General features: G+C 35.3%; 4 protein-coding genes and 2 pseudogenes across 6 annotated transcripts; 3 read left to right on the top strand and 3 right to left on the bottom strand.

Moving 5' to 3' along the window:
• Nucleotides 1-39,297: 39,297 nt before the first annotated feature.
• LOC107610502 (uncharacterized) lies at nt 39,298-41,790 on the top strand (annotated as a pseudogene).
• Nucleotides 41,791-42,582: 792 nt separating this feature from the next.
• Nucleotides 42,583-45,418, top strand: LOC107610501 (uncharacterized). The gene is made up of 5 exons (XM_088495348.1): nt 42,583-42,866; nt 43,023-43,841; nt 43,983-44,055; nt 44,343-44,373; nt 45,240-45,418. The coding sequence occupies exons 1-5, from the start codon at nt 42,583-42,585 to the stop codon at nt 45,416-45,418; spliced, it is 1,386 nt and encodes a 461-aa protein (XP_088351474.1).
• A 6,914-nt stretch (nt 45,419-52,332) lies between these two features.
• On the bottom strand, nt 52,333-55,061 carry LOC107610500 (reticulon-like protein B17). Of its 2 annotated transcripts, XM_088497134.1 has the most exons (8): nt 54,598-55,061; nt 54,198-54,378; nt 54,012-54,086; nt 53,782-53,923; nt 53,598-53,667; nt 53,434-53,499; nt 53,226-53,348; nt 52,333-52,884 (listed from the first exon to the last, which is right to left on the bottom strand). In XM_088497134.1, exons 1-8 carry the CDS (start codon nt 54,977-54,979, stop codon nt 52,613-52,615), a joined length of 1,311 nt encoding a protein of 436 aa, XP_088353260.1. In that variant the 5' UTR covers nt 54,980-55,061; the 3' UTR covers nt 52,333-52,612. The 2 variants fall into 2 exon arrangements, with proteins under 2 accessions (XP_088353260.1, XP_088353261.1); XM_088497135.1 differs by lacking the exon at nt 53,434-53,499 and having other exon boundaries at nt 52,480-52,884; nt 54,598-55,045.
• A 14,562-nt stretch (nt 55,062-69,623) lies between these two features.
• Nucleotides 69,624-70,516, bottom strand: LOC148547239 (uncharacterized; annotated as a pseudogene).
• Nucleotides 70,517-73,427: 2,911 nt separating this feature from the next.
• LOC107613564 (putative aminotransferase TAT2) lies at nt 73,428-76,330 on the bottom strand. Of its 2 annotated transcripts, XM_016315631.3 has the most exons (7): nt 75,976-76,330; nt 75,100-75,439; nt 74,803-75,021; nt 74,603-74,662; nt 74,358-74,513; nt 73,842-73,935; nt 73,428-73,749 (listed from the first exon to the last, which is right to left on the bottom strand). In XM_016315631.3, exons 1-7 carry the CDS (start codon nt 76,221-76,223, stop codon nt 73,616-73,618), a joined length of 1,251 nt encoding a protein of 416 aa, XP_016171117.1. In that variant the 5' UTR covers nt 76,224-76,330; the 3' UTR covers nt 73,428-73,615. The 2 variants fall into 2 exon arrangements, with proteins under 2 accessions (XP_016171117.1, XP_016171118.1); XM_016315632.3 differs by lacking the exon at nt 74,358-74,513 and having other exon boundaries at nt 75,976-76,328.
• Nucleotides 76,331-135,255: 58,925 nt separating this feature from the next.
• Nucleotides 135,256-136,510, top strand: ERF9 (erf domain protein 9). Its single transcript, XM_016313907.3, has one exon. It carries the CDS (start codon nt 135,653-135,655, stop codon nt 136,304-136,306), a length of 654 nt encoding a protein of 217 aa, XP_016169393.1. The 5' UTR covers nt 135,256-135,652; the 3' UTR covers nt 136,307-136,510.
• Nucleotides 136,511-144,179: the final 7,669 nt, after the last annotated feature.

The raw sequence follows: 144,179 nt of genomic DNA, 5'->3' as shown, positions 1-144,179 counted from the left end.
AGTCATCATCATCATGAAGCATCAAGGGCCAGAATTCCATCTTGGAGAGCAAGCCAAGGATGGAGAGCTCGGATTGATGAAGGGTGATGATCAAGAAAGGACTAGAGGTAATTGCATGTTGGTTAATGCATGGTTATCTCTTCTCTCTCTTTGTGGCCGAACCGGTTTTGTTGAAGGAGGAAGAAGTTGGTTCGGTTTTGGCTTCAATAAGTGGAGGCTCCCCTCTTCTATAATAAGGGTGGACAGCCACTGTTTGAAGCAAGGAGAAAATTTGAGAGTGCAAGGCACAGTGTTCTCAGAGCTACCTGAGCTAACAGTTTTCTCTTCTCCTTCAATGTATTCTGTTTTGTATTTTTCTGTTTAATTTTGTCATGTCTTGAGTCTCATGGTAAAAGGCAAACAGTGAGGTTTGTAATGAAAAAGCCATAGAGCGGAAAAAGGCAGAGAGTACAAAATTAAAAGAAAAAGCCATAGATGTCTTAGAGTTCCTTTGTTCATCTATGTTGTGTTTCATGATTCTGTGGGAATCCCCTTGTAAGTTGGGTTAGCACTTTACAAGTTGTAATCAGATTGATTATAGTGAAATTCCATCATGGTTGTGATGGAGACTGGATGTAGGCTGCACTGCACTTAGCAGCTGAACCAAGATATATCTGGGTGTAATCTTCAACTCTTCTCTCCTACATTTCTATTTCTACTGGACAGGAGCAAAAACTAATATTATCTCGTGCCAAGTGACGAGACAAAAAGAAAAGTCTCGTGGCTAGGGACGAGACAAAACAAAGTTGCTCGTGTCCAGTGACGAGCAAAAACAGAAAAGTCTCCTCTGAGTTCAGCAAGTGTTAGCAACTTAAAAAGGGGGCTAAGATTCAACCCCCCCTTCTCTTAGCCACTGAAACCATCAATTGGTATCAGAGCTTGGTCTCAAAGAGATCAAGCTTTGCAGCTTGGAGTAAAGATCCTCATGGCAGAAAACAGTGGCGCAAATGTGGTGTCTTATAATCTAACTGAAGGACAATCAAGCAACAGACCCCCTCTTTTCAATGGGAAAAATTATACCTATTGGAAGGAGAGGTTGAAGATATTCGTACAAGCAGTGGATTACAGACTTTGGAAGATTATTCTCGAAGGGCCTCAATTTCCAACTACCACAAGTGCAGAAGGAGTTATTTCTCTCAAACCAGAAGCAAGATGGACCGAGGAAGATAGGAAGAAGGTGGAGTTAAATGCCAAGGCAATAAATCTGCTCAATTGTGCTATCAGCTTCGAAGAGTACCGACAGGTATCAAGATGCACAACGGCAAAGGAAATCTGGGACAAATTGCAAATCACCCATGAAGGAACCACCATTGTCAAGAAGACTCGGACAGATATGCTAAATAGAGAATATGAAATGTTTGCAATGAAGGAAGGAGAGTCCATTGATGAACTGTTCGAACGGTTCAATGCTATCATTGTTGGCTTAGATGCTCTGGGAATTACACATTCTGATTCTGTGCTAGTGAAAAGAGTGTTGAGATGCCTCACAAAAGAGTGGGAAACTAAAGCCTTAATTATTTCTGAGAGCAGTAGCCTAGACTCCATGACACTTGATGATTTGAGAGGAAATCTTCTTGCTTTTGAAAATACCTATTTGAAAAAGGATACAAAAAAGAAAGGAATTGCATTTTCTTCTGTGACTAACCCTCTGGATGATGAATCCAGTGATAACTCTTCTGAAAATGAGTTTGTTTTATTTGCAAAAAAATTCAGGAAAATGGCTAAACTCAAAGGCAAAGGCAGCAGCACAAGGAGAATAAAGAAAGACCTTAGCAAGGTAACTTGCTATAATTGCAAGGAAATGGGGCATTTCAAATCTGATTGTCCCAAGCTGAAAAAGGAGGAAAAACCGAAAAGAGGAAAGAAGAAAGGACTAATGGCCACATGGGAAGACTTGGAGAATGACTCTGATGATGATGATGAAGAAACCGAGACCAAGTCACAAACATGTCTCATGGCAGACCACATAGATCAGGTAGTCTTTCATAACCCTAACACTGAAGATCTCCATCTTATGATAGACCACCTCTCTGAAAAAATAAGATGTTTTCTGTTGGAAAATCAAGAACTTGAACAGCAAATTACCATTCTTAAGGCCGAAAACAGTTTTCTAAAAGAAAAAGTGAGAGAGGCCGAAACTGCTTGTGATCTTGTTGAAGAAAATAAGCAGTTAAGAGCCCAAGTTAAGAGCTGTGAAAGTAACCATTGTGTTCTTGCATATGTGGACTGTTTTAAACAAAATGAAGAGTTGCTTAAAAAGGTTAAAATACTTGAGGAAGACTTGGCCAAATTTACACAAAGTTCTGAAAGTTTAAATCACATCTTGGCTAGTCAAAAACCTCTTTATGATAAGGCTGGGTTGGGGTTTCATAAATCTGAAAATTCACATTTTGAAAATATTGCTTCATCTTCTAATGATACAAGATTTCAAGATCCCACCTACTTTAACAAAAAGGCAACTCCAAGGTTTTGTAGACTATGCAATCGGAATGGACACTTTCCCATCCAATGTTTTTTCGGTGAAAGAATGGTTGGTGACAAAGTTTATAAAATTGTTTTTGATTACAATGGCTTAGGACATAGAAGATGGTTTAACGTAAAAGGATCCAAAAAGATTTGGATACCTAAGGTTACTTAAGCATTGTTTTGTAGGTGTGCCTAGCATCCAAAAGGAAAGAAAATGTGTGGTATATGGACAGCGGATGCTCTAGGCATATGACCGGAAAGGCAACCTTCTTCATAAAGCTTGATGACTATGATGGAGGACTTGTCACTTTCGGTGATGATGCAAAAGGAAAAATTGTGGCTGTTGGGAAAGTTGGTAAAAACTTTTCTTCTTGTATAAATGATGTTCTCCTTGTACATGGCTTGAAACATAATTTGCTTAGTGTTAGTCAACTTTGTGATTTGGGTTTTGAAGTTATCTTTAAGAAATCTGTTTGTTTAGTTGTGTGTGAAAAAACTGGGAATGTTCTTCTTGAAGCTAAAAGATGCAACAATGTGTATGGATTAACTCTTGAGGATTTAAAGGAACAAAATGTAACATGCTTCACATCTTTTGAATCTGAAAAATGGCTTTGGCATAGAAAGTTGGGACATGCTAGCATGTATCAAATCTCTAAGCTAGTCAAAAGAAATTTGGTTAGAGGAATCCCAAACATCAAGTTTGATAAGGATCTTACTTGTGACGCTTGTCAATTAGGCAAACAAGTAAAATCATCTTTTAAATCAAAAGATGGAATCTCAACCAAAAGGCCATTGGAAATGTTACATATTGATCTTTTTGGTCCTACTAGAACTCAAAGTTTAGGAGGTAAACATTATGGTCTTGTGGTGGTAGATGATTACTCTAGATTTGGTTGGGTACTTTTCCTTGCTCATAAGAATGATGCTTTTCATGCTTTTTCCACCCTTTGTAAGAAAATTCAAAATGAAAAGGATTTGAAAATTGCCCATTTAAGAAGTGATCATGGAAGAGAATTTGAAAATCAAGATTTTGAAAAATTCTGTGATGACTTAGGGATTTCTCATAATTTTTCATGTCCTAGAACCCCCCAACAAAATGGGGTGGTTGAAAGAAGGAATAGAAGCCTTCAAGAAATGACTAGGGCTATGTTATGTGAGAGTGAAATTCCTAAATTCTTATGGGTTGAGGCTGTGAACACAGCATGTTATATTTTGAATAGAACAATCATTAGAAAAGGGTTAAAGAAAACACCTTATGAGCTATGGAAAGGAACCCCTCCAAATCTTAAGTACTTTCATATTTTTGGATGCAAATGCTTTGTGCTTAATAATAAAGAAAACCTTGGAAAATTTGATCCAAAATCATATGAAGGAATGTTTGTTGGATATTCCACCACAAGCAAGGCCTATAGAGTTTATCTCAAGGAGCATAGGACAATAGAGGAATCCATACATGTTACTTTTTGTGATTCTAACTTAATTCCCAGTATTGTGAAGGATATTGATTCAGATTGTGAAGAGGCTGCAACAAGTAAAGAAAATCCCAAATCTGTGCAAAATGAAGAATCTGTCAGCCCGGTTTTATCTCGTCAAATTGTAGGAGAAACTTCCATTTTATCTCCTGAGCAGACACGAGAAACTGAAACAGTGAGACCACCAGAAGTTCATCAAAGTTCAACACCTGGCCGAAAACCTAGAGAATGGAAGTCTATGAGGGGTTATCCTCATGACTTCATCATTGGTGATCCCTCTCATGGAGTAACAACAAGATCCTCCACCAAAAAGCAAACCGAACCTAGCAACTTAGCTCTCTTGTCACAAATGGAGCCCAACAATGTCAAACAAGCTCTTGAAGATCCATCATGGGTCAAGGCCATGCAAGAGGAGCTAGCTCAATTTGACAAGAATGAGGTTTGGACATTAGTACCTTATTCGGATGGTATGAAGGTAACAGGTACTAAGTGGGTCTTTAAAAATAAACTTGGTGAGGATGGACAAGTTGTTCGTAACAAGGCTAGATTAGTGGCCCAAGGTTACGATCAAGAAGAGGGTATAGATTTTGATGAGTCTTTTGCTCCGGTAGCTAGAATGGAAGCAATTCGGTTGCTTCTTGCCTATGCCGCCCATAAAGGTTTCAAAATGTTTCAAATGGATGTTAAGTGTGCTTTCCTTAATGGCTTTATTGATAGAGAAGTGTATGTGGCACAACCCCCCGGTTTTGAACATAAAGAGTTTCCAAATCATGTTTTTAAATTATCTAAGGCTCTTTATGGACTTAGACAAGCTCCAAGAGCTTGGTATGAAAGGCTTAGTGCCTTCTTGTTGGAAAATAAATTTCAAAGGGGTACCACCGACACTACTTTATTTATTAAAGCATCTAATGATGATATACTTCTTGTTCAAGTTTATGTTGATGACATTGTATTTGGTTCGGCCAACATTTCCTTGTGTGAAGAGTTTGGAAAACTCATGACTAGTGAGTTTGAAATGAGTTTAATGGGAGAGCTTACTTTCTTTCTTGGCCTCCAAATTAAACAAACTCCTAGTGGCACTTTTATTTACCAAGGAAAATATGCAAAAGAACTTATTAAAAAGTTTGGCCTAGAAAATTCCAAAGCAATGGGCACTCCAATGCATCCTAATACAAAACTTGAAAAAGATGACGATGGCCAAGATGTGGATGAAACAAGGTATAGAGGAATGATAGGTTCACTCATGTACCTTACCTCCTCTAGACCGGATATTGTTCAAAGTGTGGGTGTATGTTCAAGATTTCAATCTCACCCAAAAGAATCCCATCTTACGGCTGTTAAACGCATCATTAGATACATTAAAGGAACTTGTGATTATGGCTTGTGGTATCCTAAATCTGATGAATTTTGTGCAGTAGGGTTTTGTGATGCAGATTATGCGGGAGATAGAGTGGATAGAAGAAGCACGTCCGGCATGTGTTGCTTCCTTGGAAGCTCACTCAACATGTGGTCAAGCAAGAAACAAGCCACAGTGGCTCTATCCACAGCTGAAGCTGAATACATTTCCGCATCTGCATGTTGCACTCAATTAATTTGGTTAAAAACACAATTAGAAGATTACAAATTAAAAATCAATAGTATTCCTTTATTTTGTGACAATATGAGTGCCATAAACATTTCAAAGAATCCTGTTCTGCACTCAAGAACAAAGCACATTGAGATAAAATATCATTTTATTAGGGAACATGTGCAAAAGGGTACTATTGATATTCAATTTGTAAAATCTGAAGACCAAATTGCTGATATTTTTACAAAACCTCTCTGTGAAGACAGATTCTGCACCTTAAGAAAAAGTTTGGGAATGTTTGATTTAAGTTTCATTGAAAATTTGTGAATATGTGACTCTGTTCAGTTTTGCTCGTAGGTTTGGACGAGATAAAATAATGGCATAATGGAAGAGCTGTGGTCAAGGGGGAGGCAACGCAGAATTTAATTCCTATTGGGCCCACTGAATCTCTTTGATCTCACTCTGACCGTTTTGTTAGTTCATCATTTTTTCTGAAAATCAAAATCTTTCTGTGGTCTTATCACATCATATCTTAATAGGGGAGGATAGTAGAAAAAGAGAGTGACTGATCTAATGATACTCTGAATTTTCTGATGCTTATTGCCTGCCAATTTTATTTGATCTGATATGTTGGCTGAACTTTATGTTGCTGGATATTTTTGCTTGATTGAATTGTTTGGCAGGAAATATTTTTGAACATGTTGAGTTTTGGTTACCTGTTGCTGCTGCTGAATGCTCTGTTATTTTGCTCTATGTATATTTGACTCACGGGAACTATTTTCATGTGTCTTGGATGGCTGTACCAAACTTAACTCGATGCTGTTTTGTTTTATACTTGAATTATTATGGATTGCATTGCTTTGCAGGGTCCCTCCTTGATGACAAAAAAAAAAAAAAAAAAAGGGCTGAATTGAAACTGTTATGTTTCATTAACTTATTTTGCTTTGTATAATGTGTTGTCCTGTTTTGCTTTGTTCTGATCTGTCTCTGTTTTGAACACTCTGTGTTAGTGGATTAATTTCGAGTTAAGCTTTGATTGTCATGTGCTCAAATACATGTGTGCTGACTGGACCATTGTGTTTTGGTGAAAAATAAATATTTTGCCTTTTGTATGTTGTTTTCATTTATTTTGCAGTGCCCCTTGATGCCAAAAGGGGGAGAAAGTGTTGAAAATTGAAATTAACAAAACAGGGATGAAATTCCTGTTTTAGATTTATGACCTCCCTCGTTTTAAGCTTCAATATTTTATTATGTGTTTGATGTTAATAATGCATCTGATTGATGCTTGCTGTTTTGAGTTGATGCTTGAAGCTTTGAAGTTTGTAATTTAATATTTATCTTGATAAAATGTTTGTTGTATGACATTTGACTTAGTGTTTGATGTTAATAATGCATCTGATTGATGCTTGCTGTTTTGAGTTGATGCTTGAAGCTTTGAAGTTTGTAATTTAATATTTATCTTGATAAAATGTTTGTTGTATGACATTTGACTTACCTTGATAACATTATTGTTGTTTAGGTTGCTGTTTTGAATTATTTTTGGAAGTTCCTTTAAATTGTGTAATGTATTAAAACTGCCTTGTTTTGTTACTCAAATGTTTTTCATCATGTTGTTTTGCTCTGATATCCTAAACAGAAAAATGTTTGAAAAATATTTGGATATTTTTTATGATTGAAAAAGTTTGAGCAGTAAATCAGTTTATGATATCAAATGAGTTTTTGATTATCAATTAAAACTGCTCATAAATCAAGCATTTAGCATCATAAAACATGCTAAATAACATTGCAACTTGAAGCTTGATTTAAAGTGTTACAGGTTAGTGCTTCCCATGGTAAGATAAGCATACATCAAGGGGGAGCAATGTGACATTTTGAAAGGGGGAGAAATTCAAATTCAAAGGGAGTAATCTTTACTCAATTTCTAAATTTCTTCCATTTCAATTTTAATAATGTTTGTCATCAAGGGGGAGATTGATGAGTTTGGAAAACTCTAAATTAATATTTGTGATGACTAAACATTATTAAAATAATTAATTACAAAATTATTAATTTGATTTTCATTTAACATATGTTAATTAATAATTTTGTGTTGCAGATTTTATATTTGGGCCGAAATGAAAAGAAGAGATCCCAAGCCCAATAAAATCAATATTCAGCCTTGATGTTAAAATTATTATGAGGATGGTGGCTGAAACAAGTGTTTTATTAAATGGGCTAGCAATTGTGATAAGAAGCCCAATTAAAGGTCTTGGTATGAGACCAAAAATGCTTGGTCTGAAATTAAAAGGAATTGGGGCACAATATTATTTTATTCACTTAACAAAAGAAATCCATTCCTTTGATTATGCACTGCATGCTCCAACGGAACTCCTTTACTCATCATGATGGATTTCAAAATTTATTAGAGTAAAGTTAATAAGTGCATGGGAAATATGAGAGAGAGTGTCATTGACATGATTGATGGCATTAACATTACACGCCACCCAGGGAAGTAAAAGCAAGCTATTTTCAATTAATGTGTTTAATCACTTTGAATTGCTTTTCTTCAGATTCTCTCTTCTCTCTCATCTCTTTCTTGCTTCCTCTTCGGTCACTTCAACAGAAATTATGGAAGCCATGGAAACTACTTTGAGCTATCAAAATGAAGAAAGAGCAAGCTACAAGACCATCACAATGATGGCAAGAAAACACAAAAAATATAGTGGCTGAGATTCTTATCACATATGGTAAGATATGGTGATGATATCTTAGCCTCTCCATACCAAAAATGGAGGAAGAAGATTCGGCCAGCATGGAGGAGATTCTTGAAGCATGGCTTGTCTTTGATTCTGCTCAACCACCACAGGGAGTAGCTAGAGTGGCGAAGTGATGGTTGAAGGCAGAGATTAAAGCAGATGAAGTCATCATCATCATGAAGCATCAAGGGCCAGAATTCCATCTTGGAGAGCAAGCCAAGGATGGAGAGCTCGGATTGATGAAGGGTGATGATCAAGAAAGGACTAGAGGTAATTGCATGTTGGTTAATGCATGGTTATCTCTTCTCTCTCTTTGTGGCCGAACCGGTTTTGTTGAAGGAGGAAGAAGTTGGTTCGGTTTTGGCTTCAATAAGTGGAGGCTCCCCTCTTCTATAATAAGGGTGGACAGCCACTGTTTGAAGCAAGGAGAAAATTTGAGAGTGCAAGGCACAGTGTTCTCAGAGCTACCTGAGCTAACAGTTTTCTCTTCTCCTTCAATGTATTCTGTTTTGTATTTTTCTGTTTAATTTTGTCATGTCTTGAGTCTCATGGTAAAAGGCAAACAGTGAGGTTTGTAATGAAAAAGCCATAGAGCGGAAAAAGGCAGAGAGTACAAAATTAAAAGAAAAAGCCATAGATGTCTTAGAGTTCCTTTGTTCATCTATGTTGTGTTTCATGATTCTGTGGGAATCCCCTTGTAAGTTGGGTTAGCACTTTACAAGTTGTAATCAGATTGATTATAGTGAAATTCCATCATGGTTGTGATGGAGACTGGATGTAGGCTGCACTGCACTTAGCAGCTGAACCAGGATATATCTGGGTGTAATCTTCAACTCTTCTCTCCTACATTTCTATTTCTACTGGACAGGAGCAAAAACTAATATTATCTCGTGCCAAGTGACGAGACAAAAAGAAAAGTCTCGTGGCTAGGGACGAGACAAAACAAAGTTGCTCGTGTCCAGTGACGAGCAAAAACAGAAAAGTCTCCTCTGAGTTCAGCAAGTGTTAGCAACTTAAAAAGGGGGCTAAGATTCAACCCCCCCTTCTCTTAGCCACTGAAACCATCAAATATTAATATATAGTTTATAACCATTCTCCTTAAATATAAAGTATCTAATACTACCTGCGACTTATAGTAACTAACAATCATAATTAATTAGGTTCGGAGATCAGGGATATAGGCAATAGATTAACTTAATTATTATGATCTTTAGACAGCAGTAGAAATTATATCTTTATGTTTATGAGTTAATAGTTAAAATCGTTCTTGAAAAATATTCTGATCTCTATTTTGGTCTTTAAAAGACAAAATTAATCGAAATCATCCCCGAAAGATACACGACTTGGTCACGTTAGTCCTTCTGTTAGTTGGATGATGACGTGTCACGTTAAGTGCCATGTGGCATGATGACATGGTGGGTTAATGACACATGTCACAAGATGATTAGTTGACGTGTCAGTTGACATGTAAAAAAGTTATTTATAATCAAAATAGCCCTTAAAAGTTCAGACGTAAGTCATTTTCATCCCTAAAATTTAAAAAATTAATCAAATTAGTTCTTATATATATTTTTTTATTTTTTTTGATAATATTAAATTTGAAAAATTTTTTGATACTACTAATTTTAATAGAAATGTAATTGACAAATAAAAAATTAGTAATTGTATCTTTTCTTCTTAAAATTTTTTTCAACAAAATTATCTCTCTCTTTTAATTCTTCTCAAAATCTCTCTTATTCTTTTCTATTCTAAAATATTTTTCTTACATTATTTATTACATTTTGCTGGAATATATATATATATATATACTCAAAATTAAAATATATGTATTTGTTAGCCTAAACAAAGTTATATGCTCAAAATAAAAATTTATGTATGTTAACCTAAACAAAGTTATACCACTATTTTTTTTTCTACTATATCTTTTTTTTTCCATTACAGTATTACTTACATCCTAGATGTAATGGTAGTTATATTTAAAAGTCAAAATTTAAGAAAAGATTCACAAATTTTACTTCAATTTCAAACTTTATAAAATATTAAAAATTTGTTGCTTAATTATTATTATTATTATTATTATTATTATTATTATTATTATTATTATTATTATTATTATGCTAAACGAATTGCTTCTTAAGCGTACTACATGCAAAGATCATAATAAATTTTTGTGTTTCATATGTTTGAGATAGATTATATAATTTTTCTTTTAATATCACTACCATTACATCCTATATGTAAGTAATACCGTAATGAAAAAAAAAGATGTAGTAGAAAAAAATAATGGTATAACTTTATTTTGGTTAACATACATAAATTTTAATTTTGAGCATATACCTTTGTTTAGGTTAACAAATACATACATTTCAATTTTGAGTATATATATATATATATATATATATATATTCTAGCAAAATGTAATAATGTAAGAAAAAAGTTTTAGAATAGAAAAGAATAAAAGAGATTTTGAGAAGAATTAAAGGAGAGAGATAATTTTATTGAAAAATTTTTTAAGAAGAAAAGATACAATTACTAATTTTTTGTTTGTCAATTACATTTCTATTAAAATTAGTAGTATCAAAAAATATTTTAAATTTAATATTATCAAGAAAAAATAAAAAAAAATATATAAGGACTAATTTGATTAATTTTTAAAATTTTAGGGATGAAAATGACTTACGTCTGAACTTTCAAGGACTATTTTGATTATAAATAACTTTTTTTCATGTCAACTGACACGTGGCGTGGCAGGTGTCACTGATCTGACACGTCAACCAATCATCTTGTGACACGTGGCATTAACCCACCACGTCATCATCCAACTGACGGAAGGACTAACGTGACCAAGTCGTGTATCTTTTGGGGACGATTTCGATTAATTTTATCTTTTGAAGACCAAAATGGAGATTAAGGTATCTTTTAGGGACGATTTTGACTATTAACTCGTATGTTTGTATATTGAATAAAATCAATCAATTAATTCAATCAAATATGGGTTTTCTTTGTTTTAAGTGCTCTTAATACCTCCTTTGCAGCTAAATTCTCATACTTCTCTTTATTTGGCAATTTGTTCACAGTCTAAACTTTACTGTCAATAGAATATTTATCTTGAGGATCAGAACTGATCTCTCAACTCCTAAAAGTGAAATAACAAAAGCAGTTAATTTTGATCATGACAAAAATATTGCATTTAAATAATTTTAATTATTTGAAATGAGTACTTGCTCGTATAATCTTAATTTACCAAGGGGCTTTAAATACTGTTGTAAAAGTAAAGTAGCTTAAATTTTAAAGACAATATCACAATGTGCTACTCTATTCATATTCAAAGTTTCACTGACAGTCAGAATAGCAAATATGACATACCACTTCATTATTGCTACGTCTCTAAGGTGCAACTAGCTTTTGATTTCTTAGCCCCTTTCTTAGCTAGTTTTATTTTTTAACTTTCATCATTCTCAAAGGTCATCAAGCAGTGATATTTTGCACAAAAGAAAGGTATAAGTAGAAATAAACTAAACCAAAATATTAGATATTTTAAAAAGGGAATTGCCACACGAAAACAGGCATGCTTAACTAACAAGATCAGGTTAAAATATTGTAAATTTACTCTGGCAAGTTATGCTCAGATCATCGGAGAGTAGCATGAAGGTCAAGTTATGACTAGGTAAACCAATCTACCAATAATTATTTCATGATATCTATCGTAAATGCATGCCATTCAGCATGTAATTTAATCCATAATAATCAGTTTATCCCAAGAAAGTAATCCAGCTTTCTAAAGAATAACACTAATAATAACTACCAAACCTGCTGGTACTTGGTTTTCAATGAGAGAATAATACTAATAACAACTAACAAACCCTAACAAAGCAAGATGCAAATAAAGCAAAATGAAAAATAAAAAAGCAAACTCTAACATAGTAAGAAGCAGAAATTACAAAAGATTGTAGAACCCCAAAAATTAGAACAACAAATCCTCAAAAAAATCGCAAAATCAGAAAATTCATACACACCATTGATCTCTGTTCAGTGCTAATGTCTCAGTTCATCGTCACTACCATCTCAGTTCTCCATCACAGTTCGTCATCACCAAGGCCAACTTGTCGTTCATCACTGTTCTTCGTCACTGAGAACAAAAAATGAGCGGTTTTGACCGAGACCGACTGAGTGGTTACGAGAGAGATAAAGAGATTCTGAGACATTAGAATGTGGAGATGGAGTGGTGAGTGGAGATGAATCAATTACAAATAAAAGGTGTGTCGCAGAGTTATCTCATTCGCAGCGTCGCATATTCGCATCTGCATCCCATATCAGTCGCCGTTGCACCTCTTTCTCCTGGCCGTAGCTTAGTTCCCATCGCAGCTCGCCTCGCCTCCTCAGTTTTGTTGCTCTCTATCGGTCGTGGTTCCGTTACTCAACGCCTCCCTGCAATTAGCCGTCATCTGTCTAGCGCTGGCACCGTAAATGAGTGTTTGAGAGATGAGTGTGTGTGGTTTTAGAGATAAAGGGGCAAGGGTTTCAAGAAAATTAAAAGGGAAAAATGATTTTTACTTTTTAGAGACATCAGAGTGGTTTTAGAGAATTGGAAGGGGAACGGAAAGGGTTTTGCAAGATTAAGGGTAAAGAAGGGGTTTCACGGGTTTGTGAAGAAGGGCGAAAACGGCGAAAAAGATGATGAATTCTGATCTCTGAAAGAAGGAGAGGGTGCGGGTTTATGAAAAGGAGAAGTTCATTTAAGGGTTATAGCACACTTATATTAGGAAACGCTTCCTGAGCGTACCCAAAACATAATAATTAAATTACTCTTAAAAGTTGTTTATTTTAATAAAAAAAAATACCCATAAATATTAAGGTAAAATTACGTTTTATAAGTAATTTTTATAATATTTAAAACAATATTTTTTAAGTGATACTATAACTGTGTTTTTTATTCTTTTATAAAAAAGTATTCTATTCAAAATTTTTTAAATATAATTTAAAAAAGTGTGATTGAATAAGTAATTTTTTTGTAGTGTATTTAAAATTTTTTTATTTAAAAATTAAAAAGATAATTTAGAGAATGAATTAGAATTTTTAATGTAATTATTTTTTAATTTTTTATTATTCTTCTAGCTAGTATATATCTAAGACTCCGTATTGAGTAATCTAAAATCGGTAAATCTCCTATAAAAAAATAATTATATTATAAAGTCTCAAATTCAAAACTTTATTTAAATTTTAAACGATACTGAACCGTTTACCACTAAAACCAATTTCAATTCCACATTATTGATTCCCACCATATTTATATCCCCTTGTGCATGTTGATGAGGAAGGTAGCTAGAAGCAGAGCTGAAACAGAAGGTGTGCATGAATAGAACGTGCGTGAATTATTTCTCTTACTCTATTGGATTGAATTATTACCAAGTGCAGCAGTAATACACAAGCCCACTAGCTAATAGAATAACAACCTGTCACTAATTCATCCTAACTACTATTAACTATATATACATTTAGATATATTCTCTTAACACATGTATTCTTCTATATATGTGGAAGGTAAATTTTTGCCACCTAAAAAATGGTTTTTATCGTATCGACAATAATGTCAAATAAAAGATATTTAAAATTAAACAATAAATTTTATAAATGCTAAAATAAATTAAATAACAAGGACGAAGTCACAGCTTGAGCACATATTAAAAATGGAATGAAGAGTGAAAAAGGAATCACCATCAAGAACATGCATGCTATAATTATTAATTACGCATTACCACAAATTACATTACTATTTTCATGCATGGCTAATAACAGAACGAAAAGAACATCTTATTTAAACAAGTGCATTCTTCTTTGGAAAAACATAATTGATTGAATATCAACTAATATCAAAATAAATTAGTTAATTACTAATTTCTTTTATTTTATTTATCTTCCACTTTAGTTTTTTTTAATCAAAGTGACAGATAAAAAAATAAAGTAACATAATTAGAAGAAAATGGCATTGCCAACAAAGAAATTCTTAGTTACAGTGATTTGTTGTGTTGTTTTGTTGTTCTCAATTTTCTCAGGGAATGCTGAGGCGGGTGATCGTACTATTAACTATGGTGTACTTCAACGTGACACAGAACTTGGATGCAGCAAAAAACATCCCGCAGCGTGCAAAGACAGAGAGGCTAATCCATATAATAGAGGTTGCAATCCACAACTTGGGTGCAGAACAACTCCATCTGCATCATGATCCACAACTCTCTCTCTCTCTCTCTCTATCTAAACAAAATTGAAACACCAAAATTCTTTTATATTATTCCACGTATTGTAAATCATCATGTACATAAATGCATGTGTGATATATAGTACACAAAAAGCGCTAGCTCATTCCTTTATCAGTTATGTTTGAGTTGATTACCCAAAATATTAAAAAATAACATGCATGACTGCATGTTATGTATGTTTAGTTATCCATGTTGTATATGTGCATTAGTGCATATGCCTTTTGTATTCATTTTGCAGCAATGAAATAAAAATGCCATTTTTTATTTTTGTACAATTTTTTTATACATTTTTTTAGTATAAGAAACAAATATTTTATTATCTTCTTTCACTTCTTATTTATCACTTCTAATAGTAAAAATAAAAAATTACAAAAAAAAAAGGAAACACTTCCCTCTCACTTGTACGAATGCGCGTTCTCTCTCTCTCTCTCTCTCTCTTCTCGTCTTCTCTCTCCCTCGCCGTCGAACTGTGACTGTTGCCACGTTTGTAGCTCGTCGTCGTCGTCAATTCTACTTCTATTGTCCCGCTGTAACCTCTGTCGTCATTGCCTTTCACGTCATCGTCATTGCCGCCTGTCATCCTGCAGCCACTATTATCAGATTTATTATTGGTATGGTTATTTTATTTTTACATGTTAATTTTTGAGTTGAGCATTTTGTTAGGGTTTAGGTTAAATCAGTGGTTAAATTTGTTTAATGAAGTGTGTGATTAAGATTTGTTGTGTTAATTTAATGGATGTAAAAATTAAATAATGTTAGAGTACATTAACTAAGGTGAGATTAAGAATGCTTGAGTTGTTGGAAGATTTTAGTTGAGTTTAGTGAATGGGTTTTGATGGTAATCAGTGGCTAAGAAAAGGGGGGTTGAATCTTGGCCACCTTTTAACTTGGCTTGTAACTTTGTTTTCTGTCGAGAGAACACCGGAGAAACTTTGGTTTTGTCTCCTGACATGGTAGGAGATTCTTTAATTTTATCTCCTATATTACAGAACCAGAAAAAGAGAAGAGAGTAGAGAGTGACACACAGATGTATGCTGCTTCGGCTACCCAGTGCAATATAGCCTACATCCAGTCTCCATCACAACAATGATGGAATTTCACTATCTTTTCAACAGATTACAATCACCAATTCTCCCTAGGATTTACCCAATTCTATCTGAGACAAGTCCAGATTCTAACCCAACTTGAACATGACAAGGACTCACCCTAGCTATCAACTACAAAGTGTTAACCCAACTTGCAAGGGACTAGGACTCACCTTAGCTTTCAACTGCAAATTGCTAACCCAACTTGCAAGGGACTAGGACTCACCCTAGCTTTCAACTGCAAAGTGCTAACCCAACTTGTAAAGGAATTCTCTCAGTATCATGACACAAAATAGAAATACCTACAAAGGATTTCTGAAATAACTTGGGCTTTTTCTCCAAGTCTAGCTCACTGTCTTTTTTTCACTCATTGACTTTTTCTCACAAACCTCACCATGTTTGCCTTTTTTCCAATGAAACTCAGACAGACTAAACTGAGAAAAATTACAAAATAAAAATCATAAAGGAGAAGAACAAAAATAGCTCAGAGAGCTATGGCATGGGAATCCAAACGTGTGCTCTCACTCCTTACTTCAATCCTTGGCTGTTCACTCTTATTATAGAGGAGTGAAGCTTTTAGGGCTTGAAACCTTGCTTCAGCACAGGTTGCTTTTCTTCTCCCAATACACAAATGCAGTAGCGGCGTTCATAGAGGAGAGAGAGGGTAGAAGTAGTGACATGCAATCTTACCTTCATCCTTCTCTTTCATCCTTTTTCTTCAAGAATCTTGAATCTGAGCCGTGTGTCCTTGCTTTGGCCCCAAGTTTGATTTTTTATCGTTGATAAGCAGCAGAGTTTCATCATCTTCTACATCTAGAATTTTCTAGTTCAGTACTAGCACAGAGAAGATTTCTTCAATAACCTTAAACGAAGCACAAAAGTAGAAACCTCCTTTATTTGTGATTTGCTTTTCTGATGTAATCTTTCCTTTTGTCCTAACCTATTTGACCTTCTCTTCTTTTGCTTGGAGTTAAAATTTTTCTTTTTGTTTTTCAATTGTGCCCTAGTACAGAGCTTCCTTTTTCTTTCTTTTGCTTCAGAGTTCACGTGAATGATGTGAAAGAAAAGAGAAGAGGGAGAAGAGAGGATTTGGCTTTCGGTGGGTGAAATGAATGGTTCAAATGAAATGGAATTAAGTCAGTTAGAAACTAATTTAGAGGAATAGATTTGAATATGGACCACCGGTTTAGGCTTTATGTTTGTTTTTGGGCCAATTTGTTTTCTTTCTTTCTCATGGTTCAGCCATTCAATCTTTGGATCAAGATTCTTGGACTGAATAGTTTGTTCAAGCTGAACTTGATATTGGACCATATTTCTTTTCTTATCTTCCTTGTTCACATTGCTTGCTTTCATAGCCATTTATCATATGATATGAGTGCTTTGAATCATATTGAGCCAGATGTAATATGGGCTTATTTTTCATGCTTCTTGGACCAATGTCAATTAATTAATTTCCTGCACACAAGCACAACAAAATCATACAAACAAATAATTCAATAATGTTTAGTCTTCATCTTAATCATAGTTTAGTTCTCTAAACTCAACAATCTCTTCCTTGATGACAAACATTATTAAATGAATTAAAATGAAATGAAAGGAGTTTTTAGAAAAAGACGAAGAGAGATGGGAGGGGGAGAGAGAGGAGGGAGAGGAGAGAGAGAGGGGAAAGGAAAAAAGAGGAGAGAGAGACAAAGAGGAAGAGAGGAAAAGGAGAGAGAGAGAGAGAGAGGGAAAAGAGAGAGAAGGGAGAGAGGGGGAGAAAGAGGAGAGAGACATAGGGGAGAGAGAAAGTGAAGGGAGAGAGAGAGAAATAGTATGTAAAAGCTAATTTTAGAGTTTAAATAAAACCAATTTTAATTTGGTTTAAAACTAAACTGAAGCATAAAAACTGGTTTTTAATAAACTGATTTTCATAAAAACTATGGTTTTCATAAAAAACTGGTTTGTTTAAAACAGTTTCAGTTCAATTTCAATTCAGTTCAATGAAACCAGTTTTTTTGCACGCCCCTACTTATATATCTTGTTTTATCAACATCTTTCCCTTTTTCATCCTTTTCAAGTTTGGAATTTGGATGTACAGGTGTACTCATTGGTTTGGAATTTTATAAATCGAGTTTCTTTACTAACTCCATGGCATATTTACCTTGGTGTACAAAAATTTCACTAGGAGTTTGTTTGATTTGGAGTCCTATGAAGAATGTGAGTTCTCCTATCATACTTCATATCAAACTCACTAGTAATTAATTTTCCAAATTCATCCCACAAGACTTCATGTGCCGATTGAAGAACTGAAGATTGATGGTTTAGAGGTTATAGTAAACTCTCGTCGCAAGTATAGTTACTAAACCAATCATTCAACCTTTCTTACAAATGTTTTGGTTGTCACAAGTAACAAACCCCTTTGAAATTGATAACCGAGTATTCAAACCTCGGATCGTCTTCTCAAGGAATTGCAGGGAGGTATGTTCTTATTATTGGTTATGAGTTTGTAAACTGGGGTTTTGGAAGTAAGGAGGAAATATGTTATATGACAAGTAAAATAAAATAATAATAATAAAATCTCTTGGCAAGGTATAAGAATTGGAATTTCTATCCTAGTTATCCTTATCAGGTGTGAAGATAATTGGGTTTTAATCCCACTTGGTCAGCCTTTATTAAACAAAGGAAGGTTAAGTGGACTGATTAGCTTGATTCTCAAGTCCTAGTCAACTCCTGTGGAGAGACTAATGTTAGAGCAATCCTAGCTCAAGCAGAATCTGCCAATTTCAATCACTTGCTGAGTTTGATAACTCAAGTACTACCAATCACTTGACCAAAGCCAAAAGGGAGAAAAATATCTAAATTAAATTAAAAGCATTAATATAAATAAAGCAAAGCAATCTTAAATCTGAAAATACCTCGAATTGCATTAACAAAAGAAATTAAATCTGGCATAGATGTTCATAAATTAAATTGAGAAAATAAATAAAAAGAACATTGAACCTGGGATTGAGAGTCACTCCTAAAACTAAGAGAGGTCCTAAATCCTAAATCCTAAGAGAGAGGAGAGAACCTCTCTCTCTAAAAACTACATCTACTCCTAAAATTGTGAATGTGAAAGCTTGTTTATGAATGAATAGATTCTTCCACTTTATAGCCTCTAATATGTGTTTTCTGGGCCGCAAACTGGGTCGAAAACAGCCCAAAAATCGCTGGAGAAGAATTCAAACACGCTGATTTCCGCCACTGCGATGCGGCCGCATGGAGCACGCAGTCGCATTGCCTAGCATCAGGGAAACTATGGCATATTATATATCAAATCGAAGCCCCGGACGTTAGCTTTCCAACGCAACTAGAACCGCGTCATTTGGACCTCTGTAGCTAAAGTTATAGCCGTTTGAGTGCGAAGAGGTCAGGCTAGACAGCTTAGCAATTTCTCTAACTTCTTGTATTCCTTCCACTTTTGCATGCTTCCTTTCTATCCTCTGAGCCATTCCTGCCCTGTAATCTCTGAAATCACTTAACACACATATCAAGGCATCTAATGGTATTAAGAGAGGATTAAACATAGGGAACTTAAGGCCAAAGAAGCATGTTTTCAATCAAAGCACATAATTAGGAAGACAAATGTAAAACCATGCAAATAATATGAATAAGTGGGTAAAGAGTTGATAAAATCCACTCAATTGAGCACAAGATAAACCATAAAATAGTGGTTTATCACCGATCCAAACACAGTGTCATCCACTTAAACTTGAACAAGTATGAAATGATCATTAGATTCTTTAATGAAAAGAGTAGTATCTGTATTTTTTTAACAAAAAAGAGCTAAGTCTTTCATGCCAAACTCTTGGAACTTGTCTCAAACCATAAAAAGTTTTAGAAAGTTTAAAAATATGGTTTGAGAAATCTTTATTATCAAAACCGGGGGATTGAGCTACGTATACTTCTCTATCAATAAAGCCATTCAGAAAAGACACACATAACATCCATTTGGAAGAGTTTAAATCTTTTATGGGCAGTATAGGCAAGCAATAATTTTATTGCTTCCATTCTAGCTACCGGAATAAATGACTCATTAAAGTCAATTCTCTTCTCTTGATCATACCCTTGAGCTACTAATCGAGCTTTATTTCTAACAACACTACCATCCTAACCCAATTAATTTTTAAAGATCAATTTGGTACATGTTACCTTCTTACCATTCGAATAAGGCACTAGAGTCCAGACCTCATTTTTCTCAAATTGGACCAGCTCTTCCTCCATTGACTTTATCCAAAAGGGATTTTCAAGTATTTCCTTCACATTTTGGGATTTCACTTGTGATATAAGAGCGAAGTTATTGTGATCGGCTCTCTTTCTACTTGAGAATATTGTGGTAACTTCATGAGAGGAATCTCCAATGTTGAATTCATGTGGATAGTTCTTCAAGAACTTCCATTCTCTCGGCTTTGGTGAGGTGATCTCAGGTTAAGTATGAACAGGATCAGTTCCATTGAGATTTTCAGAAATCTCTATATCAAGAGGAGACAAAACAAAATCGCCTCCTAGATTCTGGTCTGCAGAATCGTGAGTAGCATCTTCCATTGTAAGTTCAGGTTTGTCTTTTTCTTGAATTCTATCTAAATTTTGTGCAATCTCAGTTCTTGCATCAATTTTCTCAACAACACTTGAAATAGAGTTAGAATCACAAAAAGTGACATATATGGACTCCTCAATTATTCTATGTTCCTTGATGTAAACTCTATAAACTTTACTAGAGGTTGAATATCCAACAAACACACCTTCAAAAGATTTTGGATCAAATTTTTTAAGATTATCTTTAGTGTTTAACACAAAATATTTGCATCCAAAAATATGAAAGTACTTAAGATTGGGTGGTACTCGTTTCCAAAGCTCATATAATGTTTTCTTTAAAACTTTTCTAATGATGGTTTAGTTCAAAATATAACAAGCTGTGTTCATAGTTTCATCCCAAAGGAATTTTTTCGGAATTTCATTTTCACAAAGCATAGCCCTAGCCATTTCTTGAAGGCTTATATTTCTCCTTTCAACAACCCCATTTTGTTGAGGTGTTGTAGGACATGAAAAATTATGTGAAATGCCAAATTCATCACAAAATAATTCAAAGTCTTGATTTTCAAACTCTTTTCCATGGTCACTTCTTATGGAAACAATTTTCAAATCTTTTTTTATTTTGGATCTTTTTGCATAGAGTTGAAAAAGCAATAAAGCATCATTTTATGAGCCAAGAAAATAACCCATCCAAATCTAGTATGGTCATCAACTACTACTAAACCATAATGTTTACCATCTAGGCTTTGAGTCCTAGTAGGACCAAAAAGATCAATATGTAGCATTTTCAATGGCCTTTTGGTTGAGATGTCATCCTTGGGTTTAAAAGAATTTTTAGTTTGTTTACCCAATTGACAAGTATCACAAGTGATGTCTTTGTCAAATTTTATCTTTGAAAGATCTCTAACCGAATTATTCTTCCTTACAATTTTAGAAATTTGAAACATACTTACATGTCCCAATTTCTTATGCCATAATCATTTTTCAGATTCCATAGAAAGTGAAACAAGCTACATTTTGTTCTTTTCGTTCCACTAAAGTGAGTATATACACATTATTATATTTTTTTAGCTTCAAACAAGATTTCACCGGATTTTTCATACACAACCAAGCATTCCGAATTCTTGAAAATAACCAAATAGCCTAAGTCACACAATTGGCTAATACTTAGAAGATTGTGTTTCAATCCATCAACTAAAAATACATCATTAATGAAAGTTGAGAAACTCTAACCATCCTTACCTACGACCACAATATTTTTTTACCATTGTCACCGAAAGTCACAACACCTCCATCGTATTTATCAAGCTTGATGAAGAATGTGGATTTTTCGGTCATGTGCCTAGAGCATCCACTATCCCAGTATCACATGTCATTCTTCTTCTTGGATGTTAGGCAAAACTGCACAAAATTTTTAAGTGACCTTAGGTATCCAAATCTTTTTGGATCCTTTAATATTAATTCATCTTGGTTGCCCAAGTGCATTAAAATTACAAACAACATCGTATGTTTTATTTTCTACTTCTTTTTTGTTAATAAAGCATTAGAAAAAAAGTGATCAGGTTTATTGCAATAAAATCAGTGATTTGTGTGTACATGTTGTTGAAAACGATTTAAGGTATGATGATGATGGTGATTAAAATATTTGAATTTTTTTGGTATTTGAAAATGGTGCATTTCTTTTGAAAGATCCATATCTAACATTAGTACCTCCTCTTGCAAAAGACCTTAAACCAGAATTTCTTGACACATATGAGTTTTTAGAATGTGAGGCTCTTTTGTGAAAGAAAGGTTTTCTAAAAACGGCCTCATTGTTAGAGGTGTAACCCAGACTAGAGTTATTTGAAGCAGGTTTAGATTTTGAATAAGATGCATTTTTATCAAAATATGACTTTTCAAAGTCAGCATCAATATTAGATGAATATCTAAGACCAGATTTATTAAATGATGATTTTATTTTTGAAGATGATGCTGTGAATTTTACAAGTAATTTTTAAAAAATTGCATAATTTTTTGTTACATACCTTAAACCTATTTTTTTTTTAAACAAAGTTCTTTGATTAGCAAGTAATTTGTCCAAGTTACTTGAACTATGTGTGAATTTTGCTAACTCATTAATCAAACTTTTGATCATTTCATTTAATCTTTTATTTTCAGCAACAAGTTCTTGAGAGGGATCAATAATGTGCTTTCCTTTGAAATTTTTAATTTTAGATTTTAAAAATCTGTTTTCTTCAATGAGATCAAAAGCACATTCAATCTCCTTCACCTTTTCTTTCAAAAACTCATTTTCTGCATTCAAAACTTCATTTTCAGATTTGTATTTGTTGTATTATTCAGCAATTTTTTTGAGTGGTGAGTGAGATCATCAATAGTAACATGCAATCATCAAGAGATAAGTCATAGTAATTTACCTCTTCTTGTTGATCTTCATCAGCTATGAAATAGATTCGTGCTTCATCTTCGGAGTCTTCTTCCTCATCTGAGTCAATCTTGAGATCCTCCCAAGAAGCCATAAGTCCCTTCTTCTTGTCCTTCCGAAACTTGTCTTCTTTTTCTAGTTTCAGACAGTCATATTTGTAGTGTTCAACTTCTCTACAGTTCTGACAAATGACCTTGCTTAAGTCCTTCTTTGGTTCCTTTGAGCTGCCACCTCTGCTTTTTTCTTTAAGTCTCATCATCCTTCTAAGATTTCTAGCAAAAGAATACAAACTTGTCATCTGATAAATAGTCACTATATTCATCATCCAATGATTCAGTGTAAGATTTATGAGCCACTCCTTTCTTTTTTGTATTATTTTTTATGTGAGTGATTTCATATGCTAGTAACTTTCCTCTCAACTCATCATAGGTCATTTGACTTAGGTCTTTCAGAGATGACAGTAGCCTTAGTTTTCCACTCTCTTGTCAAGCTTCTCAAGGCTTTTCTCACTAGCACCTGTTCAGAATGAGTAATTCCCATAGTATCCAAACTATTAATGATGATAAAGAATCTCTCAAACATGTCATCAATTGATTTTTCTTTCTTCATAGAGAACATCTCATATTCTTTGCTCACCATGTCAATCCTGGTTTCTTTACTTGTGTGGTGCCCTCATGTGTGACTTGGAGCTTATCCCAGATTTTCTTTGCTGTTTTGCATCTTGAAACCTTTCAGTATTCCTCTAAGTTGATTGCACAATTCAGCATGTTGACAGTCTTGGCATTTTGTTCCACCTTTTTCTTGTCGTCTTCATTCTATTCTGTTTTAGCTTTAGGAGTGACAACACCATCAGCGCCAGTTTTTGTAAGGATTTGAGGACCATTTATGATTATCTTCCACAGATTGTCATTCACTGACTGAACAAAGATCTTCATTCTTTCTTTTCAATAGTTGTAGTTTTTCCTATTGAAGAATGGAGATCTGTTGTTGGACAGTCCTTCTGTCAGAGTATAAGCCACTGTGTTGAAACCCATGTTGTTCGCCATCAGGATCTTTCCTCCAAGCTATGAAGCTTGATCTCTTTGAGACCAAGTTCTGATACCAATTGATGGTAATTAGTGGCTAAGAAAATGGGGGGTTGAATCTTGACCACCTTTTAACTTTTCTTGTAACTTTGTTTTCTGTTGAGAGAACACAGAAGAAATTTTGATTTTGTCTCCTGACACGGTAGGAGATACTTTAATTTTATCTTCTATATTGCAGAACCAGAAACAGAGAAGAGCGTAGAGAGTGACATACAAATCTATCCTGGTTCGGCTATCCAGTGCAATCTAGCCTACATCCAGTCTCCATCACAATAATGATAGAATTTCACTATCTTTTCAACAGATTACAATCACCAATTCTCCCTAGGATTTACCCAATCCTTTCTGGGACAAGTCCAGATTTCAACCCAACCTGAACTTGACTAAGACTCATCCTAGCATTCAACTGTAAAGTGCTAACCTAACTTGCAAGGGACTAGGACTCACTCCAGCTTTCAACTACAAAGTACTAACCTAACTTGTAAGAAAATTCTCTCAATATCATGACACAAAACAGAAACACCTACAAAGGATTTCTGAAATAACTTAGGCTTTTTCTCCAAGTCTAGCTCACTGCCTTTTTCCATTCATTGGCTTTTTCTTACAAACCTCACCATGTTTGCCTTTTTTCTAATGAAACTCAGACAGACTAAACTAAGAAAAATTACAAAATGAAAACTATGAAGGATAAGAACAAGAATAGCTCAGAGAGCTATGAGAACCTAAATGTGTTCTATTACTCCTTGCTTCAATCGTTGGCCGTTCATCCCTATTATAGAGGAGTGAAGCTTCCAAGGCTTGAAACCTTGCTTCAGAACATGTTGGTTTTCTTCTCCCAATACACAGATGCAGCAGCGACATTCACAGAGGAGAGAGATGGTAGAAGCAGTGACATGCAATCTTACCTTCAAACTTCTCTTTCAACCTTTTTCTTCAAGAATCTTGAATCTGAGCTGTGCGTCCTTGTTTTGGCCCCAAGTTTGATTTTTTATCGTTGATAAGTAGTAGAGTTTCATCATCTTCAACATCTAGAATTTTTTAGTTCGATAATAGCACAGAAAAGATTTCTTCAATAACCTTCAACGAAGCACAAAAGTAGAAACCTCCTTTTTTGTGATTTACTTTTTTATATAATCTTCCCTTTTGCCCTAGCCTCTTTGACCTTCTCTTCTTTTGCTTGGATTTAGAAATTTTCGTTTTGTTCTTCAATTGTGCCCTAGCATAGAGTTTCTTTTTTCTTTCTTTTGCTTCAGAGTTCATGTGGGTGATGTGAAAGAAAAGAGAAGAGAGAGAAGAGAGGATTTGGCTTTCAGTGGGTGAAGTGAATGGTTCAAATGAAATGGAATTAAGTCACTTAGTTAGAAACTAAGTTAGAGGAATGGATTTGAATATGGACCACCGGTTTAGGCTTTATGTTTGTTTTTGGGCCAATTTGTTTTCTTTCTTTCTCATGATTCAACCATTCAATCTTTGGATCAAGATTCTTGGAATGAATAGTTTGTTCAAGCTGAACTTGATATTGGGCCATATTTTTTTTTAAATTTCTTGTTCAGATTGCTTGCTTTCATAGCCATTTATCATATGATATGAGTGCTTTGAATCATATTGGGCCAGATGTAATATGGGCTTATTTTTCATATTTCTTGGACCAATGTCAATTAATTAATTTTCTGCACACAAATACAACAAAATTATACAAGCAAATAATCCAATAATATTTAGTCATCATCTTAATCATAGTTTAGTTCTCTAAACTCAACAGATTTCTTTCAAGTGCATTAAACTTATACTGCTTATTTTTGTGATGCTTGTTGTTAGTTTGATGAAATTAGAATTAGGTTTCAATTAATTGGAATAATGAGGTTTGCTTATTCTTTCACATTAATTTTTGAATTAGTTCCAACTTGTGAATTTAATACGTTGTCCTTTTTATTAGGACAATACTATTTTCTATGTTATCCTTTTTATTAGGACAACACTATTTTCTCTGAGATCAGTTTTAGTTTACTTTTTGAAAAAATTTTACTCTCCTCTTCTGAGAGATGCTAAAATGACACTCTTATCCTCTCTATTTATAAAATGTACATTTTGCTCCCTTATAACTTTTTAAAAACCTCCTATTTAATCCATTTTAATTTTTTTGCGTTAACTAATGTTAACTTTATCCATTTTTCAAGAAAAAATAAATTATTTTTCATAAAAATATTATTTATCAAAAACTTTTTTTTGTCATTAAATTTTGGTAAGATTATTTTTTTGTCATTAAATAAAAAAATCTTGGTAAGATTATTTTTCGATATCAATATATATTAATTGTTATACATATTAACTCTGGTAAAATTTTTTTATTTAATATTAAAATAATATATATTGATATCAAAAAATTAATAATAAAACATAAATATAATTGTTAACAAAAATTTTGATAAAATTATAATTTAATAATTAAAAAATTATTGAAGAGTATCTTAAAAAAATAATTTAATTATTAATTTTTTTAAAAATATTTTGATAAAAATACAATTCAATTAATAAAAAATAATTTATTAAAAGGTATTTTGGTAAGCAAAATTTAATGACAAAAAAATAAATTTTTTGTTAATGGGTACTTTTGTAAAAAATAATTTATTTTTTTCTTGAAAAATGGATAAAGTTAACATTAGTTAACACGAAAAATTTTAAATAAATTAATGAGGAGATTTTTTAAAAGTTATAAGGGAGGAGAATGTATATTTTACAAATAGAGGGGAGGGAAGTGTCATTTTAGCATTTCTTAGGAGAGGGGAGTGGAATTTTCTATTACTTTTTTTGTTATTTGTGCAGTAATATTCTAGGTTAGTTTTTATCTCTGAATATAATATTGTTTAAATTTTATATTGGACTCAGTTTTCCTAAGATAGAGTTTTAGGATAGAAGTAGGAGAAGGTCGCGTAGTGCCACTTTCTCATAACCCTTGTTTGTTGGAAAATTGTGGAGTTATAAGGAGCTGTGCACTAGAACGGTTAGGAGTTGATGTTTTATTGAATGTGTACATGTTATAATTTATGCATGCATGCAGTTGTTTTCTCTGTGAAAACTGTTATATTTATTTGATGGATGTCTCTAAATTAAGGAGAAGTTCTGTCAAATTATTGTTTAAATTGTCTAAAATGTTTTTGGTTTATCAGAAAATGATACTTATATTTGGCGGGAGATTCTAATTATAGAGTACATTCTGCTAATTTTTTTAAAAAAAAAATTAATAATTCGTGTTTTTAGTTGAAGTCTAGGGTGTATTTCAATATGATTTCAAGTCATCGTCTATGGATGTATGAGAGGGATAATGGTGGCCAGGGGGAATTCAAAACCTGAATTCTTTGAGGGGGTTGACGTATTTGTTGCGCATGTCTTCAGCATGAAACTTTTTAGGTCTGAAGGAGTATCTTGGTATCCGTGTCAAAAGTGTTGGTTGATTAAGTGGTTAAGACCTGCGGACATAACATTTCACCTCTACTATAACAGGTTTAAGCAGGCACGGACCCAATAAGGGCAATAAGGGGGCACTTGCCCCCACTGCTTTTTCATTTTTTTTTCAAAATAATATATCTCTACTTTAAATTTTAAATGATCCCACTACAAATAAATTACACTTAATTGGTTAAAGTTTCAAATTAACTTTTTTATTTTCTATTTTTTTACTATTATTTAACTTACTTAAATTTAATTTTGTACCGTTACTCTTTTATTCTCTTAATTTTTTTATTTTTATATTTTTAACATTTTTTCTTGTTTAGTAGTCATCTTCTGTTCATCAAAAAGTAAATTTCAAATTCTCTATTTTTTTTATATAATTTTCTATGATTATATGTATCTTCCAATTTCATTATTTTTCTTTTTGATATTTTCAATAACAAATTTTAATTCAAACAATTAAAGTTTAGGTATTAATCTAATATTTCTCTTCATGACTTTATATATTTTATTTTATTCTCAATTTATTCATCTTTATTACTTATTTTTTATCTTTTGTTCTATTATATGAACCTGTGTTGCATATAAAATTTTAAAATAAATTAATTAATTTATTAATTTAGAATATATTTTTTATTTTTGAAAATAGTAAAGATAAAATATTTTAATTATAATACATAATTAAACAGATGAATAAAATTTTTCATCTAACATTATATTAAAATTAAATTAAAAAATATATAACAAACTTAATTATTTTAAAATGAACGAAAGAAAAAAAATTGTAAATTAAGGTTATATTATTTTATATACAGATTTAATTTTTCTAGTATTTATATATAATTCTAGTTTTGAATTATAAATACTAATGTGTCATTAGTTGTTAATGTGGCAGTTGAGTTAGTCTTTTATTATTAAATGTGTATAAAAAATTAGTTAAGATAACAAGTTATCTATAATTTAATTAAAATATTTTAAGTTTAAGTTTTAGAAATAAAAAATATTTTTTATAAAAATAAAAGTGTTCATTAACTTTTTTTAATTTTTATATCTTTATATAATTAATAATATTCAATAAAATTTATTTTAGTGTACATATTTGCCCCCACTCCTAAAATTTTCTGGGTCCGTCACTGGGTTTAAGGATGGATATCAGATGTGGATAGAACACAGAAAAGTGGACGAGCATGGAATTAACTAATTTGCCTCTAATTTGAATAAATATGATTGTTGATCAACGGGGGTTCAGGTGGTGAGAGAACTAAACATGGAAGAAATGACTTGGGAGGGTAACCAAGAGAGATACAATGAGATGGTGTTTGATGCAACAGGTGTTACAAAATTGGAAAAGGCTGAACAAAAGCCCAATCCAGAGGCAAAGAGATTTTATCATCTATTAGAATTTGCTGTTAAACCTTTATACAAGGGGTGCATTCATTCGGAGTTGTCTGCATGTGTTAGAATGATGAGTATTAAGTCGGAGTCAAATCATACCCAAGATTCTTTTGATAAGTGGGCCACCCTTTGCAACGAACTGGTACTTATCGGGTCTACTTTCATCCCTTAAAACCACTACAAAGCTAAGAAGCTAGTTTCAAAATTGGGTCTAAATTCGGTAAATTTTTATTATTGTTTGAATGGTTGTACACTATATTATAAGAGGGATGGAGATCTAACTGAATACAGATTTTGTAGAACACCGAGGTTCCAAGTCGAAAGAGAACAGATTGGTAAACACTGGTTAAAGAGAACTCCAATGAAACAAGTGCACTACTTGCCCTTAATCTCTAGGCTAAAACGATAGTATGCATCGATGAGTTCGGCCCCTCACATGACTTGGCTTAGTAGCAACAAGAAAGGTGATGGAATCATGACGCATCTGTCACACGGAGAAGCTTGGAAGCATTTTGATCGGGTTCATCCTATATTTGAGAGCAAGCCCATAAATATTAGACTAACTTTGTGCTCTGACGGGTTCACACCAAATTTCAATTTTGGTAATGCGTACTCTTGTTGGCCTATAAACGTGACACCTTATAATCTGAGTCCCAAAATGTGCATGAAGGACCCATATATGTTCCTAACTTGTATCATATACCTGGTCCCAACAATCCAAAGGCCAAAATAGATATCTTCTTGCAGCTCTTGGTGGATGAGTTAAAGGAGTTGTAAATCCATGGTGTGAAAACATATGATATTTCGATGAAGACAAACTTCCAACTGCATGTTACATTGATATGGATCATTAACGACTTTTCTACATATGGAATGTTGTCAGGTTGGTCCACTCATGGCAAAATGGCATGTCCCATTTATATGGAGGATACAAAGGCATTTTGGTTGACGAATGATGGTAAGAATTCGTGGTTTGATTGTCATAAAAAATTTCTCAACATGGATCACCCTTTTTGGTGCAAAAAGGACTCGTTCAAAAAGAATAAAACTGAACAACAAGAGGCACCCATGAGGTTGGATGGTAGGCAAGTTTGGCATCGTATTAGTAGAATTTCAAGGATCGTCGATAACGGAATAGGTTTGAGACTTTCGGGATATGACAGGGAGCATAATTGGATTAAACAGAGTATATTTTGTGAGTTGCCATATTGAAAAGACAACTTGGTTCCACATTGTCTTAATATGATGCACATTAAATAAAAACGTGTTTGATAATATCATGCACACAGTAATGGACGATGAGTGAACAAAGAATAATAATAAGGCTAGGTTAGACTTACTGGACATTTGCAGGTGGCCAGATCTAAACTTAAAGAGACTTGAGAACGGGCAGTGGGCAAAGCCAAAGGCAGTGTTTGCTCTAACAAAGGACCAAAGATAAAATATTTGTAAAAGAATTTTAAAGGATTGAGATTTCTTGATGGTTACGCCTCTAAATTGAGCAGGTGTGCAAACGTATCACATGGTAGGATTGTTGAGTAGAAGAGTCATGATTGCCACGTATTCATGGAGTCTTTGCTTCCTGTTGCATTCAGAGAACTTCCAACCAACATATGGAAACTTCTCATAGAAATAAGTAAGCTCTTTAAGGAGTTATGTGCTATAAAATTTAGCGTTAATGATTTCACATTCATATACAAGAACATTCTCATCATACTTTCTAAGGTACAGAGGATATTTTCCTCATCCTTTTTTGACGTTATAGAACACTTAATAATCTACCTATCGTACGAAGTAATACTATGTAGGCCAGTCCAATTTCGGTGGATGTACTAATTTGAGAGGATTATTGGTTCATTGAAACGCACCGTAAAGAATAGAGCTCAGATTGAGGGCAGCATCTGCAAAGCGTTCCAAGCTAAGAAAACATCCGCATTTTGCTCATTCTATTTTTAGCTTCACGTTGAGTCACGTAGAACAAAGGTTGTAAGGAATGATGAGAGGGGAGAATCCTCGTCAAGGGGATCAACATACTTAATCTTTGCTCCAGAAGGAGCTGCAATGGGTGCGGGTAGTAAGTACTAGTTAGAGTAAAAGGAAATCAATATCGCACATATGCATTTGTTATTTAACTGTGACCAGATTTTATCTTACCTCATGTGAGTTTTTTAAGTCTTCGTAAATATTGCAATCAGTAAGATACTAACTTCTTAATCTAATCAAAACTTCTTTATCCTATTCTATCATATAGGTTATTCCAAGAGGCAAATCCATATACCTCATTGAATAATTTTCCACGTTGGTTCAGAGAATACATCAGCGTGCATCTAACTGACACAACATATTCGAAACTAGTTGCACTTAGTTGGGGCCCAATGAATAAGGGCACTAACTACCCGATATACAATGTTAATGGACATCGATTCTATTTTTTACAGTGGTTGATTGGAAAAAAAATAGATAATACCGGAGTTTGGGTTCGTGGGAATTCAGGCAATAGTCATTCTGATTGGTTTGATTGTTGTACAACAAAAATGAACTAGAGTATTTCTGTTGTACTAAATACAAGGTGTGCATGTTTAAATGTGAACGGTATGATCCAAGTTCGTGACAAGGAACACGAAAGCACAAGGACTACGATATTACTGAAGTTAATGTAATCAAGAAATATAGGCACTACAATCCTTTTATTCTACCTCAAAATGTACGACATGTATACTATTTGTTTTATCCAAGTTCATGCAAGTCTAGTTGGGTGGTTGTGGTTAAGATTAAGTCAAGAAGCTGCATCGAGTCTGATGATGGGACAGAGGGTCAGGAACCTTACCAGATTACTGACTCAACTCCTTTGAAAACAGTGGTTGATACCGGTGAGCTAATCACCATTAAGTCGGTTGTTATGGATGATGACATCATTGGCCTTGGAATAGATGCCGACGCACTACCACTAGAGGACAACGATCTTCAAGAAGAAGACGGGTCGATGGCGACGAAGAAAAGGAAGATGAGTTCGATGATCGGAAAACTATCTTGGAAAAAGAGAATGGTGAAACAGAGGAGGAAGAAGATGACGAATATGAATAGGGTTAATGTAAATATAGTTTTATGATATGTACTTCTTTACCAAACTTTGAGAAGAATGTAATATAATTAGCATTGTTTCAAATATTTCAATTACCATCATTCCGTATTTTTAATTTATATGTTTGATATTTCACATCAGGTGTAAAGTACTGTTTAAATTATTAATTATCAGGGTACATTATAAATGGACGAAAAAGATTATTAAAAAATAGGACTACCGTCGGAATATACCGACAATAACAACACAGTCAATTTTTAAACAAAAACATTTAAAAAAAAAATTTCGTCGGATTAATCCGCTGATATAATGGTGCGGAGACGTATGATATGGCGTCAACGTTATTGTCGCAAAATTTTTGAGAGTAATGTTCAACAGATTCTATTTTTTTATTATCTATATTTCATTGCTAAATCCGACGAAAATTATCATCGGACGTAAAAATTCGCCGATAATATGTTACTAGCGAAGTTTATTTTCTCGGATAGATACCGATGATAATTCTAATAGTATTCAATATTTTTTTTTGTAGTAATTGTTAATATATTATGAGAAGTTATTCCAGTATGCTATTGTATTGAACGAAACGTGATATTTTGTTTCTCTCTACTATATAATATAATTTATGTGAACGGTCAAGATTTTAGAAGCTTTCTCAGAGTGTATATAAAGAGCAATAGCTCATGGTGAACTTCAAACAGACTAAGTAATTGAGAGGTATTTAAGCCCATAAATTGTCTCCTTTTATCCATATGTAATGAAAGCTTGGTGCGTGAAGGGCTCAAAGCTTGCTCTTCAGGAAAGCCTTTTCTTGTTATTGAGATGAGGAGATTATCAATGTCCATCATCAACACTTGCTTGTAATATCATTTGGATTGGACTTAGACCCCAAATAATAATAACAACAATAATAATAATTAGTAGTGATTTCTTTTTCATAAGAAAAAAAATTTTGGATTCTTTTATTAGATTCCTATGTAAGAGACGGTAATAAATTTTACATATTATTTAAATATTTTGTAAAAATTATTTTTTTATATAACTAAATTCGTAAATATAAAATTTGTTACATATGGATGTACATTTTAGAAAAAATAATTTTTTTATTTACTTGTACAATTAAAAAATTGGATAAGTGTGTTTCTTTCTTAATAATTTTATTTTATCTCAAATTATTCTTATATTATTTTGGTTTTAAATTTGTATTTAACTATTTAATTATGTTTTAGATTTTTAGTTACATCTTTGAAAGTTGAGACTTGAGACCATTAATAGAGAGGTTAACTCTTTAATTATGATAATGTGTTAGAATATCTCTAATGTTAGATCTATTTTTAATTAGAAAATATTTGATAGCAAAAAAATTAGTTAAAAATAGTCTGAATTTGTCTAGTATTTATTAATTATTGTAATAATTAATAAATATTAAATAAGACAAGTTCTGACTATTTTTTTTTTTTTGTATTTGTAGCATTATCATTTTTAATTTTATTTTAGATTTTACAAAATGACATGTAAATATTTATAGGACCATATGTCATAAATAATGATTTGAAATTAAAAGTAAAATTTGTCCTTTTAATACTTAGTCTTAGTTTAGTTATAATTTTATATTTTTTATTATTTTATCAACATAATTATTAGAATGACAAAATTTTATTAGTTTTCTATCAAAGTAATATATACACATTGATCCTAACTATTATTAGCTATATAAACATTTAGATATATTCCCTTTAACACATGTATTATCTACTTAATATACTAAAACTGGGTTTTCTCTCGGCTACTAAAGGTGACGTGTCGATCTCTCACGCTTCCGTTTTTCCTCCAAAATGAGTGAATTTTTTTTTATTCTAAATTATTTTATAAAAAATATCTTTATTGTAATTATATTATAATTAATGTTTAATGAATAATATATAATTATACTACTTTAGGAACATATCTTCATTATAATTATATCAAATCAATATTTAATGCACTATTAAATTACTTATTAATTATCAATTAAAAATACTTTTAATAATAATAATAATAATAATAATAATAATAATAATAATAATAATAATAATAATAATAATAATGTATGATAATGATATTAATAACGAACATTAATTTTAAATATTTTTAGATATTTTAATTATATTAATTTTAAAAATATTGATATAATTCTAATTCTTATTCATTATTCAATAATAATAATAATAATAATAACCCATTATAATTTTTGTTCATATTTTAAAATTATAATTTTTTTATTACTTTAACCCGTTATAATTCTATTTTCTTATGATATTTATTTCAAACATTTTAAGTTATTAAAATCGTGCATGATAATATATCTTTACCCCCTTTCTATTTCAATCTGTGTATATTAGGTATAATATTGTTATTCATTGTCCGAGATTTCTGTGATCATGATAGAAAATAATGATTCTATTCATGATATGGTAAAATTATATAATTTTAACAAAATTAATATATGATGCATAATTACTGTACATAATAAAAAATTACCTTAATAATAAGTAATTTACATATTTATTTTTGTTTTACTACCGTCTATATATATAGTGTTTTCTTATGGTACATGAATCTAAATTTGAGAGTCAACTCATAATTTTATCATTAGTATCTTTTTATACTACTTTATAGAATAAGAATGTATTCTTCGTTTTTTATTGAAGTTGATCCTTTTAAGGTATAATTTATAATTTTTTATAATATTTTCATATACTCATTTTTATTATATTGTGTATCCAAGTTTATAGAATAATTTTGCTGCTAATCTTTGAGCTTTCATGTATATTGTCTTTTTAGATAGTTTATGTTATAATGTGTTTAAAAAGTTGACTTAAAATTATAATATAAAATATAAATTTATAATATGATTTATAGTATGCTAAAATATTAGGACATTATCATATAAATATTTTTTTATTTGTCCGTTAGATTTAACTATATAGAATCTTGAAAATTATGCAATTATGTAATTAGTTATTTTTTTATATAATTATTATATTGATCATTTACATTAGTGAAACTATTTTTAATATTAAATTTATAAATATGCTATTATTTGTATAATTGATTGAATTATCTTATTCGTTTAAATTTAATTCTATTGAATTAATTATTCAAGGTGCCATCGCTATTTCTATTTTTAAAGATTTTTTTAATATTATTTAACAATTCTAATAATAACAATTAAAAAAAGTAAGACGGTACAAAATTGCAATGACGATAAGATTGAAATACCCGTGATAAAATTATGTTGATAATATATACTTGGGTATTACTAACAACTATGTTAGTAATTACTTAAAATAAATAACAAAATAAGTTATAGGGTATTATTTTATTTAAATTATTAATAATTAAAAGAATAAAAGATCAGTAATTATTTTTAAAATAGATATTAAATTTAATTTTATGGTACTAATTTATTTGAGTTGTTAATAAAATTTATAATTTTCATATTTATTTGAGTTGTTAATAAAATTTATATCTACTCAATTTATATATTTTATTTTATTTTACTTTAACAAAAAATTGAGACGTGTATTTTTAATTATTTATTTAGAAAGTATAGAGAAATAAGTTATATCAAATTATAATTAATTATCGATAATTGATATCAATAAATTGATTGTATTAATTTATAAGATGAATAACGTGTAATAAATGTTATGAAATTAATTATAATAAATTAATAATTAATAAATAAATAACTAAAAAGGACTTTTTTTATTGCTTTTTGATGGATATACATTTTTATAATTTTACTTTCTCTTTATCTCTTCCTTTCACATTTATTTCTTTTATTTATTGAACTAAATCAATTATATTAATTATTTGTATTAACTAATTAAGTACTTTTTAATGGATTATTATAAATGTGCCTTTAAATCATAGGTTAAAAATATTATAAAAAAAATTTTTATAAAAATTTTTGCAAAATAAATATTTTTAAAATGTGTCCTTAAGACATAAATTAACTAAATTATTTTTCAATTTAATGTATTTGATTCATTCAATTGTATTAATTATAACTAATAAATTATGTAATTTTATTTGATTAGGATAAATATTTCATCATTTAATATTTTATTTGATTCATTAAATTACATTAATCATAACTTCAAATATTTAATTTAATTAGAGTAAATATCAAATTATTTTAAATTTTGTTTGATTCATTAAATCAAATTAATTATAACTAATTTATTATTTAATATGATCGAGATAAATATTAAATTATTTAATAAATAATATATAAAGCAATGAAATAAATGAACTCAATTAATTCAAATTATTATCTTATTATTTTATATATCCCTTTTTTCTCTCTCTATTTTGTACTTCAGGTAAAATATTTGTAATTTTTTATTTTTTTTATCTTAATTTTGCTAACATTTTTCTATGACTTTGTTTTATATTAATTTTTTTTATTCATTTTGATTAATAATTATTAAGGATATTATTATTTTATTTAAAGATAATTTAAATTTTTTGTAATATTTTTATAAAAGTTGATTAATAAGTTCTTTTTTAAAATATTTTTTTTGAAATTTTTTTAATAAGATCGTATTTTGATTTTTCTCTTTCATCCTTTGTATTAATTAATTATATTAATCTTCTATTGCAATATATTTTTTATCTACTCCACACATTATCTTTTCTATCTTCTTTTACTTTTTTAATTGCTCTTTTTACTTTATTTTTAATTGTTTATTTTACTTTTACTTCTCATATATAGATTTATTATAATTCATCACATGTTTTTTTGAATTTAAGTGATCTTTTAGGTTATATTTTACCATTGATGCTTTTATTTTGTTTAGTGTATTTTTTTAGTCTGTGTTTAATATAATAATTTGTAAATATCTATTCTATTATGTAAAAATTAAATTTCTACACTTAACGATAAAATTGTCGTAACATGTTTCTGATGGTGTTTTTCGATTTATTTCTTTTAACTCATTAAATTCATTTTATTATAATAAATTAATTATATCAACTAATTTATTATAATTCATTTTATTGATTTGGTTAATTTTTTAAATATCATACAATTTATTATAATTTTTATCAATCAATTAATTATAATTTTAATGGAATGATTATTATGTTACGAAATTATTATTTCCTAATTTATGGGTAATACATATATTAAGTATAATCGTAAATTAAGCTATTTTACATTAAATAACTTATATAATGGTCATCTCATTTATTATCATAAATGATGAATTAAATAAGTCATTATTACTTTTGATTTAGAATTAAATGAGAATAAAATCAGAGATATTATTTTATTTGGTCTTTCAGGTTTAATGGGTGTAACACTCAAATATAAATAGTGACTTCCGGATTTTGGTCTCCAACACATCAAAGTCATCTCCGTAACTCTTTTTCCATAAAAAGAATTTCGATTCAACTCTATCAGGGATACAGAAAGTTTCAAAGAACAAAAGAATGGTCTGAATTTGCACGAATTCTAAATGTTCGAACTTACAACGTTGTTTTAGTTCGTTGTCAGTACGAGAATGACTCTAATCTATACGTGTCTAAGGACTAGAATAGATTAAATATTATTTAAGTAATTTATTTCTAATATTGATATTTGATTAAATTAGTTTTAGAGAAATTTAAATTGTTGACTCAATTTATATATTACGACTATTCTTTTTGAATATATTATTTTTATATTTTTTAATATAAAATTTCTTTTTTTTTCTGATTTTTAAGTTTATTTTTTTCTCATTTTATATTTCAGATTAGTAATGTAATTATTAAAAAAATTTTATTTAAAAAAAAAGAAAAAATATTAAAACATCACTATTTAAAAAAAAGATACGTGAAAAAAAAGAAAAACGAAAAATTAAAACATCATTATTAGGAAAAAACTGTTAATATGCGTATGAATAGAATCAGAATTGAAGAATATATATAGATATAAAAAATAAAAAATTATTCCACGATTGTAGAATAAAAAAATCATATATATAAAATGAAATAGTTATAACAAAAAAATAATTAATATATGTAATTTAGATGTTTTTAATAACCGGTAACATAGAGTTTACAAAATATAATTCACATATTTTTTTATTTATGTATATGTTTATATATTAAGAAAAATTACCGTAATATAATTCACATATTTTTTTATTTATGTATATGTATATATATTAAGAAAAACTACCGTAATATATATATAGAATTATGTAACAAAATTAGTATATAAGGTTATAGAAAGTTCTATCCAAATTTGACAAGAACAAGACAACTTACTTAGAAATGGTTCTCATGGATAGTAAGGTAAGTTGATTATTTTCCATGATTCTTTTAAGTGATGTTAGGTCCATTTTATAAATATTTTTGGTTCATATATTTTAATATTTTTAATAACCGGTAACATAGAGTTTAAAAAAAATATAATTCATATATTTTTTTTATTCATGTATATGTATAGAATTATTTATATATATGTATATATATTAAAAAAAACTATCGTGTGTGTATATATATATATATATATATATATAGAGAGAGAGAGAGAGAAAGAAAGAGAGAGAGAGAAAGAGAGAGTTATTTAACAAAATTAATATATAAGATTATGGAAAGTCTCATTCAAATTTGACAAGAACAAGACGACTTACATAGAAATGGTTCTCATGGATGATAAGGTAAGTTGATTATTTTCCATTATTCTTCTTTCAAGTGATGCTAGGTCCAATTTATAAATATTTTTTGTTCATATTTTAAGTTTATCTGATAAGTAAACCCTTGCACGCGAACAAAGACAGTGCGATTTTATAGATTTATAAGTGCTAATAGTCTTTATATTTAATTTGTTTTATAGTGTGATAATAACTAATATATTTATTGGTGAATTTAACTATTACTATATTATTTATGATCACATTCAGTATATATGTCTAATTTATTGAAAAAAGTAGATTATTAAAACTGATTAATAACTATTTTAGAGTTAATCCAATTAATACTAAATTAAAAAAATACATAATATGTTACTTTTTATTAATCAAATTATTATAATTCAAATTAATTTTAAAAAATAATTTAAAATTATAATTTCAATCTTATTACGTGCATGGCACTGGTAATTAAACTTGGAAAAGTCAAGACGTAGCTCCAATCCTATATTTTCTTTATGTTGTATGGAAGGAAAGGTTGAATTGCCTTTCTTGAAGCATCCACCTCAAATGTTGCAAGAGTTACATAGTGGAACAGACGAAAAAAGCATATACTTTCTTAAAAACATAAGGGCTTTCAACGGAATGTTTGCATTCACTTCTATGGTAGGAAGAGTTGACCATTCGATAAATAAAGGTGGTGCACCTCCTATCTTTCACATTGGAGGTCAAAATTATCACCGTATTGGCAGTTTACTACCACCGGAAAGTGAGAAACCAAAATTTGCTCAGCTATACATTTATGATACTGAGAATGAGATTACAAACCGCATGGAATCATTTAGGTAATTGTTCGACTCACGCGTGTAATTCTTCTATTTCCTAACTTTATCTAAAACGCTAATTATAGTAATATATTATGAGGAGTTAAATTCTAATGCGATCTTCTCGAAGCTTAACAAATGAATTGAAGTTCTCATATATTGTTTATTTATTAATAGGTCAAACATTAGTGCATAATTGATGGAAACTGAAATTGTTTCGTCCTTGAAAGTCATGATGGATGAAAATAATGTCCTAGCAAAGGCATTTCGTTCAGCACGGGATAGATACCAAATTGATGGCTCTGCTGATGTTAAGTTATGGTTAATAACCAAAAGAAATACTGATGCAAGGACATATAATTTGCCAACGGTATCTGAAGTTGCTGCACTGATAGTTGGAGATATTGACGAGAGCGGAGTTAATAGGGATATAATAATTGAGACAAAATCAAGAATCTTGCAGAGGATGGAAGTAGTACATCCAATGTACCTTGCTCTTCAATATCCTTTATTGTTTCCATACGGTGAGGATGGTTACAGATTACATATAGCTACTTCTTCTCAACCAAATGTCAGAAGAACTGAGAAAAGATCAACAATAATCATGAGAGACTTCTTTGCATACAAACTTCAGAGAAGGACTAACGAGTCTCAGATCCTTTTGCGGTCAAGAAGATTACTGTAACAATTCATAGTAGATGCCTACACTATGGTTGAGTCAGAACGGCTTTTATACTTACGATTGAAACAACCAAACTTGAGGCTAGGCAAGTTCAAGCAATTGCATGAGTGTATGGTTCGTGGTGAAACTAATACCGTTAACACTGGACAAAGAATTATTCTCCCAAAGAGCTTTACTGGTGGTCCAAGGTACATGTTCAACAATTGCAAAGATGCTTTTGCAATATGTAAATATGCTGGATATCCAAGTTACTTTATCACTATGACATGTAATCCAGAATCGTATGAGATAAAAAGAAAGGTAACACCCCAAGGACTCCATGCAAAGGATAGACCAGACATCTTATGTAGAATATTCAAGTTGAAGGTTGATAAATTAATTAAGGAATTGAAGAAAGGAACATTCTTTGGAAAGATTATTGGATGTAAGTATAACTAATCTTCCTACGAGTTTTTGTTTACTCTATCTATATTATCTATAGTACACTCATTGTATAGTACACTATCATTATTAAGAAACAATTATGTATATAGCATATACATGGTACGATCATTCGATAGTGTACTATCTTGAGTGTATTACAGTGCATTTATATAGTTTGTATTCCCTCAGGCTCATTGTATGGTACACTTATATAGTTTTATATGATTTTATTTTAGCATATTTTTTTCCTATTTACTTTATCGTACTTATTCGCACTACACGCTTAGGTTTATATAGTTTAGTTTAGAATCAACTATTTTTTAAATCACACTATCTAACTTATTTGCAATGTACTTAGTCTTATATGCTTTAGAATTTCGCATAAATATTTATATACTTTGTCCAAATTATTAGTAATATCATATTTTTAAATTTGCAGATTCTCTAACCATAGAGTTTCAGAAGAGAGGTCTACCTCATGCCCATCTTCTTTTATTCATGCATCCGGAATCAAAACCACGAACTGTTGATGACATAGACAAGGTTATTAAGACAGAGATTCCAGATAAGAGGGAAAATCCAAAATTGTATGCTGCTATTGAAAAATATATGGTTCATGGTCCATGCGGTCATTTAAATAGTAAGAGCCAATGCATGATCAATGGTAAATGCTCAAAGTTTTTCCCCAAAACATTCCGAGATAGGACAATTATTGACAAAACAGGCTTTCCAAGATATCAAAGAAGAGATGATGGGCGAACTGTATCAAAGAAAAATATAGAGGTTGAAAATTCCTTCATAGTTCCGTACAATCCCGGTCTTCTTCTAAAATTTGGATGTCACATCAATGTTGAGTATACTTGCCAAACTTCAGCAATCAAATATCTGTTCAAGTATCTTCACAAGGGTAATGACAGGGTGACAGCTGCATTTTATCAAAACAATGAATCTCAGGTAGATGAAATACGTAATTATTATGATTGTAGATATATATCAGCATGTGAAGCTGCATGGAGATTGTTTGGTTATCCTATTCAAATGAAGGAACCAGCAGTAATAAGATTGCCATTCCATCTTCCTGATGATATGCCAATTGTCTACAAAGATACCGATACAATTCAGTCAGTTGTTGAGACTTCTTTTTTCAAGCAATCTATGTTGATTGGATGGTTCAAAGCAAATGAAGCCCATAATGATGCAAAAAATCTGGCTTATTCTGAGTTTCCAACAAAATTTGTTTGGAATGGAGAGCATCATATGTGGACTCATAGAAAGCAAGGCTATGCCATAGGAAGGATATCTCATATACCACCAATGAATAAGGAAGATTACTATCTAAGGCTACTTTTGAACATTCAAAAGGGATGCACGAGTTTCAGTGATCTAAGAACAGTTGATGGTGTCGTTTATGACTCCTTCAAAGATGCATGCTATGCTCTAAGACTGTTGCAAGATGACAGAGAATTCATTGATGCAATCTCTGAAGCAGGAACATGGCACTCTGCAACTTTTTTAAGGAGACTTTTTGTTGTTTTATTAACATCAAATAACACGAGTAGGCCAGATTTTGTTTGGCAAAAGACTTGAAACTTTCTCTCTGATGACGTACTATATGAACAAAGAAGATTACTATAAATGGAAGGTAACTATAGTCTATTATATTTTTTTTCCATAGTAGAATTCAATTTATCATATAATTATAACAAAAATATTGGATAAGAAATTTTAAGAGTTATTTTCTTTAACAAAATGCCTTTTTTGGGAGTAAAATTATCATACATATGGCAAATTGTTTATTGGTGTTTACTTTAACTTTTTCTCTTTCTCTCTGATAATATTTAGGAAATATAACAAAACATTACTTAAAAATTGGATTATATATATATTAATTTCGTACTTGCTTTACTTTCTCCTCTTAATACAAATTTTGATTCATTGTTGTAAACCATATCTATTTAATCTAAGAAACTGTAACTAAATCCATATACTTCCAATACTTGCATTTGCATCGGTTGTTTTTGTGCCTTTTTTTTTATGTTATAATGATTTTGATATTCATGTTAATCACAATAATATTTTTTAAAAGGACATGTTACTAATGAAGCATTTTTTAAACTAAAAACAAGGAGTGTTATTTATCATTCAACAATGCATTTCAAACATTTTTTACCAGAGACTAATTTAATAATTTTTCAAGTAATTGTGTCATTTTAAATTGAAAAAATACAGATTTGATTATGTCAGAAGTCCAAATAAAAGATATTGCACTTGCAAAAAATTGAGGATTTGTTCCAGTCAAATGGCAAGTCATTGAAAGAATATTGTGGAATGCCATATCCTTCAAAAAATTTGGTGTCCAGCTTAGAAAACAGAATTATAATGGAAGAGTTGAACTTTGACATTAATGCTCTTGCGAATGAACTAGGTGGGTATTTAGAAAGGCTAATTAATGAGCAGAAATTTGCATACGATCAAATAATTGGTGCTGTTAGTGGTAATATGGGTGGACTTTTCTTCTTATACGGTCAAGGTGGTTGTGGAAAAACATTCTTATGGTCAACTATATCATGCTCAATTAGGTCTAAAGGAGGTATAGTTTTAAATGTTGCTTCGAGTGGGATTGCTGCACTTTTATTGCCTAATGGAAGAACTACACATTCAAGGTTTAAAATTCCTTTGACCATAAATGAAGATTCTTTGTGTAGCATTAAACAGTGAAGTCCTCTTGCAAGGTTAATATCCAAGGCCAAATTAATCATATGGGATGAAGCTCCAATGATAAGTAAGTATTGTTACGAAACTTTGGACAAATGCCTCAGAGACATCTTAAGGTGCTCAGATTCGTATAATGCTCATTTGCCATTTGGAGGTAAAGTTGTTCTCGGAGGAGATTTTAGACAAATTTTACCTGTGATTCCCAAAGGCTCAAGGCAAGATATAATTCAGTCTTCTATTAATTCTTCATATTTGTGGCATAACTGTAAGGTTTTGAAGCTTACAAAAAATATGAGATTGTCACTAGGTGAAAACAACAAGATACAAGAACTTAGAAATTTTGCAGAATGGTTACTCCAAATTGGTGATTGTTTAGCTGGTGATACAACAGATGGTGAATCGATCGTTCATATACCATCTGACATTTTGGTTAAGAACTCTGAGACAGCTTTGGATGACCTCATTGATTTCGTGTATCCAGATATGTTATCCAATTTATCCATTGAAAATTATTTCAAGGATAGAGCAATTCTTGCATCAACTTTGGATTGTGTCACTGATGTCAACAACAAGATGACTACAGGGTTACCTGGACAAGAAAGAGTCTACTTAAGTTCAGAATCTGTGTGTGCTGGGGAGGAAAATATGGAATTTGAGTTCGATGCTTTCTCGCCGGAGATTCTAAATGGAATAAATTGTTCAGGTCTACCACCACACAAGTTGGTTCTGAAAGTTGGCGCTCCTGTTATGTTGCTGCGGAATATAGACCAAACTAATGGTTTGTGCAATGGAACGAGGATGCAAGTTAGAAGAATGGGAAATCATGTGATAGAATGCAAGACTTTAACTGGTAACAAAGCTGGAAGTATTGTTCTTATCCCAAGACTGAATCTAATTCCAAATAATGAAACATTGCCGGTCAGGTTTCAAAGAAGACAATTCACAATTATCATGTCATTTGCAATGACAATAAATAAGTCTCAGGGACAAACTCTATCAAAAGTTGGAATTTACCTTCCAATGCCAGTTTTCACCCATGGTTAATTGTATGTTGCGTTATCAAGGGTAACGAGTAAAGATGGTTTGCGAGTGCTGTTGCAAGATCATGGACAATTGGAAGATAACTGCACGATGAATGTGATATATAGAGAAGTTTTTGAGAGCCTATAATGAAAAGGTAATAACAAAATGTCTTACTAAATCTATTTATTTATTAAAATTTATTACTATCACTTCAAAAAATTTAGAAATTCTAGGAACTAATAGATGAATTCTTATTGTACATTAATAGTTTGAGAATATTAAAATTATCATAAAAATTCGTATTATTTTATTCTCTTGATAAACAATTTTATAATTACGTTAACCATATAATTTTATATACAAATATTGATACCGTGTTGTTTCATGTATATATTTTGCAGGTATCAAGAGATAGCATTGAATTGTTATTCAGTAAGTTTAAATTATTTATTGTTTATTACATAACTTTCTGCATTAGGATTCTCTATTAATTTGTTCTTCATTTTGAGTTGATTTTGATATGTTCTTACTTCACAGTAAACCAACATGTAAAACTTTGTTGGTGGATTTAAGTATTACTAGATTATTTATGGTCATATTGAGTATATATATCTGATTTATTGAAAAAAGTAGATCAAATAACTATTTTATAGTTAATGCAATTAACACTATATTAAGAAAAGAAAAACAATGCATACAAGTTATTTTTTTATTAATTAAATTATTATAATTAAAATTAATTTTAACCCAACAACTTAAAATTATAATTTCAATCTTATCACGTGCATGACACGGGTAATTAAAATTATTCTTTCATATATGTGGAAGGTAAACTTTTGCCACCTAAATAATGGTGATTTGCATCGACAATAATGTCAAATAAAAGATATTTAAAATTAAACAATAAATTTTATAAATACTAAAATAAATTACAACAAGGACGAAGTCAAAGTTTGAATACATCTTAAAAATGGAATGAAGAGGGAAAAAGGAATCACCATCAGGAATATGCATGCTGTAATTATTAATTACGCATCACCACAAATTACATTACTATTTTCATGCATGGCTAATAACAGTATGAAAAGAACATCTTATTTAAACAAGTGCATTCTTCCTGAAAAAACATAATTGATTGAATTAATAATTTCTTTTATTTTATTTATCTGTCACTTTAGTTCTTTTTAATTAAAGTGACAGATAAAAAAAAATAAAGTAGCATAATTAGAAGAAAATGGCATTGCCAACAAAGAAATTCTTTGTTACAGTGATTTATTGTCTTGTTTTGTTGTTCTCAGTTTTCTCAGGGAATGCTGAGGCGGGTGGTCGTACTATTGGCTATGGTGTACTTCAACGTAACACAGCACTTGGATGCAGCAAAAAACATCCCGCAGCGTGCCAAGACACAGAGGCTAATCAATATACTAGAGGTTGCAATGGTGTACTTGGGTGCAGAAAAACTCCATCTGCATCATGATCCACAACTCTATCTCTATCTAAACAAAATTGAAACACCAAAATTCTTTTATATTATTCCACGTATTATAAATCATCATGTACATAAATGCATGTGTGATATATAGTACACAAAATTCTTTATCAATTTTGTTTGAGTTGATCCACAAAATGCATGTTTTGTTATCTATGTTGTATATGTGCATTAGTGCATATGCCTTTTGTATTCATTTTGCAGAACAATGAAATAAAAATGCCATTCTTTTATTTAATTTTTGTACTTTTTTTATACATTTTTTTAGTATAAGAAACAAATATTTTATTATCTTCTTTCACTTCTTATTAATCACTTCTAATATATAGTAAAAGTAAAAAATTACAAAAAAATATACACAAAAATTATACATATAACATTGTTAATATATTATGATCTCTTTATGGTACCAAAATAGTAGTTTTTAGCCATTGGAGTGCCTTATGCAATTACAATGAAGCGGTAATTGTGACAGAATCATATTCTATGTTGGCATACTACTAACATTAATCACAATTAAAATTATAAGCGATTTTGCGCGACTATTATTTAATATATGTTAAAATATAAAATATACATTGAAATTATATAAAATTAGACATATAATGATATAAATATACATTAATATATAATAATTGATTTTTGATATGTAAAAAATATTTTTTATATTTATAGAATGAAAATTAGAAAATAAAGCAAAATATTTTTTACAATTAAATCCAATCAAGTTAAAAAAAAAAAGTAGAGAATATGCTAAAATTGAAGTTAAACGCGTAAATATTGTAAATGAAAAAAATACACCTATCATTTTTGTTAGGTTTAATTACTCTGTTGATTTCTATAGTTTCGCAAAATTTTCAATTATGTCACTATACTTTTTTTCCTTTTAATTGGTCCCTATACCAATTTTTTTTTTAATTAGGTCCCTCTTGATAGTAATTGGCTTAATTGTATAGGGACTCAAACAACAACAACAACAACAACAACAACAACAACAAAGCCTTGTCCCACTAAGTGGGGTCGGCTACATGAATCAAATGACGCCATTGTGCTCTGTCATGTGTCATGTCTACAGAGAGACCACTTACATGTAGATCTCGTTTGACCACCTCATGGATGGTCTTCTTAGGTCTTCCTCTGCCTTTCGCCCCTTGTCCATCTTCCGTCTCATCCACCCTCCTGACTGGATGTTCTATCGGTCTTCTTCTCACATGTCCAAACCACCTAAGACGCGATTCAACCATCTTTTCCACGATGGGTGCTACTCCAACTCTCTCCCTTATATCTTCATTCCTTATTTTATCCAATCGCGTATGACCACTCATCCATCTCAACATCTTCATCTCTGCCACACTCAGCTTATGTTCGTGCTCCCCTTTAGCCGCCCAACACTCCGTACCATAAAGTATAGCCGGTCTTATAGCGGTGCGATAGAATTTACCTTTAAGTTTTAAATGCACTTTTTTGTCGCATATAAAACCAAATGCACTTCGCCATTTTGACCACCCTGCTTGGATCCTATGATTTACATCCTGTTCAATCTCTCCATTATCCTGTATGATGCACCCAAGATACCTCAAACTTTTAACTTTTCGTAGGGTATTTTCTCCAATCTTCACCTCTATATTAGGGTTATCCCTTCTCAGACTGAACTTACATTCCATATATTCCGTCTTGCTACGGCTTATGCGCAGACCATACACTTCTAAAGCTTCTCTCCATAACTCCAACTTCTTATTTAAGTCTTCCATTGACTCTCCCATAAGGACGATATCATCGGCAAAAAGCATGCACCATGGCACAGGCTCTTGGATGTGCTCTGTGAGTACTTCCAAGACTAATGTGAAAAGGTACGGACTTAAGGATGATCCCTGGTGTAATCATATACCAATAGGAAATTCCTCTGTCACACCACCTTGAGTCTTCACACTAGTTGTGGCCCCATCATACATATCTTTAATTGCACGAATATATGCGATCCTTACCCTCCTCTTTTCTAAAACCTTTCATAAGACCTCCCTTGGTACTCTATCGTACGCTTTTTCCAAATCAATAAACACCATATGTAGATCCCTTTTATTACTACGATACCTCTCCATCATCCTCCTTAAAAGGTATACCGCTTCAGTGGTAGATCTACCTGGCATAAATCCAAATTGGTTCTCTGTTACTTGTGTCTCTTTTCTCAACCTCCGTTCTATCACCCTTTCCTATAACTTCATGGTATGACTCATAAGCTTGATTCCTCTATAGTTTTCGCAACTTTGTATATCCCCCTTATTCTTGTAGATAGGTACCAATATGCTCTTTCTCCACTCATCAGGCATCTTCTTTGACCTTAAAATCTCATTAAAAAGCTTGGTTAACCAGTTGACGCCTTTTTCTCCAAGACCCTTCCAAACCTCAATCGGGATATTATCAAGTCCTACTACCCTGTCATTTTTCATCTGCTTTAGAGCCTCTTTTACCTCGAAGTCTCGAATTCTTCGATAGTAGTCAAAGTTTTGATCATCTTCCCTTGTGCATAATCGACCAAGGCTCGGAAGAGCCTTCTGTCCCTCATTAAATAATTTGTAGAAGTAGCTCTGCCACCTTTCCTTAATCTTCTCCTCTTGAGCCAATACCACTCCATCCTTATCCTTTATGCACTTAACCTGATCCAAATCTCTCGTTCTTCTTTCACGGTTCTTTGCGATTCTATATATACCTTTTTCTCCTTCTTTTGTGTCCAAAGACTGGTAAAGACCCTCATATGCTCTTGTTCTTGCTTCACTTACAGCCACTTTTGTCTCTTTCTTAGCCGCCTTATATTTTTCCCAGTTATCTGCGTTGCGACATAAAGACCACTCTTTAAAGCACTCCCTTTTTATCTTTAATTGTATAGGGACTCAACTAAAAAAAATTGGTGCAGGAATTCAAATAAAAGGAAAAAAAAAGTGTAGGGACCAATTTAAAAAAATTGGTGGAATGACTCAATTAAAAGTTATTCTATTTATAACAATTGATACATCATTATAATACAATTGATACACTATTATAATACATCATCGAAAATAAGATGTGTTTGAAAAAGAAGAGGGAGACGAGAGGAGAGGGAGGGAGAGAGCAAAGAAAAACTCAAAAAAAGAATACTGCTTCATGCCCCAACTTGTGCACTAACTTGAATTCTGTTTGTGCATCTATAGGGTCAGGAATCAAGAAAGTGCTGCTTGATTATTTTTGTTTAGCTAATGCAGTAGATAAGCAAGCACACCATTATTTTTCACCTAGTTTCAGCACCTCTTTTTCCCCACTAATCACTAATGCCTGCCGTGGTTCCATTTCCTCTGTTCTTGCCACCACTAGTGCCTGCGCTGTTTCCATTTCCTCAGTTCCTGCCACCACAGTAGCCGGTGGTTCCTTTTCCTCCGTTGGTGCCACCACCGTTGCCTGCTGTTGTTCCTCCTCAGCTACTTGTGCTTCTCCCTTTTCTAGATGTTGCACAACATGTTGCTTTAAATATCTAAATAATACCAGCAACATAAAAGCTGCAAGAAGAAATAACAAAGTCATAAAAAATAGGACTACCGTCGGAATATACCGACAGTAACAACACAGTCAATTTTGAAACAAAAACATTTTAAAAAAAATTTTCGTCGAATTAATCCGCCGATATAATGATGCGGAGACGTATGATATGGCGTCAACGTTATTGTCGTAAAATTTTTTACAGTAATGTTCAACAGATTCCATTTTCTTACTATCTATATTTCATTGCTAAATTCAACGAAAATTACCATCGGACATAAAAATTCGCCGATAATATATTATTCGCGAAATTTATTTCGTCGGATAGATACCGACGATAATTCTAATAGTATTCAACATTTTTTTGTAGTAATTGTTAATATATTATGAAAAGTGAGTCCGGTATGCTATTGTATTAAACGAAACGTGATATTCTATTTCTCTCTACTATTAAGATATAATATAATTTATATGAACGGTCAAGATTTTAGAAGCTTTCTTTGAGTGTATATAAAGAGCAATAGCTCATGGTGAACTTCAAACAGACTAAGTAATTGAGAGGTATTTAAGCCCATAAATTGTCTCCTTTTATCCATATGTAATGAATGCTTGGTGCGTGAAGAGCTCAAAGCTTGCTCTTCAGGAAAGCCTTTTCTTGTTAATGAGATGATGAGATTATCATGTCCATCATCAACACTTGCTTGTAATATCATTTGGATTGGACTTAGACTCCAAATAATAATAACAACAATAATAATAATTAGTAGTGATTTCTTTCTGATAAGAAAAAAAAAATTGGATTCTTTTATTAGATTCCTATGTAAGAGAAGATAATAAATTTTACATATTACTTAAATATTTTGTAAAAATTATTTTTTTATATAACTAAATTTGTAAATATAAAATTTGTTAAATATGGATGTACATTTTAGAAAAAATAATTTTCTTATTTACTTGTACAATTAAAAAATTGGATAAGTGTGTCTCTTTCTTAATATTTTTATTTGATCTCAAATTATTCTTATATTATTTTGGTTTTAAATTTGTATTTAACTATTTAATTATGTTTTAGATTTTTAGTTACATCTTTGAAAGTTGAGATTTGAGACCATTAATAGAGAGGTTAACTCTTTAATTATGATAATGTGTTAGAACATCTCTAATGTTAGATCTATTTTTAATTAGAAAATATTTGGTAACAAAAAAGAATTAGCTAAGAATAGTTAAAATTTGTGGTATTTAGTATTTATTAATTATTACAACAATTAATAAATACTAAATAAAGTAAATTCTGACTATTTTTTTTGTCTTTATAGCATTATTATTTTTAATTTTATTTTGGATCTTACAAAATGACATGTAAATATTTATGGAACTATATGTCATAAATAATGATTTTAAATTAAAAATAAAATTTGTCCTTTCAATACTTAATTTAGTTTAGTTATAATTTTATATTATTTCATATTATTTTATTAATATAATTATATAAATAGTAAAATTTTATTAGTTTTTCATCAAGGTGATATATACACATTCATCCTAACTACTATTAACTATATACAAATTTAGATATATTCCTTTAACACATGTATTCTTTCATATGTTTGGAAGGTAAACTTTTGCCACCTAAATAATGGTGATTTGCATCGACAATAATGTCAAATAAAAGATATTTAAAATTAAACAATAAATTTTATAAATACTAAAATAAATTAAACAACAAGGACGAAGTCAAAGTTTGAATACATCTTAAAAATGGAATGAAGAGGGAAAAAGGAATCACCATCAGGAATATGCATGCTGTAATTATTAATTACGCATCACCACAAATTACATTACTATTTTCATGCATGGCTAATAACAGTATGAAAAGAACATCTTATTTAAACAAGTGCATTCTTCCTGAAAAAACATAATTGATTGAATTAATAATTTCTTTTATTTTATTTATCTGTCACTTTAGTTCTTTTTAATTAAAGTGACAGATAAAAAAAAATAAAGTAGCATAATTAGAAGAAAATGGCATTGCCAACAAAGAAATTCTTTGTTACAGTGATTTATTGTCTTGTTTTGTTGTTCTCAGTTTTCTCAGGGAATGCTGAGGCGGGTGGTCGTACTATTGGCTATGGTGTACTTCAACGTAACACAGCACTTGGATGCAGCAAAAAACATCCCGCAGCGTGCCAAGACACAGAGGCTAATCAATATACTAGAGGTTGCAATGGTGTACTTGGGTGCAGAAAAACTCCATCTGCATCATGATCCACAACTCTATCTCTATCTAAACAAAATTGAAACACCAAAATTCTTTTATATTATTCCACGTATTATAAATCATCATGTACATAAATGCATGTGTGATATATAGTACACAAAATTCTTTATCAATTTTGTTTGAGTTGATCCACAAAATGCATGTTTTGTTATCTATGTTGTATATGTGCATTAGTGCATATGCCTTTTGTATTCATTTTGCAGAACAATGAAATAAAAATGCCATTCTTTTATTTAATTTTTGTACTTTTTTTATACATTTTTTTAGTATAAGAAACAAATATTTTATTATCTTCTTTCACTTCTTATTAATCACTTCTAATATATAGTAAAAGTAAAAAATTACAAAAAAAATATACACAAAAATTATACATATAACATTGTTAATATATTATGATCTCTTTATGGTACCAAAATAGTAGTTTTTAGCCATTGGAGCGCCTTATGCAATTACAATGAAGCGGTAATTGTCACAGAATCATATTCTATGTTGGCATATTACTAACATTAATCACAATTAAAATTATAAGCGATTTTGCGCGACTATTATTTAATATATGTTAAAATATAAAATATACATTGAAATTATACAAAATTAGACATATAATGATATAAATATACATTAATATATAATAATTGATTTTTGATATGTAAAAAATATTTTTTATATTTATAGAATGAAAATTAGAAAATAAAGCAAAATATTTTTTACAACTTAATCCAATCAAGTTAAAAAAAAAAAAGTAGAGAATATGCTAAAATTGAAGTTAAACGCGTAAATATCGTAAATGAAAAAATACACCTATCATTTTTGTTAAGTTTAATTACTCTGTTGATTCCTATAGTTTCGCGAAATTTTCAATTAGGTCTCTATACTTTTTTTCCTTTTAATTGGGTCTCTACACCAAATTTTTTTAATTAGGTCCCTCTTGATAGTAATTGGCTTAATTGTATAGGAACTCAACTAAAAAAAATTGGTGCAGGGATCCAAATAAAAAAAAAAAGTGTAGAGACCAATTAAAAAAAATTGGTGTAATGACACAATTAAAAAAAAAAAAAGTATAAAGACCTAATTAAAAATTTTGCAAAATTATAGGGACCAACAGAGTAATTAAACATTTTTGTTATAAAAGTTATTCTATTTATAACAATTAATACATCATTATAATACAATTGATACACTATTATAATACATCATCGAAAATAAGATGTGTTTGAAAAAGAAGAGGGAGACGAGAGGAGAGGGAGGGAGAGAGCAAAGAAAAAAGAATACTGCTTCATATGCCCCAACTTGTGCACTAACTTGAATTCTGTTTGTGCATCTATAGGGTCAGGAATCAAGAAAGTGCTGCTTGATTATTTTTGTTTAGCTAATGCAGTAGATAAGCAAGCACACCATTATTTTTCACCTAGTTTCAGCACCTCTTTTTCCCCACTAACCACTAATGCCTGCCGTGGTTCCATTTCCTCTGTTCTTGCCACCACTAGTGCCTGCGCTGTTTCCATTTCCTCAGTTCCTGCCACCACAGTAGCCGGTGGTTCCTTTTCCTCCGTTGGTGCCACCACCGTTGCCTGCTGTTGTTCCTCCTCAGCTACTTGTTCTTCTCCCTTTTCTAGTTGTTGCACAACATGTTGCTTTAAATATCTAAATAATACCAGCAACATAAAAGCTGCAAGAAGAAATAACAAAGTCATAAAAACAGGTATCACAACTCAAACTTGCCATATCCATATACTAATAAAGCTGGCCGGTGCACAAAAGGAAGTCCTTCGGATACTCTCAATTCACTTTGTCACTTGATAACAAGGTCAAGGGTGATTTCTTATAATATGGCCTCTTATAAGTTATAAGTTATATCACTTGTCCTCCCTTTTAAGTGAAAAATAAAATTGAATGTACCTATTCTCATCTCATGTTAAAATTTCTTAAACAAGAGCTATTATTTGCAGCAAAGTGTTGTTCTTGAAACAAATAGCAATCTGATCACTTAGGTCCTGGTAGGGGACTTACCCGTGTAGATTCGAGTTTTTATCGAAGAAAGATTCCAGAAAGCCATAAGTGCTGATACTACTAGTTTCTTCTTGTGAGTACAAGTACACCATATGTCCAACAACCATAAGGTAAAGCGATCAGCTGCATGACAAAACCATTCTACTATTAAGCATAAAAATGTATACAAGCCTACATAATTTCATATAAGGGGTCGGTGGAATTGGACCTCTTTGGTTTATCTTTTCAGTGTAGCAAGAATAAAGCTTTGGAGCAGTGAAGCTGATTAAAAACCCTGTTTGAATATATAACAGCAAGACATGTAAACAAGACTAAATTATAATGAAAAAGAAAAAACAAAGCAGACTCTATGGGGTTTGTTGGTGTCCTCACCAATGGCACACAGCCTCCAGATTGTAATAAAGTGTCCATATTCCGCACCTAGTAAAAGGAAAGGAGCTACCTACAACCACAGAGAAGATTAAGCCATTGTCAACATTAACACATGATAATAAAAAAGTGAAAACTAGAAAGAAAGGGAAAGAAATATTTTAGCTTCTAAGATTGATTGAATTACTTTGAGGGTCATGGATGGTTCTCCTGAAAACAGCTGTCTTGTAACTGAAATTGTGAGATTCAAAGTAGGCAGAATCAATTTTGCAAGGTGCAAAATGTCATCTTCTTTCAGCTTGAACTCGCGCTTTTTCTCAACCTGGTTCCTGAAACACAACATCAAGTCATAGGAAGTTTCTCGGAGAGAGTTCATAGAATAATAATGGCACCATCTAGTAGAAAGAACAACTGTACCTTTGGCAAATTGTGTTTAGGACAAAGGAGACACCAAGAAAAACAATAGCCAATTGTGACATTGCCGAGAAAATGCTGAACAAAAGCATGTAGGAAAATCACTCAGATCTTTCTCCATGATCGTTATATAAAGAGCAAAACAAAACATCAAACACAGATATTGTAGATTGAAGAGAAGTTTCAGACCTAAAGTTGAGTCCTTTGGAAAAGCAAGAAGATAAGAGGCAGAGAGACCCAATACCAAACCAAAGGGTTGATTTTGCCACATCTTTCCACATGATCAAATCACTGACCACCTGCTGAACACGCTGCAAATCACCTCCATTCTCTTCTTCTTCCTCTTCTTCTTCTTCTTCTCCTTCTTCAGCTTTTATATATAAAAAAAGGGGGAAAAAGTGATTTTTCCATTAGCTTTTCGGAAGAAGCACTTCCAAGATAATAATATGATCTGATTTTCCAAAGATTAACATAATTTTTGTCTAGAAAAATGAAGAAAAACAACCAGAAACGCAAAACCAGCCACAAAATAGAATCACAAGAATCATCAAACGTTTCAAACATCAAAAACCGAAACGTTAGGGCATACTTGGAGGAAATGGGATTGAAGGTGGTGGGAGCACCGGGTTTGATTTTTCCTTCTTGGACCGCACTGTGTTCCTTCGCTTTCTAGGTTTTCCAACCTCTTCCGCCATAGCGTCCTTCTCGTCCCGAACGTCAGGCTCGGAGCGCCTCCTCGGCTTCCGAGACTTTCTGGGAGATGGCAGTGCCGCCGCGACGGTCGCCTGTGCCCCTCTTCCCGCCTTGGCCCTCCTCCGCGGCACGGCGGGTTCCGGCGAATCCTCCGGTTCGAGAAGACGGTCGGCAAGGCGTGTCCTGGACCTGCGGAGGGGCGAAGTGGTGGTGGTGGAGTCGATTGACATGGGAAGAGGGTCTTGTTGTTTCTGTGGTGTAGAAGAAGAATCATCCATGATTTTATTTGAATTGAATTGAAATATTGAATGTCGTAACGCTTCTAATGATGAAGTGGGTGAGGAGCTTCTTCAGTCTTGAGAATTTGAATAGTGAGGGTGTTTTCTGCACTAGTAGCCGTTGGAGAGAGAGAGAGAGAGAGAGACAGCGCGCGCTCCAAAATGGACCATTTTCTGACAAAAAAAAAAAATACATGATGTGAAATATGTTTGAAGTGGTGGTTTTTGGTAACTAAACGGGCATAGGCCCGAAATAGATTATAAAATCACTGATATTCGGATAAAAATACTATTTGTACATTAAAAATAAATATTAAAATTAGTCACAAATATATTTATGTATAATAAATATATGTATAGTTTAATTTATTTTTAATATATATTTATATTTTAATATATATTTTATATTGGTGATTAATTTTAATATACATGTAATATTGTTGTATTTAGGATATTAAATAGTAGGAAAAACTACCAAAAGTACCCATGAAGTTTACGAACGCTGACAAAAGTACCCATACACTAAGGAAATTAACGTTGTACCCATGAAAGATGAGTTCCGTATGACAAAAGTATCCAAATCTTAATTTTTTGTTGATTTTTTAATAAAATTCCTAAACTACCCTACGCTCAACCTCCACTCACTTTTTCAACCTTTCATAACTCAATTCGCACCAACTGTTGCCATGGAGTCCAAAACTACTCCTACAACAAACCAGACCGAAATCAATGGTAGTGGTGGTGGTAGAGGATCGGACCTCAACCGATTCACTCATAAGTTTATAATCCATACCCAAACCAAATTAATCAAACACCAAAAAATACTCAAAACATAAAAATTTTCAAATCTATTCATCCAATTTCAATTCACTTTAGCAAAACTAGAAATAGAAAAAGTCATCAACCATAAAAAATCAACAAATCCATTCATCCAATTTGAAATTTATTTCAGCAAAAATCAAAAGTAGAAGTAGCCATCAACTGGATCTTCTGTAAATCAATCTCAGCCTTCATAAAAAATAGAAGCAGATTTAAAAAAAATAGAACAGTATCATTTTAGTAGTAACTAAATCAATTTCTGAAAAGAAGAAAAATAAAATAAAATGTTTTAAAAAAAAGAAATACATTTTTCTTCGCCGGCCGACTGTAATATCGTCAATGGCAGAACCTCCATCCACAGTGCCACCTCCCTTTCTTCTCTGATTTCTCTTTACCGAACCCGCTTTCTGCATGCAAAAGTACCACGACTCCTCTCTCTTCTCAGGTGTGCAACGACAGTGTTCTCCTCGGCTGCAACAGACGCGCCACGACAGCATTCTCCTCAGGTTGGGTCACAGGTGTGCGATGAAGGTGTTGTAGTCACCTTAATAGTGAGAGTGAGAAGCAGTGAGAGGGGAAGAGATTGGCGGTAATGGAGTAGGTGGGTGGTGGCCGACAATGAGGAGGTAGGAGGAGAGTTTTTGTGACTCTGTGAGGGTTTTTGAGGGATAAGTGAGGAGAGAGGAAGAAGAGAAAAGAGGGAGTCACGGTAGAATGGGGTTAAGGTGGGGTAGTTTAGGAATTTTATTAAAAAATCAACAAAAAATTAGGATTTGGATACTTTTGTCATACAGAACCCATCTTTCATGGGTACATCGTTAATTTCCTTAGTTTATGGGTACTTTTGTCAGCGTTCGTAAACTTCATGGATACTTTTGGTAGTTTTTCCTAAATAGTAAGTCATCCAAATCCAAAAAATTCCTAATTCATCCAAGTCCAAAAACAATAGTAAGTCATAGGAGGTTATTTCGTTAGGAGAGATGTCTAGAAATTCAAAAGAGTAAGTAGTCAAATTGATCCTTGAAAAATCACTAATTAAAATCATCCTAAAAAATTTTAAAATTAATTATGTTAATCATTTCGTCCATTCCGTCACTAACGACGTTAAATTTTACTGACGTGTCACGTTAGTTTTTTTTGTCAGGATTCAGACTCACAAACAGGCCCAAACCATAAGAAAACTAGAGTCTAATCCAACAACCCGACCCGAACGTAACATACTCTCCTTCTCTGCTCGTCTCAGCCTCCATGCCGTTTCCAACAGCTGTTGCCTCTTCGTTGATGTTGTTCTTCCCGCTGTCACCTACATTTGCGCCTTTGCATCGGCTCCTATCAGTATCTATCTCCATATCCCAACCCGCCTAAACCCAAAGCCATACACCAACCCACGCACCTTGTTTACTTGCAAGAGAAGAGCATCTCAGCAATACGGTTCCTTCTCAGCCTGAACTCCTTGGAACAATCAGAAGCCACCACCATGATCGCATGGTCAATTATCTCAAATATGTCAAAAGAAGATGAACAAGACCTGAAATAACTCCTCCAGTGATCCAATGACTTCATGATGCTCATTCCCAATCAAACCATTTGGGAGACTTTAATCCAAATCCCAACAATAGGAATAGCTAAAAAATAGAATCACCCACCGATCAAAATTTAATTTTGACTAAACACCCAATTTGGTTCTTATCCATTTTCACAAAGGATAAAGCGATCCCTGTCAAAAAAATGGACACTTCGATCCTCAATCTTTTTATTTTGGGACAATACGATCCCTCTGTTAAAAAATCTGTTAAATAATAACAAAAGTTAATTTTGTGGGAAGTTTTATTTGTATTTTGTGGAGGTTTTAAACCTCCATAAACTATTAAAAAGTTTGTTTTTGAAAAATTTCTTCAACAATGGTAGTTAAGTGAAGAAAAATCATTGATGAAAATGATGCCGCAAAAAAAAGTAATTGTAGTATAAATACCTTTTAAAGAAAAAAATAACATCGAATAAGAAATGAAAGAAGAGAATTTTAATATTGATAATATTGGTATTGGTGATGATGACGATAGAGGAGATAATGATGATGATAAAGCAATAAAAATAATGGAGGTAGGAGTGATAATAATGAGGATGAAGAAGGTAGTGGACTAGTAGTAGTAATTGGTTATATTGTTGAAAAGAATTTTGCGGAGGTTTAAAACCCCCACAAAATACAAATAAAACTCCCACAAAACTATTTTTTGTTATTTTTTAACAGAGGGATCGTATTATCCCAAAATAAAAAGGTTGAGGGTCGAAGTGTCCCCCTTTTTTTTTACTGTGAAAATGAACAAGGACCGGATTGAGTGTTTACTCTTTAATTTTTTCTCATGGAGTAGGTAGATAGCACCAATGTCGACAATAATATACAGTTCTTTTCAATGTTTTCTAAAAACCACAAGAAAGCTTTCTGTTGTTCTTGTTGTTGCTGTTCTTGATCCTTGAGTACAGAGGAAGAGTACAGAGAAAGACTGACACAAGCAGAAAAGATTGGTACAAGTTGTAGCAGAGAAAGAGACCATGTTCCACCAGAAGCCAGTGACGGTGACTGAGGACGAGGACGGAGAGGAGTTGGACGGTGCAGCGACCGCGATCTCTGCAACATTAGGTGAAGGGTGTTCAGCGAAGTAACAGCTACCTATTTACGCCAGAGAGGAACTGCGGGCAAGGACCTGCGGCGTCGTGGTAGAGGAACGTACATGGACTGACGGCGACGTGGAATACCTTGCAGGACGGTGGCATGGTGGAGCTTCAAGTAGAAGACGAAGAAGTTGCTGAATGTGGGAAGAAGGAAATCCTATTCCTTGCTGGGTTTGAGTCTGGTTTGATGCGGGTAGGATCCGGGTTTGAGTTCGGGTTGTCAAGCTAACGTGTCACGTCAGTAAAATTTAACGTTGTTAGTGACAAAATAGACTGAGAGACTAGCGTGATTAATTTTAAATCTTTCGAAGACGATTTTGATTAATTTAATCTTTCGTGGACCAATTTGACTATTTACCCGAATTCAAAACGTTGTTGGTGCATGAGGCATGAGATTATTTTCAGTCATTCCTCTCTCTTTTTTCTCATTTTTTGTCTTGAGTTATCACTCTTCTCATTTTTCGACTATATACCTTAGCCCAATGGAGATGTATCAGCTGGCCCGATAGGTTAACTTTTTCTCAATTTTTTCTTCACCTGACCCTTATCCAAAAAAAAAAATTTTTTCGGCCTCCCAAAAAATTAAAGGGTGGATTAGTTTGTGAAAATATTTTTTATTTTTATTTTTTGTTTTTATTTTTTGAAAATAATTTTTATTTTTAACTTTTAACATTTTCTAAAATGCGATTGGTTTTGTGAAAAGAAAATTTATTTCTAAACGTTGAAAATAATAAAATTATGTTTGGTTAGTATATTTTCAAAATGTAATTTTAATATTTATAATTTAAAATTATATTTTTATTTAATTATAATTTTAGTTATTTAAGTTCTTTTTAAGTTAACATTAATTTTTATACAGTATCAAAGATAAAATAAATTACTATCTTAAAAAAGTTAATTGCATTATAGTAAAAATATATTATTTAACAAAAATAATAATAATAAATCTAGATGACATTATTTTTTATTATATGGATAAAGTAAATTCACCACTAAAACTAAAAATAAAAATAAAAAAATCTATCACTATTCAACACTTTAAGAAAGTAATAACTAATTCATATATGATAATTGTTCTACATTTAATTTGTAATTGTCTTTTTTATTTGGACCATTTCAACAACTTCAGGAGTATCGTCATCAATTTTATTTGTGTAGTTCATCTACAATCATAGTGATTAAAGGTTAGGTTCAATTCTAATTTTTTAGTCACAAAAATTCTAATTATTCAGATATAAAAAGATTATATGTCATGTATTTCATTAAGTTCAAATAATTAGCAGTTTAAAAAGAATTTACTTTTAAACTAGTATTCAAGTGAGATAACTTTTTCAAGAATCACAAGAATGCATGTAGAACAAGGGTTGTTCTTTCATATACCCAAATTCATAAGATGAAGAACGAAAATAATCCTTAAAACTGAATCAATATATAAATTAAAATAGAATAGCAATAGTCTTAATCCATAGAAATAAATAGAGCTCATAACCTTAACCAATGAGGTTTAGAGACTCATGACTCAGAGAGAAAACTAGGGTTCAAAAAATTGTGAAAGTGCGTAAGAGAGAAGATTTCTCGAAGGGCTGAATCTTTTTTCTTTTATATCTAACCTAATTTGATTTGAAATTAAAATAAAATAATAAATTTTAAAGCTAAAAGATTTTGTTTGTAATTAAAAATAATTAAAATAAAATAAAATAGAACAATTAAAATCTAAATCCAACTAAAGATGCTCTTTTAGTGAAAGTAGATCCGCATTGCTGGCGTTAAACGCCAAATTCAGCGTTTAGCGCCCTAGGGGACAGAGACGCTTCTTCCAATTCTGGCTTGCTGGCACTAAACACCAGACTTGGCGTTTAGTGACCTAGTGGGCAGAGAGCTCCCTTGTGTTTCTGAGTTGCTGGCGCTAAACATCCAGGTCCGCGTTTAACGCTAGCTTGGCAACTTCTAAACTCTTTTCTTTTCTTGTACACGAACTCTGTCAAACCGATTCGAACTTCACCTGAAATAATTAAAATACTAAAGCAACTCAAAGTAGCACTCAAAGAAGTTTCAAACACTAAAATTTAATTAAAACTCAATAAATTTGTATCTAAAATAAATAGAAAATAGAGAGAAGATGCTCACGCATCATTCACCCCATCCAATTCTCACCCAGTGTCCCGTAAAAAATACAAGACAGGAAAATAGGCTAGTCGATGAGGTAAAAAAGCATCAAAGAAGTGACAAAAGAGAAAGAAGATTGGCATAGAAAAAAAAATGCAAAAATTACGGTGATTTCACCACAAGGAAAATAACCTATCCTCTTCAAGGAGAATATCATGGCTCTGATACCATGTTAGAAACAAGAGACTAAACTGGAGAAAGGATGGTATATTATTGAGTGTATTCAAGTTATCTATTCAAGTTGTATAGAATGATACAATATAAAAGGGTATTTATAGATACTAAGAGAATCGTAATAATAAAGACGTAATCTCCTATAATAAATATTCAGATATATTAAATAATACTAATTGATCCTAATTATAACAATTTATGTTCCCAATTTATATACTGCTCTTTAAACCAGGTACTTACAGTATGACATGAATATTGAAAGCTTACTGTAACAACTCTATGACACAAATTGTGGCACACAATTATCAAAAATATTGCAACTCCCTCCTCTAAACTCACCTTTTTTCCATCACATAAATCTGTAAATTCTCTCAAGGTTTTGCAAAAGTTTAAGAGCACTTCTTTTTTCATTAAAAAATTTTCATAACATCTAGTTGGATGGCTAACTAAAAATTCAACTGTATACATTCTTTCTATCAAAGCAAAAGTTCTACAAGGTACTTTGTCAATTTTTTTTCAATTCATAGTTAACCATTATTCTAAACATAATAATGTCTCCTATTTCTCGTTGAAATTCATTTGCATCTTATTTACTCTCAATACTTGAGTTATGATATGGTTCGCACAGAGACATAATTTTCTGCTCATATACATAATCCATTTATTTAAATTTACTCCAATAATCATTGAATAAAAGCATGCAAACAAAATTTGTTTGAATTAATAAAAGAATCAAACATAAATAGGAAAATTATAGAATAGCAGTAAACAAAAATAAAGTACTAACTCAATCAAAGAAAATATCGAGTCTAAAAACATAGAAAACTATTAACTAATTCAACTTAATTATTTAAAGTACTACTCAACATCATGAAGCCATTCTATCCTTCCAGCAGCAGGGATTGTCATAAAAATACATCTTCATTCTACAGTAACAAATTTAGCCACCGCTCTATTGTATATAATTTTTGAAACATCTTAAAATTCAAGGTTCACAAAGGATCAAAAGATCGAACTCTTACTTTTCGGATCTAGCGCTCTAATATCATGTCATGATACAATTTATCCCAAAAGCTTCAGCTAATGAAAAAAGATAATACTAATGGTTATATATCTAATACTCCATAAACTTCCATTGTACACATACCTGCAACCTCTTACTTGAGTATAGGGAGCTTATGCCATTTGAGCTATAACTCATTAGCAAAAATTTGGAAAGATAGGAGACTTGAACCCGCAACTTCTTAATTGAATATAGGGAGTCTATGCCATTTGAGCAATTACTCATTGGTAGTTGATAATTTTTTTCATAAAAAAAAAGTTATTTTTATTTAATTAAATAATAAAAAATATATGCATATATAAAATAGAATATAATAAAATAAATTCATTAAGAGTACGTAAAAATATATTACAAGTTAAGAACATATAAATATAATATTAAAATTTTTTATTTAAACATTTTTTAACAACAAATAAATTATTCAAAAAATAATAAATAAATTGTTAAAATAAGAAAAAGTTAAAAACAAAAAAACTAACTTTTTACCGGTATTTTTTTAAGTTTTTTTTTTTATTTTTTTAATTTTTAGTTCACTTGTACTCTATTATTTAATTATTGATTAAACAAATTATTTCATAAATTATTTTTTTATTTTGTTAAAGGAGAGATGGTAATGACATTTGAAAACGTGTAAAGAATCTTTTAAAATAAATATATTTAAAATTAATATTTTTAAATATAAAAATAAATTATATTAATATTAAAAAATAAATATAAAATACAAATACAAAATAAATAAAACATATAAAATAGAAGTACAGATAAATTTGACTTTAAGAATAAGAGTACAAAAGAGAATATTATATTGAATAAAAACACAAATGAGTATTTATAATTTTATATTAAAATTTTTATGCCTTGTGTTTATTATCGTTGAATTCACTCATTTTTCGAATATTCTTTTTTTTATCCTCTGGGGCTTTAAATAAGAACCAATAAAAAATACAGCAGCAAAAAAAAAATAAAAAATATATTAAAAATAAATTATTATATTTCTATGAAATTGAAAAAATACTGTTTATACCCTAGTCCAACGCTAGGGCCCAGGATCCAAGTAAGAAGGCCCAACCCAAAGGGTTGAGCCTCACCCTGTACCAAATCAACCGCTACAAAGTCGGTTTGCACCACGACTTGCTCTAAGGAAGTCGGGAACGAGGATTAGCTGGCAGATAAGCACTCATTTGAATGGGTAATCGCCCCTAGAATCTCTCTAACCACTTCCTCGAGCCATATCTTAACTTTACTAAGATAAAGGGACGGTTAACACCCTAGAAAAGTGGCACTACTCTAATGGTGGTTATTGGTTCACCACTATAAAAACACTGACACTCCTCAGGTATCTCTAAGACCCAATACACTCTAAACCTGCTCACGCCCCTTGCTAACTTAGGCATCGGAGTGTCTTTGTAGGTACCACCCCCCATTCCTCCACGCACGCACAAGTCGGAGGGCACCGAGTTGCGGATCCACCGGGAATCCTCCTCATTCATACGTTTGGGCCAACCAGCACCGTCCAGCCCATTAATCTCCGGTTACCCATCGTAACATTGGCGCCGTTGCCGGGGACCCGAGAGATCAACCAGTGATGGCGGACAGATCCCCTGAGGAGGGTCATGTGGAAACAGATTCTGAACAAGAGAATCTGGATACAGGAAATAATGACGCGGACCTAACCCTCCATCAGGAAACCAATGATCAACACAAAGAAGGAACCTCCGGAGTCAAAACCCCGAAGGTGAATTCCTCTGAAGGCCGTGAGTCAGAGAAAGACGGATAGTCCCACGCAACTGAGCTTATGGGATTAGTCCATGTCCACCAAAGTCGTTTGGAACAACTAGAACAGGAACGGGAGCGACAAAGGGAGATAGAAAAACACCTAAGAGAGGAGATGGATCGACAAAAAGAGTTAGAGGAAAAACTCTTAAAGTTAGAATCCTCCCTCAAAGGTCGGAACTCCCGTGACGGTAGGGAAGATTCGCCCCTAGGGGGGAAGATCCTTTTAGTGAGGACATAATGAGGGCAAAAGTCCCGAGAAACTTTAGAAGCCCCGATATGGACCTCTACGACGGAACCACTGATCCAAAGCATCATCTGAGCAACTTTAAAAGTCGGATGTATCTGGCTGACGCTTCTGATGCTACGCGATGCAAAGCTTTTCCGACAACCTTGTCAAAAGCAGCGATGAAGTGGTTCGACAGCCTCCCCCCGAGGTCGGTTACCAGTTTTGAAGACCTCTCAAGAAAATTCTTGATGAGGTTCTCTATCCAGAAAGACAAAGTTAAACATGCACCAAGCCTCCTGGGAATAAAACAGGAGGTCGGAGAATCCTTACGAGCCTATATGGAAAGGTTCAACAAAGCATGTTTAGAGATTCAAGACCTGCCCACCGAGGCAGTCATAATGGGGTTAGTCAATGGGCTCAGAGAAGGTCCCTTCTCACAGTCCATATCCAAAAGACATCCCATCTCTCTAAGTGATGTACAGGAAAGAGCTGAAAAGTACATCAACATGGAGGAAAATGCTAAGTTAAGAGACCTGAGTTGGCGACCTGGGCACCCTCCCTCAACAAAAGAGAGAGAGAGGGAAACCAAAAAGAAGGAAGAACTCGGTCTCGATAGACCAAGGAAATATCACTCTTATACTCCTCTAAAGGTCTCCATAGTGGATGTATACAGAGAGATTTGTAATACTGAAAGGCTGCCACCCCCTAGACCCATTAAAAATAAAAAAGGGGGGAGCCGCAGCGACTACTGCGAGTACCATAAAATATATGGTCACTCCACAAACGACTGCTATGACCTTAAAAATGTGATAGAAAAGCTGGTTAGGGAAGGTCGGCTCGACAGATATCTCATAGAAAGGTCGGACAGTCATGGGAAGAGAAAGCGAGATGATATGGATAGAAGAGACCCACCACCGCAGACTCCGGAGAGACATATTCACATGATCTCAGGAGGGTTCGCGGGAGGGGGACTCACCAAATCCTCTCGCAAAAGACATCTCAAGAGAGTCTACCAGGTCGGAGGAGATTCATCCGACCTCCCTACCATTTCATTCACAAAAGAAGATGGGCAAGGAATAATCCCTGGACACGATGATCCAGTGGTAATAACTATGATCCTAGCAAATGCTCATCTCCACAGAACCCTAGTAGACCAAGGAAGCTCAGCGGACATCCTTTTTAAGCCCACTTTCGACAAACTAGGGTTGGATGAGAAAGAATTAAGAGCCTACCCCGACACCTTATATGGACTAGGTGACACGCCAATAAAGCCACTAGAATTTTTGCCCCTCCACACCACTTTTGGAAAAGGGGAAAAATCAAAAACTCTGAGCATAGACTTCATAGTCATCGATGTAGGGTCAGCATATAATGCTTTAATTGGCAGAGCTACCCTTAATCGACTCGGAGCGGTGGTATCCACTCCTCACCTTTGTATGAAATTCTCGACTTCAGCGGGGATAGCAACGATAAGGGGAGATCAGAAATTGGCAAGGAAATGCTACAATGAAAGCCTAAACCTGAGAGGAAAAAGCCGAGAAGTTCACACAGTAGAGCTCGGAGGCGCAAGGGCTAGAGAGGAGCTGCATCCACAATCGGGAGGAAAAACCGAGGAGATACAGGTCGGCGAAGAGGAGGGAAAAAATACTCACATAGGGGCCAACCTAGGGGAAACCCTAAAACAAGGGTTGATTAAGCTCCTAAGAGATAACTCCGATCTCTTCGCCTGGAAAGCCTCCGACATGCCTGGGATAGACCCCGAGCTCATGTCCCATAAGCTCTCGGTTTACCCGGGTCCCGACCTGTACAACAAAGAAGACGCAAGCTCGGCCCCGAGCGAGCTCTAATAGTAGAGGAGCAAGTACAAGCGCTCCTAGAAGTTGGCTTCATTAGAGAAGTCAAGTACCCAACATGGCTAGCCAATGTAGTGCTAGTCAAAAAACAAAATGGCAAATGGAGAATGTGTGTCGACTACACCGACTTAAACAAGGCATGTCCCAAGGACCCTTATCCACTGCCAAGTATTGACACCCTAGTGGACTCCAGCTCGGGGTATCAATACTTGTCGTTCATGGACGCTTACTCGGGGTATAACCAAATCCCGATGTATGAACCAGACCAGGAGAAAACATCATTCATCATGCCCAGAGCTAATTTTTGCTACGTGGTCATGCCATTCGGATTGAAAAATGCAGGGGCCACATACCAGAGGCTGATGAATAAGGTGTTTGCCTCTCACCTTGGAAGCTTAATGGAAGTGTACGTCGACGACATGCTGGTAAAGACCAAGAAAGAAGTCAATCTCTTGGCAGACCTCTCACAAGTCTTCAACACCATAAGGCTACACGGGATGAGACTAAATCCCTCAAAGTGTGCCTTCGCAGTAGAGGCAGGAAAATTCATAGGGTTTATGCTAACACAAAGAGGGATTGAAGCTAATCCCGACAAGTGTAGAGCTATCCTGGAGATGAAAAGCCCGACTTGTTTAAGAGAGGTCTAGCAGCTGAATGGCCGACTTGCAGCCCTTTCCAGATTTTTGGCAGGATCGGCACTAAAATCCCTCCCACTGTTCTCCTTATTGAGAAAGGGATGTCAGTTTGAATGGACTCCTGAATGCGAGGAGGCGTTCCAGGAGTTCAAAAGATTCTTAAGCCAACCTCCTATTTTGACCCGACCAATAGCTGGGGAAGACCTCGTCCTATACTTATCTGTAGCAGACAAGGCCGTCTCGTCGGCCCTGATAAGAGAAGACGAGGTCGGACAGCACCCAGTATATTTCATCAGTAAAGTCCTACAAGGCCCTGAGCTAAGGTACCACAAACTAGAGAAGTTTGCCTACTCCTTAGTAGTAGCCTCACGAAGACTACGGCCTTACTTTCAAGCTCACACAATAAGAATCCGCACGAACCAACCCATGAAGCAAATCCTCCAAAAGACGGATGTTGCAGGGAGAATGGTTCAATGGGCAATAGAGCTCTCCGAATTCGACTTGAAGTATGAAACTCGGACGGCGATCAAAGCCCATTGCCTCACCGACTTCATTGCGAAATACGCGGGAGACCAAGAGGAAAAACCAACTACATGGGAACTTTATGTAGATGGATCCTCAAACAAAACAGGAAGCGGTGCAGGCATAATATTGGTGGATGAAAGAGGGACCCAAATAGAGGTTTCCCTCAAATTTGAATTCTCAGCTTCAAATAATCAGGCAGAGTATGAAGGCTTGATTGCTGGATTGAAGCTGGCGGAAGAAGTCGGTGCTACAAAAGTGATGATATACAGCGATTCGCAAGTAGTAACCTCCCAGATAAGTGGAGAGTATCAGGCAAAGGACCCAAATATGAAAAGGTACTTGGAAAAAACTCTGGAACATCTTGGGCGCTTTGCAGAAACCGAGGTCAAACACATAACTCGGGATCTAAACAGCAGAGCAGACGCCCTATCCAAGTTGGCAAGTACCAAGCCAGGAGGGAATAACAGAAGCCTGATCCAAGAAACTCTCCAGAAACCCTCCGTAGTAAAAGAAAAAGACAAACAAGAGGAGGTCCTTGAGGTAGTCGGATTAAACCTCGGTTGGATGAGCCCCTTGGTCGAATACATAAAATTCGACATCCTCCCCAAGGAGGAGAAAGAGGCTAAGAAGATTCGAAGGGAAGCGCATCATTACACTTTGGTGAGAAATATCCTCTACAGAAGGGGGATATCAACACCATTGTTAAAGTGTGTACCGACTTCAAAAACCACCGAAGTGTTGGAAGAAGTCCACAGTGGGATCTGCAGAAATCATCTCGGAGCAAAGTCACTAGCCAGGAAAGTAATCCCAGCTGGATTCTACTGGCCGACCTTGCAGAAAGATGCCACGAAATTTGTGAAAAAGTGCCAACCATGCCAGATGCATGCAAATTTCCATGTGGCTCCCCCGGAGGAGCTAATCAGTATCACTTCTCCATGGCCTTTTGCAAAATGGGGAATGGATTTGTTAGGTCCTTTTCCCCAAGCGCCAGGACAAGTCAGATACCTGATTGTGGGAATAGATTATTTCACAAAGTGGATAGAAGCAGAACCATTGGCCACCATCACCGCACAAAGGAGTCGGAGGTTCCTCTACAAAAATATCATCACAAGGTATGGGATACCTTATTCCATCACTACAGATAATGGAACTCAGTTCACCGACTCTACCTTTAGAAGCCTAGTAGCCAGTATAAAAATCAAACACCAGTTCACCTCGGTGGAGCACCCGCAAGCCAATGGGCAAGCCGAGGTGGCCAACAAAGTCATACTGGCAGGGCTAAAGAAAAGATTACAAGATGCAAAAGGAGCCTGGGCCGAAGAGCTCCCACAAGTGCTATGGGCTTACAGAACAACCCCCCAATCCGCCACTGGAGAAACACCCTTCCGACTAGTCTATGGCGTAGAAGCCATGATCCCAATAGAAGTCAACGAACAAAGCCCAAGAGTGATTCTCCATGACGAGATCAGAAACATACAGGGGCATAAAGAGGAGCTCGACTTGCTCCCAGAGGTCCGAGAAGAAGCCCAGATAAGAGAAGCAGCGTTGAAACAAAGGATGACTACAAGATACAACAAGAAAGTCATTCGAAGAGCATTCACCCCAAGTGACTTAGTCTTGATCAGAAACGACATTGGAGTCAACAAATCAGGAGAAGGAAAGCTCGCTGCAAACTGGAAAGGACCATACAAAATCAATGAGGTCTTAGGAAAAGGCTATTATAAGGTGACCGACTTGGACGGCACCGAGTTACCAAGGTCGTGGCATGCTTGTAATATGAAAAGGTACTACAGCTAAAAGCGAACTCTACTCCCTGATGTACTCTTTTCCCAACTTCACGATTTTTTCCCCAAAACCAAAGGGTTTTTTCTGGAGAAGGGTTTTTAACGAGGCATCATAGTAGAGACTAAGGGAAACAGATTGTCAAAAACCCTTAGTAGCAATAAGGTACCTCCCCAATTAATAAAAGATCTTTTTCATATATATCTCTTGCAAATTCCTTTTTTGTTTTTTCTTTCGACGAAACGCGCCGACTTAAGCTCGACAAAAAGTGAAAATCCCATGAACCGACCTAGATGGTCGTCAGGATAAAACGACGAGGTACAAGTCGGTGTAAAGAGGTTATAGAAGTTGATCATGATAAACTCGGAAACATCCCGACTCATAAGTCGGAATGGGAAACCAAGTAAAACAAAAATGAATCACGAAAGTAGCCTAAGTCATAAAAACTCAATGAAACGAAATTGAGTACTATGAATAACCAAAAAGAGATAGGAAAAAATCTAAGAAAAGATTAAAAGGTTGTCCTAAAGATCCTTAAAATAAAAAGGTTCAGAAAGGCAGACAAAGCCAAAGAAAAGGTTTTTCCAGAAAAGATCAAAGGGAAGTTCGAAATCAGAGAAACATGCACGCATAAGGTAACTTAAACCCTTATCCAAAAAAGGGTATTTATTTTTTAACTTAAACCCTTATTAAAAAAGGGTATTAAAAAGTGTTTTGTTTACGGCCTTAAAAGGCCAAAAAATTGTTCACGCACTACCAAAATTAAATAAAGAGTTTAAAAAGAGGGGACCCACAGGCCGGGCCCCCATATAGCCAACAAAATTATTTTTTAGGAAGGAGAGTAGACGGATCACCATCACCAGAGCCAGGAGGAACACCACCAGGACCGGGAAGAGAGGCATCCATAGGAGATGAAGAGGAAGTCGGAGGAACTGTGGAGGAACTCGGGGCGTCCTTAGGGCGAGGAGGAGACTCTATAATCCTTTGCCCCCGAGTCTTCAAATCTGACTCGGAAATAATCTCGGGGACAGGGGGATCCACAATGGCACCATCGATGACAACCTTATCAGGATCTAAAGGAGAGAGGTCCAAGTCAGGAGCAATGACTCCGACCTGCTCCTTAAAGATCCTCCAAGCCTCCTCAGCGCCATCAGCAATAGAGTCCTCCAACTCGGTGTATGCCTTCCGAGAATTCAGTAGATCATTTTTCACAGACACAAGATCATTAAACAAACTTTGATAGCTATCCTGTGCTGTCTTCCTCAAACTGACCTCCATGTTGCATTGGGCTTGCAACTTCCTCTCCCTCTCCCGGAGGTTATCTCTCTCCTCCCTCAGCTTGGCGACTTCCTCCTTCAACTTTCCCTCATGCTCCTGATATATGAGAAGCCTTCCTTCCAGCTCTTTGACCCTCGAGGTCATCCCTAACGAGCTGAGAGGAGCCTTCTCAAAAATATCTAAGAGTTTGCCACAAACCCCCGCTGCCTTGAGGCTCTCCTCAACCAGAGTGGTAAGGTGGCGCCGAACAGAAGCATCATCCATGCTTATACGAGCATGGGGATAGATGTTCTTTCGGACGAATGCAAGAGCATCCGCCTTCACCTCACCAGAAGAGCCAGACTCTAAGGTCTTGCGCTTCTTATTCTCTGGCTCAGGAGAAGGTCGAGCAGAGGGGGGCGGCTGAGAGAAAGTTGAAGAAGAAATCACAATGGGCTGAGAGGGAGTCCCAACGTTCCGAGGAGGAGGAGGAGGAGAGATAACCGCCCTGGCACCACTAGTCCTGGCGCGAGACCTTGCTTTAGCCTCCTGGACCCTTTGGTAAGACTCCTGAGCGTTTGCCTTTGCCATCTCTGAAAGGACAATAACAGATAGATCAGACAAGTCGGAAAAGTCAGTCAGACAAGTCGAAAATCTAACAAACAAATAAAAGCTACCTAGCTGTGCCTGGACAAAGGTCAGAGACCCCTGGAGAAACTTTTTTGTGTCCAAGTATGGGGTCCTCCCCTACACTTCTCGGAGGAACCCCACAATGGCTGCTTCTACCTCATCCAGGTCATCCAGACCATATTTCTCGCAGGGGGAGGCCTCCAGCCAGTATAAAGGAAATCGGGGAGAAGAATTATCATCCAGAAAAAAGGGATGGTGACCCTCTACGGCTTGAACTTTGAAAAAATAATTTTTAAAGTCATGGAAGGATTCGTCAAAAAGGGTAAAAACTCTCCGACCCTGTATGGCTCGGAAAGACACCCATTGTTGCTTATTGTTTAGCCCACTGAAGGGTTTGGTCATATGGAAGAGATAGAAAAAAATCTTCAAAGAAGTCGGGAACTCCAAAGCCTGGCTAATAAATTGATAAATTTTCAAAAAACCCCAAGAGTTGGGGTGAAGCTGGGTAGGGGCAACTCGGCAGTGATGCAAAACAGATATCTCAAAGTTTGAAAAAGGAAGAAAAACACCCAAACGGGTGATCATGCACTCATACATAAAGAAAAAATGAGGGGCCGCCTCATTGACCCTCCCAAAGCAAACCCGGTCTTCAGGACCCGGGACTACCAATTCATACTTCGGCTCGTCATCCTCAGAAGTACAAATTCTGTGGTAAGTGCGAAGGTTGGTGATAAACTCAGTATTGACCGAGGGTTCCGCCCCTAGGACCGTGACATCAACCCATTGAGAAAGGATATCTACGGAAGCCATTTCTTTTTCTTAAAAAGGTAGCAAAAAACCTACAAGGGAAAAGAAAAGGAACATAAAAAACACGGTCTCTAAAGGAGGAAGTACGGAACTGAAGTCTACAAACCAACCTATCTACAAAATGAAGGCATGCAAATAGAAAAGCATGTTACAAAAAGAACTAACCTTTATCCGAAAATGAGGGTTGAAGGAAACGAAAAGCCTTCGAAGATACAAGAACACAGCACGAACGAATGAAGGGGAAAATTTGAAAAATCGCAGAAACGAAACAATGAAAGAGAGGGAAAGTATTTATAAGTACGTTAGGGGCACGATGGTAAAAGCGGAGCAGTCATTAATGAGAGTGCACCGTTACCAAGGCCATCAATCCCTACGCACATCCCTAACGGACGCGACGCTTGATTAGACGTAACTGTCAGAACCAAAAGGTCACGAAAAGTCACGTCGGTTTTAAACCATCACGTCGGTCCTCCAATAAGTCGACCACAATCCCGAGTAGAATACTCGAACCCAAATCTTAAAGAGAAATTGGGCTCGAGTAGGGGCACTGTTCATACCCTGGCCCAACGCTAGGGCCCAGGATCCAAGAAAGAAGGCCCAACCCAAAGGGTTGAGCCTCACCCTGCACCAAATCAACCGCTACAAAGTCGGTTTGCACCACGACTTGGTCTAAGGAAGTCGGGAACGAGGATTAGCTGGCAGATAAGCACTCATTTGAATGGGTAACCGCCCCTAGAATCTCTCTAACCACTTCCTCGAGCCATATCTTAACTTCCCTAAGATAAAGGGACGGTTAACACCCTAGAAAAGCGGCACTACTCCAACGGTGGTTATTGGTTCACCACTATAAATATACTGACACTCCTCAGGTATCTCTAAGACCCAATACACTCTAAACCTGCTCACGCCCTTGCTAACTTAGGCATCGGAGTGTCTTTGCAGGTACCATCCCCCATTTCTCCACGCACGCACAAGTCGGAGGGCACCGAGTTGCGGATCCACCGGGAATCCTCCTCATTCATACGTTTGGGCCAACCAGCACCGTCCAGCCCATTAATCTCCAGTTACCCATCGTAACATATACCATTACAAATATTTCAGACAAACACCAAAAATAAAATTTAAAAGAATGTGAGAGTTTGAAATTAAAAAAAAAAACAAAAATTGTCAAATATAACAAAAAAAATTACAACTCAAATTTCACGCTATTTAACATTGTAATTTAATTTACAAAAATAAAATAGTAAGAATTTTCAAGCAGCCAATGGTTTTAAAGAGCTGAGACAATAAAAAATACCAAAATGCTTCCTTTTATAACTCAAATTTGAAATTTGATATTATATTAAAAAATTCAATTTAAAAAATATACTAAAAATTGTTAACTAAACAACAAAAGCATTTTATCTTTGAATGAACAGGACATTCTAAAAAAGTAAATGGAAGAGAGCTACGATTTCCGCAAGAGTAGAAAGAGAGTTGACGGTTCTTAATTTGTTTTTTTCACGATACTTGATTGATTGAGGATTTAACCCTAATGGATGGGATATAAAAGGAGTCCAAAATCCTCAACTCAAAATATCATATTTTAGATTAGAAATATTTTTATCGTTTTGAAAAAAATATCGTTTTCAATGTTGTACTCCTTTTTAAAAATATTTTTACTAAAAATAATATTAAATTACTCAACCAAAAATATTTTTATATTTTATTTTTATTTTCATTAAAAATAAAAATAAAAATGACCAATCCAATCCGTCTCTAATATATTTAATTAACTAATTATTAGAACTTATAGCTAATAATTAATAAATTATAGTAATTTTTAACTTGGATCAAAACTTCAGATAAAAATAAAAAATAAAATAAAAATTCGCATAAATTTGAGTTAATATTTAAAAACTATCAAATTATTTGAGGCATTTAAATATATTATTAATTAATAATGGTCAATTATACATCAAAGGTTCCTTGCACCACACCTCAATTTCTGACAATGACATTGCTCCACAGTGCACAATTAGAACATCCACATCATGAATATGATATGTACGATGTAGGTATAAAGTGATAACATAAAAAGTGTAAAGTTTATTAATGAAATGAAAACATAATACAGAAGAACCATAGAAACTGAAGCAACCAAATCCAGCTTCTTCATTATTGTTGATAGCAATATAGGATTAAACACCGTTGCAACAAAGCAATGGTGGGGAATAGATATCCATAATTCACGTTGAAATCCAAAGCATCAAATCACGCACTAATTTGCTGAGACATCTTGGCATGTCTAAGGCAGAATGCTTTTAACCTGCTAAGGCCTTCTTCAATTGCAGAACGCTCCAAACCGAAACTAACCCGAAGCCAGTTCTTCAGTCCAACAATAACACCTATAATTATTATTTTTCAACACACAGATTCTCAGAGATACTTCATTATTTTCTTCCTCTCGTGTTTTTTTCTGGTCTAAACAATCACTTACCCGGAAGAATAAGTAGTGATTCCTCTTTGGCCAGCTTGACACAGAAGTCCACATCATCAGCAATGCCCTCAATTTGTGACAAGTTTATCTGCACCTGCTCCATATAGTAATCCCTTGTTCACGTTAAATTCTTATGAAAACGTTGTTTTAGTAACTCTTAACATATTTTATAAGTAGTTGGTCGAATTAGTCCATGAAAGATCACTCATTTCTCAAATTGGTCTTTTAAATATTTTTTAATTAAATTCTGTCTTTTAAAAATTTTAAAGTCATGTTTGTCCTTTCGTCATTTCTGACAATAATAGTATCAAAATTTACTAATATGATACATTAACTGATACCACAATATGCCAATGAGTTATAACTCAAATGGCATAATCTCTCCATACTCATTTAAGAGGTTACGGGTTCGAGTCCAGAAAATAACAAATAAACTAAGGTAATTAACTTAAAATTTTGAAAAAACAAATCTTTCGTGAACGAATTTGACCATTTACTCTATATTTTATTATGTACCATTACAGCCATGGCTCCATCGGGTTTATGAGGACATATCAAGGAAGGGATCTCCTTAAATCTTTCATAGAGTGCGTTTGCAGCCTCCCTCGTTATATCAAGATTTTTTGAATAAAATTCATCGTTTATTCTCTCAAGTATTTCAGGAATTGCTGCCTGTGAGCATACATTACTAGTGATCACTTCTTTTGATATAAAAAAGACCGCTAAAGAAAAATAAATAAAAGCTAGTTTCCATTTGTTACCTGCATGAAAGTTGGAGGGTCACTAGTAATCTCCATATAGCTCTCGATATTTGCCGCAATCTGATAAAAAGAAGAAAAAAAAGTCATTTAATATTAAATGCTATAATAATCCCAGATAAACGAGATTAAGAGTTTTTAGAGTGGTGATTAGAAGAAGAAAGAGATAAAGATTAAGATGAAAAGCATAAAATGAAACTAACCCCCGTTTTTTGGAAAATTCCATGGGGATCACAAGTGGCTATCCAACCAAATCTCCAACCAGGAAGAATCCATCTTTTAGATATAGAGCCAAGTGTAATCACGGGAGCTATTGACGAAAATACTCCCATAGGCACAAATGGATTGCTCCCAAAAGCTATGTGGGCATAAACTTCATCAGATATTACAAAGATCCCCAGTTTCCTTGCAGTCTCTGCAACCTACAATAATCACATGTTGGTTCTTAGCAAAGGCCATATATCTAGAAGCTAAATGAATAGTCCATATATCATATGTACCCTCTTTAAATGTTGGTAGGTGAAGACATTCCCACAAGGATTGCTAGGACTAATGAGAACCATGGCCACAGTTTTGTCATCTGCTAGAGCTTCAAGGGAATCAATGTCTACCTCCCAAGAACTGTTAGGCAAGAGATCAAAGTGGCGGACTTCAAGGCCGCACAAAGCGGCACGAGTTTCATATTGAGGATAGCCTGGTCTTGGAAGGAGAATGTTAGCCCCTGGAGTTGCAAACACTGGTAAGATTATATCTATGGCTTGTGTGGCACCATCTGTAACATATATATCTTCTGCTGATAGCTTGTTTGGAAGATCTCTGGACAGATATTCTGCAATTGCCCTGTTTCGAAAGTTCCCATCTCATACAACAGATTAGATTTAGACCACATATTATTCCATCTTATCAACACCAACGGCATGTGACTTTCCTCTATTACCAAATAGGCAAATACCAAACATTAATGAGCATATTTTGACGAGTAGTTATTTACATATAAAGATAATTGATATTCGTTAGACGATAATGTAGTCAAATCTATCAAATCATTTAATGGTACTTAATTATCAACTTTATATGAAGACAATTGCAGATAAGTTTTTATCACTCTCAATTACAGTTTAACATTATAATGATAGAGTCACGCACCAAAATGGAATCCATTGATGACTAAAAGTTCACAAACCAACCAGTTCCTACAATCTAGAAGGTGAGCACTATACACTTAATTAAACGAATCATCAACATCATCATAATGTACAATTTTTTAAATAGTAGCAATTCACGTGAAGATATTTTCTTCGTATGAAAATGAAGATTAATAATAATAATTGCCACTAAGTCAACATGTGACAATTAATGATCAAGAAATTAGAAACCTTCTAGCTTGAGGTAGGCCAAAGGTGGGAGGGTAACAGTTGAAGTTGCCAGAGTGCGCGGCGGTAGAGACAGCATGAGCAGCCACAGGATCTGCACTAAACAAAGGGTTATCCGTAGGGTCAACACGACAAAGACGAACCACCTCTTTCTCCTTACTGATGCTCTGCATGAGCACGTTGAACACGCCTCTCACTGAAACCGCCGAACTCTTCAGCCCTTGGTTCCCTTGGAACTTCCACTTCTCCATTACTCTGATAATATCTTATGTTATCCCTCTCAGCTTTTTCAGATACATACAGACACTAGGGAGAGGTAGTGTGCTACCTTGTGACTTGTGAGTGTGACTCGCTGCTCTCCTCCATTCACATGGTGGGGTATGTACTAAAATTAAAATAAATTTTAGTATTATGTTTGGTGTAAAGTGAGAGATAAAAATTGAATAAAAATAAAATTTTAATTTAATTTGTACAAAAAATAAATTTAAAATTAATTAATTAATATGAATATATTTTAAATATAAAATATTATTAAAACTTTTATCTTTATTTTTAAAAATATTAATTATTAATTATTTATTTTTTTTAAATATTAAAATATTAAAATTTTAAAAAATAAAATTTAAAATTTTAATATTAATTTTTAAATTAATAAATAAGATATTAAATTTCAATCTCAAACTCACAATTATATAAAAAGACTATATGATTTGTACTATCGTTGACTATTAGTCTTGTCTTAATAGGCGATATAGAAAGACTATATGATTTGGACATTTGATGCTACCTGCCCCGCACTGTGGCACTGTGGCACTGTGTTTGAAAAAAGAGGGCTGGAGCCCAATCATTCCTTCTATGTCTTTGTTTCTCATTCTCAACTCGGCCCGATTTGTAGCCTAGCAAGCTAGCAACTCATTACAATAACCCAAAACATGCCTTGTTCTAGCACAAAAAATTCAGGATCAAGATGATAGAATATATCTTCCAATAAATCTTATCAAAGAAAGAAGGGAATTCAGATAAAGCCATAAAGGCAATGAATGAAAGAGAAAAAAAATTAATTTTTCTAATATATTAATTTTTTAATAAAAAAGTTAAAAGTTTAATAGTTAATTTTATTTTTCTTATCAAATTATTTGTTTGTAATAACTTTTAAAAAGTACCATAGGGTTACAAAAATTGTATATTTTATTAAATAAAAAATTTAAAATATTAAGATTGTAGAAAAAAATTTTTAAAAAATAGAATTATTTTTTAACTAATTAATTTTAATTGACTAATGACTACACACCTAATTAATTTTTAACAGAATTCTTTATTTATGTTGAAGATCCCAATAATATCATCAAAACTTTGGGTTGCTTGTGCTTACAACTTATTCGCCAAGGCAGTTTATATTAATTAGTACTGAAGTAAAAGCACCCAGAAGAAATAGAAGCCAGTGAGCACTATATCTAAAATACTTCTTAATGTTTTGGAAAGTGTTCCTGTGTAATGAGTATGGGGAGAGGTATAATTCGTTGGGTTTAAGATTGAGTTTGTCTTTACGTAAAACAAAACAGATAAGGTATATATTAACTTCAAGAGGAATGATAGCAGACATTTACAAAAATATTTTGACGCTCAAATTAGTGAAAATACAAAATGATTATAAAGTAATTCAGAATGAATAGTAATTTATTTTTTTAGGATTTTTTCTTTTTATAAAATTATTTTGATAAAGGATAGTTATTTTGTGGACCTAATATTACGAAATTGTTGGAGATGTTAACTTGATTTTGTGATAACCGCTTCTGAATGTATATCTCATACCAAAAAGCCTGTTTAACACATATCTTTGATTTAATAAGTTTTATTTATATAATTCTAATTTATAGGTAGTGCAGGCTGAGTTATTAGTAACATATCATAACCTCATGCTTGACTTGTGATATTTTGCAATAAGACCGATCGGATAATTTTTCAACCTATAAATCGGCATTACAATAATAAGTAGTAACCCCAAACTCAACTTATTGTACTTGAAAAATAACAGTCATGTCAGATAGAGGAGTCAAAATAAAATAAAATAGAAGTGAGAGTTATTATGGATATATATTGATAATATGGTACACCCCCAAGTTTGACCTGTTCATTTTAGGTTAATGAACGTTTATAAAAGTCGAGTTATAACTCGGTAGGATATGAAAGAGATGTGGGTTTCTGTTATAATTTTGAAATATGAAGATTACCTCCCAAGATCAATTTGATAATCTTAAAAATAAAGTTAGTCAAACTTGTCATTGAAAAAAGTGATACTTATATCAGTGTTGGCTTTCTTTATTTGATTTCGACTTATAAATGTCGATTTGTTTGGAGTGATTTTAACTTATAGGTGTCGGCTTCTGTAGATTGATTCCGACTTATAGTCGCCGGTTTATTGGAAGTGACTCCCACTTATAGTTGCTGATTTGTTAGAAGTGATTCCGACTTATTAGTGCCGATTCGTTGGAAGTGATGTCAACTTATAGGTGTCGATTTGTTGAAAATGACTCATACTTATAATTGCCTATTTATTGGAGGTGATTCTGACTTATAGGTGTCAGTTTGTATGAATGGGTTTGTTTGAGTGTTCTGTTCGTATTGAATAATCGGTTGATTCCTTGCAAAATAAATTTTGAAAATGAGATTTGAAGTTTCAACTTTTGATATGTGTTAGAATAAATCGGTTGCAGATATCTTGGAATCACAATTGTTTGTATTTGACGTATAGATCAGTTAGATAGGGACTTGATTTAGTGTATTATTTGATGTGTGATAATAGATAAACTAAGTCAGCATGAGTTTTGTTTTATTGTGAGAGAGAGAAATACTAATAATTGTTCTTGCTGTTAAGGAATCTGTCTAAGGTATAGTTTGTCATGGAAGGGGGATGTTGTCCTGTCTTCTCCATGGATAGTTGTACACCGGACTCCAAAAAATATCAGACAGTGTCGGTACCTGCAAAAGGTACTCTGTAACGATCTAGTTTTTGGCAAAATAGAATTTTTCGAAAGTTCAGTGAAGCAAGTACCTCTATTGCATCATCATGAAGCACACACCTCTACTGAGATAAGCTCGACGACACATTCGCGAAGAACCTAGTTTTTGAGCCGCACCAGTTAGAAGTTTTAGATTCTAGTTTCCGTAATTAGTCTCAATTTGACGAGCCGGACTTGATACGTGAGAGAAGAAAAATAATAATATAATATTATTATTATATTAATATTACAGCTACTTGAATAATATTATAATATTATTTGATCTGCTTTAGTTAAAAATAGAAGATAAGTTTAAGGGTTAAGTACTAATTTCGTCCCTAAGGTTTAGGGTAAAAATCAAATTCGTCTCGGACCTTTTTTTGTTATTAAAATCATCCCCAACGCTCAGAAATGCTTTAAAATTATCCTCCCCTCCATAAAATAAAATTTTTGGATACTTTTGCACTTTTAGTCGTTACTGTCAGTTGAACTTTTAATGAATAAAGTTTATTTATTTATTTATTTATTTTTATAAATGGTTGGTTGGGGAGGGTTGGAATTAAATCAAAATCTTATCCCTAACCAATGTAACAGAGGAGCTACTAGGGTTCGCGAAGGTGGGTGAAGCCATGGCTGCCGAGAGCTCACAGTCGTCTCGGAGTCGGTCGTCTGTGCAGAAGAGGGAGCTTCTTTGTGGACAAGGTGAGAGACCCGTGCTAAGAATTTTGGGAACGAAGAACAACCCTGGACGATGATTTTGGGGCTGTGTCTACTATGAGGTTCATTTTTTAAATTTTTGTTGGTGGTTGATGGCAATCTTTTGTTTGTTCTGGGTATTGACTCTGGTGAGATGCTGCAGATCAAAGAAGAGTGTGAGCTCTTCCAATGGGCAGACCCAGAAGCAGAGAGTGAGGATCTGCAAGTTGCAAGGATGAAGAGGAAAGTTGCAGCCCTAAAAGCAAAAGTGAGGGACATTGAGTGGAAGTTCAAGGTTGCTGCAGTATTGGGGACGGTTGGATGGTGATGAGCGGATAATTTATACGCTTTTTGGCACTGTTTTTAGTATGTTTTTAGTATGATTTAGTTATTTTTTACTATATTTTTATTAGTTTTTAATTAAAAATCATATTTCTGGACTTTACTATGAGTTTGTGTGTTTTTCTGTGATTTCAAGAAATTTCTGGCTGAAATTGAGGGACCTGAACAAAAATCTGATTCAGAGGCTGACAAAGGACTGCTGATGCTATTGGATTCTGACCTCCCTGCACTCGAAATAGATTTTCAGGAGCTACAGAAGTCCAAATGGTGCGCTCTCAATTGCGTTGGAAAGTAGACATCCAGAGCTTTCCAGCAATATATAATAGTTTATACTTTGCTCGAAGATAGACGACACAAACTGGCGTTCAACACCAGTTCCATGCTGCATTCTGGAGTAAAACGCCAGAAACACGTCACAAACCGGAGTTAAACGCCAGAAACAGGTTACAACCTGACGTTTAACCCCAGAAACAGCCTAGGCATGTGAGAAGCTTAAGTCTCAGCCCCAGCACACACCAAGTGGGCCCCAGAAGTGGATTTCTGCACTATCCATCTTAGTTTACTCATCTTCTGTAAACCTAGGTTACTAGTTTAGTATTTAAACAACTTTTAGAGACCTATTTTGTACCTCATGACATTTTTAGATTTAAACTTTGTATCTTTGACGGCATGAGTCTCTAAACTCCATTGTTGGGGGTGAGGAGCTCTGCTGTGTCTCGATGAATTAACGCAATTATTTCTGTTTTCTATTCAAATATGCTTGTTCCTATCTAAGATGTTCATTCGCGCTTCATTATGACAAAGGTGATGATCCGTGACACTCATCACCATTCTCAACCTATGAATGTGTGCCTGACAACCACCTCTGTTCTACATTAGATTGAATGAGTATCTCTTAGATTCCTTAATCAGAATCTTCATGGTATAAGCTAGAATCCATTGGCAGCATCCTTGAGAATCCGGAAAGTCTAAACCTTGTCTGTGGTATTCCGAGTAGGATTCAAGGATTGGATGACTGTGACGAGCTTCAAACTCGCAAGTGTTGGGCGTAGTGACAGACGCAAAAGGATCAATGGATCCTATTCCGACATGATCGAGAACCGACAGATGATTAGACGTGCTGTGACAGAGCACCTGGACCATTTTCACTGAGAGGATGGGAAGTAGCCATTGACAACGGTGACGCCCTACATACATCTTGCCATGGAAGGAGCCTTGCATGTTTGAAAGTAAGGAAGCAGTATGTCGCAGAGATTCAGAAGGCAAAGCATCTCCAGAACTACAACATATTCTCCATTACTGCACAATAAGTATTTATTTTATGCTCTTTTATTTTTCGCAATTCAAACTGATAATTATAATTGATATCCTGACTAAGAGTTACAAGATAACCATAGATTGCTTCAAGCCAACAATCTCCGTGGGATTCGACCCTTACTCACGTAAGGTATTACTTGGACGACCCAGTGCACTTGCTGGTTAGTGGTACAAGTTGTGAAAAGTGTGATTTACGATTCGTGCACCAAGTTTTTGGCACCGTTGCTGGGGATTGTTCGAGTTTGAACAACTGACGGTGAATCTTGTTGCTTAGATTAGGAAAATTTTGTCTTTTGGGTCAGAGTCTTTTATTTTCTTTTCAAAAATATTATTTTTCTTTATTAATTTAGTTTTTCTGAGTTTAGTGTCATGTTTTAAGTTTGGTGTCAATTGCATGCTTTTCTTTGTCTTTCAATTTTCGAATTGCATGTTCTTTGTTCTTCCTTGATCTTCAAGTTGTTCTTGTCAATTTTTCTTGTTTGATCTTTAGTTTTTCTTGTTCTGTGTCTTTTCTTGTTTTTCTTGTGCTTTTTCAAAATATCAGTTTTAAAAAAAAAATTTATTTATTAAATACCTTATTAAAATACGTTAAATTTATAGCTCAATTGGCTAGAGCGTTGTGCTTATGTTCTTGGTAATTGGCTATCTCCATTTTAAAATCTCTTTTTCAAAAATAATTTTTCTTTGATTAAATCTTGTGCCAAACTTTAAGTTTGGTGTTTTCTTGTTAGTTTTTATTTAATTTTCGAAAATTTATTTTTGGTTTTCTAAAAATTTTAAGTTTGGTGTTCTTTTTTTTTATGTTCTTGAGTCCTTTGAGTCTTTGAATTTTTGTTCTTCGTGTTCTTGTGAATCTTCAAGGTGTTCTTGAGTCTTCTTTGTATTTTGATCTTAAAATTTTTAAGTTTGGTGTTCCTTGGTGTTTTTCCTCCAAAATTTTCAAAAAACAAGGAGCATTAGATCTAAAAATTTTAAGTATTGTGTCATTTTATTGTTTTTCTCTTTCCTCATTAAATTCAAAAATATCTTTTCTCTTTATTTTAAATTGAATTTTCGAAAATTGCTTTTAAAAATTTAGATTTTTATTTTAAAAATTTTTATTTTATCTTATCTTAGTTTTAAAATTTCAAAATTCAAATCTTTTTAAAAAAATTCATATCTTTTTCAAAATCTTATCTTATCTTATTTCAAATTCAAATTTCAATTTTCAACTTCCAAAATTCAAAATTCAAATTTAAATTTTCAAATTTCAAAATTTAAATTTTCAAAATTTAATTTTCAAACTTAAAAATAAATTTTTTTCAAAATTTAAATCTCTTTCAAATCCTTATCTTATATTGTTTACTTTTTCAAAATTCAAAATTTCAAATTTCAAAATTCGAATTTTAAATTTCAAAACTTCCTAACCACTTTCTCTCTCTTCATTTTTCGAAAATCCTTACCCCTTATTTTTCAAATCTTTTTAATTAATTAATTATTTTAGTTTTCAATTTCCTTTTAATTTTTGAAATTATATTCGAATTTTCACTTATTTTATTTTATTTTATTTCATTTTATTTTCGGTTTCCAAAAAAAAAAAAATTTTCACATCATCTTCCTTTCTCCATCATGGACCTAAGTGGAAATGAACAGTCCAGAAGGACTCTGGGGTCATATGCTAACCTCACTACTGCTTCATATGGGAGTAGTATCTGTATACCCTCCATCGGAGTCAGTAGTTTTGAGTTGAATCCTCAACTCATTATCATGATGCAGTAAAGTTGCCAGTATTCCGGTCTTCCACAGGAAGAACCTACAGAGTTTCTGGCACAGTTTTTACAAATTGCTGACACAGTACATGATAAGGAAGTAGATCAGGATGTCTACAGATTATTACTATTTCCATTTGCTGTAAAAGACCAAGCTAAGAGGTGGTTAAATAACCAACATAAGGCTAGCATAAGGACATGGAAATAGCTGTCAGAAAAATTCCTGAATCAATATTTCCCTCCAAAACGGATGACACAGCTAAGGCTGAACATTCAAGGCTTTAAACAAGGAGATAATGAATCCCTTTATGATGCCTGGGAGAGGTACAGAGAGATGCTAAGGAAATGCCCCTCTGAAATATTTTCAGAGTGGGTGCAGTTAGACATCTTTTACTATGGGCTTACAGAAAGAGCTCAGATTTCTCTAGATCACTCAGCTGGTGGATCTATACATATGAGAAAGACAATTGAAGAGGCTCAAGAGCTCATTGATATAGTTGCCAGAAATCAGCATCTGTACTTAAGAAGTGAGTCTTCCATGAAAGAAGAAGCTAAAACAGTAACTGCTGAACCCAGTCCTGCAGAACAAGTTACTGAATTCAATCAGCAATTGGATTTTCTAACAAAACAGCTAGCCGAATTCAAGGAGATGCTGCAAGACACAAGAATGGCCAATATGAATATAGAAGTACAATTGAAGCAAACAAAATAGCAGTTATCAAAACAGATAACAGAAGAGTACCAAGCAGTCCAATTAAGAAGTGGAAAAATATTAAATACCTCACTTCAAAGCAGCAGGAAGCCAAGAAAAGAACAACTGATAGAAGATGAACAAACTGCCACCCAAAATCCCTCTGAGGACAGTAAGAGCCCAGAGAGGAATAATTCTGGCGTTCAAACGCTAGAAAAGTGTGAAAAGCTGGCGTTAAACGCCCAACCCATTCTCAGTTCTGGCGTCCAAACGCCAGAAACAGGCAAGGAGTTGGCGTCAAACGCCCAAAGGGAGCTCAGTTCTGGCGTTCAAACGCCAGAAACAGTTAGGAATTGGGCGTTAAACGCCAATTCAGCTTCCGATCCTGGCGTCCACACGCCAGTGAGGGATCAGACACATACAAGTGCTGATAGCAACCCCTCTAAAAAGGCTTCTTCAACCACATCTGTAGGGAATAAACCTGCAGCAACTAAAGTTGAGGAATACAAAGCCAAGATACCTTATCCTCAAAAACTCCGCAAAGAGGAGCAGGATAAGCAATTTGCCCGCTTTGCAGACTATCTCAGGACTCTTGAAATAAAGATTCCGTTTGCAGAGGCACTTGAGCAAATACCCTCTTATGCCAAGTTCATAAAGGAGATCTTGAGTCATAAGAAGGATTTGAGAGAAACTGAAAGAGTTCTCCTAATTGAAGAATGCAGTGCAGTCATTCTGAAAAGCTTCCCAGAAAAGCTTAAAGATCCCGGGAGCTTTGTGATACCATGCATATTAGAGGGTAATTGCACCAAGACAGCTTTATGTGATCTTAGGGCAAGTATCAACCTAATACCTGCATCGACTATCAGAAAGCTTGGTTTAACTGAAGAAGTCAAACCAACCCGGATATGTCTCCAACTTGCTGATGGCTCCATTAAATACCCATCAGGCGTGATTGAAGACATGATTGTCAGGGTTGGGCCATTCGCCTTTCCCACTGACTTTGTGGTGCTGGAAATGGAGGAGCACAAGAGTGCTACTCTCATTCTAGGAAGACCTTTCCTAGCAACTGGACGAACTCTCATTGATGTCCAAAAAGGGGAAGTAACCCTGAGAGTCAATGAGGATGAGTTTAAGTTAAATGCTGTCAAAGCCATGCAGCATCCAGACACACCAAAAGACTGCATGAGGGTTGATCTTATTGACTCTTTAGTAGAGGAGGTCAATATGGCTAAGAGTCTCAAATCAGAGCTGGAAGATATCTTTAAAGATGTTCAGCCTGATCTGGAGGATTCAGAGGAATTAAAAGAACCTCTAAAACTTCTTCAGGAAGAGGAGAAACCTTCTAATCCCGAGCTCAAACCACTACCACCATCCCTGAAATATGCATTTCTAGGAGAAGGTGACACTTTTCCAGTGATCATAAGCTCTGCTTTAAATCCACAGGAAGAGGAAGCACTACTTCAAGTGCTAAGGACACACAAGATAGCTCTTGGGTGGTCCATAAGTGACCTTAAGGGCATAAGCCCAGCTAGATGCATGCACAAGATCCTATTGGAGGATGATGCTAGGCCAGTGGTTCAACCACAGAGGCGGCTAAATCCAGCCATGAAGGAGGTGGTGCAGAAAGAGGTCACTAAGTTACTGGAGGCTGGAATTATTTATCCCATTTCTGACAGCCCCTGGGTGAGCCCTGTCCAAGTTGTCCCCAAAAAGGGAGGAATGACAGTGGTTCATAATGAGAAAAATGAACTGGTTCCTACAAGAACAGTTACAGGGTAGCGCATGTGTATTGACTACAGAAGGCTCAATACTACCACCAGAAAGGATCATTTTCCTTTACCATTCATAGAGCAGATGCTAGAAAGACTAGCAGGTCATGATTATTATTGCTTCTTGGATGGCTATTCAGGCTACAACCAAATTGCAGTAGATCCCCAGGATCAAGAGAAAACAGCATTCACGTGTCCATCTGGGGTGTTTGCTTACAGAAGGATGCCATTTGGGCTGTGTAATGCACCGGCAACCTTTCAGAGATGCATGCTCTCTATTTTCTCTGATATGGTGAAAAAATTTCTGGAAGTCTTCATGGATGACTTCTCAGTATATGGAGACTCATTCAGCTCCTGTCTTGATCATCTGAAACTTGTTCTGAAAAGATGCCAAGAGACCAACCTAGTTTTAAACTGGGAAAAATGCCACTTTATGGTGACTGAAGGGATTGTCCTTGGGCATAAAATTTCAAACAAGGGAATAGAGGTGGATCAAGCCAAAGTGGAAGTAATTGAAAAATTACCACCACCTGCCAATGTTAAGGCAATCATAAGCTTTCTGGGGCATGCAGGATTCTATAGGAGGTTTATAAAGGATTTTTCAAAAATTGCAAAACCTCTAAGCAACCTGCTAGCTGCTGACACGCCATTTATGTTTGATACGGAGTGCCTGCAGGCGTTTGAAACCCTGAAAGCTAAGCTGGTCACAGCACCAGTTATTTCTGCACCAGACTGGACATTACCATTCGAATTAATGTGCAATGCCAGTGACCATGCCATTGGTGCAGTATTGGGGCAGAGGCATGACAAGCTTCTGCATGTCATTTATTATGCTAGCCGTGTTTTAAATGATACCCAGAAAAATTACACATCCACAGAAAAAGAATTACTTGCAGTGGTCTATCCCATTGACAAGTTTAGATCTTACTTAGTTGGATCCAAGGTGATTGTGTACACTAACCATGCTGCTCTTAAATATCTACTTACAAAGCAGGATTCAAAACCCAGGCTCATAAGATGGGTGTTGCTTCTGCAAGAGTTTGATATAGAAATAAGAGACAGAAAAGGGACAGAAAATCAAGTAGCTGATCATCTGTCCCGAATAGAACCAGTAGAAGGAGTGTCCTCTCCCTCTATTGAGATCTCTGAAACCTTTCCGGATGAGCATTTATTCGCCATTCAGGAAATACCATGGTTTGCAGACATTGCAAACTATAAAGCTGCAAGGTTCATACCCAAAGAGTACAGCAGGCAACAAAAGAAAAAATTAATTACTGATGCAAAGTACTACTTGTGGGATGAACCCTATCTCTTTAAGAGATGTGCAGACGGAATAATCCGTAGGTGTGTGCCTAGAGAAGAAGCACAAAAGATCTTATGGCATTGCCATGGATCACAATATGGAGGCCACTTCGGAGGTGAGTGCACAACCACCAAGGTCCTCCAATGTGGATTCTATTGGCCTACCCTCTATAAAGATTCCTGAGAGTTTGTGCGTAACTGTGACAATTGCCAGAGAGCTGGTAATCTACCTCATGGTTACGCCATGCCTCAACAAGGGATCTTGGAGATTGAGTTGTTTGATGTATGGGGCATTGACTTCATGGGACCTTTCCCACCATCATACTCAAACACTTATATTCTGGTAGCAGTCGACTATGTATCCAAATGGGTAGAGGCCATTGCCACACCCACTAATGATACTAGGACAGTGCTGAAGTTCCTCCAAAAACATATCTTCAGCAGGTTTGGGGGCCCTAGAGCATTAATTAGTGATGTGGACACTCACTTCTGCAACAAACAGCTCTCCTCTGCTATGGCCTGGTATGGAATTAGCCACAAGGTGGCAACTCCATATCATCCCCAGACAAATGGACAAGCTGAAGTCTCTAATAGAGAACTGAAAAGAATCCTGGAACAGACTGTAAATACTCGTAGAAAGGATTGGGCGAGAAGCTTGGATGATGCTCTGTGGGCTTACAGAACAGCATTCAAGACTCCTATAGGAACCTCTCCATACCACCTTGTGTATGGTAAGGCCTATCACCTGCCCGTGGAACTAGAGCATAAGGCCTACTGGGCAACCAGATTCGTAAACTTTGATGCCAATTTAGCTGGAGAAAAAAGATTGCTCCAGCTGAATGAGCTAGAGGAATTCAGACTCACGGCTTTCGAAAATGCCAAGCTTTACAAAGAGAAAGCAAAAAGGTGGCATGACAGAAAGCTGTCATCTAGAATCTTTGAACCAGGACAGAAGGTTCTGCTATTTAACTCTAGGCTCAGGCTATTCCCCGGAAAACTGAAATTTCGGTGGAGGGGGCCATATGTGATTACAAGCGTGTCACCATATGGATATGTGGAGCTGCAAGACAGTGATTCTGATAATAAGTTCATTGTTAATGGATAGAGAATCAAGCACTATCTTGAAGGCAATGTTGAGCAAGAGTGCTCAAAGTTGAGGCTAGATTAAAATCTCAGCAAGGTCCAACTAATGATATTAAAGAAGCGCTTGTTGGGAGGCAACCCAATGTTATTTAACTATATCTATTTATTTTCCATTGCCATTTTATGTTTTCTGTAGGTTGATGATCATGTGAAGTCACAAAAACTACTGAAAAATCAAAAACAAAGTGAAAAACAGCATTAAAAATAGCACACCCTGGAGGAAGAGCATTCTGGCGTTTAAACGCCAGAAATAAGCATCTGTCTGGCATTTAATGCCAGAAACAAGCACCAAGCTGGCGTTTAACGCCAGAAACAAGGTTTTGCACGCCTAAATGGAGCAGGGATGCTAAGTCCTTGACCCCTCAGGATCTGTGGACCTCACAGGATTTCCACCTACCTCACCATTCAAATTCAAACCATTCCCCTCCCAAACCCACCCATTCACACACCTCCATCTCCTCCATCTTCTCTAATTCTTTCTTCTTTTGCTCGAGGACGAGCAAACTTTTTAAGTTTGGTGTGGAAAAAAGCGTTGCTTTTTGTTTTTCCATAACCATTTATGGCACCGAAGGCCAGAGAAACCTCTAGAAAGAGGAAAAAGAAGGCAGTTGCTTCCACCCCCGAGTCATGAGAGATGGAGAGGTTCATCTCAAGGGTCCATAATTCAGTGGTAGAGCAATTGACTGTAGATCAAAGAGCCATGAGGGAGGAACAATAAAGGCAAGGAAGAGATATAAAAGAGCTAAAGCACTCCACTAGATCTTCAAGAGGAAGAAGGCGCCACCCCCACTAAGGTGGACCCGTTCCTTAATCTCTTTGTCTATTTATTTTTCTGTTTTCATTCTCTATGCTTTATGTCTATGTTTGTGTCTTTACTATATGATCATCAGTGTTTAAGTGTCTATACCTTAAAGCTATGAATGTCCTATGAATCCATCACCTTTCTTAAATGAAAAATGTTTTAATTACAAAAGAACAAGAAGTACATAATTTCGAATTCATCCTTGAAATTAGTTTAATTATATTGATGTGGTGACAATACTTTTTGTTTTCTGAATGAATGCTTGAACAGTGCATATGTCTTTTGATATTGTTGTTTATGAATGTTAAATATGTTGGCTCTTGAAGAATGATGAAAAAGGAGAAATGTTATTGATAATCTGAAAAATCATAAAAATGATTCTTGAAGCAAGAAAAAGCAGTGAATAACGAAAAGCTTGTGAAAAAAAAAGCAAGCAGAAAAAGCCAATAGCCCTTAAAACCAAAAGGCAAGGGTAATAAAAAGGATCCAAGGCTTTGAGCATCAGTGGATAGGAGGGCCTAAAGAAATAAAATCCTGGCCTAAGCGGCTAAACCAAGCTGTCCCTAACCATGTGCTTGTGGCGTGAAGGTGTCAAGTGAAAAGCTTGAGACTGAGCGATTAAAGTCATGATCCAAAGCAAAAAGAGTGTGCTTAAGAACCCTGGACACCTCTAATTGGGGACTCTAGCAAAGCTGAGTCACAATCTAAAAAGGTTTACCCAGTTATGTGTCTGTGGCATGTATGTATCCAGTGGTAATACTGGAAAACATAGTGCTTTGGGCCACGACCAAGACTCATAAAGTAGCTGTGTTCAAGAATCAACATACTGAACTAGGAGAATCAATAACACTATCTAAATTCTAAGTTCCTATAGATTCCAATCATTCTGAACTTCAAAGGATAAAGTGAGATGCCAAAACTGTTCAGAGGCAAAAAGCTACTAGTCCCGCTCATCTGATTGGAGCTAAGTTTCATTGATAGTTTGGAATTTATAGTATATTCTCTTCTTTTTATCCTATTTGATTTTCAGTTTCTTGGAGACAAGCAATAATTTAAGTTTGGTATTGTGATGAGCAGATAATTTATACGCTTTTTGGCACTGTTTTTAGTATATTTTTAGTATGATTTAGTTAGTTTTTACTATATTTTTATTAGTTTTTAATTAAAAATCACATTTCTGGACTTTACTATGAGTTTGTATGTTTTTCTGTGATTTCAGGTAATTTCTGGCTGAAATTGAGGGACCTGAGCAAAAATCTGATTCAGAGGCTGACAAAGAACTGCTGATGCTGTTGGATTCTGACCTCCCTGCACTCGAAATGGATTTTCAGGAGCTACAAAAGTCCAAATGGCGCGCTCTCAATTGCGTTGGAAAGTCAACATCCAGGGCTTTCCAGCAATATATAATAGTCCATTCTTTGCTCGAAGATAGATGACGAAAACTGGCGTTCAACGCCAGTTTCATGCTGCATTCTGGAGTAAAACGCCAGAAACACGTCACAAACCGGAGTTAAACACCAGAAACAGGTTACAACCTGACGTTTAACCCCAGAAACAGCCCAGGCACATGAGAAGCTTAAGTCTCAGCCCCAGCACACACCAAGTAGGCCCCAGAAGTGGATTTTTGCACTATCCATCTTAGTTTACTCATCTTCTGTAAACCTAGGTTACTAGTTTAGTATTTAAATAACTTTTAGAGACCTATTTTGTACCTCATGACATTTTTAGATCTAAAATTTGTATCTTTGACGGCATGAGTCTCTAAACTCCATTGTTGGAGGTGAGGAGCTCTGCTGTGTCTCGATGAATTAACGCAATTATTTTTGTTTTCTATTCAAATATGCTTGTTCCTATCTAAGATGTTCATTCGCGCTTCCTTATGACGAAGGTGATGATCCGTAACACTCATCACCATTCTCAACCTATGAACGTGTGCCTGACAACCACCTCTGTTCTACATTAGATTGAATGAGTATCTCTTAGATTCCTTAATCAGAATCTTCGTGGTATAAGCTAGAATCCATTGGCAGCATCCTTGAGAATCCGGAAAGTCTAAACCTTGTCTGTGGTATTCCGAGTAGGATTCAAGGATTGGATGACTGTGACGAGCTTCAAACTCGCAAGTGTTGGGCGTAGTGACAGACGCAAAAGGATCAATGGATCCTATTCCGACATGATCGAGAACCGACAGATGATTAGACGTGCTGTGACAGAGCACCTGGACCATTTTTACTGAGAAAATGGAAAGTAGCAATTGACAACGGTGATGCCCTACATACAGCTTGCCATGGAAAGAGCCTTGCATGTTTGAAAGTAAAGAAGCAGTATGTTGCAGAGATTCAGAAGGCAAAGCATCTCCAGAACTCCAACATATTCTCCATTACTGCACAATAAGTATTTATTTTATGCTCTTTTATTTTTCGCAATTCAAACTGATAATTATAATTGATATCCTGACTAAGAGTTACAAGATAACCATAGATTGCTTCAAGCCAACAATCTCAGTGGGATTCGACCCTTACTCACGTAAGGTATTACTTGGACGACCCAGTGCACTTGCTGGTTAGTGGTACGAGTTGTGAAAAGTGTGATTTACGATTCGTGCACCAGATGGATTGGTTTATTTTACTTTTGGTCGCAGATTTGGTTGAATCAGAGGTAGGGGCTACCATGTGTGATGCCGTTGAAGTATGGTTGATGAAATTAGGGGAGAATTTAGGGTTCACTTTGGATGTGTTTGAGTGAATATGAGTTTTGTAAATTGAGTTGTATTGTGAGGTGCTTGAATGAACATGTGCATTGACGGAGTGTGTGTTAATGAGTTTGGTTTAGGGTGTTTGTGATTAATTTTGTGAGTGAACTGGTGTCCTTGTAATTTGACAATTAATTGGAAAGGAAAATTTATCTGTTTGCCTGGAATTGATAATGAAGATTTGTGTTAATCAACTTTAAAGCATATGAAGTGACATTAAACAGAACCACAAGCATATCAGGCAGAACACAACTATGTGAAATTCATTAATAAGCATAGAAATATAACACCAAAAGGTGGAAACTTCAGTCACCATCAATTCCATTACATGGACACTGATCAAAATATTGTCTTTAGGCTTAGGGAAACAACAACAAAAGATGGATACCTATGACATCCAGAAACCTAGAGCAACTCTGTTGCTATCTAAGAAACATGAAGCATAAACCATGTTGTGTAAGTTTCAGACCAAAATCACCAACTGATTCCGATTATATAATTCTTAAACATTGTCCCTTTCCACCTCCTGACCCTGTTCACCCTGTCCTCCAACATCAAGAAACCCTACTTCAGGAAATTCTTCAACATTCTCAACCTTATGGACCACAAAAAGCTTAACATGACTCTTCAGCTCCGCTATTCTACACATCTCAAGTGCATCTCTGTCTCCCGCAAATAACTTCAGATCCTTCTCTAATCATTCAGAACTTGGGTTCTTATACCACAAAGCTGAAATGTTTTCCTCTGTGTACCCAAACTGTCGCACCTCAACATATGCCTCAAAAACAGGCCAGAAATCATTCTCAACATCTTCAATCATTGTCCTTTGTCCCCTTATATACTCCAATGTCCCATTGTCATATCCAAATCGACCACCATGGTAGACAGTCGGGTTAAAGGTTCCCATCCTCTAAAATGAAAAAACAAAAAACTATAAATCACACCCAACCAGTTTTTGTAAACCAACAAAATCCATCACATATTATTAACTTCATGCTCCAAAAAACCGGAACCAATGCTGCACACATACCTAATTCGAGATGACTACCACGAGAACGAGCTCCTCTCACACTCTTTCCCACACAATCCAAATGTTGTGACGCTACTCCTCAGGCGACCACGAACCTTTGTTAGGGCATCATTGAAGGTGAAAGATCAGTTTCCCAGTGTGTAACGTTATTCAGACAATGAAGCCCTTTCGCGGGAATAAAAAACGAAGAATCAAAGTGTTCAGGGGAAAATTTGACATTAAATTTTGTTTAATGCAGTGGAGGACGATTTTAAAGTATTTTTGAGCGTTCGGGATGATTTTAATAACAAAAAAAGGTCGGGGACGAATTTGATTTTCACCCCAGACCTTAAGGACGAAATTAGTACTTAACCCTAAGTTAACTAGGCTCACAGTCTACTAGTGCAGTTTAACACCAACACTCTCTGATGAATTTAGCAATGTTAATGCCTCATCATATACCTTCAATTCTCATGTTACTAGTATCATCTATGCTAGTAGCTCAGATATTAATCTCTAGATGTGTTATTACTATAGCTTTAGTAATTACACACCTGGGATATTTTACCCAAACTAGCCAATCATAGATCTCCTCTCACCTCCAAGATCCTCCAAGCTGCTTCATTGTTTCCTTTGTGGCCAAGAATATAAAGGAGAAAAGGAGAGAAAAGTTCTTAGTTCTTAATCTTCAAAACTTGATTTCTTCTGAACTAAAACTCAAATCAAAATTTTAAACCGATTAAAGTGATCCTCTCTTATTTCTCTTCAAAAGCATGTGATTTATCAAGACTGGAATTCAGGTGAGATGGCTGCTCTCCCTTCCTCTTTCCTTTGGTTTCAAGAAAACATATATAAACATGTGTTTTTTTTTATATTCTTCCATAGATATCATGTTTAGCTTGACTTGTGGGTCAAAGAACTTTAATTTACAACAAGATTAAGGTGAGGAATCTCATCCTAACATGTGATTGAAAGTTCAGTCAGTTAGGGTTTCATGGATTTAAATTTGATCTTAATGTGATTTAGGAGGAAAAAGTGCCTTAAGAACATTTCAAGGAGCAACCGAATTTGGGGCAGCAAATCAAGGTAGGGTTTGGTGAAATTAATCTTGATTAGTTGTGTTTAAGTTGTGTAATTGTTATGGTTTAGTTTTGCTTGAAATTGATTGCTCATATGAGTGATTCTTGGTAAAAATTTTGATAAAATTTGATGATATTCAAGCTATGAATTTGTGTTCTTGAGTGTAGCTGGAAACTGAAATCCTAGCCCTTTAGTGAATGATGAATATGTGTTGAAATAAAGTGGAAATCATGGGATTATAGTAGCTGCAATTTTATTTTGAATTTTAGAAAAAATTGGTTATCGAAAAGATTGAAAAACATGTCAGAATTAAAGAAAGAATCTGAAGAATTTACGAAGAACACTTTGAGTTTACCAAGAACACTCAATGATGGGTTTGGAAAACTCCAAATTATCTTGATGATGATCAAACATTATTAAAAATAATTAATTAGAAAATTATTAAATTAAAATTGTAATTCAAACTAGCTGATTAATAATTTTGTTTTTGTGTAGATTTTTATTGGGCTACATGAATCATGGTCCAAGTAACTTTCAGTCTTTGATACAAAAATTATTTTATACTTTATGGCTGAATTATTATTTTGTTAGTTGGGCTAGAAAATAATGGAGCAGCCCAAAACCTTGTGTGGAAAGACCAATTTCCTCATGGTCCGAAATTAAAAAAGAAAAGAAAAGGGAGGAGTAGTGCTTGATTTGAGTTCGGTTACCTAACCCCACTAAGGAATGGAATTCAAATTCATTTAACTTGATTTAATGCCTTGGTAAATGGAAAGAGAAAGTTGAAATTGATATGATGGCATTAATTGATTACACGTTACTAGGCATGGGGAGTGTAAACTTAACTCATTTTAATTTCTTCCTTAATTCTATTGAAAGATTTTCTACATTCTCTCTCTTCTCTCTTCAGTTGTCACTTCAGCAGGAAAGAAGGAGATGCAAGCTATCAGTAAAAATTATAGAGAAGCTAGAAGCAAGGAAAGGGCTAAGGTGATGATGTCCTTAGCAAAAAGAAGATCCAAGTTTTGGCGTGGCTGAGATCTTTGCCACTTATGGTAAGATGTGGTGAAGAAGTCTCAGGATCACCACACCTAAAAATGGTGGAAGATCCACTTCGGTCAGAGAAGAAGATTCCTGGGGTATGGCTCGTCTCTACTTTGTACATCTATCACAGGAGGTAGCTACTATAGCTACATGGGAAAAAAGCAGAAGATAGAGCAGATGGAGCTGTCAAAGATCAAGGGTTCATCAAGGGTCAGAAATCCTTCTTGGGGACCAAGTCAAGATGGAAAGCTCAGATCGATGAAGCTTGATGAGATGGGATGAGAGTGAGGTAATTGCATGTTGGATTTTGAATTTGGTTTCCTCTTCTCTCTCTGGCCGAACCGGTTTTGTTGTTGAAGAAGAAGAAGATTAGCTCGGTTGAACCGTTTCAACCTTGGAGGCTTCCCCTTTTATAATAAGGGTGAACAGCCAAGGCTTGAGACAAGGAGAGGAGTGCAAAGCACAGAGGTCTCATAGCTACCCAAGCTAACAGAAGTTCTTCTCTTTCAATATTTTTCATGTTGTATTTTTCTGTTTAGTTTTGTCTGTCTTGAGTTTCATGGTGAAAAAGGCAAATAGTATGAGGTTTGTAAGAAAAAGCCAGTGAGCGAAAAAAGGTAGAGGATACAAAATTAAAAGAAAAAGTCATAGATGTCTTAGAGGTCCTTTGTACATCTGTGTTGTGTATCATGATTCTGTGGGAATCCCTTTGCAAGTTGGGTTAGCACTTAGCAGTTGAAAGCTTGGTAGGTGACTAAGTCAAGTTCAGGATTGGGAATAGATTCTGGACTTGTCCCGGATAGGAAGGGTAGTTCCTAGGGAGAATTGGTGTCTGTAATCAAGATGATTATAGTGAAATTCCATCATTGTTGTGATAGAGACTGGATGTAGGCTGCACTGCACTTGGCAGCTGAACCAAGATACTTCTTGGTGTGATTCTCTCTTTCTCTTCTACTCCATTTCTGTTTCTGTTGCTAAGGAGACAAAATTGAAAAATATCTCCTGACTGGGTACGAGACAAAAAGAAAATATCTCGTGTCTGGTCAAGAGACAAAAATCGAAAAAATCTCCTGAAGTTGGTTTGAAAGGCAGTAAGTATTATTCAGCAAAAAGGGACTAAGATTCAACCCCTCTTCTCTTAGCTACTGATTACCATCAATTGGTATCAGAGCTTGGTCTCAAAGAGATCAAGCTTTGCAGCTTGGAGGAAAGATCCTGATGGCAGAAAACAGTGGCTCAAACCTGGTGGCCTACACTCTGACAGAAGGGCAATCAAGCAACAGACCTCCTCTCTTTAATGGAAAGAACTACACGTACCATAAGGAAAGAATGAAGATTTTTGTCCAATCGATAAACTACAGAGTCTGGAAGATAATCCTCGAAGGTCCTCAATTCCCAACCACCACAAGAGCTGATGGTGTGGTCTCTCTCAAGGGTGAAGCTAGCTGGACCGAAGAAGACAGAAAAAAGGTGGAACTCAACGCCAAAGCTATGAACTTGCTTAATTGTGCAATCAGATTCAAAGAATACCGACGGGTATCAAGATGCACAATAGCAAAGGAAATCTGGGACAAATTACAAGTTACTGATGAAGGCACAACCCTAGTGAAGAAGACCAGAATTGACATGCTAAACAGAAAGTATGAAATATTCACAATGAAGGAAGGGGAATCAATTGATGATCTGTTCAAAAGATTCAACATCATCATCAATGGCTTGGATGCTATGGGGATCACGTATCCTAAATCTGTGCTTGTGAGGAGAATTTTGAGAAGTCTCACAAAAGAGTGGGAAACTAAGGCTATAGTGATATGTGAGAGTAGTGGTCTTGATTCTATGACTTATGATGATTTGAGAGAAAATTTACTTGCCTTTGAAAATACATATTTGAAAAAAGATACTAAAAGAAAAGGAATAGCTCTCAAATCTGTTACTGACCCCCTGGATGATCAATCCAGTGATTATTCTTCCGAAAATGAATTTGTTTTGTTTGCAAAAAAATTCAGGAAAATGGTGAAGCTAAAGGAAAGGAGCAAAGGAAGCGGTTCAAGAAAACCAAGGAAAGATTCCAGCAAAGTGATATGCGACAACTGCAAAGAGGCTGGGCACTTCAAATCTGATTGTCCTAAACTGAAGAAGGAGGAGAAGCCAAAGAAGGGAAAGAAGAAAGGACTGATGGCCTCATAGGAAGACTTGGAGAACGATTCTGATGAAGATGAAGAATCAAAAACCAAGTCTCAAACTTGCCTTATGGCTGATCATGTTGAGCAAGTAGTATTTCATAACCCTGACACTGAAGATCTTCATCTCATGATCGATCATCTTTCTGAAAAAATTAGATGCTTCTTGCTTGAAAACCAAAATCTTGAGTCTCAAATCAAAATTCTTAAAGCTGAAAATGGTTTTCTAAAAGAAAATTTGAGAGAAGCTGAAACCGCTGTTGATCTTGTTAAAGAAAATAAGCGGTTGAAAGCAGAAATAAAAGGGTGTGAAAAATAACATTATGTGGCTGCATATCTTAACTGTTTTGAAGAAAATGAGAAGCTACTCAAAGAGGTAAAAAGACTTAAAGAGGACTTAGCCACATTTGCTCAAAGTTCAGAAAATTTAAATCAACTATTGGTTAGTCAAAAACCTCTTTATGACAAAGTTGGGTTGGGATTTCATAAAGCTTCAAAATCGGTTGAAAAACCTTATTTTACAAACATAGCATCATCTTCAAATGATGTAAGGTTTCAAAATCCAACAAGCTTTGTGAAAATAGCTACTCATAGATTTTGTAGATTATGCAACCGAAATGGCCACTTTCCTATTCAATGTTTCTTTGGTGAAAGAATGATTGGAAACAAAGCTTGTAAAATTGTTTTTTATTACAATGGATTGGGACAAAGAAGATGGTTTAATGTGAAATGATCCAAAAATATTTGGATACCTAAGGTCATTTGAGCTCATTTTGTACGTTTGCCTAGCATCCAAGCGAAAGGACAATATGTGGTATATGGATAGTGGATGTTCTAGGCACATGACCGGAAAGGCAACCTTCTTCATTAAGCTTGATGAATATGATAAAGGGTTTGTCACTTTTGGTGATAATGGAAAAGGAAAAATAGTGGCCATTGGAAAAGTTGGTAAAAATTTCTCTTCTTTTATAAATGATATTCTTCTTGTTGATAGTTTGAAACACAATTTACTAACCAATTATGCAATCTTGGGTATGAAGTCATTTTTAGAAAATTAGATTGCTTAGTTATTTGTGAAAAATCTGGTGAAACTTTGTTTCAAGCCAAAAGATGTAACAATGTGTATGGATTGACTTTTGAGGATTTAAAAGATCAAAAAATAACATGCTATACCTCACTTGAATCTGAAAAATGACTATGGCATAAGAAATTAGGTCATGCAAGCATGTACCAAATTTCTAAACTTGTTAAAAAGAACTTGGTGAGAGGAATTCCCAACATTAAATTTGATAAGGATATTACTTGTGATGCTTGTCAACTAGGCAAACAAGTAAAATCTTCTTTTAAACCTAAAGATGGAATTTCTACCAAGAGGCCATTAGAGATGTTGCATATTGATCTTTTTGGTCCAACAAGAACTCAAAGTTTAGGAGGTAAACATTATGGATTGGTGGTAGTGGATGACTACTCTAGATTCGGTTGGGTACTTTTCCTAACTCATAAGAATGATGCTTTCCATGCCTTTTCAACTCTTTGCAAAAGAATTCAAAATGAAAAATATTTGAAAATTGTCCACTTGAGAAGTGATCACGGAAAAGAATTTGAAAATCAAGATTTTGAAAAATTCTGTGATGATTTTAGAATTGCTCATAATTTTTCATGTCCTAGAACACCTCAACAAAATAGGATAGTTGAAAGAAGGAATAGAAGACTTCAAGAAATGACTAGGACTATGCTATGTGAAAATGAGGTTCCAAAATTTCTATGGGCTGAAGCTGTAAATATAGCTTGTTATATTTTGAATAGGACTATCATTAGAAAAGGGTTAAAGAAAACTCCTTATGAGCTATGGAAAGGAATCCCTCCTAATCTTAAGTATTTCCACATTTTTGGATGAAAATGTTTTGTGCTTAATAATAAAGAAAATCTTGGAAAGTTTGATCCAAAATCCTATGAGGGAATGTTTGTTGGATACTCCACCACTAGCAAAGCATATAAAATTTACCTCAAAGAACATAGAACCATAGAGGAATCCATACATGTGTCTTTTTGTGATACTAATTCAATTCCAGTGTTGTGGTAGAAGATGATGCAAGCTGTGAAGATATTGTCAACCAGGAAGTCAATGAAAAAAATCCCAAAACTATCCCTAGTGAAGAACCTGTCCATCCAGAAATGTCTCATCGGGATGGAAGAGACATTACCATTTTGTCTCCTGAGCCAGTAAGAGAAGCCGAAATAGATCAGATTACTGAAGCTCATCAAAGCAGATCCTTACCTCCAAAGCCAAGAGAATGAAAGTTTATGAAGGGTTACCCTCATGACTTTATCATTGGTGACCCTTCCCAAGGCGTGATCACTAGATCCTCAAGCAAGAAGCAAGTTGATCAAAGCAATGTTACTTTCTTATCCCAATTAGAGCCTCTCAATGTAAAGCAAGCCCTAGAAGACCCCTCATGGGTTAAAGCCATGGAAGAGGAGCTTGCTCAATTTGAAAAGAATGAGGTTTCGACACTTGTACCTAATCTGAATGGTAAGAAGGTAACGGGTACTAAGTGGATTTTTAAAAATAAATTGGATGAGGATGGTAGTGTTGTTCGTAACAAGGCTAGATTAGTGGTCCAAGGTTACGATCAAGAGGAAGGTATAGATTTTGATGAGTCTTTTACTCCGGTAGCAAGAATGGAAGTAATTAGGTTGCTCCTTGCCTATGCTGCCCACAAGGGGTTTAAAATGTTCCAAATGGATGTCAAATGTGCTTTCCTTAATGGATTTATAGATAGAGAAGTATTTGTGGCACAACCCCCCGGTTTTGAAAATAAAAAATTTTCAAATCATGTTTTCAAACTTTCAAAGGCTCTTTATGGGCTTAGGCAAGCTCTTAGAGCTTGGTATGAAAGGCTTAGTGCCTTCTTGTTGGAGAATCACTTTCAAAGGGGTACCACCGATACTACTTTATTTATCAAAGAATCTAATGATGATATTCTTCTTGTTCAAGTTTATGTGGATGACATAGTGTTTGGTTCGGCCAATGAATCCTTGTGTGAAGAGTTTGGAAAACTCATGACTAGTGAGTTTGAAATGAGTTTAATGGGAGAACTTTCTTTCTTGGTCTCCAAATTAAACAAACTCCTAGTGGCATTTTTATTCACCAAGGAAAATATGCTAAGGAATTAATCAAGAAATTTAGCCTAGAAAATTCCAAACCTATGGGAACACCAATGCATCCAAATACTAAACTTGAAAAGGATGAAAATGGCAAAGATGTGGATGAAACACGGTATAGAGGAATGATAGGCTCACTTATGTATCTTACGTCCTTTAAGCCGGATATTGTTCAAAGTGTGGGTGTATGTTCAAGGTTTCAATCTCATCCAAAAGAATCCCATCTTTCAGCCGTCAAAAGAATCATTAGATATAATAAGGGAACATGTGATTATGGCTTATGGTATCCTAGATCTAATGACTTTTGTGCAGTAGAGTTTTGTGATGCAGATTATGCGGGAGATCGGGTGGATAGAAGGAGCATTTCCAGAATGTGTTGCTTCCTTGGAAGCTCACTAAACATGTGGTCAAGCAAGAAACAAGTCACAGTAGCTCTATCCACAGCCGAAGCTGAATATATATCTGCCTCTGCATGTTGTTCACAATTAATTTGGTTGAAAACTCAGTTGGAGGATTATAAATTGAAAATCAATAGTATACCTTTGTTTTGTGATAATATGAGTGCAATAAACATCTCTAACAATCTTGTTCTGCACTCTAGAACTAAGCACATTGAGGTTAGATATCATTTCATTAGAGAACATGTGCAAAAAGGTACTATTGATATTCAATTTGTAAAATTCGAAGAACAGCTTGCTGATATTTTCACTAAACCCTTGTGTGAAGATAGATTCTGCTCATTGAGGAACATTTTGGGAATGTTAGAATTGAATTCTGTTGATAAATTGTGATGTTTTTTATTCTGTTTGTTTTTGTCTCGTAGGTAGGGAGGAGACAAATCTGGCTGTGCGGTGAACAAGCCATGAGACAGGGGGAGACTGAACTTGGCGTTAGTGAACATGGGCCCAATGATAAACCATTATTTTATGGTTTATATTATGTTTAATTGTGTGGTTTTATCAAATCTTTACCCACTTATTCATATGATAAGCATGTATCTACAATTCCTTCCCAAAATTACTCCATAGTTGAAAACTTGCTTCCTAAAGACCTTTTAATTATATATTTTTATTCTCCTTTGTACCATTCGATGCCATGATCTGTGTGTTTAGTGTTTCAGGCTTCATAGGGCAGGAACGACTTAGATAATAGAGAGGAAGCTGACAAAAACGGAAGGAACACAAGAAATTGAGGAGATGACCAGCGAGAAGCGACGCGGACGCATGGACCACGCGACCGCGCGAAATGAAGAAAATCACAGCGACGCGCTCGCGTTCCTGACACGAACGCGTGGATTGGAAGCTGCACAAGTGACGCGAACGCGTGGACGACGCGATCGCGTGATGTGCGCGATCTGCAGAATTTGCAGAAATCGCTGGGGGCGATTTTGGGCCATGTTTTGACCCAGTTTTCGGCCTAGAAACGCAGATTAGAGCCAGGGAACATGCAGAGACCAGAGGGGGAATTCATTGAGGATAATTTTTGAGTTTTTAGATCTGATTTTACTACTCCTCTAGGTTTTCTCTCTACGCATTCATAGTTCTTAGGATTTTGTTTTTATTGCTTTTCGGATTGGGATATTGAGAAGAGTTATTACCTCTGCCAAGACTTTGTTATTCTAGTTTGTTTTCCTTACTTGTCACTTACTCTTTCATATCCTTAATCTGTCCAGAGTTAACATTGGATTATTTTTAGAGTTTATTAATACAAAGACCATTTTTATTTTTAATTGATCTCTTTGATTATTGTTTATCATGTCTCTTTTTATTTATTTTTTTATTTATTGAAGTTTACATTTATGATGATGGAGTAGTTTTCCAACTTGATTGGGAGTTGATTAAAGGAGAACCTTGAGTTGGAATACTCAAGAGTTCAATTGTGATTGGTTCGTTGTTGGTTGGCTTGTTAGTCACTAACTCTAATCCTTCCCAAGGGAGAGGATTAGGACTTGTGAATAGAAGTTGACTTTTAACTTGACTTTCCTTCATTCGTCGAAGGTTAACTAAGTGGAAACAACTACTAATTATTAATTGATCTTGAGAAAATTCCAACAAGGATAGAACTTCCGATTAATCTTCTCCCAGTTAAGATCTTTATTTAAATTACATAAATTCTCTGATTTAATTTCCTGTTTATCAAACTCAAAACTATTTTGGAAAACCTCTGATTAATAAAATAGCACATCTTTCTACAACTCGTTGGGAGACGACCTGAGACTCATACTCCCAGTATTTTAATTCTAATTTTGTGACAACTCTTTTCTAAATTGATAAGCTGATTTTTGTGGGTTAAGAACTGTACTTGCAACGTATCTCTTATATTAATTTCTTAATCTACCAATTTCCGCCACGTCAATTTTTGGCGCCGTTGCCGGGGAGTTGTAATAGAGTGCTAAGTTATTGATTGGAATTTATTTATTTGCATTTTATTTTATTTTGCTACTATGAGCTGCATGTTTCTTTCATTGAATGACGCGTTCACTTCCTGATCCAAGCTTGCCAGTATTTGATCCTGAGATTGAAAGAACTATTTCACGTATAAGGCAAGCTCGGCATCGGTTAGTCCTCTCAGAGGACGAATCTGAAACATCACTTAAGGAAGAAACAAGCTCCCTTTCTACTGATTCAGTTGATTTACGTGCAGGTGACATGGCAGCACCTAGGAGAGTTCCTATCCAGGAGGCTGGAGCCCCTGATTTTACACTGCAACCGTATCAAGCGCATCACCCAGCGGTGGCTACAGATTTTGAAATAAAAACTCCACTACTCAACTTGATGCCTAAGTTTCATGGCTTACCTGCTCAAGAGCCTATCAAGCATCTTAGGGATTTCCAGGCAGCCTGTTCTACTGTCAAGCGTGATGGTACAGATGAAACTTCTATTCTGTTAAAAGCATTCCCGTTCTCTTTTGAGGGAAAGGCGAGAGAGTGGTACTACGCCCAACCTAGAGCAACTGTTGCTAGCTGGGATACGCTTAGAAGGGAATTTTTGGAAAAATTCTTTCCAGCTGAAGTTACTGATAAGCTGAGGAAAGACATTTCCATGATTGTTCAGGACGAATCCGAGACTCTCTACGAATACTGGGAGCACTTCAACAATCTTCTGGAAGCATGCCCCCACCATATAATTGACAAGATAGTGTTGCTCGGCTACTTCACACAGGACATGAAGCATCAAGATAAGACCACATTGGAAGGTGCTAGCAATGGGTCTATAAAAAAGTATAAGACCACTGATGAAGCATGGCAATTGATCAGCGACTTAGCTGAATCTACTCGAAATCACAGACAGAAACAAAGCCGGTCAAAAGCTGTTGCAGAGGTATCCTCTAGCAAAGAGATTGCTGCTCTAACTCAGAGTATATGTGAAATGACCAACTTACTGAAGCAGATGCAGTTGAGTCAACAACAAGCTCAGCAAGCTCAGCCCTTTCCACCACAGCAAAGCCAACAGTTGGTTCCACAAAGAGTGTGCGAGATCTGTGCTGATTATAGTCATTATACTGATGAATGTCCGCAGCTCCAGCAGGAAGACAACACTGTGGCAGCCACTCATAACTTCTATGACCGCCCCAATCAAGGATACAATCAACAAGGAGGCAACTACAACCAAAGTGGGAACTATAACCAGAGTTGGCAAGACAACTCCAACCATGGCTGGAGAGATAATTCCAACCAAGGCTGGAGGGACAACAATAACAGAGGAGGCAGAGACAATCAGGGAAATCAGAGGTGGAAAAATAACAACAATAGGCAGCAGAACCAGAACCAGCCTTACAGAGAACCTCACCTGAGGCAATCCCAAGGACCACAGCACAACCAACAATAAGTTCCTCAGATCACTTATTCTAATTCCTCTCCGAATGACGAGATGTTTCAATCCATTGCGCAAGGACAAAAGAACATGGAAAGTTCACTTAACGGTCTGACATCCGCTATACAAGCTCTCATCTCTCAGATGGGATCATCCAATACTTCTAACACTCAACATGCAAGCTCCAGTGGAATTCCTTCTCAAACCTTACCCAATCCAAAGTGTGGCATCAATGCCATCACCCTAAGGTCCAAAACCACACTGCAAGAGAGGAATCAGGAGGAGCCAAACCCACCAAAATTGCCCCCAGCTGAAGAGGTAGTGGAGGTGGAAGATGCTAAAGAGGAAGAGGACGTACAAGACATGGTTGAAGAAGAAGAAGCTCAACCACAGAAGGAAGCACCAAAGGATGCAGATGCTGCAGAAAACACCCTTCCTATTCCATTTTCACAAATTGCAAGGAAGCCCAGAAAGCAGATGGAACTTGATCCCAAAATGGTAGAGATATTCAAAAAGGTTGAGGTAACTGTTCCCCTTTTTGATGTTATTCAGCAGGTACCTAAATATGCAAAATTTCTAAAAGATTTATGTATACATAAAGACAAAATTAATGAATTAGAAACTATTCCTTTAGGTAGTTCTATATCTGCTTTAATGAGAAATATACCTGTTCATACCTTGGGTCGAGCTATCCGACCTGGGATGATCGACGACAAAGCGACCAACCTCTTCAGGTCAAGCGGACCGACTTCTTCTTAAAGAACTCGGCCAAGTTGACAGGAAAGCCCATAAAGGGCCCAAGTAGAGAAATACGACCCAAGTCCAAAGGCCGTCCAAGCCTATAAGAAATAAGGGCGGTTCCCTTGAAGATAAGCTGACCTCAACTCAAAGATAAAGATAAGATAAGATAACTAACTTATCTTATCTAGAAAGGTCACTCTACAACTACTATAAATACACTAGAGCACCCAGGTATAACTCATACTCTAATTCTACTAAAAACCTGCTCAATACCCTTGCTAACTTAAGCATCGGAGTCTCTTGCAGGTACCCCCCACCCTTCGGTGACAAAGGATCAGCAGCGCAACCAGTCCAACAAGTCGGGCGCACCAGCTCCGGTCGCCATTCACGAACCGGACACCTCGGTTCCGACCAGCACATAAGATCTCGACCGAGATCGACCTACAAATTCAGGTAACCCTCGGAACATTGGCGCCGTTGCCGGGAAACCTGGAAGTCATCCCATCACCATGGCGGACAACCATGACAACGATCACGATTCAGGTCTGGAGGATCGAACACCGTACAAAAACGCGAACGTCACGCTACAAGACACTCCGGAGACCAACCAAGACAAAGACTCACCAAATTCAGGGGCCATAGAAGCACTCCTAGATCGCCTAAAACAACTGGAAAAATAAACCCACCAACAAAGGGAAATCGGAAGAGATCTACAAAGAGAGATGCGGCGACGTCGGGAGTTGGAAGAAAAACTGCAGCAATTGGAAGCCGATCTCAAATCAAAAGCCCCTCGCGCTAATCTCGAGGAGAATTCACACAAAGAGCAAGACCCCTTCACTAGGGAAATCATGAAAACCAAAATTCCAAAAGACTTCAAACTCTCGGATATGGCTCTATATGACGGCACCACGGATCCTAACCACCATCTCAGTAACTTCAGAAGCAGAATGTATCTTACTGACGCCCCAAACGCTGTTCACTGTAAAGCCTTCCCAACAACTCTGACAAAGACAGCTATGTGGTGGTTCGACAACTTACCACCAAAATCCATCTCAAGTTTCGACGACTTAGCTAAGAAATTCTTAGCCAAATTTTCCATTCAAAAGGATAAAGCTAAGCACGCCCCCAGTTTATTAGGAATCAAACAAGGAGATCGGGAGAGCCTTCGCAACTACATGGAAAGATTCAACAAAACATGCATGGACATACAAAGTTTACCCACGGAAGCCGCAATCATGGGACTCATCAACGGCCTACGAGAGGGACCTTTCAGCCAATCTATATCAAAAAAGTACCCGACTACCCTCGACGAAGTTCAGGAGAGAGCAGAAAAATATATCAATATGGAAGAAAACGCTCGTCTAGGAGAGTCCTCGGAATCGGGAGCTTCCTACCGTGACAGAGACAAAGAATCCAAAAGGAAAGACGACAGACAAGGAGAGAAAATTAAGAAGTACCATAACTACACTCCTCTTAGGGCATCACTGGTCGAAATATATAAAGAAGTCTGCCACACGGAAAAAATCCCCCCAGCTCGGCCACTTAAAGGCAAAAAGGGAGGAGGAAACCGAAAAGAGTATTGTGAATATCATCGGGTCCGAGGACACTCCACTAACGAATGCTTCGATTTAAAAAACATCATAGAAAAATTGGTAAGGGAAGGAAAACTAGATCGATTCCTGGCCACCCGAGATGACGAGCAAAGAAAGAGACGAAGGGATGATGATACCGAACAAATGGAACGATCACCTCGGACGCCAGAAAGACATGTCCATATGATACATGGCGGTTTCGCAGCAGGAGGAATCTCCAAATCCTCTCGTAAGAGATACCTCAAAGAGATATACCATGTCGAAGGAGAGGAAGAAGCACTCAACATCCCAGCGATAACATTTACTAAGGAGGATGCAACCGGTATCATTACCGGACACGACGATCCCATGGTTATCACCATCATCTTGGCAAACGCCAACCTACACCGGACATTAATAGACCAAGGGAGTTCTGCCGACATCTTATTCAAAACAGCCTTCGATAAGCTCGGCCTAGAAGAAAAAGAACTTAAAGCATATCCAAACAGTCTGTTCGGGTTAGGAGACACTCCGGTTCGACCACTAGGATACATACCACTGCATACAACCTTTGGAAAAGGAGACCAATCAAGAACTCTCGAAATAGACTACATCGTAGTCAACGTAAGCTCAGCCTACAACGCTCTCATAGGTCGGACCATGCTCAACCAACTCGGTGCAATAGTCTCGACCCCACACCTGTGCATGAAATTCCCAACTCCAAAAGGAATAGCCACAATAAAAGCAGACCAGAGGATGGCACGTCGCTGTTACAACGAGAGCCTCAACCTCAGGGGCAAAGGAGAAGAGTTCCACACAATTGAGCTGGGCGGAGTTCAACGACGAAAGGAGTTCCGTCCCCAACCAGAGGGCGAGATAGAAAAAATTCAGATCGGAGACACCTCAGAAAAAACAACTAATATCGGCACAATCCTCAAAGGAGATCTAAAAGAACTGCTAATACAATTTTTGCGAGATAATGCCGACCTGTTTGCATGGAAAGCCGCAGACATGCCAGGTATAGACCCTAAGCTAATGTGTCACAAGTTGGCAGTCTATCCAGGATCTCGACCAGTACAACAGAGATGAAGAAAGCTCGGGCCAGAGCGATCCCAGGCTGTGGAAGAGCAAGTGCAGGCACTATTGGAAGCTGGATTTATAAGAGAAGTCAAATACCCACTATGGCTAGCCAACGTTGTCTTGGTGAAGAAATCAAACGGGAAGTGGCGAATGTGCACCGATTATACAGATCTCAACAAAGCTTGCCCAAAAGATCCATACCCACTCCCGAGTATCGACGCCCTGGTAGACGCTTCCTCTGGGTATAAATATCTCTCGTTTATGGATGCGTATTCGGGATACAACCAAATCCCCATGTACCCACCAGACCAGGAAAAGACTTCGTTCTTAACGCCAAAGGCAAACTACTGCTACATTGTAATGCCTTTCGGCCTTAAGAACGCAGGAGCCACTTATCAAAGATTGATGAATAAAGTCTTCTCAGAGCACATCGGGAAAATCATGGAAGTTTATGTGGACGACATGCTAATTAAAACGAAAAACGAACAGACACTGTTGACCGACCTAGCCCAAGTGTTCGACACCATCAGGAAACATGGTATGCGACTCAATCCAGCTAAATGCACCTTCGCGGTAGAAGCAGGAAAATTCTTAGGCTTCATGCTCACACAACGGGGATTGAAGCAAACCCAGATAAATGCCAGGCCATATTGAACATGAAGAGCCCAACTTGCGTGAAAGAAGTACAGCAACTCAACGGGAGGTTGGCCGCCCTATCCCGATTCTTAGCAGGAGCTGCAATAAGATCTCTCCCCTTCTATGCAACTTTAAGAAAAGGAAAACAGTTCGAATGGACGACAGAATGCGAACAAGCGTTCCAAGACTTTAAGAAGTTCTTAGGACAACCACCTATCCTATCCCGACCTCAAGAAGGAGAACCACTCATACTATATCTTGTAGTAGGAGAAAAGGCAGTAGCATCAGCATTGGTCCGAGAAAGCGAAAACGGGCAACAACCCATCTACTTCATTAGCAAAATACTACAGGGATCCGAGCTGAACTATCAGAAAATAGAAAAATTTGCCTACACCCTCGTCTTAACATCTCGGCGACTCCGCCCCTACTTCCAGGCCCACACTATCAAAGTTCGAACTAATCAGCCCTTAAAAGGAATACTACAGAAAACGGATTTAGCTGGCAGAATTCTACAATGGGCAGTTGAGCTGTCAGAATTCGACCTCCAATTTGAAGCTCGGACCGCCATCAAATCACAATACCTAGCCGATTTTATCGTCGAGTTCACAGATGCCCTAGAGGCCCCCATAGAGTGGAATTTGTATGTGGATGGATCTTCAAACAAAACAGGAAGTGGCGCAGGAGTGATAATAGAAAGCAACCAGGGAGCCCAAGTTGAGCTTTCCCTCAAGTTCGGATTCCCAGCTTCAAATAACCAGGCGGAATACGAAGCGTTGCTAGCTGGCCTGAAACTGGCTGAAGAAGTGGGAGCGCGAAAACTCAACATCTATAGTGATTCGCAAGTGGCCACATCACAGATAGCAGGGAGCTACCAAGCCAAAGATCCCATCATGAAAAGATACCTGGATAAAACCAAGCAACAGCTCGAACAAATCGGGGAATACAAGATCTGCCACATACCCCGCGAGCAAAATGCTCGAGCTGACGCACTCTCAAAGCTGGCTAGCACCAAACCAGGAGGCAATAATAGAAGCCTCATCCAGGAAATGCTACAAAACCCATCAATCTCGGAAACAGAGAAAGTCCTAAACATAACAGACCAGGACCAAGACTGGATGATCCCCATAATCAACTACCTCAAGTCAGGAACGCTCCCTGCAGAAGAAAAGGAAGCAAAGAAGCTAAAAAGGGAAGCACAATACTACACCATTATAAACAATACCCTATACAAAAGAGGGATATCGGTGCCATTATTAAAGTGCGTGCCGACCTCCCACACCAGGGAAGTGCTAGAAGAGGTACACAGCGGCATCTGCGACAGTCATCTCGGAGCGAGGGCTCTTGCCAAAAAGATACTCCGGGCAGGGTTTTACTGGCCAACTCTACAGAAAGAATCTACAGAATTCGTAAAGACATGTCCACCATGTCAGAAGCATGCCAACTTCCACATTGCCCCACCAGAAGAACTCATCAGTGTAACCGCACCTTGGCCTTTTGCGAAGTGGGGACTCGACCTTCTCGGCCCCTTTCCCTAGGGATCGGGGCAAGTTAAATTCCTCATAGTAGGGGTAGATTACTTCACAAAGTGGATCGAGGCAGAACCCTTAGCCAACGCCACTGCCCAAAGAAGCTGGAAGTTTTTATACAGAAACATTGTCACAAGATTTGGGGTCCCATATTCAATAACCACAGACAATGGCACCCAATTCACAGATGCCGGCTTCAGAAAACTAGTATCCGACTTGAATATAAAGCACCAGTTTACCTCTGTCGAACACCCTCAAGCCAACGGACAGGCCGAAGCCGCCAATAAAGTCATATTAGCAGGGTTAAAACGAAGACTACAAGATGCAAAGGGAGCTTGGGCAGAGGAGCTTCCACAAGTCCTATGGGCCTATCGAACGACGCCACATTCTACCACAAAGGAATCCCCATTTCGGTTAACATACGGAACGGAGGCAATGATTCCAGTAGAAATTGAGGAAGGATCGCACAGGGCAGTCCATTATAATGAGGGAGCAAACCCCCAACTTCAGAGGGAAGAACTCGACCTACTACCTGAGATCCAGGAAAGAGCTCGGATCAGGGAAGAAGCGCTAAAACGTCGAATGGCTTCCAGATATAACCAAAGGGTAGTACCAAGGAGTTTCGCTGAGAACGATCTCATCTTAATCCGAAACGACATAGGAACAACTCGACCCGGAGAGGGAAAACTGGCAGCCAATTGGAAAGGACCATACCGGGTCACAGAAGTACTCGGGAAGGGCTACTACAGAATATCCGAACTCGACAGACGGGAGCTTCCAAGGTCATGGCATGCCTACAACCTAAGAAGGTACTACAGTTAGAAAGGGTAAAGGATCTCACCAGTGGATGCGCTCTTTTTCCTGAAAAGGTTTTTTAATGAGGCACCAGGTCGAGACCCAGACCCAACTTAAGAGGATGAGAAAAATCCCACATGTATATATTTGCATTTTTCTTTGAATAAAATATTACCTAGGTATTCTACAAAGATTTCAAAACGCATTATTCTGAAGCATTCATCGTCCGATTATAAAGCTATAGGTCGGCAAAAAGTGAAAAACAATTTCACTGCACGACCACGATAAAGACAAATCGTCTAATAAAGGTGTAAACGCGATTCACCCAAAGGACGAGCTCGATATGCCAACCACTTTCTACAAATCGGCAAAAATGAACACAGAATAATGTAAGAAGTTATCGAAAGCAATCTAAAAAGAACCTGACGAGGTCTTACGGATAGCTAATATAAATAACTTAAAGAGACTGGCCGATATCAAAAATTCGGACCAAGTCAACCCAAGTTATCAGCGAATCCCTGGAAAGAGGTCTGGCCAACCCTATTAAAGAGGAATTGCTATAACTTAGAAGAGATCGACCTAACGAAGTCGGTCCCCTACAAAAACAAGTTATAAAAGTAATCCCTGAAAGAGACCTAACAAGGGTCCAAGAAAGAGGATTACGAAATAACTTAGAAGAGATCGACCTAACGAAGTTGACCTCCTACAAAAACAAGTTATAAAAGTAATCCCTGAAAGAGACCTAACAAGGGTCCAAGAAAGAGGATTACGAAATAACTTAGAAGAGATCGACCTAACGAAGTCGACCTCCTACAAAAACAAGTTATAAAAGTAATCCCTGAAAGAGACCTAACAAGGGTCCAAGAAAGAGGATTACGAAATAACTTAGAAGAGATCGACCTAACGAAGTCGACCTCCTACAAAAGACAAGTTATAAAAGTAATCCCTGAAAGAGACCTAACAAAGGTCCAAGAAAGAGGATTACGAAATAACTTAGAAGAGATCGACCTAACGAAGTCGACCTCCTACAAAGACAAGTTATAAAAATAATCCCTGAAAGAGACCTAACAAAGGTCCAAGAAAGAGGATTACGAAATAACTTAGAAGAAATCGACCCAACGAAGTCGATCCACTACAAAAATCCAAGCAATCCCTAAAAGAGACCTCACGAAGGTCCAAGAAAGAGGATTACAAAAAGGAGTCTATCAGGGGACCAACGCAAAGAAGTCGGTCACAAGGCACTAAAAAACACACGCAAAGCAAGAAAACCAAATTGGACCCCTACAGCTACAAAGAGTCAAAAACTCAAGAAGTTCGAATTGGGAGAGTTCAACATCAGCAGGTTTTATATAAAATTATAAAGGTCTCGAAGGACCACCAACACTTACTACCCAAAGGGTAGCAAGCTACTTGTCTGTTTCTAAAAGTAATAAAAGTTGCTAGGAAAGCAACTAAGAAGAGTCAACATCTAAATAAAGAGTTCAAAAGGCCAAAAAATCGGGCCATCTACACAAAAGTTATAAAAAGTTTGCACAAAACGCCCACAAGCCGGGCCAACTACAAATCAACAGGCATCAGAAGTTTTCTCGGCACCATCAGGAGCTTTCTTCGTGGCATCAAGACCAGGGGAAGGAGGGCAAGCTTGAATCGGCACCGCATCAACAGTCCCATCCTCCCGATTCAGGATCTGGCAATCCAAGTCAGGCACAGCAGGAGGAGCGGAAGAAGTCGGCGCCTTGGTGGAAGACACGAGGGGAGGAACAACTTCATCATCATCACCCTCATCATCAAGGACAATTTTGCCATCTCGGACAACATTATCCAAACTGAAAAGGGTGAGATCGGCCTCAGGAGCAATGATCCGGACTTGTTCTTTCAAGTTCTCGTAAGCAGCAGTTACGCTACCAACAAGATGACCCTGGAGGTCGACATAATCCTCCCGGGCGTTGTCCAGCTCTTCCCTCAAGTGCATCCCCTCCCTATAGGATGTCACATAGCTTTCCTTGTGCATCATGGCTGCATCCTCAGCCAACCTCAAGGAAGCAGCCAGCGACTCAGAGCTCGCCTTCTCATTCTCGAGGTCCTTTTCCAACTTGGCCACCTTCACCTCGAGCTCCTCCTTCAACCCCTTCATCCGGTCGAACTCCCGTTTCGCCTCCTCCATAAATGCCTTAGTAGCATGAAGAGGAAGGTTCTGGGCAGTTCGATGAATCGCAGCCGCCATATAGGCCATCCTCACATGATTCTGAGCCATAAACTCCAAATGATGAAGAATGGACACATCATCCATGGGAATGGTACCATATGGCCCAATCTGTTGATCTATAAATTCAATAGCGTTGAAGTTAGGAGCATTGAGATCAAAGGGCTCGGAAGTCTTTTGCTTTTTACTTGGAGGAACAATGGGTGGAACAGCAGAAGAAGAAGGAGGATCCACCAAACGGACCCGAGGTATCGGGATCGTCTTCTTCACCCCGGGAGAGCTCGGCACGGCCGGCTTCTCACGAGGCTGAGAAGACCCCTCCCCAGCAGCCCTGGCCGCAACATTCCTGGCAGCAGTCGCCTTCTGTGCCCTTTTAAAAGCTTTCATAGACTCATTGTTCTTCATTGCCTCTGCAAAATAAAATAGAAATCAAGCTACAAATCAAACAAGTCGAAAATACAGCTACAAGCATCATAAGACAAACAGCAAAGGAAACACAAGATACCCAGTTCAGATTGAAGAAGAGAAGGATTGGTTAGAAATTTCTTTGTGTCAAGATGGGGAGGCTGACCCCAACGCTCCTCTAAAACAGTCACAAAGGCTCGCTCAGCCTCATCCAACATGTCCCAAGAGTACCTAGAGACCCTAACATCCTTCTGCCACTCTAGGGAAAAGGCGGGCTCATCATTTTCATCCAAGAAAAAGGGCCGAGATCCTTCAACAGCTCGGACCTTGAAGAAATAGTTTTTAAAATCCCGAAACGATTCGTCAAACATGGAAAAAACTTTCTTTCCTTGGGTAGAACGGAAGGAGACCCAAGCTGACTTCTTTTTCACCACATCAGGCTTAGTCAAGACAAACAAATAGAAAAAGAGAGATTGGAAAGCAGGAATACCAAAACTATTACACAACAATTGGAAGATTTTAATAAAACCCCAGGAGTTGGGGTGAAGTTGAGAAGGGGCAACATTACAAGACCATAACAGGTCGATTTCAAATGGAGTAAAGGGAAGAGTAACTCCGAGTTGACCAAAGAAAAAATCGTAAGCATAAAAGAAAGGCCGATTGTCAACAACTCGAGTCGAGAAACAGACTCTCTCGTCAGAGGAAGGAGGAACAAGCTCATAATTCTTCTCATCACCAGAGTTACTACAGACGCTGTGAAACTGCCTAAGCTGAGAACAAAACTCAGAATCAACCAGCGAGACACACATGAGAACCACGGAGTCCACCCAATCGGCCATACCCGCAGGGACCTGGGAAGGTGTCGCTACGACGTTATTTCGGGAAGACATGAGGTCAACTAAGATCCTACAAAAGAAAAGAAGAGCGGATTACTCAAAAAACATCTCGGGCACGGGTCAAAACATCTCGACGGGCGGATAAACAAAAGGAAAACCCCAAGACTAAAGCCAAAAAGTCCTGGGGCATCCTTTGGAGGCAATAACAAAGCAAGATTTCTAGGAAAAACCTACACCCCAGTATCTCTCAAAACAAGGAAAGAAGACCTAAAGCAGCAAGCATTTCGTCCATCAACTTAAAAAACGCAAAGTCATCAAAGCAACTATCTTTCTACAGTCTACCAGCGAAAGCACTGTCAACGTCAACAATGCCAAACAGAAAACCATCAAAAGCAGAGAAACAGCAAAGACGCAAACTTTTTCGAAATTAAGCAAAAAATCATCAGCAGAGAACAAGCACCAACATCGAACACTCCCAAAATTGTCAAAGGAGCAACCTTTTTCAGAATCAAATAAAGTCATCATTCCAAAGCTTCAAATACAAAAGCATTCACAAAACATGCAAAGTTCTTAAAGTATCAAGCAACAGAGGGAGAAACTACAAGACACACAATGATCAGCAAAAAGATAGAAAAACCCAAACTTTCTCAAAACAGACACAAAATGGCATAGAGAAAGGTAGAAAGAAAAATCGAACCTAGAGAAATAGAAGAAAGACTGTAAAAGAAAGCCGAAGAGCAGAAGCAAAACCACCCCCTTGAAGCAGAAATTACGAAGATAGAAGGAGAAATCTGGAAATCGCCCCTTTCCCACAGAAAGTAGTAACAAAACAGACGTTGCAGGAGAAATTGCGAAAGAAACAGAAAATGAGATAGTAAAGGGAGAAGTTACGAAGAGGAGCAAAGAAGAGAAACCGTTTTTTGATTGAGAATTTCAAAATAAAAGCCAAGAGAGAACGAGGGCAATTAATAACCAATTAATGAAAGCATTAAACCCTCTCACGTTCCCAAGAACAAAGCGCTGATATAAAAGCGCGCGTTTTTAGAGGAAAACGTGCTACATTCAAAAGCTCTACGTAGAAAGGAATCGACAAAAGTGCTCGAGTTCGGCTTCGCTGTAAAAAAGTTCGAAGTCAAAAAACTCGACTTTAAAGCAGAAGACCGAGCTCAAGCAGGGGCACTGTTCATACCCTGGGTCGAGCTATCCGACCTGGGATGATCGACGACAAAGCGACCGACCTCTTCAGGTCAAGCGGACCGACTTCTTCTTAAAGAACTCGGCCAAGTTGACAGGAAAGCCCATAAAGGGCCCAAGTAGAGGAATACGACCCAAGTCCAAAGGCCGTCCAAGCCTATAAGAAATAAGGACGGTTCCCTTGAAGATAAGCTGACCTCAACTCAAAGATAAAGATAAGATAACTAACTTATCTTATCTAGAAAGGTCACTCTACAACTACTATAAATACGCTGGAGCACCCAGGTATAACTCATACTCTGATTCTACTAAAAACCTGCTCAATACCCTTGCTAACTTAAGCATCGGAGTCTCTTGCAGGTACCCTCCACCCTTCGGTGACAAAGGATCAGCAGCGCAACCAGTCCAACAAGTCGGGCGCACCAGCTCCGGTCGCCATTCACGAACCGGACACCTCGGTTCCGACCAGCACATAAGATCTCGACCGAGATCGACCTACAAATTCAGGTAACCCTCGGAACAATACCTGAAAAGTGTAGTGATCCAGGTCCATGTATGGTTAACTGTACCATTGGAGGTGTGATATTTTCCGACTGCATGTGTGATTTAGGAGCGTGTGTTAGTATAATGCCTTTGTCTATATATGATACTTTGAGGCTCCCTCCCTTAAAAAGGTCGGCAGCTCATTTTGTGTTAGCAGATAAAAGCATTATTACAGTGGTTGGAATTGTTGAAGATGTATTAGTGAGCATTAAGGGGCTCACATTTTCCATTGACTTCTATATCCTGGAAATGCCCCCTAATGACTCAGGAAGGCCATCATCAATCCTACTTGGAAGACCATTCCTGAAAACTTCAAAGTTCAAGCTGGATGCCTTTTTGGAAACCTATTCTTTTGAGGTAGATGGCAGAACAGTGAGCTTTAATCTGGATGAAGCTATGAAGCATCCCCCAGAAGATCACTCCATATTCCAATATGACATCATTGATGAGATTATAGCTGCAACTCACCAGGAAGAAATGGAAGAGAGTCACATGGAGCAAGATCCAAGTGTGGGGACACCTTCTGAACATACTGAAGATCCGTTACCATTTACACCAGCCCCAGATGATCTAGAGCCAAACCATGAGCAGAAAATAGAATTAAAGCCCCTTCCTCCACACCTCAAGTATGCTTACCTTGAGGACAAGCAGAAGTTTCCAGTTATCATTGCAAGGGAGCTCACTTCCCAACAAGAAGAACAATTGCTTAGTGTATTGAGGACGCATAAGAAAGCAATTGGATGGAGCTTGGCGGATATAGTAGGGATTAGCTCTCAAGTTTGTGAACACAGAATATTCTTAGAAGAATGAGCAAAGCCTGTCCGTCAACCTCAGAGAAGATTGAATCCAACCATCTTAGAATTTGTCAAGAAAGAAGTGACCAGACTGCTTGAAGCAGATATCATTTATCCCATCTCAGATAGCGAATGGGTTAGTCTAGTACAAGTGGTGCCCAAGAAGTCTGGAATGAGTGGAATCACAACAGTAAGAAATGAGCATGGAGAGCTTCTGACAACTAGAGTGCAGAATTCATGGAGAGTTTGCATTGACTACAGGCGTCTCAACCAAGCCACTGGCAAGGATTATTACCCCTTGCCATTCATTGATCAGATGCTTGATTGCCTATCAGGTAAATCTTATTACTGCTTTTTAGACGGTTATACAGGTTACTTTCAAATCCATATAGCTCCTGAAGATCAGGAAAAGACTACTTTTACATGTCCTTTTGGGACTTATGCTTATAAGATAATGCCCTTTGGCTTATGCAATGCACCAGCTACTTTCCAAAGGTGTATGATGAGTCTTTTCTCTGACCTTATTGAGAACTGTATGGAGGTTTTTATGGATGATTTTAGCGTTTATGGTTATTCATTTAGCCTTTGCTTGGATAGTTTATCTAGAGTGTTAGATAGATGTGTTAGTACAAACCTTGTATTGAATTTTGAAAAATGTCACTTTATGGTAAAACAAGGGATTGTACTAGGACATGTTGTGTCTAATACAGGCATTTCTGTAGATCCAGCAAAGGTGGATGTTATTTCTAGTTTACCTTACCCCTACTCTGTGAGGGAAGTCCATTCGTTCCTTGGCTATTCAGGTTTTTACAGGAGATTCATTAAGGACTTCAGTAAGGTAGCACTACCCTTATCCAGACTACTGTAGAAAGATATTGAGTTCGAGTTCAGTGAGGATTGCAAACAAGCGTTTGATAAGCTGAAGACCGCCCTGACTCAAGCTCCGATTGTGAGAGGACCAGACTGGAGTCAACCATTTGAAATTATGTGTGATGCCTCCAATCATGCAGTAGAAGCAACACTAGCTCAGCATAAAGGTAACAATCCTTTTGTAATTGCTTATGCATCTAAGACTTTAGATGCTGCTCAATTTAATTACACTACTACTGAAAAAGAGCTTCTAGCTATTATTTTTTCTCTGGATAAATTCCAAGCCTATTTACTTGGTACTAAGGTAGTAGTGTACTCAGACCATATAGCTCTAAAATATTTATTAGCAAAAAAAGAGTCTAAACCAAGGCTAATACGTTGGATGCTACTGCTGCAAGAATTTGATTTGGAAATTAAAGATAGGAGTGGTAACCAAAATTTAGTGGCAGACCACTTGAGTCGCCTTGAGCACATTAAAGATGACTCCATTCCTATCAATGATAATTTCCCATTTGATAGCTTACAGGCAGTATCTGATGTAGCTTCTTGGTATGCACCTGTAGCTAATTATCTAGTTAGCCACACTTTTCCTCCCGATTTTACTAAGCATCAGAGAGACAAGCTGAAAAGCGAGTCCAAATATTATGTATGGGATGACCCATATCTATGGAGGTGTGGTGCTGACCAGGTAATTAGACGGTGTGTACCTCAATCAAAATTCCAGTCCATTTTAGAGGCCTGTCACTCATCTGAGAGTGGAGGACATTTTGGTCCTCAAAGAACAGCAAGAAAAATTTTAGACTGGGGATTCTGGTGGCCTACTATTTTTAGAGACGCTGCTGAATTTTGTAAATCTTGTTCCCCATGCCAAAGGTTTGGTAATATATCCAAGAGGGATGAGATGCCTCAACAGATTATGCTTTTTTGTGAAATTTTTTATGTTTGGGGCATTGACTTCATGGGTCCATTTCCAAATTCTAATGGTCATTGTTATATATTGTTAGCTGTAGATTACGTTTCTAAATGGGTGGAAGCAATTCTTACCCGCACTGATGATGCTAACACTGTTGTTTCCTTTGTTAGAAACCATATTATTTGTCGCTTTGGATCACCACGAGCAATCGTGAGCGATCAAGGCACTCACTTTTGTAACAGAAGACTAACAGGATTACTGAAGAGGCATGGGATAATTCATAAAGTATCAACAGCCTATCACCCCCAGACTAATGGGCAAGTCGAGGTGTCTAACAGAGAGATAAAGCGCATACTGCAAAAGATAGTCAAGCCTCATAGAAAGGACTGGAGCACCAAGCTCCAAGATGCGCTTTGGGCATATCGGACAGCATACAAAACACCAATTGGGATGAGTCCTTTCCGCTTAGTTTATGGAAAGGCCTGTCATCTCCCAATTGAGTTAGAACACAAAGCCTTCTGGGCGGTGAAGGAGTGCAACATGGACTATGAGAAAGCCGGAGCTGGACGGAGCTTGCAACTACAAGAATTAGAGACCCTTCGCCTAGAAGCTTATGAAAACTCCAGGCTATATAAAGAGAAGGCGAAAGCTGTGCATGATAAGCACATCAAGAGGGGAGAGTTCCAATCGGGGGACTTAGTCCTCCTTTACAACTCCAGAATGCGGCTCATGCCAGGCAAGCTGAGATCCAGATGGGATGGTCCCTATCGAGTAGAGAAGGCGTAGCCATACGGAGTCTTTCACTTGAGCCATCCTTCAAGCCCTGAACTTATAAAGGTCAATGGACATCGCTTGAAGTTATTTCATGGCAAAAAGATGACGAAAAACCAGGAGCTAGAGATCTTCCTCTTGGAGGATCCACCCACAGCAGCAGACTGAGCTAGTGGAGCATCCAACTTAAGGACGTTAAAGCAAAGTGCTGGGTGGGAGACAACCCACCATGGTACGATCGTTCCTTTCTCTTTTATTAGTTTTCTTTTTCAATCATTCTTCTCATTATTAGCACATATAGTTTGCATCTTCATTTGCATAAAAAAAAAAATTCGCACGCGACGCAACAGCATCGACGACGCGTCCGCGTCACAGGTGCGTGAGGAAGTAAAAGAAATCGAACAGAGAGTCATGCAAAAGCGTGGCTGGAGGCGTGCCTTTGCACAGATTGATCCACGTGATCGCGTCGATGATGCGTCCGCGTCACCCACGCAAACGCGTGACCTGAAATCGACGTAAAAAAGGGGTGTAAGGCAGTAAGTTGGGCTGGAATGGGGATGGACCCGTGCTAAAAGCACCAGCCCTATCACACGACCGCGTAACCCACGCGTCCGCGTTAGTTTTCAAAGTCTGGCGATTCACGCGATCACGTCACCCACGCGACCGCGTCACCCAAAAATTTGGCAAAATGAGTTTCAAACAGAGAGTTGCGCGAACGCGAGGCTGCACTCGCGCCAATCGCACAAATTAGGTCACGTGAACGCATGACCCACGCGCCCGCGTCACCTGACCCTATCGCACGCCACGCGACTGCGTCACTCACGCATCCGCGTCGCCTGCACCGCACAGCTTATCCAGATCAGCCAGATATCATATCTTTTCTTCCCAAATCCTAATTTTTCTTTTCCCTTCTTCTTTCTTTCTCCCCCTTCCTCCTTCTTCCTTCTCTCTCACTTTCTACCCCCTCCATTCTTTTTCACATTCATCATCAAGGTTCTTTTCTTTTCCCTCTTCCCTCCTTACTTTTCTATTCTTCTTTTTATTTTTATGTTTTCTTCTTCCTTTCTTTTTCTTTTTATTTTTATTATCCATGTTTTCTTTTTCTTTTTAAATTTTTTTTATTGATGTTGGAAATTTATTTGGGTCATTATTTCTTATATTTTGCTTGCGGATTGTTGAGGATTTGTTTGATAATTATATATTATTTTTATAGGGTTGCTTGCATGTTCAATTTAATACTCTCTATACCTTATTTACCATGCATGCTATGTGTTTGTGAAAACGCCCATATGGTATTGTGCACTATTTTTAGATTTCTTTTAATCTACTACTCTACATGCTTGCTTTTCACAAAAACCCTTTTTATATTTTATTCATTAAATATAATTGTTATTACAAACAGACTGTTAGTTTTGAAGACTTGGTAATCAAATTGGACATTGAATGCTTAATCTATGCTACTCATGTCCTTGCCGGCATGCCAATAAACATCTTGCATTTAATTGCCATCACATGCACTTGCTATATTTCCATTGATGGACTTTTCACATGTAGTAGCAACCATGTGTTAACGATATTCTTCTTTACCGTGCACTGATTATCAACTGTTATGTTCCATTCCTTGCTCTAACCCTTAAATTTCACAAGTACTCTCCTTTTCCCTTTTCAGGATGGCCACCAAGAAGGGTAAAGAGAAAGCTACTCCCAAACCACCAGCAAGGAGAGGAACAAAAAGAGAATTAGTGGCAGAGCCATCTTCAACAGTAGTAAAGCCCTCAACAAAGAGAATCAAGAGGATCATCAAGGTCGACGAAAAGGAAAAAGCTTTCCCAGCAAAGGACACTGCGCAGTTTCCTAACCGCTACTGTGAGCAGATGTTCCCTATCCTGGCAGAGAGAAATTACAACAATGAACACCTTCTTATCCTCTCGACCAACATTGCTACCTTTGTTGAGGCACAAATTGAACGAAGACAATGGGGATTCCTACGGAGACAGTCACGGCAGGTTAATCTTTCTTGGGTAGTTGAATTCTACTCCAATTTTCACATGCCATCCATGCAGTCTGTCTATGTCCGTCAGAAACAAGTCTCCATTACAGAAGAGGCCATTCAACAAGCCTTAGATCTTCCCCCTGCTCCAGAAGGATTGGACGCATTTCAAGAAGCCGCACTCAAGCGCCAGATGTACCAATTTGACTGGGACGCCGTTCTCAGAGTTATCGCACAACCTGGCAGCAGATGGATCTACGGGTACCATCGATCCCGACCTAAGGGAATATCGGCTTCAGCACTTACCTTGGAGGCTCGAGTATGGGCACAGATTATGTCCCATTATGTCTTTTCGAGCACTCACGAGTCCTCTTTCACTGCAGACATGGCTGTTCTACTATGGTGTATCCTTACAGACCAGCACCTAAACTTACCAAGACACATCCGAAATGCAATGGGACACGTAAAAATTGCGAGCAACTTACCTTTTTCCGCCTTGGTTTCAGATCTCGTCTCAGCAGCCGGAGTCTCCTACAGAGCTGGGGACACCAAAGCCATGCTTCCACGGGATGATCAGTACATCCCTAATGGAAAATATATCAGACCTCTAGCAGCCACTATAAGCCAGCCTACTAAACCGGCTGAAGACATTCCTCCTTCAACACCACAAGCACCTTCAACAAGTCAGCTGCTCCATCAAATACTGGAGAGGTTAGACCGGCAAGAACAGAAGGCGAAGCTACGAGAGCGCCGCAACCAGCACCGATTCCTATACCTCAAGGAGCTACTCACAGGCAACCACAGACCTGACAAAGACCCAAGCACTCCGGACTCCACTTTATTTACTAGCACAGGGAGCCATGACGGTCCCGATGGTGGAGATACTGCTACCAGCCCCCCTCTGTTCCTGACAGATGGCACCGAGAACGGTGTAAATCCTTAAGTGTGGGGAGGTCGGTCAGTACCTAACCCCCGGAGGTAATTTCTCTCCCTTAACACCAATAAAATAGGATATTTAGTTAGTTTTTCTTTTGTAGAATAGGATAAATTGCATAGTAATAGGTTAATTGCATGCATGTTCTACTTGATTGAAAAACTAATAAGTTTCTTCTAAGACCCTATTTTTTTGAACAAAATTTCACTAATTTTAATCAAAACTTTTATGTTAAATTTGCTTGAAGTTGTATTTGGAACATAGTTTAAAAAGCTAAGAACACACAACCCGTATGATTTGAGCTTAATTACATGGTTACATTATTTAACCATAAATATTTTATTTTTGTGTGTTTACTTCTCTATGATTGTAATCTATATTTTGTTTCATCCTATATGTCCAATGTTTAATATATTTATATGCTTGCATATGATTGAGGCCATTATTTGTTTAGCTCACTTATCCCAATTAAGCCTACCCCTTAAGTTACCTTTGTTAGCCACTTTGAGCCTGTAAATCCCATTTGTTCTGTATTTTACCACATTACTAGCCTTAAGCGGAAAAACAATTATATATCCCAGTTGAATCTTTGGTTAGCTTAAGATAGAATTGTGTGTTAATTAAGTATGGGAAGATTGTGGGAACAAAAGATAATAAGGGAATCTGTCGTGATAATATAATGGGAAATTGGGTACCTACTCATGTGAAACTATAAAAACTAAAAATCCATGTGCATTGATAAGCTATGTTTATTTTTCATGTTTAAAAAAAATTCAATAAATAAGTAAATAAATAAGGGGACAAAATTATCCCAATGTTAAGTTAAAGGAAAATCAATGCATATGTGATAAAATTAATAGAAAAGTTGATACATGAGTATGGGAATCATACAAAAGTGGGAAAGATGGGTAGCTAGGCATGAATTTAAAAGTATATAGAGTATATGTATGTTAGGTGAGAGCTTAGGTTAGTCAAAGATTAAATTTATAAGCTTACTTAGCCATATATGTACCCTTACCCTTACCTTAGCCCCATTACAACCTTGAAAAGACCTCATGATGTTTGCATTGGTACATTAAATGTTGCTGATTGGTTAGGTGTAGAACAAAATTTTAGAAAGCATGATTAGAGAAGAGTAGAGTGATTACCCTATACACTTGAGAGACTAGAGTGTACATACATCATCAGTGAGGGTTCAATGCTTAAACTCTATGTTCCCTGCTTTCATGAGCTGCTTTCTTGCATTTTTATCTGCTCTTACTGTATAAGGATTGAATTAGTGGAATTTGATTTGTGATTGTCTTGAAGAGCTTATTTACTTTTAACCAAGTGGACAAGAATTATATAGTTGCATTTATATATATAGGTTGCATTGCATTGCATTGCATGAGTTTCACATGTTCCTAATCATTTATTTTGTCTCCTTCAACTAAGCATGAGGACATGCTAATGTTTAAGTGTAGGGAGGTTGATAAACCATTATTTTATGGTTTATATTGTGTTTAATTGTGTGGTTTTATCAAATCTTTACCCACTTATTCATATGATAAGCATGTATCTACAATTCCTTCCCAAAATTACTCCATAGTTGAAAACATGCTTCCTAAAGACCTTTTAATTATATATTTTTATTCTCCTTTATACCATTCGATGCCGTGATCTGTGTGTTCAGTGTTTCAGGCTTCATAGGGCAGGAACGGCTTAGAAAATGGAGAGGAAGCTGACAAAAACGGAAGGAACACAAGAAATTGAGGAGATGACCAGCGAGAAGCGACGCAGACGCATGGACCACGCGACCGCGCGAAATGAAGAAAATCACAGCGACGCGCTCGCGTGCCTAACGCGAACGCGTGGATTGAAAGCTGCATAAGTGACGCGAACGTGTGGACGACGCGATCGCGTGACGTGCGCGATCTGCAGAATTTGCAGAAATCGCTGGGGGCGATTTTGGGCCATGTTTTGACCCAGTTTTCGGCCCAGAAACGCAGATTAGAGCCAGGAAACATGCAGAGACCAGAGGAGGAATTCATTGAGGATAATTTTTTAGTTTTTAGATCTGATTTTACTACTCCTCTAGGTTTTCTCTCTACGCATTCATAGTTCTTAGGATTTTGTTTTTATTTCTTTTTGGATTGGGATATTGAGAAGAGTTATTACCTCCGCCAAGACTTCGTCATTCTAGTTTGTTTTCCTTACTTGTCACTTACTCTTTCATATCCTTAATCTGTCCAGAGTTAACATTGGATTATTTTTAGAGTTTATTAATACAAAGACCATTTTTATTTTTAATTGATCTCTTTGATTATTGTTTATCATATCTCTTTTTATTTCTTTTTTTTATGTATTGAAGTTTACATTTATGATGATGGAGTAGTTTTCCAACTTGATTGGGAGTTGATTAAAGGAGAACCTTGAGTTGGAATATCAAGAGTTCAATTGTGATTGGTTCGCTGTTGGTTGGCTTGTTAGTCACTAACTCTAATCCTTCCCAAGGGAGAGGATTAGGACTTGTGAATAGAAGTTGACTTTTAACTTGACTTTCCTTCATTCGTCGAAGGTTAACTAAGTGGAAACAACTACTAATTATTAATTGATCTTGAAAAAATTCCAACAAGGATAGAACTTCCGATTAATCTTCTCCCGATCAAGATCTTTATTTAAATTACATAAATTCTCTGATTTAATTTCCTGTTTATCAAACTCAAAACTATTTTGGAAAACCTCTGATTAATAAAATAGCACATCTTTCTGCAACTCGTTGGGAGACGACCTGGGACTCCTACTCCCAGTATTTTAATTCTAATTTTGTAACAACTCTTTTCTAAATTGATAAGTGGATTTTTGTGGGTTAAGAACTGTACTTGCAACGTATCTCTTATATTAATTTCTTAATCTGCCAATTTCCGCCACGTCACCCAACCAATTCTTCTTGACCCACTCCTTGACTCTGAACAGATTGAGATTTTTTTTAATTAATTCTTTTTTGGTAGTTGTCACATCATATCTGGTTAGGAGGAGTTCTTGTCACATCATAATCTTTTCCCATACCTTCTTCCCTTGATTCAAGGAAAAGAACCTTCAGTTACTTGCTTATTTTCTTAAAAAAAATTTCTTGTTGATAACCGCACCACTAAATGCTCATTAAATCTAATTAACCTCTCTCTACTCAACATTTATTGCAGCCTCTCCCTCTCTCCACTCTAACCCATTCGGCCATCTCTTCAGATTCTCACCATCCAATTCTTCTTCTCTCATTATGAAAAAGAAGGTAGCGCCTAGGAGAAGCAACCGAACCCCACATACCAAAGTTCCTCCATCTTTCTCTACTCCTCACACTCACACGCATATCCATATCCACTCTGCTTCATCTTCTTCAGCTTCTTCTCAGTCAACCGAAGCCATGAGGAGAAAAAGTCATTGCCAGAAAACCTCTTCTAGTAAGAAGATTGGAAAGGAAAAGGAACCTGTAATAGAAGAAGAAGAGTCGCAATCCTCTCCACCACCATCACCACCAAAGAAATCCACTCCACATGCTTCCGGCCGCAGTTCCCAGCGTGGAAAGGGTTATGTTCTTCGTAACACAAGAGAACCTCCAAACTTGGACTCTCTTGATTTCAAAAACAAGTTCAACAAGGGTCATTCTCACTTCGATCCGGCCAGATTCAACTCATGTGCTGCCTATGAGTTCCACAATCAAGTTCTAGCTAAACGTCACTTGTGTGCCTTTCACATAGTGAATCTGGAGACACTGACTGCAAAAGGCATAAACTTTTCTACTCTGTTTGATAATCTGAAGTGGACTCCATTGTTCAACATTCAAAAGCCTGTTTATCCATCCCTGGTTCGCGAGTTCTATGCGAACATGATGTACTATGACGGAGCAATTCACTCCTATGTCAAGAAGGTTCACTTAACTCTGAATAGAGAAATCATCAGCGCTGCATTAGGATATACTGATGAAGGAGCAATTGCATACATGACTGGAAAGTGGGATTTTCAAGTTGGGATCTCCTATCATATTGCTCTAACTCAAACTTGTGAAAATTTCTCTGCACTTGATGGGACGATTCTGACGCATAAGACTCTTGGTCCTGTAAGAGCGCTACTTCACCAAATTATCAATCATATTTTGATGCCTCAGAGTGGTTCCTATCAAAGAGTAACTATTTGTGATACCTTAGTCCTTTTTGCTATTATTACTTCTTCTCCTATTTCATTTGCTTACTTAATGGTGCGTCACATGTGAGAATGTGTACGCAGTGATAAGAAGGCAAATCTGCCTTATGGCATTTTTCTTACATGCATATTTGAACATTTTCATGTTGATTTAATAAATGAGCATGTAGAAAATAAGGTTTTCACCATCAAAGGAGGAGGAGTTTCTACACCCATGAAAAGTAACAAAGGAAAGAGCTCAATGCCCTCTATATCTTCAGATAGTGATCTTGAGAGCCATCCTTCTGAGCCATCAAAGCTTGCTGAATCCATCAAGGACGTTTTAACCGAATTCTCAAATATGTCAAATCTGATGGTACGTTCATACAAGGAAGATCGCAAGCAGGCATATGAAAATGAGAAAGCTTAGATTAAATGTAATGAAAGAGTTAACCTGCTGCTCAAGAGCTTTGAAAATGATATGGCTCATTCTGATGATCTTCTTGACTCTGATGAAAATTTGTCTGATGCTTAGACTATCTGCTGCCCTCTTATGACTGAACAATTTTTAATTTTCTGTCCTTTTGGTTTGAGTATTTTGTATAACTGTTAGTTAGCTGTTCTTGGATACTCTGAACCGTTGTGTTTTGGTGAAAAATAAATATTCTGCCTTTTGCTAGTTGCTCTCATTTGTTTTGCAGGACTCCCATTAATGACAAAAGGGGGAGGAAAGTTAAGAAAAATTGAAAAAAGGGGCCTGATCCAACAAATGAATTGAAAATTGAAAAACAGGGGATGAAATCTGAATGATTAATGATTACCACTATGCTTGTGCTTCAATTGTTTACTTTTCTCTATGATGTATGCTCTGATTTCTGGTTTATGCTCTGAATTACGTGTTATCATGATATGAATTTGCTTGTACTCTGATATCTTTCTGATGTATTTTTCTGCCAATTTTTATTTTTGCTTGATTGAATAGTTTGGCAGGAATCCTATTAACAGGAATTGTTTGTACATGTTAATTTAAAGTATGTTAAGTCTTGGTTATATGTTGAAATATACTCTGAAGGTACTCAAGCATGCTTTAATTTGGTTGTTTTATTGAGCAGAAAATCATTTAGATGATAACAAATCAAGTTTTGATTATCATATTTCATCTGCTCAGAAATCAAGCTGTTCAACATTTATTTAATATTCCATATGTTGAAGACATTGTGGCTGTAAGTTTGGTTTTAAGAATATTACAGGTAAAGCTTCCTTTAATAAAATGGCACATATTAAGGGGGAGCTATGTAACAGATGGAAAGGGGGAGGATTCCAAACCTTCAAAAGGGATTACTCTTAAACCTTACCCTTTTTCAATTCAATTTTTAGTAATGTTTGTCATTAAAGAGGAGATTGATGAGTTTGAAAAACTCCAAATTATCTTGATGATGATCAAAATATTATTAAAAATAATTAATTGTAAAATTATTAAATTAAAATTGTAATTCAAACTAGCTGATTAATAATTTTATTTTTGTGTAGATTTTTATTGGGCTAAATGAATTATGGTCCAAGTAACTTTCAGTCTTTGATACAAAAATTGTTTTATACTTTATGGCTGAATTATTATTTTGTTAGTTGGGCCAGAAAATAATGGAGCAGCCCAAAATCTTGTGTGGAAAGACCAATTTTCTCATTGTCCGAAATTAAAAAAAAAAAAGAAAAGGAAGGAGTAGTGCTTGATTTGAGTTCGGTTACCTAACCCCACTAAGGAATGAAATTCAAATTCATTTAACTTGATTTAATGCCTTGGTAAATAGAAAGAGAAAGTTGAAATTGATATGATGGCATTAATTGATTACACGTTACTAGGCATGGGGAGTGTAAACTTAACTCATTTTAATTTCTTCCTTAATTCCATTGAAAGCTTTTCTGCATTCTCTCTCTTCTCTCTTTGGTTGTCACTTCAGTGGGAAAGAAGGAGATGCAAGCTATTAGTAAAAATTACAGAGAAGCTAGAAGTAAGGAAATGGCTAAGGTGATGATGTCCTTAGCAAAAAGAAGATCCAAGTTTTGGCGTGTCTGAGATCTTTGCCACTTATGGTAAGATGTGGTGAAGAAGTCTCAAGACCACCATGCCTAAAAATGGTGGAAAATCCACTTCGGTCAGAGAAGAAGATCCCTGGGATATGGCTCATCTCTACTTTGTACATCCATCACAGGAGGTAGCTACTGTAGCTACGTGGGGAAGAAGCAGAAGATAGAGCAGATGGAGCTGTCAAAGATCAAGGGTTCATTAAGGGTCAGAAATCCTTCTTGGGGACTAAGTCAAGATGAAAGGCTCAGATCGATGAAGCTTGATGAGATGGGATGAGAGTAAGGTAATTACATGTTGGATTTTACATTCGGTTTCCTCCTCTCTCTCTCTCTGGCCGAACCGGTTTTGTTGTTGAAGAAAAAGAAGATTAGCTCGGTTGAATCGTTTCAACCTTGGAGGCTTTTCCTTCTATAATAAGGGTGAACATCCAAGGCTTGAGATAAGGAGAGGAGTGCAAAGCACAGAGTTCTCATAGCTACCCAAGCTAACAGAAGTTCTTCTCCTTCAATATTTTTTATGTTGTATTTTTCTGTTTAGTTTTGTCTGTCTTGAGTCTCATGGTGAAAAAGGCAAACAGTGTGAGGTTTGTAAGAAAAAACCAGTGAGCGGAAAAAGGCAGAGGATACAAAATTAAAAGAAAAAGCCATAGATGTCTTAGAGGTCCTTTGTACATCTGTGTTGTGTATCATGATTCTGTGGGAATCCCCTTGCAAGTTGGGTTAACACTTAGCAGTTGAAAGCTTGGTAGGTGACCAAGTCAAGTTCAGGATTGGGAATAGATTCTGGACTTGTCCCGGATAGGAAGGGTAGTTCCTAGGGAGAATTGGTGTCTGTAATCAAGATGATTATAGTGAAATTCCATCATTGTTGTGATAGAGACTGGATGTAGGCTGTATTGCACTTGGCAGCTGAACCAGGATACTTCTTGGTGTGATTCTCTCTTTCTCTTCTACTCCATTTCTGTTTCTGTTGCTAAGGAGACAAAATTAAAAAATATCTCCTGACTGGGTACGAGACAAAAAGAAAATATCTCATGTCTGGTCAAGAGTCAAAAATCGAAAAAATCTCCTGAAGTTGGTTTGAAAGGCAGCAAGTATTATTCAGCAAAAAGGGGCTAAGATTCAATCCCCCCCTCCTCTTCTCTTAGCCACTGATTACCATCACTCAAGAATAGCTCTTGATCCATTTTGGGGTCAAAGTGTAAATATTATTATGTTTTGTAAAAAAGGACAAATACTAAAAGTTTAGGGGATTAAAGTATAAATATCAAAAGTTAAGAGGGTTAAAATATATTTTTTATAAAATTTTGGAGGTCAAACTATAATTTTCGAAAATTTGAATAAAATATTATTAAAAATATTTAATAATAAAATATTAAATAATATTATTTTATAAAAAATAAAATAATGACAAAAAGGCAATTTTTCTTAAAATTCTTAGGAAAATAACTTCAAGCTCGGAATATCATAATTACCTTTATAAAATATCTAGGAAGTGATAAGAACATGTTAAGGAGACAAAGATGAAAGAAAGATAAAATATTAAAGAAAAGACAAACGTCAAAGAAAAAGAAAGTAAAACTCTAAAGTAAAGATGAAAATCACTTAGAAAAGTGAACTAGAGGCAGTATAGTTACAGTTTAGCATTGCGTTTAGGGTTAAGCAAAGAATGAAAAGTTAAACTGGTTCAGTATAAACTTAATGAACTTATGCTTGGAACAGGTTGATTATTCATACCAAAACTGAAACAATTCACAAAGTAAAAGTCAAAGAGACAAAGAAAGAAAGAATAAAGAAGTAAAGGAGTAAAGAGGAACAGAAAAAGAAAAGAGGCAATAATCAAGAATATGAAAATAATGATGATAACGAGAATGATTATGTGATGATCTGCTGCAAGGAGGCAGTCAGATAGATGGTGGTACAACTAACAAGAATGCTTTCCTGTGATACCTAGCTATAATGCTATTCTGTAAGACAAAAGTTGCTTACAGAGGTATTGAGATATGCACAGTTAAAGTATACTCCTATAAGACAAAGGTTGCTTGCAGTAAGTGTGTTGGGCATATATAGGCTAACAAGTACCGCACTGCAAGACAAAGGTTATTTGCAGTGGGTATTGCCAATAGGAAAGCCTTATTTAGACAAAAGTTGCTGGGTAACGTCAGGAGTGGGTTAGTAACTGACAGATGAACTCATTACCTATACTAGGACTAGACATGCATCATTCTTGTGTGCGCATCATTTTCTATTGTATATTCTCTGTGTTGTGCTTTATTTTTTGTATTTCTTTGTTTGTATTCTGTTATTTATTTTCTCTATTTTCTCTGTTTATTGTATGAATATGCCTTGAAATATTTTACTGTCTGACACAATAGCGGAAGCGATTAACATGACTAATTAGCCCGACTCTACTAAGAACTTCTTAGTTCTTACCCCTTCTCTCCCCCTTCATATGGAAGCAGGAGTACCCTTCCGTAATCTGCTGATGATCGTTCCGCAAAGAAGATTCTGCTCTAAGTAGTCTTCAGAGTCTAGGGTAAATTTCATTATCTGTTTATATGTATATACCATAAGACCCGCCAATGTCTACACCCTATCTATTTACGAACTTTATCCTAGATCCTTCGTATGAGGTTCCTGTTATGTGGGTACTTAATAAAACATCAGAGAGTTGCTCTTTAACGTCGTATGATCGTCCAGAGGAGTAGTAGATGATATTCCGCCTTTTGATGATGTTTCACCTAACTCGAGTTTTGAAGACTTAAAATGTACTTTTTCTCGCTTTTGTAGTTTAGAGGGATTAGGTGAGTATAGAGTCTAGGCTAGTATGGGCGCCAACTTAGGGACTTTTTGAACAGGTCAGGGTCTGAGATGTCGTATGTATATATATGTATATAGTTATTATCTAGCAAATTTTAGGGGTGTTCTAACTGAGATCTATACTCTAATAAAGGCTGGATGACTGTATGTTGTTAACTGCTTGAGATATATATAAAGATGGTTGTTTATAACTATTTTATCTATTAGTATTCGTACATTTATCTGTGTATGTGCTACTTGTTATACCAAACGTTTTCAAAAAAAGTTTACTCGTAAAAACGACAACGCTCTAACAAGGCACATGCTCATATAATAAATAATAGATAATAATTAAGAAGATAAGTTGATAGCACTCAGTTTCCGGTATAATCTACACATACTGAAAATTGGGTCGTTACATTCTCCGACACTCAAGTCAGTAATAATTCAAAGAAGAGAGTGAGAGTGACTTAAGTGAGTATAGGCTTTTAGCCTCCTTTTACCTTGACCTAATGTTGCCTAATATAGACTGAAAAGAGACTAAGCACTTTGAATATACTCGGTTAGCGAATCATAAGCTATGATTATGGTGAGAATTGCAATGTACCGTGATATTCCCAATATGTATTTTAACTATTTTATTGAGTTGTTGGTGATGATGTATCATCATGTTTTTGAGTTATGGGTCGAGTTATAATTTCTTTGGGTCGAGGTATAGGTTTTATTAGCCAAGTTATAGGTAATGGATCAAAACTTGTTTTTTCAGTAATATGTGACAATTATCGAATAATACGGAATTAACTAGATTGTAACGGCCGAATTATAGATATAACGATCGAGTTATGTGTTAGTAATTTATGAGTCATAAAAATTCTAATATTCTTTTGACCTAATCTCCAAATTATAGCTTGTAGTTGTCGAGTTATAATGTCCAAATCAAAATCTATTGCAAGAAATTAATGAGGTAGTAAGTGATTGTGTACCAAAAATCTAAATTTTTTGTACATAAATAATTTTAAAATGACCCAAAAATATGGTAAAAAATAATCAAGTTTCTCCTAAAGGTGTTGGGTAAAATGATGGAACCAAAGGAATATTTTGAGGAGTTGAATTTCTCTTTAGTGAGAACTAAATTGGTGGAAGTGGATTGGTAGAATTTGGAGTGTAGAGTGTCATCTAGTTAAAAGAAAATCAAACTAGATGTCCCTTCACTAATGTCACATGTCGTGAACACTCCTTTTACCCATATACCTCCTTGTCATTGACACCCTGCAGAACTTTAGTTTAACTTGTAAGAATCAACTTCCTCTATTTCTAGTTAAAAAGATTTGAAGTAATGAAAACACCTAAAAATATTTTCTGTTAACTACCTTATTCAGTAACAAATTTTGGGATAAAAGAAGTAGACAAAATATCATATTGTAACCATTGGATAATGGACTCCTTCTCAAAATGGTCTTACACTATAAAAAAACCTCAAACTATCTCTTTAAAAGACCCTTTTTTCTGATACTTAGAAACTCATGTTCATCTTTTTTTTTTCTCAAATTTTTCTCATTATTCTTCATTTTATTCATCAATTTTACAAGTAAAATTGGCATTCGGATGTTCCACCAGAACACTCGACAACAAGATTAATTAATCCTTGTCCAATCTAACAAAGTTTATTCATTTTCATCATTAGTTTTTGTATTACTTATTTGTCATTAATAAAAATATTTTTTTTATAAATTTATTTATCTTAAATCTCTCGTCTTAATCAATTTTTATTTAATCTATTTTTCATAAAACTCACCCGAAATCAGTAAGTTTATTTGAAAGCCGTGGATCAACAAGCCAATAATGTGCCTTCCAAAGATAGAAAACACCTGTTTCAACCATGTAGGATATAAGATCGTAATTTTAGATATTATTACTCGAGGAATAATCCCCATTTTCAAACCCGTAATCTATGTTGCCTTGTTGAGCATCAAGTCACCAACACCAATAAAATAATGACGCTTTCCGATCCGCTCCTCCAACCACCCCACGGTCTCTCTTTCTATTTAAGAATTCATCAGATAGTAATAAGTTATCAAGTGCATTACATAATATATATCTTCACATATTTATTTTTCCTCGAACAAAACTATATAATATGTATTATTATTACGAAACACCATGCTAACTAAATTAGCACTATTATATACCACCGGATAAATGAAGCCTAATCCATTGAAAACTTACCGCAAATGAGTAAAACAAATAGTTCCATAAAACTTGTTAAGGGAGAAGAAGTCAGAAACTTGGGTAACAAGTTACCTGGAGTTAGTTAGAATTCTGTTATGAGAAGAATTCTATTAGAGGCTGTTACAGCTAGTTAGAGGTTGTTAGTGGAGCTTCTGTTATGCTATGAATAAAAGTTAGTTGGGTGCTTTTGTGTTAACACACTAATAACACTTTCTCTCTTCTCTTTGCATTCTCAATCATTCTCGATCATTACTTTCTCTCTTCTCTTTGCATTGTTGTTCTTTTCAATTGGTGCAAGATCACTCATAAAAATATTGTTTCAAATAAAACAGTCTCTCATGTATACTAGGGTCAAAATGATCCAAGATGAGGCGTGAAGTTCACGCACCTATATTAGAAGGTGAAATAAAGAGGACTTGTGAAGCGCACAAACAATGTCCAACCGGTTACGAGGAAAGGAGAAGGAAGACGGTGACGCGCTTTTGTAGGGCTATCACCTACAAATGAGTGTCACAGTGAGTGAGAGGACCCCAAAATTTAAGTAGAGGCGTCAAGTATAATAGAAGATGCATGACATTGCATGTGCACTTCGTATTTGTGGAGCTCAGCTCACTAACTAGAGAAATTATTGAGTATTTTTAACTATTCATATTAAAATAGTAATTTTTTATTTAATAATAAAATATATCTTAAAAATAATATTTATATAAAATATAATACATTTACATAATATTGCATGAATATACAATGGCCAATGAGTAATAACTCGCCAATGAATAATATCTCAAATAACATAGTATTCTCATACTCAATTAAGAGGTTGCGGGTTTGAGTCTTCTATCTTTGGTAATAAATAAAAAAAATGAGTAATAACTCAAATGGCATAGGCTCCCAATACTCAATTAAGAGGTTGCGGATTCGAGTCTCCTATCTTTCCAAATTTTAAGCCAATGAGTAATAGCTCAAATGGCATAGACTCCCCATACTCAATTTACTCAATTAAGAGGTTGCGGGTTCGAGTCTCCTATCTTTCCAAATTTGCCAATGAGTAATAACTCAAATGGCATAGTCTCACTCAATTAAGAGGTTACGGGTTCGAATCTCCTATCTTTGATAAAAAAAATAAAAAAAATACAATGATGTTTAGATAAAATACTTGAGTACGATTTTTTTAGTCAAAAATTAATAAAAAATTTTAAAGTCATACTTATATGATTTATAGTTTTAAGATTTTAAAATTTAGATATTTAAAAATATTCAAAAATTAAATTTAAAATCATATTTTTTTAAATCACACAATTTTTTTACCATGTTTTAAAATAATAAAATAAAAAAGAAAAAGAAAAAAATATTTAATAGAAAGATAAATCATGAGGATGACAAGTGTTTGGATCCATGTCACAGTATTAATCATCCAACCAACATTCAACTTACTACACTATTCTGCATGCATATGTGTCACCTGCCGTCTCCCTCAAGTCTAAATATGAATTTGGTTCAGATGCATCCCAAACAATATAATGTATAATGTACCACTATCTAAATTATGGTAGACAACTTGCATGATTCAAAATTATATTATATAAAATTAAAATATAAATAAATTGATAATGAAATGCTAATAATAATACTAATTATTTATAGTATTATACTCCTTTTAAATAAAAAAATATTATGTTAGATAACTAATGATTTTCTTGAACAACATAAATAACGAATTTTAAAATGACCCAATTTAAATAAAATATACTACACTCTAAAATACTCATCTAAATCTAAATATTAGAATAACCATTCACACACCTAATAAATTGACCATCCGATATATTCATTATTCATATTGTTTAATATTTTTATTATCTACCTATACTTTTTATAAAAAAAATATGGCCAACAATTTTAATAAAAAAATAAAAAATAAATAAATATTATACTTAACGCGATGAGATAAGAGGAGCTAAAAAATTTAGATATGAAAGTAAGATGAGTATTATATTTAACATTGTAATTTTTTGTGTTTTTTAAAACTATGGAAAGTACACAAATTAGATCCTCTGATTTGTGTTTAAAAAATTTTAAAAATTTTGGATACCCTCTGATCTGTGTTTAAAAAATTAAAAAAATTTGGAGTACACAAATCGGATCGTCCGATTTGTGTACTCCAAATTTTTTTTAATTTTTTAAATACAAATAAGACGATCCAAATACAAAAAACGGACCCTTAAAAATCCAGCGATCCAATTTATATTTTATAAATTAAATTATTTCATATTTTAAAAAAAATATCTTAATAGATTATAATTTAAAAAAACATCATTATTAACCTAATATTAAAAATAAAAATGTGGATAGGAGGTGTGGATTGAAAGAACGACCCCTCGTAAGGTTAGAAGCCGGCACAGTATGGAAAAAAAAGCGTGACCGCTTGTCTCGAATTTGCCGCATGACACGTAACCTCCCTTTTAAAACACCGCTATCCTTTTTAGGCGGCGCCTCTTCCCAGTTCTCCACAGTCAAACACTCCCTTCACTTCCCTTCCCTTCCTTTCAGTAGTTATACTACTACTATTATCACATTTGCAGTAATTTTTATATCCTTTTTTTTCATTCTCTGATCTCTAATTTTAATAAATAATTTATTTGCACTTTCCTCCTTCGCCAACTGTGTATATAAACCCAACACAGCTCCAAAACGAACTAGGCACATAACTGAATACAATACACATATCATTGAACGTTGTGGTGTATTTGGATTTGGAAATGCGAAACCCATTATCGTCGATGACTATCAAGAAAAAGCATCCCGCTAGCAAGAAGGAGCCAAACAATAATATTGCCAAGGAGGTTCATTACAGGGGTGTAAGGAAGAGGCCATGGGGTCGTTATGCCGCCGAGATCCGCGATCCTGGAAAGAAGAGTCGCGTCTGGCTCGGAACATTCGACACAGCTGAGGAAGCCGCCATGGCCTACGACGCCGCCGCCAGGCAGTTCCGCGGCGCCAAGGCCAAGACCAATTTCCCTTGCGCTTCCCACCACGAAAACGACGACATCTTCGCCGTCGCCGGCAGAAAATGCGGCATCGTTGAGTCTTATCCGATTGATTCTGCGTCTGAGCGTGACGTGACACGGTGGACAGAAGTAGATCGGTTTTTTCCGTTTGTTCCATACTGTGGCGGTGAGGGCGTAGTTGCACCGGTGGGTCCGGTTTTTTTGCCTGAACCGGTTGGTAGAGTTGAGTTCGTTGGCAAGCAGAGTTGTTGTCCTTTTCGGTTCGAGCCGGTAAGGATGGATGGGTTTAGTGCACGATCTGGAAGTGGGGCCCAGAGTAACTCGGATTCAACATTAGCCGTCGATTGCAAACCAAATGGAGTTCTTAATCTTGATCTGAACCTCGCTCTACCCATTGGCCATTGATGCTTGACCTTCACCTTCGTTTTACATCGTTTTTACCCTACTAATAATACAGGCTTCTTTTTCTTTTTTTATTTTCCAATTTCACTTTCCCTTTTAACATCATGTTGAGGATATAAGGTGCTGATGTAGATATTTTCTTTCTTCTTTTATAGTCTTATTATTGTTGTTATAGTTATATTAATTAATAACAAGCTTAACAAGTTATATTAGTTATCTGGATCGAATATCTCTTATATATGATTTTATGCCAACAAAATTTATTTGATCTAGCATTTTAATTTGGAAAACGTTAAATTTTTTCTAATTATTTTTTTAATAACGAATTAATTTCTTAAACCTATAAAGTTAAGAGAGTTACATCTTGTCAAAAATAAGGGTAAGAATAAACTGGGCGAAAGCAACATGTTTATTAATTTTTTTTTTTGGTGACTACATGTTTATTAATTATACACGTTAAATTAAGTAGTAATAATAAGAAGAAGAAGAAAAAGAAAAAAAAAAAAAACAAGGTAGGATGAGTCAACACTCAACCACAAAGTTAAAACGTTTATTATATCGTCTTGTTTTAGCTCACTTAAATATTATAAGTTTACTGGGTTAGGATATGTAATGGATACCATGTTTATCTATTTTATATTGGATATTCGTACTTTTGTGATCGTATATATAAATGTCCAATTATATATATTTTAACTATTGTTGGAGCAGAAGAGAAAAGTTTGTTTGAATTTTTTTGTCATTTTTATGTTTGGTAAAGTTTTTATTACGTAAATATAGAAATAATTTTTGTTTTCAACCTAGTTTATTAAAAGCTAAAAATTCTAATTTTTTCGTTTACTTTTTCATGTTGGATTGAACTTTATGTTTTATGTATCAATTATGTACTTTATTATTTATATGTTTATTGTTTATTTTTATAATACTTTTTTTTAATACTCTCTCATGCATATTATTATTTTTTATAAAACTTCTGTTTTTTTATATGAGTTCTTCTATTGTTATTGTTTTTTTTTGTGAAATATTTTTTTTTACTTTGTATTATGATTTTATTAATTTTTATTAGAGTACCAAAGAATATTGAGAGTATTTAAAAAATATTAAAATTTATTTAAATATTTAAAATAAATATTATAAGATAACATAAAATAATTATTTAAATTTATGTTTTTTTCTGTAATTTTTCATCTAAAAATGATTTTGAATAATGTAATCTAAACAATATTTAGTTTACTATAGTCCATTTTAAATAAAAATTATCAAACATAAACTACATTAATACTAACTCATTTTTTATCAAAACCAATTTTACAAAATTAATTTTATACAAATATCCAGTTATAAACGATAATCCAAACACACGTTTAACCAATACTTATTTGTTAATTAAAAAGGAACAACAGTGCCAATAATAATGTATAGGAAGGCTTTAGTATTACATTACATACAATCAATCAATTAATTATTAGCCTTTGGTTTTAATAAAGAATGAATCGAACCAACACACACACAAAATAAAATATATAAACACACACATACACACAATAATAATCCTCCTATAATTATTCTATGCCACTTTTAAATTTTACAGTGTATACTTTCTACATGCCAGAAATAATATATATTTGTTAATGAGTTTATCTAACTTATATTCCAAAGATGCATGTTAAGATAATAAATTAAATTTTTTTAAATATAAAAATTTAAATTTTTAATATATTTTTTTATTTATTAAATAAAAATATTTAAAATATTTTATTAATAATAATTTTATTATGTGTTCTTATGATATATGTTAGTTAAACTCTTGTTAAATTATATATATATATATATATATATATATATGTGTGTTAATGGCAGTATTAAAAAAAATAGCCAAAATTTAATTTATTTTATAATCATTAATTAGTGTAATAATTAATAAATATTAAATAAAATAAATTTAAATTATTTTAATATTTTCGATACGTTAAATATTCAAATTTTATGAAATTTAGTACACTTAAATGATAATATAACTTAATTCAACAATTGATCCATGCGGTTACGATAATTTAACAGTTGGATCGGATGCAATCGTAAATAAAAGAAAAAATTATTTAATTATATAAGTTAAATAAAAATGGACTCCTCTATGTATGTAATCATTACAAATTTGTAACAATCTAGGACCTCATATAAGAAAAAGAATGTTAAATTCTAGTTGTTGCTATCTCACCCCAACTCTAAAACAAAGGATTTTATGTTTTACAGAGGAACCAATTAAGAATCTTACTATGGAGTATTTATATAATGTGTACAATGAATTATTTATTTAGTTCAATATGAGTTAGAGAATGAATATCTAGAATAAAATATTAATTATTTCTCAAACACAATATATCCATATTATCCAGAATAACCATCCAAATACTATACAGAGATAATAAATATCTAATATCCTATTAAATCGAACATTCCTAAATACACATATACTCTCTATATACTCATTTTGGGTATCAAACTCTTGACCTTTTAGATCTAGAACTCTGATACCATGTCATGATACCACTAATTCTAAAAGTTTCAACTGATGGAAATAGATAACACTAATGATTATATCTAGACATTCATAAACTTCTATTGTATACATTGTACAAATATTCTATTAGCTCTCTATACTTTCTCTATAAATATATATAAAATATTATGAAAAATGCAAAGGTATCAGTATAAATGTCCTAATTGATCTATCCTAAATTCCTAATCCACTAGTTAAGTCGAAAAAAAGGTACTAAATTGAATAGTTGATATAGACTTATATCAATAAATTGGGCTGCTATTATAATAATAATAATAATAATAATAATAATAATAATATATTTTATTTAATATTTATTAATTATATTATTAATTATTATAATAATTAATAAATATTAAATAAAATAATTTTTTATTATTTTTTATTAAACATTTTCAATAATAATAATAATGGTTAGTTTGGATTTTGGGGAGTTTAATTTACACTGATGACAAAATCAAAGAAAAAAGAAGAGCAAATGTGACCCACAGAAAGATAAGTGGGTCAAGAATGCAGGATGAGGAGGGAATTGAGGGAATTGTATTTGGGTATGGTAGGGTACAGTGTGGAGGGGTGGAGGTACAGAGTGGAAGGCACGTGTATTGATTTTGCCGTCCAAATAAATAAGTGTTGTAATAATACGTGAATGTGTGCTAGTTTTGGAAATTGGGGGAGGGAAAGAAACAAAGAGAGGGACATGGGATTGAGTGAAGAAGAAGAGAACCTTGTACATGTGGAGTGGTGCCGTCACCTGCCGCTTTCTCTGGTGGGCCTTTACCGCTGTGTGTGCGTCGGCGCGGAATCTGTGGACACTCCATTCCATTCCGCATCACACCACACACAGTTGCTTGTCGCTTTCGCCCTTTGCATTTCTAACCATTTCTTTTGCCAAATTAGCTAAATTATATTCATCACATTAAAATCAACCTAAATTTTAGCTATATTTGGGGGACCATTTTTAATTGCTTAATGAGTACACCTTTTAAAGAGAAAATTATATTAACTATGTTTAAGTAAAATAAAATTTATCAAGACTAATCTAAGTAGATTCGTCAAATAATATCTCAGTTATTTGAGAAATTGATATTATTAAAATGATTAAATTCTAAAATCATATGAATAGAATTTAATTAAATGTTTTTTTTTTTTGAATTTATGTAAATCAAACCAACCAAATTTAATTTACATATCTTTATATAAATAATTAGAAAATTCAATTTATGCAAAAAAAAAACTTCAATCGAATTAACGCAATTGAATTTAGTAGTATAAGAGAGAGTGTTTTAATTTTGTACCACTCAAAATAAATTGAATTAGATAAATTCGATTTACTTAAAATAATTAATTCACAACATACTCACACAATTTTTTTTTTCAAAAATAATAGGTTATATTTAAAATATATAATACAACGAAAATATATTGTCAATACAAGAAGGATGTATCGTATTGTTTTCATAATTTTAAAAAAATACCCTAAAATTTAATAATTGAGTATTATACCAAAATTATATTAATATGTTAAAAAATAAACGCTTTCCTAGGGCTAAAAAAATATATTAGAAAGACGTAAAGTTATTGAGAAAGGCCTGTGATGAAAAATAGAATTTGGCAGCAATGTCAACATCTTCCCTGACCCTTAGCTCTCTCACCCTCATCCATTCTTACTGTCATGTAACACTGCAACTGTTGATTTGGCAATTCCCCTGCTATGGGTCAAGGATCTGTTTAGCCGAAACAAAACATGGAACAATCAGCTTATCAATAGGGTGTTTTCTTAGGACATAGCTCAACGTATCACTGAAGTAAAAACCGAGAATGAAAAATATATATTTATCTAGGCTTATAATAGTGATTAATATAACTATTATTTTAAAAATTTATTAAAAATATAATTATCAATTAATTTTTTTCATTCTTTTTATAGTTAACTTTTTGTTTTACACATAATTTTTATCTATATTATTTTTTTTATTTTATAGAGTACATGTAGTACTCATTTTTTATCTTTCTTTCACTTAATTAAAAAAAATAATGATAAAGATGTGTATGAAAAATGATAAAAAATAATAAAAATAAAAAATTTAAAAAATAATAAAATTAAAGATGATTTAAGATATTAAATATAAAAATAAAAATAAAATATTTTTAGTAAGTAAAATTAAGCGAGAAAAAAGAGTTTCTTAAATTTAAATTTTTATATCTACTTTAAATTAAATAAGATTGAAAAAATAAATAAATTCAAAAATATTTATAAATTTTTATTTTGATTATTACATATGGTAACAACCTAATGATTTTAGTATTATATTTAAATTAATTCACATTTCATTATTCTATACATTAAAAAAATTAAATAACTTATAAAATTTTTATTTTTATTTTTATTTATTAATAATTTATTATTTATTAAAATTTTATTTAATAAATAACCAGAAAACTACGGAGTATAGTTCCGTAAATTTATTTATTTATTCATTGAAAAAATAATTTTTAAAGGATTAAAATAATAAAAAATAGTTTAAAAGATTTGTATAATATGATAAAAATTTAATATTAACTATATATATTTTAAAACATTTTAAAGATGAAATTTTTATGCGACTGTTTGATAGTATAATTGGAAAAAAAATAGTTTTCATCTTTAAAATTTTATAATTTTACATTAATTTTTTTGTTTTTATATTTTTTTGTAAATGACAAAAAAATTAAAAAGAGTTTAGACATTGAATTTTATTCTAATATTTTGCATGGATCTTTTAAATAATTATCTAAATTCTTACCAAAATTTAGAGTAAATTTATAATTTATTGATTAAATATAAAATAATTTAAAATTTTGCTATTCTATACCGTAATGAGTAATAGCTCAAATGGCATAGTCTCCCATACTCAATTAAGAGGTTGCGGGTTCGAGATCAATTAAATCTCAATACAAGTCTACGTAATCTGCATGGCTGAGACAACGAGGGATGAAGATCGGATCGAGAAAGACAACCTGAAAGGAGGTAGGAATATGATTTTACTGGAAGAGGCAGACATATCAGTGACAAAGGGGATAATTCCTTCAAATTCTTTTTTAATAAAGAAGTGGATGTCTTGCGTGTTGAACGTGGTTCTCCATGGCTATTCAAAGATTATGTGCTCCATGTCAAGAGATGGAAGGAAGATCAGATCTGTGATGAAGAGATTATTTCCAATTTTCCAGTTTGGGTTCAATTTTGGGGTTTGCCAGAATCGTTTAAAACCCTCGAAGTTGGACGTAAATTGGGAGAGAATCTGGGCACAGTGTTGGAGGTAGGTAAATTTCAGATGCGAGGCAGAGAAACTAGGATTGTGAAAAGCCAAAATCAATATCGATGCTACCAGGCAAGTGAGAGATCAGTTAATAGTGGCAGGACCTAATAAAAAGGAGGTAGAAGTGGCACTGCGCTACGAGAGACTTGGAAAGTTCTGTACCTATTGCGCAAAATTGGGGCACGAGGTGAAAAACTGCCATGATCTGCTGAAGGACACAGAGAGTGAGATGGTAAAAGAGGATGACATTGGCGAATGGGTTAAAGCTAGCCAAGTGGGAACGCGAATCTACTCTGAAGGAGAAAGAACATTCAACAACTCAACCCAAAACCAGAATAAGGCCACTCAACGTAAGAAAAAACCGGTTTTAAACTGCTTATTGAAAGAATTTGCAGGGATGTCAATGCAAGAAGGGAAACAAAGTTTGAAACCACAAGACACTGGTAACAGGGCAGCACCTGAGTCACCTCAATCAGCCAATTCTAGAACAGAATGCATGGAGGTTATCATAGCTGGTCAGTCCAATACCAAGGAGGATGAAGGGCAGCTTATGCAATTCGCTATTGGGGAGTGTCTCACCACAGAAAAAGGTAGGAAGTGGAAAAGGTTAGCAAGACAAGGTGCTGCAGAGTCAGATACTAAAAGTGAACCCAAAAAAAGGTTGATGAGTGGTATAGCTGAAGTAACTACAAAGAAAGCAAGAACAGAGGATGAAAATGCAGTTGAACATATGGTGGAGGGTGCCAGCCTACAAATGGCACCCAAGGCGCCATGAGAACTATAGTTTGGAATTGTCGGGGTTTGGGGAGACCCCTGACAATTCACACCTTAAAAGGGATCTGTAAATCCCACTCCCCCGAGATTGTGTTTATAAGTGAAACAAAGAACCAATCTCGACAGGTGGAAGTAAAACTTCGGGTATGCGGCTACGAAAACTGGCATATTGTTAACCCGGCAGGAGTGGCAGGAGGACTTGTGCTAGCTTGGAAGGACAGCATCAATGTTCAAATTATTAGCAGTGGAGAATTTTTTGTGGCAGCCGAAATTAAGGAAGTCGGAAGCAGTGAGGTATGGGCGTTCATTGGTGTCCATTTGAGTTGTTCAGAACAAATTCGATCCTTACAGTTTGAGGAGCTTATAACAATGAGCCAACACATGGAAGGAAAAGTGGTAATAGCAGGCGATTTTAATGCTATAACAAGCCAAGCGAAAAAGGAGGGTGGAGGCCAAAAATCAGCAACCACCATTGCAACATTCACTAATTTTATTGACAGTAACGAATTGGTGGATATTGGAATGGTGGGGCACCCTTTCATGTGGACAAATCGAAGACAAGGAGAGGATTTGGTGAAGGAGAGGCTTGACCGCTATTTAGTTGGGATGGAATGGAAGTTGAAGTTTCCGAATGCAGTGGTGCACAGGCTCACAGAGTCAGGCTCGGATCATGCTCCAATTTTGATGGAAACCGAACCTCAATCCTGGCATAGTAAAAGGCGGTTTAAATACCAGGAACGTTGGTGTGGAGAAGAGGATGTCAAGAGAATTGTCAGTGAAGTGTGGAGAATGGAAGTTGTAGGCTCGGCTATGTTCTCCTTGGCCCAAAAGTTGAAAGTTTGTAGACATAGACTAGTTCAATGGCAGAAAACTCACAAAGCAAACTCCCAGAAAGAAATTGAGGACCTTCAAGCTAAACTAGAGGAGTTGCGGGTGGCTGGAATCAATGGGGGAGAGGAGGTTACCAGTTTGGAAGAGAAGTTGGAGCTGGCATATTTGAAAGAAGAGAGCTATTGGCGAGAAAAATCTAGAATCAAGTGGCTAAAAGAAGGAGATCAGAACACTAGATTCTTTCACCAAAAATTTCAATCAAGGATGCGAAGGAACAGAATTTGGAGATTAGTGGGGAGGGACAATGAGATTGCATCGAAACCGGAGGATATTGCAAAGGTAGCTGAGGACTACTTTTGCGATATTTTTACTTCTTCTTGTTCGGCTGATCCGAATCCATACTTAGAGGATTTGG

The sequence above is a fragment of the Arachis ipaensis genome, chromosome B8, assembly GCF_059453495.1.
Source record: "Arachis ipaensis isolate K30076 ecotype BB chromosome B8, ASM5945349v1, whole genome shotgun sequence".
NCBI classification, from domain to species: Eukaryota; Viridiplantae; Streptophyta; class Magnoliopsida; order Fabales; family Fabaceae; genus Arachis; species Arachis ipaensis.
This window is presented reverse-complemented; position numbering and strand designations above follow the sequence as displayed.

Coding starts and splice junctions, on each gene's coding strand:
- LOC107610501 (XM_088495348.1), top strand. CDS start 42,583: ATGGAAGAGTTGAACTTTGACATTAATGCTCTTGCGAATGAACTAGGT. Junction 42,867..43,022: donor GGAAGAACTACACATTCAAG/GTTTAAAATTCC, acceptor CAAATGCCTCAG/AGACATCTTAAGGTGCTCAG. Junction 44,056..44,342: donor AAGATAACTGCACGATGAAT/GTGATATATAGA, acceptor TATATTTTGCAG/GTATCAAGAGATAGCATTGA.
- LOC107610500 (XM_088497134.1), bottom strand. CDS start 54,979: ATGGATGATTCTTCTTCTACACCACAGAAACAACAAGACCCTCTTCCC. Junction 53,500..53,597: donor CTGGAGGCTGTGTGCCATTG/GTGAGGACACCA, acceptor ATATTCAAACAG/GGTTTTTAATCAGCTTCACT. Junction 52,885..53,225: donor AAAAACTCGAATCTACACGG/GTAAGTCCCCTA, acceptor TTCTTCTTGCAG/CTTTTATGTTGCTGGTATTA.
- LOC107613564 (XM_016315631.3), bottom strand. CDS start 76,223: ATGGAGAAGTGGAAGTTCCAAGGGAACCAAGGGCTGAAGAGTTCGGCG. Junction 75,022..75,099: donor CCTACCAACATTTAAAGAGG/GTACATATGATA, acceptor TGATTATTGTAG/GTTGCAGAGACTGCAAGGAA. Junction 74,514..74,602: donor ACCCTCCAACTTTCATGCAG/GTAACAAATGGA, acceptor GTATGCTCACAG/GCAGCAATTCCTGAAATACT.
- ERF9 (XM_016313907.3), top strand. CDS start 135,653: ATGCGAAACCCATTATCGTCGATGACTATCAAGAAAAAGCATCCCGCT.